Source organism: Alligator mississippiensis, chromosome 11, assembly GCF_030867095.1.
Source record: "Alligator mississippiensis isolate rAllMis1 chromosome 11, rAllMis1, whole genome shotgun sequence".
Classification (NCBI taxonomy): domain Eukaryota; kingdom Metazoa; phylum Chordata; order Crocodylia; family Alligatoridae; genus Alligator; species Alligator mississippiensis.
This window is the reverse complement of record NC_081834.1, coordinates 75,313,432-75,457,610: the sequence shown is the minus strand read 5'-3', so window position 1 is coordinate 75,457,610 and position 144,179 is coordinate 75,313,432.

Below are 144,179 nucleotides of genomic sequence, written 5' to 3'. Positions count from 1 at the left end.
AATAAAAATGAGCAGCTAAAATATAGAGAGGAGAATATAGACTCTAGGATTTCTAAGGAATGTGACACTTTCCTCTCATCCATTATTTTCACTGGACTGTTATTATTTGGGAAATATGAAGAATGAAGACCAAACCTGAGGGAATGCAGGTGGTGAACTCATCAGGGCTTGGTTCACTTATGTGCAGACCATGATGATATGCCTTAGAATAAGTAGTGCTTTATCATGATCCCTACCTTTTATATAGCACTTTTACTTTTTACAAAGGGAGTCACAATCTTTTTCTTTATTATAGCTGGGGAAACTGAAGCCGAGGGAAGTGAAATAACTTGGCTCAGTTGACCCAGTGGGTCAGTAGCAGAGCTGAGAATATACATGAGGCCTCTGGAGTCCTGTAATTTTTCCCTTAGGTTCTGTTACTTCTCTTAAGTGGTGCCTTCTTGAACTCTTGCCTGGCCACAAGGTAAATTTCTTGTGCTAGTGAATGTCTTAAACAACAATAGAGAAACAAGGCATTGAAGATACTGTGCATTTTGTTATGCTTTTTGCGGTCCACTTCTGGGTCTGCCGCTGAGCACGCTGGAGAGCCCATCATGCTCCTCTGAGATGCCTCATCCACCCCACCAGCTCAGCATTCATGAGTTGTGCCTGGGAACTCAAGGTATGTAGAAAAAACATATAAAGCTGTGTCTATGTCCATATCGCTGATTTTCTGAATCAGAATTGAATCTTCAGATTTAGGTTCAGCCAAATCAAATTGGGACAGTGATCTGAATCATGAAATCACTGTCCCCTAAATCCAGCTGAATCCAAATCAAATACTACCTGCTTCGCACACCCCTACTCTTTGGTATAGTTTTATTTGTTGTATTTTTTTCGTCTGGTTAATGGGAATAAAATTATACCACAAAACCATACCAATGGCAGCCAAAAAGTTGTCAGCTGGTATATTTTGAAGAAAAACCTCTGCTGAAAGCTTTGAGGATATTTTAAGGCTGTCATTTTACTTCTAGGAAACTCATCCAGAGGATGAAATTCTGGTTGCATTCAAATCCATGCTAGTTTTGACTTTGTCTTCTATGAGGCCAACATTTCAGGTAGAAATAATTGAAATCGGTGGAAAAATTCCCAGGCTTGTTTCATCAGGCTGCCAATTGGTACGAATTTCAATTTTATACACACGGAGACCTCTGCCCCATACACGGAGAGCACCAGTCAGTCGCTTGATGTAAAACGTGTCTGGGCACTGTTCCACTGATTTCAATCAATGGTTATCACATTGGTTAGACTAGTTGTGCAAGCAGTGGTCTCCATTTTTAAATGTTTATTTGCAAGAGTAAAAAGGCTTCAATAGAATATTTCAATCTAACTTCTTCTAGGTAGCATGGCTTCTTTGGAAAAAAAAATGTTTAGCCAACCACTTGCTTTATTTCACTTGAAATGTTATATATTTATAGTGTGTGTATCCTCTTAAAATTTCAAACTCAGTATTAATTTATAGGTTAACAGCATGTCTTGCTCTGTGTAGGTATTTTAAAAGTTGGATGATAAAACAAGTTCCATCATCTCAAAGGGACAGTCGACCTTCTTAGAGACAAATTGATTGCTGCTCCATTTTTGTGCTTGTGTCAGCTAACCTTGGCAAACGGAATCCTACTTGTGTTGGGATGAAACTTGTAAATCTCCCTTCACACTCACACTCATGTCCTAAGGGTTGAAATTTCTTCCAGGACCAGGGTCCAATATTTCCCCCTTTCTTTTCCTTGCCTTTTTCTCCTCTTCTTTAGGTTGCAAGAAGTTAAAGCTTTTATACATAGGAAAGCTTATTAAGACAGCCCTGAGTTGCACATGCCTTTGGTGAAAGAAAGCCGAAGTCAAGAGCCCTAACTTGAAAAAAGAATTCTTTCACTGCGGGACATGTTCAAACATTATTCCAGACAAGACTTTGATAGTATTCAATGACAATGGAAAAACCCTACAGTCTTAAAAGGCCTTAAAACTATACATGAATTAAACATTAGAACACCATGTAAGAAGCACGTTAGAAGTAAGGGTAGTTTAAAATGATCGGATGCAATGCTTTTTCCTTTGAAAAACATTTTGTAGAAATCAAGATTTTCACTCTCAGTGAAACTTCATCTAAAAGAATCCAAAACAAAGCATTTAATATTGAAACTTTTGGATCTAACCTTTTCAACTCTTCACATAGAATTTTTTTTTTATAATGTAAGCTGTGATGGAAAACAAATTTGAATTGTGAAGGAACAATTCAGTTGACTCCAAATGAAAATGTTCATTGCAAAAGATGCTTTGTTTTAATTCCAGTTCAGAGTAGAAACCTCTTTTAAAAAAATACCCCCTAAGCAGAAATATCCCAGTTACTGCACATCTCCAGTAACGGGCATAAAGCCCGTTGTTCAGATGGATATGCTTTAGGGCACCAATAAATTGAATTATGTTAAAGAGGCTGAACAATGTCTTCTAGGCAGAGTGGGGAGCCCATATGCTTGATTCCTTGTTTTGTTAGGCCTTGGTTTGTTTTGTTGCGTATTCATCCTTCATCGCGTGGTCAGTTTGCTCTCTGTTTATCAAAGCAATTAATATTTAAACCTAGGCGTGCTCCTTTATAGCTCATTGCATCAGCGCAGCAGTCTGAATTCTGAATTTATAAGAGATGCTCATCACTGCACAGAATTCTGGGATAAGTTGATTTCACCACTGCTTCCCCTACCATTTTCCCTTGGAGAGTACCATAGTAAAATATAACCTAATGGGGCAGGGGCATCCAAGGCATTTTGTCTTTGCATTGTCCTGCTGAATGTGCACTCAGTTATGGCTCTTGTGTCCCTGGGCAGTTTATATGGAGGCACTTGAGCTGCCCAACCAATGACCCCCTCTCAGGATGGCTGGCTAATCCCAAAGGAAAGGTAAAGACTAGCACATTTGGAGCCAGCTTGACCGCAGGAGCTGCTGGTGTGAAGAAGATCTTAACTCCATCTGCCTTTTGGGGCTTCACTCCTGGACTGGTTGCCAACCAAGGCTGGAGAGCCCAGTCCATTCTGTCATGGCATCTGCCATTCGGTAGCGTTTCCTCCACCAGGGATAAAGACTCGTACTTCCCCCCAAAGTTGCTTTGTCTCCAAAGCCATTGGCACCATAGAGGCTGCTAAGTTATTTCCCATCACCCAGCATTGTATTGACAGCTTCTGGAAGTACTGTCTGCCATCATAATGCAGTCAGGCTATTTCATGAGTAATACTGGGTTAATTGTAGTCGTCCGTTGCACGTTTCCTTGCCGGTATCGCTCTGGCAGGATCTTGCTTTTTGCCTGGTGCAGTGAGGGTGTGAAGCTTCTGTTGAAACACTTTTAGGCAGCTAGAAATGACCTTTGCTGCTGCTGGGACTGGAGAGGAGAGCAGCCACCTGTGACTTGGGAGCTCAGTTAGGTAACTAATGATTGACAACTAGAACCTAGTCTCCAGCAGCAGGGAGAGCTAGGAATAACTAGGGGGGAGTAGCAATCCTCTTCATCATCTGCGCACTTGCTAAGCAAGATCTTTTTTTTTTTCATTGTGAACCTTGGTTCAAGTTTGAACAAAACCACCACTGTATTGTATTATTCCTACTTTATGTAGGTGCTTAGGAAGAGCTGTTTTGCAACAGGAAACAGACTTCATCTTTATTTAGTTTGTTCTGCTAAAAAACACAACCATATATTTTATTTGGTTTAAAAAATGCTGTGACTAGAACTTTTTTCTATGCTTGGAACACCTGGACAGTGATTAGAGAGAACATTTTTTTTTACTCATTTCAGGAACAAAAATATGCAAAGGCTAAACACCTGCACCTTTTGTGTGTGTGTTATATATTACACACCTGCCTCTCTATATAGACTCATATATAAGGTTTCATATAAATCTTTGGGCTTGGACTTGATTCTCCTGTTTATATTGGGGGGGGGGGGCAGGGAGAAAGAAATGAGAATAACTAAACAGAAATAAAGGATTTACTTCAGTGTAAACCCTGAATAGGGCCCCTCTTGTGTTTAAAGGGAGGGGAGTAGGTTACTGGAAAATGGCTCAAGTTTACTTTCTAATACTTCAAACTAGTGATGGAAAAAGGGGTTGATGTAGTGAAGGAAATCATACCAAGGGGAAGGTGAATGTGATGTGGAAGGTTTCAAAGTCCTAATGGCTTCTTTGTTTCTATATAGCATATAACATTATGTTTCAATACAATAAATGATAGGGCACTCTCTGTATTCTCTCTGTGCAATGGGCAAGGATTTTTTATGTCATGCTTCATTTACAGCCTGCTACACTGATGTCACAGAGCCAGCATCTATGCTTATACAAAGGGAAGAACAACAATCTTTTTATTGCTGTTAAGCAGATTTGCCACAAATTCTGTTTCCACTAAAACATCAAAACACCAAGAACAAGGTCACATTCCCTTCAAGGAAATGGATGGGGAGAGAGAAGAAGAAATGTCCTGTGTATGTTGTCATTTGTTTTAAACAATTTTGTCTAGGCATTCATGTTATATTCAAGGCTGTAAGGCTAGGGACAGACACTACACAGAAACCAGTTTAAGTGATCACAAACTGGTTTAAACCTGTAACAGAACAGATGTTCAGTGCACTTAAACCAGTTTGAAAATGGCTGAAATGGGTTTGAAATAAACCTGGTTGAATGCAGTATCAGACTTAACAGATTTGGATCAAACTGGTTTATGAAATGTCTGTCCCAGACCTCTTGCTGGTTCAAGGTAAATCAGACACCCCCAGCATCCTGGCATGTTCTTTGAGCTAGATGGGGCTCTCTGCTGGACAGCAGGGCTGGTCCCTCCCCTCTGCTCCCTGATTGGAGCTTGGCAGAGACTACAGGCATCTGTCTGGCTTCCCCTTTGCCACTCCCTGCTAAGCAGGGATTCTGCCATCCCTTAAGTAGACGCACAGCATTAGCTAGCAGACCACGTGCTGGGTCTGGTGCGTGCTGTGGCAGACCGGACAAAGGGAGAATCAACAGGTAGCTGGTAATGTCCCTGTGTCGTTTTCTTAACGAGGTGGTGAACACCGAGTTAGAGGAGATAAACACTGTTATCAGTTCCTGGCTGGGCACTTCTCTAAAGCTGTCCTTCATTATCAAAGACCACAGATGCTGCCAAACAAGATTTAAATGTTGCCTATTAACCATGCTTACTGAAATGCTGAAAGGAATGTTAACTTTCTGTCCACATTTTAATGAAGATTAAAAATACAAGTGCAGATCTGATTTTCTATTATTATCAATCAAGTTGGTAAACTCAACATCTGAGCTGTTCAGAAAACGGATCTTTTATCCTAAGTCAGGGTAAATAAAAAGCATTTATGAACTGTTTCTCGTGACAAAATTCCAAAAAAATAAGGGGTCAATTAAAATGCATCATTTTACTACAGTATATGCATTTCATTTTAGTTTCAACATTTTTAATAAAAACATTTCAAAGAGTTCTCATATGAACAAATGTTTTGTCTAAAAATATTTAAATGAGATGTTATAAAATATACCTCCGACATATTTTTCAAAGAGGGGTTTTGTCAAATTTGATAAGACTTCATGAAACCAATCTGTTTTCTCATAATCATAGGGCATTTTCTATCAAACATGGTTTTGAGGAAATTTTTCTGCCTGGCTCAACTTAGAACTCTGCTGACTGACACTTCCAGAGCAGCTAGCCTCTGTCATTTTACCCATTCCAGCAAGGGATCTCGGACAGACATTGCATGAACCGGTTTGAGCAAATCAGTTTAGTCTGACAGTACATTCACCAAGGTTTATCTCAAACTGGTTTTGGCCATTTTGAAATTGGTTTATGTGCATTACACATCTGTTCTGTTAGAGGTTTAAACCAGTTTGTGATCACTTAAATTGGTTTACTTGTAATGTCTATCTCTAGTCAAAATGATTTAAATTAAACCAATTCACTTTCTGTGTGGAGTCAAGACCTTAGGGGCTGTAAAAAAATATTAATTGGTCAATCTGGTGGATTTAATAATATTGAAGGAAACTTTCCTATTGATAGTATTCAGAACATGTTAATACCAGTGTGTGACAGTTCAGAATGTATAGCCCATTTGTTAAGAGATCTTGAAAATACCATTGACAATTTTGAAACCATTGCAATTGGTGAGCGAATGGAGTTGCATTTGTTATGAATTTATATTAAATATCAGACAGCATCCCATTGCCCCAAGTCCCAACATGGCAGGGCATTTTTTCTTTCTTACTTGTCTCCTTAGACTGTTCTCTCAGAAGAGTTTGCAAATCAGCATTGCCAAAACAGAGTAAGTTAATCTTTACTCTAGTTTAAAAATTAATGGGATACAGTGTGTGGGGGGGAGGGGGGGGGGAATATACAGGAGCTTTCCAGGCTTGAGGTTTAATTTCTCTCTTGTCATTTACACTTCTTTCTGAAGATGTTTCATCAGTTTAAAACATTTGTTTTAATCCTACTATATAAATGTTTCCGGCTGCATAAAAGAATATGATTGTAAGCTGTTTCTTACTAGCCTCTCAGTGGCTCCAAGCTGTCGGGACCCAGGGCAGCCGGCCAGCAGCTCTCCCTGACTCCCACCCAGGCAGATAAGGGTCCGGGGCCTTAGAAGGCCGTCAGGCGGGTACTTGTGACGCTTGGAGTGGAATTAATTAGGCGGACGCTTATCGGTTGCAAAGCAAGATGGTTTACTCACGTCAAGGTGGTGTAAGACGGAGGTCAGAGATACTTAGTTAGTTACAGCTTAGAGATCGTCATTCAGTTATTCTGCAGATATATATATACGGGCCGGCGGTCGGCTTATCGGGCATGCGGGGCAAGGGTACGCCAGGGAGGTGGCGGCGGGAAGACGCTGACAACTGATCAAATTGTCAGATTTACTCCAAGGTGTGGGCAGAGTTGTCTTCGACTTTGTGAAAAATGTAAGCGGGTTTTGTTTGTATGATAGCCAATTGTTTTTCGCCACGTCATAAATCTAATTAGAATCGCCAATTATCTAGCGGTCTTTGCTAGGGTGTTATCATAGGGTTACTCCCTGTTTTCTTTGACCAATTATAATGATTTATATAAAGCAAAGAAGGCAAAAGTTTTTATCTCTGTTAGTGGCACAGCAATAAATTTCTTTTTGACATGTGCAGAAAAAAGCGGTTACTATCATTATTGTTAACCCTTAGTTAACCTAGTGCAGAAAAACTGTTTTAAATGGTTATTACTTGTTTGTGACATGGGCACTACTTAATTTGGTTGTGACACAAGCCACATACAGAAAGGTTAGCTTTCTATAAATGAGGAGTCCCTAATGGGATATGAGGTTTGGCTAATAACTTTTCTTAAACTCAATTTGGTTGGACTTATGGCCTCTACTTCCTTTGAAGTCAATGGAGCTGCAGATGCTCAACAGAGGTGCCTAAATAATAGAGCTTTGTTTCGAGTTGACTCAAGGTTTCTTTTTTTAATTTGACACACACAAAAAAACCCAAAAAACATTTCAAAAGGGAAGTTGAAACATTGTGCTCCAACAACAGTGAAACAAATTATTTTTACGTTTTCAAAATGCCTGCCACCCACACACTCCTTTTTTGTGTGTCCAAAACTAGTAACCTGATATGACCCGAATTCACAAAAGGTTTTGCCCTATCCCAAAACTGCCTGTTTTTGGCAAAGTATTCACCAAAAATATGTTCCCTTGTTTTGATATTTATTAGTAAAGAGTGATGTCTTATTTTTTCCCATTACTCTCACCCCCTTGATTGGAAGCAGAAATACCACTGATGATGCTAACTGTGCAGCCTTTTCAGTTACCTTTCTAATTAGAGGCAGTTTTGAAAGCCTGTTCTCACAAGATTGCATGTTTTGAAATTAAGCAGCCACACCTACTTGGGTATTTAATCATACATAGTACGTAAGTACCTGCTCTGTAAATGGATAAAGTCAGTACTCCAGATTTAGACTAATATAGCTACATTTGTAATCTAATAAAAGTCAAATTTGTCATTCTTGCTCCTTTTGCTATCCTTCTTCTACATTTCAGTTTGACAGTGGCACACTGGATAAGGTGTACTTTTCTTTGCACTTAATAATAAATGCCATGCTATTTCATAGTTTTCTATTGATTTTTGGACCTTCTTCACTTTTTGCCAATTCTCTCCCCAAAGCACATTTTCTCATGCGTCTGTTTTTAAGAAAATAACTTACTGACAAATAAAAATATTTTACCTGCCTATATGGTGCTAGGATTGGTATATTTTAAACTGAGACTGTTGTTTTCTGACATGAGCTACAGTTTGTTTCTTCCTCTTGAGTGTGCACGCACAATAAGAGAAGAATTTATTGCCATGTAATTCTTCACGTAGACTGGCTGTGTGTGTGAGGGAGAGAGGGGGAGAGGGAGAGATGGAATATTGATGTTGTTTTTTTTCTTTTCCTTCTCTAATGACAGGATGCTGATTCTACACAAGTGGCCTCCCTTTGGACAATTCTTGATTTAGGAGATTAACAGATCCCCAAATACATGGATTTCAGTTCTCTTCCTCTTCCGCTTCTTCTAGAAGACCATCTTCCTTTGAGTGTTGCTGCAGGGAAGGTATGTGTGTACACATGAACAACACTGAATATTTGAAAGGTTATGGCAAGGTGCTCCCTGCCCACCTGGCAGCAATGGGGGACACAACTCTGTGGTGCCACCCCTGCTGCTGCCAGGCAGGTAGGGGGTGCCTCACCATGGTGGCATGGGGCTCACTGTGCTTCCTCACCCTGCTCTGCCAGGTCCTGCCCTTATAATGAGAAAAATCTGCATTTTTCTGCACTAAACAGAAAACTAGGATCCCTGGTGAGCTGTCATGTTCCTTTAAAGCCAGGATGCCTGGAATCATGTTTTTATGGGAGAACACCCTTCCTGGTTGCTGTTAAGAAAAGCTGACAATATGACCCACATGTACGCTATCAGCTGAATAAAACTGGAGGCCAATGAAAAAAAACAAAACAAATAATTTGTAAATCTCATGAGTTTGAACCATCCATGTTGGCAATGCTGCAAACATCTCTATGCATGGAAGTCAGTTCAGGGTCTGGCCCAATGTTGCAGAGAATAGTGAGACACTCTTAGCACAAACCATTTCAAGGAAGTAATTCCCAATTTTAGTAGCAAACTCTCACTCAACTATTAGAATGGTGATGTAACGCATGCTTGCAAACACATTTGATCCCCTGATTCATGCCTGAGGAAATGTCTGGAAAAAGGAAAACTCTAGTAACTGATCCTAGGTAAAGGAGAAATCAGGTGACTGGGCAAGAGAAGGAAAAGCATTTCCACAGAACAGAGAGATCCTGAGTGCTGGATATCTTAATGCAAATTAATAGGGAAGTTGTGATTTGTGTGTTTCCAGACTTACTGCAACTGGAAGCACAAAGGCTGTAAACGCCAGACTGACTTTGAACTTGGATATTCAGCTCGGTGTTGCAAGCCAGAGTGGGACAGAACTTGTGATCCAGAGAGCGAGTGGGAATGGTGCTCCGATATCAGGTAAGCAGAAACCACATGGTTATTTCCTGGGATAGATATCCCATTGCACACCTCCCTGAAGTGAAATAGTTAGAGCTGAATGAATGTCTAATGTAAAAGAAATGTGCTTTGCAACACAAAAGACAAATGTTTGGGCCTGACAACCAAAGCTCCTTATGTTTTGTATAGAATTAAGGGGTTGGGTTTTGTGAACATGTTATTTATGTGTATGTGTATGCATGGTAATCCTGCATGTTAATGCAACACTGCTTCTGAAAAGATCTCCTATTCTGAATGCTGTCTGCTGGGCTCCACACTCCTGTTAAATTAGGTGTAACTCCAACTTGAGACCAGTACCCTGGAATTATTGTGGATTTACACAGATGTAAGAAGGAATTGGCCTTCCACCTTTATAGTTAGTGTAGATAAGAACAGCAAACTTTCACTGCTACCTTTTACTGCTTTGTCCTCTTGTTCCACTGTAACAAAGATTTATTTTGTCATCCTGGACTAGACATTGTGACTAAACTTGAGGTGGTGTGGTGCTTACCCTAGTGTCAGTCGGCTGACTCTGCTGGGTCCCTTGTGCTGACAAACAGCAAAAGCAATGCAACTTGATAAGCAGAGCAGGAAAGCAACTGTTTCTGTGTTGTGTGCTGCTGCACATTTTATACATGGTTAAAATTTAAGAGGAGGGAAAACTTTGGACTTGGAGGATGTGCAAAGTACTTGCCCCAAAAGGTAATTCTTGAAGTGGAAATTAAAATTAAGCTAGAGGAACTTAGGAATCATTTGCACAAGTGCCTTAAAAAGGGGAGACAAGGTTCCTTGGGTGAATTTGATATCTTTTATTAGACCAACCCAAATAGTTGGAGAATAGTTATTAAGCAAGCTTTCAGGTTCAAAAACCCTTTGTCAGGCTAAGGAAGTTTCAGCAGTCTGCGTATGCTCTTCCTGGATGGTATGAAAAGTAAAGAAGCCAGGGGCTGGGCTGGGGAGTCAGTTGCCAGGCAGATTGTAATGCATCAAAAATCCAATGTCTATGTTTAGTCCATGATCTCTAGTATCCAGCAGGTTGATGAAATGGAGCTCATAGGCTCGTCTCTGGGAAGTGTTGTGTAAGTTTCCCTTGAGGATCAGGACTGAGAGATTGGAGAAAGAGTGGCCCTCCTGTGAGAAATGTGCCCCCACCGGTAATATGGTATTTCTGTCTTTGATAGATTTCCGGTGTGCATTCATTCTGGTGCGCAGTTGTTGTCTGGTCTCTCCTACATATCTTCCATCAGGGCATTTGGTGCATTGGATGAGGTCTATTACATTTCTGGAGGTGCAGCTGTAAGATCCAGGGATGCTGATGGCTCTGTTGTGGGGTGTAGTCATTGTGTGGGTGGTGGAGATGTGTTGGCAGGTTTTGCATTTCTTGTCCTGGCATGGTCTGGATCCTTTTGGTGTGTTCTGGGCTTGAGGAAGTTTGCTTCTGGTGATGAGGTTGGCAAGGGAGGGGACAACAGTGGTGTAAGGATTTTTTTTTTTAATATACTGGAAAAGAAGAAGTTGAAGAAGAGTACTTCAATATTAGCTGCAAATACAACTAACTGTGGCATGGAATCCAGCTGGGCTTTGTACTGCTTGAATATGAACAATTAGAGATTTCAGTTTGTGATTTGCATCTTGGTTCTTAGACAGTTTGGTTGTATAGCGATTTTGAGGTTAGATAAAGCCCTGTTACCTGCTTGGACAGCAAGTATAGCAAAATTATGCAGTGTACCAATTAGAAGGCAAAATAATGCAAAAGACAAGGGTTTTTGTGAGTGATCTTTATCCCAGCCATGCAGTTGGTCCAGTAAAGTTAGACACGTTTTCAATGCAAAACATTTTTCATCCGGTCACTGAAGAATCACTCCCAACACTACCAAGGCAAAATAACACATCTGTCTTGCCATTCGAGTTATCTGGTACAAGGCCGTCCCTGTTTATCCATCCGAGGGCTCTACTGTTGATGAAGAATGTTTCTGTATTTTTAGGCAGGTTTTGCTTGAGAATTTCAAATAGGATCACGGAAAAGCGTCACTGGAAGAGGCCTCCAGAGGTTTCTTCAGTGCGCCTCTCTTCCACATTCATAATTAGTTTTGGTAATGAAGCCTGTTAGTCCTACTCCAAGTCAGGCGTTAGGACCAGGTATGGCCTGCACTGAGAATTTTGGTTATTTCCCATTTACTCCAGTAGGAACTGGGGCTAGGTGGGATTGGAAATGTGAGGTGCAGAATGTGCAAGGGCATGCAATGACCCTGTGGCAGGGTAAATGCCTGGTCTGAACATGGGCGCCCCAATCCAGAAATGATGCAAGTCTTGCTTAATGTTGATAGACCATTACAAGCTACAACTTGCTGTAAAAATATGCTAAAGCAGAGCTCGTTGGTTGCCTCAATCCCATTTCTGTAACTTAACGTTTCCTTCCTTAACAAAAGATAGGACAGGAAATGTAACACTGCGTTTCAGCCATTATTCCAAGTGCGTCTTGAACCATACCTTTTATCCAAGCTTCCTAAAGGTTTAAGGGACTTTGGAACTAGATCCAGATGTCATGCCTTACCCGTTACCTCTTGCCTTTTGTGGCCCAGATTTTTAAGGGATCCTACAGTCATCTTCTCGGTTTCCCAGAGCCCACATTTGGGAATCTACTTTCCCAAGCAGTCAGCACCCAACCGCTCTCATTGTGACAATGATAGACAGATTTGCTAACGAGCAAATCTCTTTTAAAAAGCTAATCACATATAGTACGTGCAGATATTAGCCATACCTGATCCATGATAATGTGACTTATTTGAAGCTGCGTGATTGTAGTTCAGGTGTAGCTTGTGCACATGTTCACCAGTGCTGGGAGATATGTTGGGAACCCCAATCTAAGTAATTTGAGGTCAGTGGGATCATTGGAGGTGCTGGTGGATCTGTACGGAGTAGGGTTTGGTGGGTTTGCTCTTGCCCATCCAGGAGTGGGGGAGTCTGGGGGCTGAAAATAGCCCAGTCAGGGTTATGAGGGTCAAAGGAGTGTGACCCCAGAGCTGGGGCTAGTGGCTGGGCTTTCCCAGCCTCAGGACTGTGCTCTGAACTTGTGCAGATGTTCAGCAGATTGGGCTGAAACCATTCCTGATCTGACATAATTTGCTGCCTTGGGTGAACTAATTAAGATCTGTCTGTCCATTTTTTGCCAGAACTAACGTCCCTGAATGTCTGTAAAGATCAACAGTTAGATTGACCTAACGAGGGCTAGGCTGATTTAAGTGTGACATCTGCACTTAGCCATAAAGGTAGTGAAAATCCCACTAACTTCTATGGAGCATGATCATCAAGGCCTCATTTAAGAGGCCTCTACTGGCAGTAGACAAATCTGGTCCAATATGTTTCTGTACATTAAAATGAAGCGCCAGTACAAGCACAAATATTTCTTGCATAAAATACTCAACACTGGGTAGTAAATATTTCAGAACAACCACACATTTCTATCAGTTACTTCAATTGGCATAGGCTTCTTCAGTTCTGTTTTGTTTTGTTTTTTGAATTAAAACTTTTCATCTTCACAAAGGGGAAAAGTAAAACAAACAAAAAACCCATGAATGTTTTTCCTGCATTCCATTTCTTAGCAGTTACTTCGTCTTGGAGTTTCTCTGTCTCATGGCCTGGAGTGAAAACTCCACTAACTGTGTGCCCATAGTTTATTGGTCTTACAACCTCTTATTCCTTCAGTGGCTTTTTCTCCACTGATAATTCACACTTCAATAATACGAGAGCTCTCTCTTCCTTCCGATCTTCCCAAGGTGCCCACTATTCTGTGATAAGAATAATTAGCAGTAGCATTTCAAGTCACGTGGATTCTGTAGGGGGTTAGTTAAGAAACAGATCCATCTGCTTTGTTACAATGCTTTGGGTCACATAAAGCCTACATAGGTCTCAATCCTGCAATTGTAGATCCATAAATGTGGGTCCTTGAGCCTCTGAAGATTGCCATTGATTTCACTAGAGATGGATCTAGTTGCAGCTTGAGCTCTGTGTGCTCTGTTTATTAGTAGAGAGAAGATTGCGTTCATTTCTGATCCGAACAAATCAGTTACCTGTTATCTTTGAAGCTCTCCGCTGAAAAATCGATCTTTGTTTTGTTTGGCATTTGTGCCTCACACAAAAGGGCTTGAGTCTCTAGGTCTTTCCACAATGCAAGTGGCAAAAGTTGATAAATGGTCATGTGAGCCATGTGTGTGTGGAGATACGAAGCCCACCATGTCCAGCTGAACAAGGGATTAATCCAGGTAAGCTGCCCTTTTCCTTTGCAAAATTGGATGGGGCAGAATTGTCTGGGGACCTGTGGAAGGTTCATACCATGTTGAAAGACTTCAGGTTGAGGTGCAACCCAGAACAGAGTCTTTCCATTGACTTGTATTGATCTGTTTGGTTTCATGATGTATTAATTATCCATCCTTGAGGATAAGGGGCATGCTTCCTGCCATTGTGTCTTGCCATAAGTTTCTTTGCCTTGACTTGAAGCCCTGTCTTGGCGGAGCCCTCCTAATTTTTGGCTGTAGATAGTAAATACATCAGTGGTCACTAATTTGTAATGATGACGATGTCTTTGCAGAGAAGCATACAGCTCATAAGTAATTTATTACTACTATTGTGATAGCAACCATAGGGCCCAATCAGGACCCTATCATACCAGGCATTGTGCAAACAAGACAACAGCCCATGCCCCATAGAGATCACAATGTAGACTTCAGACAATATCTAACAGGTGGATAAGCCATAAAAGTGAAACCTAGATGGAGAGGAAAGGGAGAAGAGGGATAAACAGTCGGATAAATTACTACTCAGTAAGCAGTAAGATAAATTAGTACTCAGATATTGGACATTGCAAGTTCTTGGCCCTGATCAGCACAAGGTGGTAGTGATTTGCAAGCTGCTATCTTAAAATGTAGGTTAAAAGGAGGCATTTAAGACAAAGTAATGACTCAGCTAATTTTTAAGTAAAAGAATTAATACAGTACTTGAATTAAAGGATCAGTTTGAACACATCCTAAGTCAGCTCTGAGCTAGACAAGTTACATTAGAATGCCAGGCTACGTATTGTCACCAAAGCAAACCAGAATATTAGCTTGGATACAGTTTATATTACAAGTGTATTGATAGTCTTCCAAAATCTAGAGACTTTCAGATAGTTGGTTTTAAAATTATAGAACTATAACCTCAAATCCAAAAAAGAAAAGAAAATCATAACCAAAAGTCAAGCCCTTACTAAAATCATTTCAACAAAGGGAGACTCAAACAGAAAATGTTAACCGAATTATTCTAGTTGTTTAGGAAGACAGAACACTTTACTTGTATTATGTGAAATAAGGTTAAAGCATATGCTATACCACATAATACTTCTGTTTCATTTACTATTAACAGCTGTATACCGTGTCCATCACGTTATCCTCTATTTTGGAAGGTGGGGGTGTTCAGGGGAGAGAGCAAACAATGCCAGAATACAGCTCCTAGAAAGGCCTATTCTCTCTCTCTCTCTCTTTGTTGTATTAATAATATAAAGATAATCACGTTGCTGAGCTTTCCCTTAGTAGTAGACATCGAAGGAGAAGGGAGGTGAGTACTGAGATCCCACTGTGAGGAGGGGAAGCTGACAAAGCAAGTTCTTCTTAACACAGGGTGGAATTCACGTGTGGAACTCACTGTCAGCTTGCATAGCATCTTGTGACAGTTTAGCCACATTTAAACAGGGACAAGACAAATTCTTGGAGGTGCATCCATAGCTATTGAGTGCAGGAGTTTGGGGTACAGCCTCTGAATCAGAACTTGCTAGACCTTAAATGCTGGAGGCTGCAAGTGAAGAGAAGAAGAATGGGAAAAACCCTGGTCAGACCCTGTTCACTCTTCCTTTCAGCATGCACTCTGCCACTGTCTGGGAGAGTATACTGGGTAAGATGGACCCATGACCCAGTAAATGGCAGCTCTTGTGTTCTTAACTGAGGCACAGAGAAGGGAGGCAACACAACTAAGGCCACTCAATTGGTGGCACAGCCTGGAGTAGAAGTGCAAGTCTCCAAAGTCCCAACTCCAGGACTACCTCCTTTAGTCCAGCAGTTCCCAAACTCTGACAGATTGCGCACCACCAATTTAAAATGATATGACCTTAAGTACGACCAGCAAATTTCTCAGTTCACCCTTAAGTACCACCAGCAAATTTTTGTCATATAATAAGTCTGTTAACACGTACCACTGACAGGTTGTCTGCGTACCACTGGTGGTATGCATGCCACAGGCTGGGAACTCCTATTCTAGTTTGCGGCACTTTGATACAATATAAGCTTTTGTTGCATTCATGTAAAGAAAAACACATGATGGGTCCTGGAAATAAGTAACAATGTGCACAGTACATAGTTCAGACTCAGTCTGTCTGGACAAGCATCTCCCGTCTCACACCTGCACCTGTGGCTATGAGATGTTTGGGCTGCAGTAATGTCTACCGAAGGTCACAGCACTAAACTAGCATTTCCCAAGTGATTGGGGATCAACACAGTTTAATGAGCATGGGATGACTGGTTCCCTTTATCGCAGCTTGTTTATACCATGGTGCATTACTAAATACTTTGCCATGCATTATGTAAGCATCAATATTCCTTGAATGCAACATTAAACATTTCCTGTATTTAATATTTCACACTAACCTTAAATTCCATCAGATGCTTCCATTGCAGGGAGACTTCTGGGTGGTTTTTGTTTTTTTGTTTGGTTTTGGTTTTTTTTACTTTTTTTTCTCAGAATAATAAAAACATCTTTTTAATCTTGTAGGGTCGGCTGAGCTTTCTTCATTGGTGGTGATAAATTGGATTGGTGACGTTGCTGCTGCTTGTAATAGTCCCTGCACATAAATGACTGTCACCTATTCCCTAAGTCTAAAATTTTCTAACAACAGTTACTCTGTTTTCCCTCTGGCCCAATGAAACAAGCAATCAGCTTCAGTTCCTCCACATTCAACTTCAGTTAGGTTTGGCAAAACTGAAGTGTGTGTGTACATTTGTGCACACCTTAAGTGGGAATTTATTCTGAACAATGGTCATATAATTTCTCGAAATTCTTTAGCATAGCCAGACAAGGTTCCTTGGGTGAATTTGATATATTTTATTAGACCAACACAAATAGTTGGAGAATAGTTATTAAGCAAGCTTTCAGGTTCAAAAACCCTTCGTCAGGCTAACAAGTTGCAGCAGTCGGTGTGTGTTCTTCCTGGATGGAATGAAATGTAAAGAAGCCAGGGGCTGGGCTGGGGAGTCAGTTGCCAGGCAGATTATAATGTATCAAAAATCCAATGTCTATGTTTAGTCCATGATCTCTAGTATCCAGGAGGTTAATGAAATGGAGCTCATAGGCTCGTCTCTGGGAAGTGTTGTGTAAGTTTCCCTTGAGGATCAGGACTGAGAGATTGGGGAGAGAGTGGCCCTCCTGTGAGAAATGTGCCCCCACCGGTAATTGGGTATTTCTATCTTTGATAGATGTCCGGTGTGCGTTGTTGTTTGGTCTCCCCTACGTATTTTCCATCAGGGCATTTGGTGCATTGGATGAGGTATATAACATTTCTGGAGGTGCAGCTGTAAGATGCAGGGATGCTGATGGCTGTGTTGTGGGGTGTAGTCATTGTGTGGGTGGTGGAGATGTGTTGGCAGGTTTTGCATTTCTTGTCCTGGCACGTTCTGGATCCTTTTGGTGTGTTCTGGGCTTGAGGAAGTTTGCTTCTGGTGATGAGGTTAGCAAGGTTCGGTGCTTGTTTGAAGGCTAGGATGGGTGGCTCTGGGAAGATCTTTTTAAGAATAGGGTCTCTTTCTAGTATGGGTTGCAATTTTTGGAGGATTTTCCATACAGGTTCAAGGGAGGGGTGATACGTCATAACCAGCGGTGTGCGATTTGTAATTTATTCCTACTATTGTGATAGCAACCATAGGGCCCAATGAGGACCCTATTATACCAGGCATTGTGCAAACAAGACAACGGCCCATGCCCCATAGAGATCACAATGTAGACTTCAGACAATATCTAACAGGTGGATAAGCCATAAAAGTGAAATGCAATGCTTTTCTAAAACATCTTTATTTTGGTTCCTCAGTGGACTCTGAACCTGCAAGTTGAATGTGTAAATTCAAATCAAGCCTTTCAGTCTCTTGCAGGTTTTCTTACTTTTGCCTCTAATTAAAGAACCACAAAGTTTGGAGTTGGATTTTCAAGTTCCCCAAAGCCCAGATATGTTTGCATCTGGTATTTCAGTTCATCCCTACCCATGCATCTATAATAGTTTTTTTTTTCCCCCCCTCATTCTCTGTATCTTGGGGGTTTTCTATTATGGAATATCTCTTTAATAACTGAGCACCTTTTGCAGAAAGGCATTTCTGTATTTTAGAGATCAGCACCCTATTAAGGTTTATGCCAGGGAATGTTGCACTTCAGCCACTTTGACCTGTCCTGTCTGCCGTAACTTAAAAACTCATGGCTTTTCTTCAACAGGATGCATTTATTAACGTGTTGCAAACGGTGATGAAAACGGACCCGGATTTGTATTTTATTTCTCTTTTTATAAAAGGCATCGTACTTTGTCTAGAACTATGTGCAGCAGGCAGAGACGTCTAGTTGTTGAATAATATACTACTATCAAACATCCTATACGAGCCGGTGAGTTTGAAGGTCCTTCACTTGGCTGCTAATCCTGTGATCTCCTCTCCTCATCCTAGTAAATATAACGTGTAAAAAGAGGATCTTATCCTCTAACTGCTTACAGATCGGGTCATTTACTTCCATAAATGAATGTTTATATGAAATGCTTAAAAAAAGATTATTTTAAATTCCAACGTTCCCCAGTTCTTGTTTTGCAATCTCTTCTAGTCATGCAGCTTACTGAAAATTTAACCTCAAATGAATGGATAGAGTAGGCTTTGTTAAAGTGTGATAAGAAATTACTTTTAATGCAAATGGGCCCTTTTTATACAAAAATGAGTTGATCCCAAAGCAAAATTATTATTCAAGTCTGCCAAGGCGCACAAGTGCAGCTTTGCCAGAACAAATGTAGTATGCCTCACTATCTCAGGGATACTCACAAGTATTTCCATGAGTGTACACCAGCTCATCAGTTTCCAAAGTCATGCCCCTTTGCTGCACACATGCATGTACATCCATGTTATATAAAAATAGGACTTGTTTATAGAGATGTTTTAGGAGTGCAGATATCACAAAGCAACGAAGTCATCTGCATCTGCTTCCTCAGCCTGACAAAGGGTATGTAAACCCAAAAGCTTGCTAGGAAGATGGTTTCCAACAATTTGAGTTGATCTAATAAAAGATATCAGATTTACCTAAAGAACCTTGTCGCCTGTGTCCTTAGACCAACATGACTATGACCAACACCTCTGAGAGAACTTGTGGTCTGCTTCACAGATGGAGGAAAAAGCACTAGTAATTCATTTTAAAGGTGAACACAAGAAGCTCTGTTCACAGTCATTTTACATTGTGCTTTTAATCTTCTTGTGGGCTGAGAGAGAGGCAGGAGCCTCAGTGCTCAATGAGCCTTCCCTCTGATGCCTTCTCCCTGCAAACTTCTGGGTGACAAACAGACACGACTTGAAAATACAGCAGCCTAATGCAGATTTATGAATAATGTCACCTGGGCCGTGTTTTACTTTAGCCACTGCCGTGTTTCAGAGAAAGAGGCAGGGAAGCTTATGATGGAAAACGTATTTCGCAGATTTGCCCTAGAGAGGGTTTATTCCCATTTGCTATCACCTGAAGGCTGGCTTGTGTCCACATGCATTTGGATTTACCGTATTTACTCAAATATGGAATGACCTTCCAATACTTAGTCTATATGTGGAAAATGTACAAATTTGTTACAATTTTCCAGGTAGAGACTCTAATTATTAAAGGTTTGCTTTGAATTTGTCCCCCTCCCACTACTACAGCAGGAAAAATAAATCTGTGGGGTCAGGCAGCTCAAGGGAGCCCTCTGCATCCCCTTACCCGCTCCTTACTGTCAGACCCTGCTCTTCCTGACCATGTGAACAGCAAATTTGAAAAACTGATCTTGATATAAGCATAGACTTAGTTCATTCAGAATTGGTGCGTTTTATCTTTTTTTTGAAACTGCTGCAAGTTTTAGCACAGGTACTCCATAAAGACACTTTAAGCAGCACTTTTGTACCTACTTATATAGAGCCCAAGCTATGCCTGATAGTAGTCTAAAGCCAAAAGGCTCATGATTTGCCATATAGCTCATTGGGCTGGGCCCCACAGAGTCAACAGTATTTCAAGCCATGGTGACCCCACTGCTCAGCACTGCTCATTGTGTGTCCACACTCCAGATGCCCCCCTACATAAAGGAGCCATCTGCTAATTAGCCCCTAATCCTGATTGGGATTAAGTATTCATGAGTCCTGGGATCCTCCAAAAATGTATAGGCAGATGAGGCGCAGGGGGCAACCAGGTCCAGTTCCACCTTTTGGAGGATGGAGCCACACTAATCATATGTGCAAGGCTGAGAGGGAGCGACAGAGAGATTCTGGGCAAGTGTTTGGGCCTAGAATAGCTTCTGAATATGTTGAGAGAAAACGCTGTCAGAGTCCTGTTCTGTGTGAGATCTAAGGGCAGCATTACCTAGGCAGTGTTTTGTGGATGATACGGGATTTGTACCTGACCTTGGGATTTCCCTTTGAGTATAGATGCATTTCATCCTATACCCACGTATGTCAGGTTAGTGGTAGGTCTTGGCTTGTTTTGGCCATTGTGATCCATTATTCTGGTATTTAGTTTATCCCTGTAAATCCTAATGGTATGGCTTTTCCTGTCTAATTGAATGGCTTTTCACAATAGTGTCATAAAGGTCTTGGCTATCACCAATGCTTGTTTTTGTATGCAGCTGTGGATGTTTCACATAGGAAGTTGCTCATCTCTGCCGAGGGTCAGTTTATGGATAAATCTGAGGGCTTAAATGGTGCCTTGTTCTTTTCTGGCCTCTTGCATAGGGATGAATTTCAAAAGCAAAGGGAAATTACAAAATTGCTTTAAATTACAAAAAAAAAAAAACCACCTCTTCCAAACTTTAAAATAAGGCACTTAGGACTCTCCTATGTGACACAGATTAACCCCATCCTCTGAAATAGTTTTTTACAGAATAGCTCGATGTAGTCTGAAGACCAAAGAAAAGTAGACTATTTGGGCAGCAGGGACCAAGGTTGAGGCCATTGCTACTGTACATAAATACATAAATTCTTTCTCTCTGATTTGGAATATAAACTGGAAATTGGACAGGTGGTATCGTATTGTCTTTTTAATATCAGAGCCAGAAAGATGTGTATATAATTTTCTCCCTATGCTAATTCTGTCTTCTCCAAGGCTAGACCATTTCTCCATCTTGACAGTGGAGCATACACGAGACCTGGGTGTTTTCATTTTGAACTGACAAAGCAAGTTGTTTTTGCAGAGTGGCTTCTGCTGGTCAGCATTTATAAATGTGAATGCTTCAAAAGCAGTCTCCTGCTTTGTCATTGTCCGAGTCTACAAGTGTCCCATAATAAACTGACAGCATGGTTACAGTTTCTTTGGGATAATTGGTATAGCATGCACAGTCCTTTGGATACCAGCCTTCTTTATCTTTGAGAGTGTTTCTGTTGTTAACAAATCAGTCGCATTCCTTGGTATGGATGGTGTGGGCAATTTTGCAAGGATAGCAATGCTGTTGTCTCTAATGCTGAAGTGCTGTTTGCTGCTGTCTCTCCACACCGACTCATCTCATTTAGCGGGGATACAAATAAGAAGCTTGGTAACAGTTTAACCATTTTATAATGCTGAGGTGTAACCAAACAGTGGCACAGTACTTGAGGTCTGCTGGATACACAGGGGAAGATCATTCTAAGGAGAAAAATGCTTTGTTTCATCTTTGAGGCAAAGGACTTCTATGGCACAGACAGAAGTGACCATTTTCACCTGATCTGGCCCTAAAAAAGGTTCGACAGCCATAACCAAACACAAGTGCATGACTGCAGCGAGCTTTAAAAGGGCCTGATTCTGTGACAATCTGAACCCTTATTACGTGAGGGTTCAGATGAAGGTGCTCCAAAGTGGAGCACATTCATTAACTTCTGTCTGTGCACACTGGGAGCAGGGCTCAGCTGACACAACCCAGCCCAATCCTGAGTGCTGTTTTCAGAATGGAAGTCAGGTAAGGGATCAGAGGGAGCTCATTCTGGGGGTTGCCCAGTTGGCACTGGAGGGTGGGGGGTGGATTGGAGCCCCTCCCCCCATTCCAGCATGGCTTGCGAAACCCCAGAACAGACCACCCTCCCCTGCCTTCTCCTCCCATCTTGAGACAGAAAGGGATCGGGGGGGGGGCAGTGGTGGTGTGGACGGGGGCATGGGTTGGGGGAGGCAGAGCTAGGGAAAGAGGCTGCAGAGATGCAGCCTCTCTTCCTGTATCTTGAAACTCAATTTGCACACCCTCCTGACCCAACCAGAGGGTGTGCTAATGTCTTGCACCAGGAGGATCAGTCTAACTCATGGCACTTGCTGTGAAGTGCCATGAGTTAGACCTGAGAGCTGCCTTTCTCTCTGCACCTCTATAGTTCAGCTGGGCACTCTTTGCATGGATGAACCTGTCCTTGGAAAGCTGTGGTTTGTACTGGTATGTAGTAAAACCCTCACCCCCCTCTGAGTAAAACAAGGTCTATGGGTAAAGTACAGCACCACCAGATTAACTAAAACTACTAACAATTGGGGTCTAAATGGTTCATGGGTATACTGCTGGCATCCTCCCTACTGTCAGTTTTACCTTGGAAAATCCTAAATCAGATTTGCTTGAAGTGAGAGATCTCTGGAAGCTGAACCTCTTTAATAGAAATAACTTTTATAGCTCCAATCAGAAATATCTGAATGGCTCTCTGTACCTCAGTCTACTGATTTCTATTAAATCAGTATTGAGTAAATGAACTGAGTTTTGTGGGAAGTATTTGTTCATTCCTAATGGGGAAGCTGTGGTAGACCCTTTAATTCAATGCAGTATATGAAATGCAGAAGCCTGGTATACTGTTAGAAATCTGCACAAGCCACATAGAGAATGTGGCATTGATGTCACTTGTTTTGAGTCACTGTTCAATTGTCGTGCACAAACACAACATATTTTCCATTGCTCCATTTCATCCTGTCTAGCAGTAGAAGTTGAATGTAAAGTCTCATCTTTGGCATCAAAATTCAGGCTATGTTACAAATAACATACTTTTCTAACTGTCCTGTGGCTCCTTTCTCATCTGCGTCTGTTAAGAGCTGGCAGAGGAAGCCATTTGCAGGGCACAACATCTTTTTTTGGTCCAATAAATCCAGCAGCTATTCTCTACATTCTTAAGTGCTGCCTATTGGAATTTTTTTCTATTGGCTGTTTGCATACGTGCAGCGACCCAGCATATGATTGTGCTTTGGGTAACTAAATGAGAGGGAGGCTAAATGACTGCACAGATGCTTTTCCTGGCCTGAGGTTGATCAGTCACCAGTCTTCTCTAACTACTATCAGTCCAAGTTACCCCAAGGGAATTGTTCTGTTAGATAAGTGCTCCCCTCTCCCTGTAGCATCCTTCCCACAGAGTACTCATGGAAGATGACATGGAAACCTCAGTGATGGAAACCTCAGCTACTACATTTGGAGGATTTTTCTGGCCACTGAGTATCATTCTGACCAGCACAAAGGACCACAGTGGTGACCTATTACTTAGTCCTTATTCTTGTTCTTATTTATATTACAGTGGCACCTTGAAGATGGAGGAGGAGAAGGAAGGCCCCGTTGTGCTGGATACCGTCCAACTGTACAGTAATAGAACGTTCCTTCTCAATGGAGTATACATAAGGGCAAACAAGCCTGGGAGGGGAAAGGTCCTTGAAAGGAAAAGTGACTTGGCCAGAGTCATATAACAATAAATGCAGATCACAAATCCAGATCCTGTGATCCTGCCTACATTCTGCACTGCTGTTATGGCTTTCCATTAGAATACCATTATTTTTTAACACAAAATCTTCCTTTATTTTACAATGAAAGAAAGTGAAGAACTAAAATACATTTTAAAAAAAAGGTTGGTCATTCTGAATTCCTGTTAATAAAATAAAATTAAAAAAAACCAAACAGAGATTACAATGATGCACCCTCTTTGATGGATGAAAAGTCGTGTTGATTTCATCCAATTTCTTTGGTGAGGGAAAGAAGAGAGTTTTTGTTTGGCTTACAATTTTGTGGTGCATGTCTACACTAGCTTGTCTACACTTTTGTAAAATTCCATTCAAGCTCTATTTAATATGCAGCAGAATTATTGTACTTGCTATATATCAACTTTAAATCTGTTTCAATACAACCTGAAATGCCTTTCTTGCAGTATATCACTTCATCAGTCTAGCTTAACTAGAGCTGCTTTGTCATTTTTTATTGCCCCCTTAAAATCTAGGAATGGAACACTTTGATTTTTCTAGCAGTAATTTTTATTACTTAGGCTTTTTTTTTAAAGTACTTGTCAATGAGATACAGTACTTGCACAGAGTATATTTTTCAGCTCTGCATTATATTGTTATTTCAATTTATTTTAGACAGAATGCGTAACATTCATCTAAATAATACCTATGGTATTTCAAATGAGTGTATTATGAATATAATTAGAATAGATATAAACCTACTTCATCCATCAAGATTCCTATATTTTGTTGCCTGCATCTAAGTGTATGGCATCTTTCAAGTAAGCCTTAAATGATAACTCACATTGTGCTTTTAATGCTGCACATAAAATCATATCACAACGTGGGGGAGGGAGGGAAATTAGTTTCTTGTAATTTTTATGTTTTAATTTTAATTTTTTAGAGCCGTCTAGATTTTTCCTTGGAGTGAGTTGTACCAGAAAGTTTTATTCTCCCCGCAACCTTAGGCATATAGAAATTGCCATATTAGATCAGGCCGGTGATCTATCTAGTCTACTAGTCTGCCTGTTTCTTATACTCGTAAGAGGAAAATGTAAAATATGATGCTACATGTTATGGAAATGTCTGTTCACTGGGAGAGATTCTTTCTAATCTGCTTCAGTTTTAGTTTAGTGTGGGCCCTGTACCATGAAGATTTATAGCCTTCCCCAAAAAAATGGAGATACAGTTATTTAATTCTCCCCTTCCCTTCCCTCATTGGTGATATCGGTTCTAGTCTAGGTCCTGCCGCCTTTCTTGACTTCCCTCAGAGAAGTCATTTCACCTTTCTGTTCCTTGATTTCCCCTTATGTTATTATCCTGACCTTAGGTTAAAGCCTTGAGGACCTACAAAGCAAATATACAATTTAAGATCTAGATAGTATTGGATTTAAAACATATTTATTTCTTAATATTGTAACTGCAGGTGTTCACACCATCAATCTAAATGTCTAGTTCTTTGGTAATGCGGATCATCTCTTGCCCCCAGTGATGTATTGTGGCTCTGTGTTCCACGCTCTAATTGTATATTATGTAAGAATTATTTTTTGTTTTTAATCAGTGAAAGTGAACTGTCCCTTTCCAGAAATCTTAGGGATTGAAGGTGGCACGTGGTAAGGAGGCAGCTTTGCATTTCAACTGATGGGTGAAATAGTGTGTTTACAGTTAGCATTCACATTAAAACATCCAATTAGATTTTGCACTGTTTCCATTAGCAGTGCTAAATGTGAACTTATGTATGTCACAACCCAGTGATTTTGGTGCCTCGGCATGATGGAATTTTCCCGCCACATGAGAGCCTCTTGCACAGCAAAGGTTTTCTGTTGCAACAGAAAAACCCCGGTGCAAGGGAGTTCCTGCCATTTGAATGCAAATTTGTGTCCCGCTATTGGCCAGTTCTAAATTATTCCTACATGGAGGCTAGTACTTGGCTTGCTAGCCGTTTAAAATTTCGTGCGACTTCCGCCCAAGTTGGATAACTTTGAGCACGCTGCAGAGTGCTTCTAAAAGAGATCTGACTTGCAGCTGAGCTGATCGATAGACTGATCACGTATCGATTCTTCTCCCTGTCGCCGAGCGCAATCCCTGACATACCCTTCCTCGCCGGCTTGATTTGTGGACGGATGAGCTAGCCTGAGCCCTGCCCTGGAGCAACTCACATAGTTGTTCAAATGACCGGACCGTCTGCGTCACAGCTACAAGCGGCGTAAGTAAAGTTTTGCAACCATTAAGCTTTGTCCACCTCTCTATTCACCAGCCCGCCCAACGAACGAGTAATTACTAAATCATCTCGAGTCGGCTCTGGCCGTCCAAGACATGGCGACGAGGATGGGATCTAAGGGTACGGTGATGGAGATGAACCTAATCGGGTGCTGCCCCTGGTGCACCGGGACCCGCCGCGTAGAGAATGCAAACGATCTATGGGCGCATATCACTTACCACCAGGCGGTAGAAGGAGATGAAAGAAATATTGATGGTTACTTCTCCGTAAAGAGAGAAGAAGCAGTCGTGAAAGAATGGAGAACTAAGCTATCCCTTGGGGAGTTCGGGTGCATAATGGGGAGTGACCGGGTCTATTATCGACCCCTGGAGGAAACATCAACCATATCCTTAGCTGGGGTAAAGGCGCGGAAGGCAGAAAAGCTGGCCCCTGCTCAGGAGTTTGCTCAATGCACTCAATACTTAAGGGAAGGAGGGGAACCCACCCCCACGGACTGGTTCAACTGTCCGGATTTGGTGCCTGGGTCGCGGGGCCATGAGCTCCTCCTTCAGTTCCGGGAGGATCTGGAAACTAAGGGCCGTCATGTGCCGAGATGGCGTTTAACTAAATGGAAGAAGGGAAAGATGATGAATGTGCTTTTCCGTACAGTAGCGGGTCTACTAAGGGAATACGCAAATTTAGAGGCACAGATGCATACGGCGGGTAAGGAGTCGCTGGAGCGGACAGCGAAGCGCTCCGGAGCGACTTCTATCAAAAGCACCGGCCGTATGATGCCGCTAGCAGAAAATGGCGCTGAAAGAAGCGTGAGCCATCCGGGGAACCCGGAAAGGAGGGGCGGAGTTTCAGAAGACCCAGCGGGGATCTGCCTAGTGACTCCGCCCCCCGAGGTAATGTTTTTCCCAACGGCCCCGCCTCCTTGCCACGGGGAGGGGGCAATGGGAGGAGGGATGTACCCAGCACTCCCAGATGAAGAATTTAACTCTTTCTCTGCTGCAGCTCACCCGATAGCTGTGATGAAGCATATTGCGGATGAAGAAGGTACCACACGTACCACTGTCATCTCTCGCACACACGCCCGACCAGAAATTCAGGAACTTTGTAGAGAATCTAAAATAAAACCAGAAGAAACCTTGGCCATGTGGTTAGGACAATTAATATTGGAATTTGGATCTGACACCTTAGACAAGGAAGAAGCGAGTGCCCTGACCCGACAAGCGGCATGGAGCGGAGGGCGTGATACCGACTTGAATGTGGTCACGGACAGTGCCCTCTGGCCCATCCCACTCCCGGTGCTCGTAGTGGGACAGGTAACCCACAAATTTCACACCTGGCATGAAGGCCGCCCGCAGAAGGCTACTGCAGAGCAACTCCTCCTGGCCATAGTCGGGGTGTCATATCTTTCATGAAGCCTGAGAATGAATCCAATGGGACTAACAGCAGTCCAATGCAAAGAGAGATGGGCTCATCGCCACCTATCAAACCCTGGGGCAATTCCAACACCCCTGGAAGCTATAGATGGCTGCGTGGAGGTATACGGAGGAGCAAATGCCATTACACTCCGACTCTTTTTGAACCCAATGGCGGGTCAACCAGTGGGAAATCTCTTAGGTCATCTCCCACAACTGCAGGCACTCATGAAGCAAGGTGAAGAAGCTTCTGATGTTATAAGGGACCGACCTTCAGCCTAGCAAGCCGAAACACTGAGATCCAGACATCAAGGGTTTAACCCCCGGTGAGAGCCATGGTGGTCACCTCCAAGAACCCTGAAGGAAAGAACTACAAAGGAAAGGAATATGTTTGTAAGTCCGGAACGGGCGAGAAGAAAACCAAAGACTCAGTTGCGAATTTTGGGAAAAAGGGCCCAGTATCGTCTGGCCGAGACATTAGGATTCAAATTCGAAGACCCACCAAAAAACAAATAATGGCCGTCGGCTCTGCCAGCGGCCTTCTCCAACTCAAACCTGACCCCACTGATCCTCGTCCATACGCCAAACTCACTGTTTACAACCCTACCGATCCGGATGACCAACAACAAGTATTCTTCCTTCTCGATACTGGAGCTCAAACCAATGTAATTACCTCAATGATACCTTACCAAAAGACCACCAAAACGATCAAGGTACAAGGGCTTAATGCTATCGCCGTCACAACGAAGGTCAAATTTTGGGTCCAGGGCCACCGATACCCCCTAGAGGCTGTCCTAGGGGGCATCAACATTTTAGGGATCCCAGGGATAAGAGGGCTTGACCTTAAAGAACAAGTGCTACAGGCATTACCCGTTATTATCCCAGAACAGGATTGGCATCGACCAACGCTTCGTAACACCTCCACCTGGCGATATTGACCGATTCCCAACTAAGGGTCCTCTAAAACAGTCCCTTACTGACCTCCTGCGGCGACTCAAGCAAGGAGGCTGTATTAAGACTGTAACTGCCAGCACCTACCTGTCATCAGGATGGGGAGTTGCGAAACCTGGAAAGCCTAACGAAGCCCAGCTAGTCATAGACTATAGAGAGGTTAACAAAAGATGTCAAGTACTTCAACAAGCTAATCCTTCTACTCTGCCACAATGTATGTTTGAGATGGCACAATTCCAACAAAGTAAGTGGGTCGGAGTCACATTGGATCTAAAAAACATGTTCTTTTCCATCCCGATAACTGATCCGGAAGGAATACTAAATATGTGTATTGATGGCATTATGTACAGGTGGACGGTTTGTCCACAAGGATATTGCAACGCTCCGTCACTAGCTACTGGTGCCATGAATAATACCCTAAAGAATTTTCAAGCCTCATACTCTCTTCCCCCAGAGGAGGAATTGAGAATTTGGAGTTATGTCGATGATATTGCCATCATGGGTTGCGATAGTTCCGTAGTTGCTAGTATAGTCAACCAACTAGTCGCTCACCTTCAAAGTGAGGGATGGACGATCAATGAGGAAAAGTCATGCCTACATCCTGTAGATGACATCATGTTCCTTGGCACTCGTTACATCGGTTCCATCCGCCACGGAATCTCGCATGAGGGTCCTAACATCGATCCATTAAAAACATTCCTCCCTGTCACTAAGAGGCACTTTCAACAGCTTTTGGGTCATTTAAATTGGTATCGGCATTATGTTGGACCCAGTGATTTGGCACTCCTTACCAAATTGCAGCGACAGATCCGTAACAAATCCCGAAAGTCTACGCCCTGGAAGAAAGGAGATCAGCAGAACCTGCTTCGCCTGCTAGCCACGGTTAAAGATACACAGCTCCATGCCATCGATCTAGGTGAGTCACTAACTGTAGCCCTTGGGTTCACCACAAACCACGTGTGGGCTGTCGTACATAACCCTCGCGATGAGCTAGTATACACGGCCCATAAGACACTTCAAGCGGCACAACATCGATATGGAGCTGTAGGAAAAATCCTCCTAGCCGAACAACTGGTGGAGCCATTAGCAAGGGGGCATGGGATGTTACGCGCTCCCGGTGCCACATTGTTACCCTTGCTGGATGCGGAAAGAGTCGACCCACATTTTCAGGGGGAGTCTAAGACCTGGAATACGCTAGTGCTTACTCACCACTACAACTGGCATTGCTGGAGGTTGGAAGACACGGCACCTGATCCAAGCCCAGAAGATGAGGAGAAGGTCCCTACACTGTATGGAACTTCTGCCCCGGCGTGGATGGCCTCAGATGGAACCTCCCGACATGGCGGTGGCTATGGGTACTATTGCAAAGCTTGTAACGATAGGGAAATATTTCAAGCCGACCCAGATGATAATTCGGCCCAAAAATGTGAATTATTAGGATTCCTCAAGGTACTAGAACATTGTCTGACACGTTATAACGACTCGCTCCCCGTTCCAGTCATCGCAATTGATTCGCAATACATGTATAAAATTCTTATCGGTACAGCTTTTCCCTCCGGAAATTTGAATGATTGGCAAGACATCTGGAAAACGTTAACTAAATTTGTACGCCTCCCGTTGATTAGGCGCACTAAGTCCCACCGTCCGGATACTGATCCAGTACATGAGCTCATTGATAAGCTCTTAGAAGATCCACTCCGGACCGACATAGTCTTGCCTATCACATCTACCTCCGGTCCTGAAGTAAATCCATTCCTCGCGTGGCTTCATGAAAATTGGGGTCACCCAGGGCCACGGGCCTGCCATCAACGTTGGTGCTGAACCCTTATGGAGCCGGCCCCATACAGAGCTCGGCGCGATTGGGAAAAGGTAGCTCAGGCCTGTGAGATATGTGCAAAAGAAAAGTGCCATAGAACCAAACATCAACTCGGAGCTTTCGATTCTTCACGGTTTCAGGCAGGAAAAGTTTGGCAGGTAGATCTGTTAGGACCTCTCCCAGGGTCTAAACCGCCAAATAAAGGATTAGTTGTTGTCGACTTGGGAACTAGACAGTTACAAGTTATTCCCTTACGAAAAAGCAATGCCACTGCCGTTATTTCTGCCTTAACTGCTGTGTTTGCTACCTGGCAACCCCCTCATGAGATTCAGTCTGATGGGGGACCCCTGTTCAACTCTAACGCTCTAGACAAATTTGCTCATCTTCACAATGTAGCCTGGCATCTTCATCTGCCATACCACCCGCAGTCCAACGGCGTTGTCGAAAGACACATAGGCCTGTACAAAGAACAACACCATCTTAGAGGAGGAGGGACATTTAAAAACTGGACTAAATTCAATCATGACTTTCTCATCTCACTGAACACTGCTAAACCGTTATGGGACGAAGCTAATGTCCAGAAACCCCCACCTTGGGAACCCAAGTTCCAGCCAGATGAGTTAGTGTGGATCTCAATACCGCACCCCCATCAGTCTCATCCACAAGTTCACAAAGGAACAGTTCAACGGTCGGGACAATATCCTAATACCTATTCTGTCCAATTAGAAGAAAAGCCCGATCGTCCTCCTGTTATCGTTCATCACAACTGGATGACTCGCCGTTCCGACGTTCACCCAGTATCCTTACAGTGAAATCAATTATGAGTCTCTTTTGTTTTGTGGTGTTGTTCTCTTTCTTCACAGGTCTAACCCCAGCAAAGTAGTAATCCACAACCGCCCGATTGTGAGATTCGTCGAGCACCAAACTACAGTTCATTCGAGTCAATAGGGTGATGGTTGTGAAGGAGACACTGAGACGGCGAACGTCCATTCGCTCAGGACTTACTATAACACTATTCTCTCTCATTTTATTAAGTATTTTATTGACATTGCCTGTTAATAGAAGAAGACGGACTGACTACTAAACGAGGGGAATCCCAAGCAGATGTTCTCCAATCAGACGATAATCAATAGTTGTTGTTATATGTTCAAGTTATTATATTTTATAGTTTGTTAAGAAGACCGGTCTATCAAATTGTTTTTTTGTACATATATATTTGTATTGGTTGTTAAAGCTTTGCCAGGTCAGTAAATCCTGAAACAAAGATGCCTTATGATGTACTTGTGTCTAAAATTCCAGTTGCGCCATCGGCAAGGGGGCATGTCACAACCCAGTGATTTTGGTGCCTCGGCACGATGGATTTTTCCCGCCACATGAGAGCCTTTTTCACAGCAAAGGTTTTCTGTTGCAACAGAAAAACCCCAGTGCAAGAGAGTTCCCTCCCTTCAAATGCAAATTTGTGCCCCGCTATTGGGCAGTTCTAAATTATTCCTACGTGGCAGCTAGTAATTGGCTTGCTAGCCATTTAAAATTTTGTGCGACTTCCGCCCAAGTTGGAGAACTTTGAGCACGCTGCAGAGTGCTTCTAAAAGAGATCTGACTTGCGGCTGAGCTGATCAATAGACTGATCACCTATTGATTCTTCTCCCCGTCGCCAAGCTCAATCTCTGATGTACCCTTTCCCCGCCGGCTTGATTTGTGGATGGATGAGCTAGCCTGAGCCTTGCCAGCTGGAGCAACTCATGTAGTTGTTCAAACGACCGGACTGTCTGCGTCGCAGCTACAAGCGGCGTAAGTAAAGTTTTGCAACCATTAAGCTTTGTCCGCCTCTCTATTCACCAGCCCACCCAATGAACGAGTAATTACTAAATCACCTCGAGTCAGCTCTGGCCATCTGAGACAATGTACATGAGAAGTTAATGTTTCTGTAAGAAAAAAGAAAACTGTAACCAGATGTGTCTAAACAGCCCTCCTCAGCTATGTCAAAATACCCCCTCGTTATTCTCCGTTTGTTGAATGAATATTAATAATACATTTTAAATAATACCTATCATAATATAGCGTGAGTGGAGAATAGGAACACCTCTCTAACTAATTAGAGCTGTTGAATGAATTTGGGAAAGGGTTCTGGGTTGAATCACCGTTCCTTGGACGAGATTGAATTAGCATAGATTGAATGCCAGTGATAATTCTACGCAATTGTGAGATCAGTAGTTAATGCATCTGGCAGAGACAGGGATTTTCTTTCTCTTACAGCGCTGAATATAAACCCCTATAATCCTTTTCCTTTAGCGCTCACGTCTATCCAGGCTTCAGTTTAATAAAAGGCCAAAGATATCAGGTTTCTGCTGAGCTTCTGTGGCTCAAACACAGAGAGAATGAGATGTTATCTCAGGGTGGTTGTGGTTCAGAATCATTAAAAAGACTAATGGGTGGATTGGAGGGCTATGTTTATATTTCCAATTGCTTGCATACTGCAGAAGACACCCTTCTTAACAGCAAAGTGTATATGCTTTCTTTAATCCAGTAGCCCAAGAACTAAAAGGACAAAAGAGAGCCTGGAGCAATCACTACTTCGGAGTTTTATTATTACAACATTTTGTATATGTTTGTATTCATTTGTATTAGAGCTGGACCAAATCTGAAAAAACTCCGTTCCTTTTTAGCCAGGGCAGGGTAGGAGCAGTTGAAAACTTCCTGAGGATTGTGCTTTCTAGTGCAGTACAGGTTTTAGTGATCCTATAAACCCCAGGAATTGGGCTACATTTCCCTGAGCACCATCCACAGATACTTTATTTCTTAACTACCTACCTATAGGAAAAAGGTAGTTAGCTTTGTATTTTTAACTGGTGAGCCTACAAGGTGCCGCCCTGCCCTGCCTTCTGCCTAACTTTCCACAGGTAGAAACTGAGCACTGCTGGAGTTAGATGGATGGATGTGTGTGTTTGTATACGGAGCTTTCTTTATGGATGCCCCTTAAACCGGCTCATGCAGTTGTGATCTTCTTGGTTTATTGACTATAGTGAAACCTATTTGCATAACTTTTCCACAGACCTGGTCTTTCATCTCTGAAGTAGCCATGAACCTGATCTTGAACAATAAGCTCATCCAGAGTGGAATTCTTCTTGGCCTGTTTTCTGCTTTAAATGTGCAATATATCTGGTTCTGTCTTTACTTATTGCCCGCCAACTGAGGTCTGAATGGAGCCCAACTTGTAAATGGGTTTAGAGAGTGTTTTTGGTATCTGTACTGGGTGCTGAGCCAGTAAATTGGCATGTAGGGCCAGATCCTCAAGGCATCACAGCTTCCACTTACACACCTAACTTAGCAGTTAGTTTCTCCAAAGACCTGCCAATAGTTGCTGAGATCTTCTGAAACCATGGCCATAAAGGTTTCAAGGGGAGCTGGAGGAGGACAGCCTCTTGTGCCTGCTTGCCTCATTCTGTTTTTGGTACCCAACCTGAGGAAGAGCTGCACAGATGCAGAACACCTCACTGCAGCTGCTCTGTGAATATCAAATGAGAAATGTTTTGTGGCTTTGTTCTCCATGGTTGGCAGACTAATATATCACTATAACAAGAAAGCATTTCCTGTTAAAAGCATGATTGCAATTGGATTCTGAGTTTCACTACCTGTCTGAAATGATCATAGGTACCTAGGAGATTCTTGATTGGATTGGACTCAAAATTGAGTCCAGCATCCCGTCTCTCTACCAGGGTTTCATTGGTAGATATAAACATGATGCTGTAAACAAATAAAGAATAATATGTCTCCCCTTAGTTCTCATACTGGTGTGACGGACTTACCTGACTGAGCTCCAATGTGTCCTGGGGCTCAAGAATCCTTACTTCTGATGGGTGGAGCCAGTCCACCAATCAGGAACAAGCTGAGGAAAGCGGGCACCGCCCTTTTCCCAAAGGGAGGGGGTGGGGAGTGGAGCTCTCCAACCTAATTGCAGACTGCAGTGTGGCAGGTCTGCTGGACTTGAGGGGCAGAGCCCCTGAAGTGTACAAAAAGAGAGCATGCAGGGCAGATGCAGCATGGGGCTCAAGAACAGCGGAGCCAAGAAAAGTTGGGGAGAGCTGCCCTAGCGGGTGCTAGCCCTGGGCTCCTGAAGACATCACTGGAGGAATCGCCACCAGAGCCTCGACCCTGGGAGCAGGGAGAGCCTGCTGGGGCCCCCCACATGATGCACAGCCTAGTGCATGGGGCCAACCCTGGTTGCTGCAGGAGGCAGCTTGGGTCCCGGGATACTTAGTGCACATAGCAGTGCATGGGGACACCAGACCCTGGGAGCTGCAGATGGAGGCTCGGGTCTGCTACCCTCAGTGTGTGGGTGAGAACCCCAGTGCATCTGGAGGTGCATGGAGGTCACCAGACCCTGGGATTTGCATTTGGTGGCTCAGGTCTGCTACCCTCAGCATGTGGCCAAGGACTTGGTGCACATGGTGGTTCGTGGTGCCCTAAGCCATGGGAGTGGTGCCATACCACTTGAGTTTGCACCCCCTTCCCCAGCATGAGGCCAGGCACCCAGGAGGCACCAGTGGGGTGCAGGAGAGGTCCGGCGGTCCAGATTTCAGGACCCGCATGAGGCGGCCCAAGCCCCAGCACAAGGCAGGAGGCAAGGCCTGGGCATTGGGACCCACATGTGGAGGCCTGAGCTGCAGTGGAGGACAGAAGGCAGGGCCCCAGGCGGCCCCAACAAGGCACCCATGGCTCTGGGAACTGCTCCCAGCTTGCTACCCGGATCCATGAGTACTCAGGGAATGGGTCCTCCTCCCCAGGATGGGAGGCCCTGAAAGGGGAATCTGGCAGGATCAGGGGCCAGGTAGACCCATCTTGGGCTGAGGAAGTACTGGGACCCTCCTCCCCCAAAGCAGGTGCCAGGGTTGCCACCCTAGGGGAACAGTAAATAGTCTGTGCCACAAAGGGGGGGGGGGGGGGAGAAGATTGCACCTCCCATTTTGTAAATAGTTATATTTTTTATTGATTGATAGATAGATAGATATGTTGTCATTATTTTAAAGTGGCCTGGGTTATGTCAGCAGATTGAGGTTTGATTGTGTTGTTGTTCTTGCTTGAACTTATCTGTGGATACCTGTGTTTATTTGCCTTGCTATATTTGCCTGTGGTTATTGTACATATTTAGCTGTGTTTTTATAAATGTGTAAATATTGATATTACTTATATATTAATAGCGTCTTCTTTTTTCTTTTTCTTTTTTTTTTTTTTTAAAGGATTTTGGTAAACAGTAATAAATGTGTCCCTGCCTGGCTCTATAGAGACAGGAGGGAACTTCTCACCGGTGGCAGAGCCCTCACAGCACTCTTTTTCTTGACCACCCCATCCCTTCCACTTGCAGACAGGGCACACCCCTGGATGTACCCAGGCTACACTGGTTTCTGATAATGGGACTACTTTAAGACCAGAAGTACAAGGTTTAATCTCCTTTTCCAAATAGGTCATCATTAATTATGGTAACTGTATGTAAACAGACCCTTTCTTAAGATTTTGGCCTCAGTGCTTTTCTGTGGCAGCAAGTTCTGTGGATTAATTGCAGATTTTTTTTTCATTCATCAGGAATGATGGATAAAAGCATAGTGTTAGTCTTCTGTAAACTTTAAGAACAGGTGCTTAAGACTGAAGGGGTATAAAAGATTGAAGGGGCACTGGTTTCTTTCTTTTCCCCCTTCTTTTTCTGTTTCCTGGCTTAAGTGGAAGATTGGCAGAGAAGGAGCACGGCTTTGACCCAAATGAAACATTTTGACCAGTTTCATTTGATGTTTTATTCTCTCTGAGTTTGTCTCCTTTTTTGGTGAAAACAAATTTGACTTCATTTCACAAATAGTTTTTGCAACCAGGTATTCATGGGCTTAAAACATGATCAGAAATATTTTTTCTGAGCTTCATTAGAATCCTTAGAAATATCTCCATGAGTTCAGATAGAGAAGTGCACAACTGTTAGGCCTGTGCAAAGTGGCTAGTATTCACTTCAGACTCGGGTTTGGCCGATTTGGGGGATTGTGTTTAGATTCAGTGATTCAAATCACTGTCCTGAACTGATTCGGGCAGATCAGATTCGGAGACTTGGCCGCTGCCAAATTGGCCAAATCTCCGAATTGGACAGGCCCCATCTTCCAGCCCTGTCAATGGCTGCCCCACCTGCCCCAGCTCCTGGTTCTTAAAAAAAAAACAACAAAAAAAAAAAAACCCAGACTCACTGGCTCCTGCCAGGTGAGGGGAGGGGGTGATCCCTGCTGCCCACCTCTGCCCAACATTGCGTGGCAGGGGTGCTCTGCCACAAGTCCCCAGAAGCCCCGAGGCTGCTGCAGCAGCCAGTGAGTGGGGGCTTTTTTTTCTTTTAAAGAGCGGGGAGCTGGGGCTGGATGGGGCAGCCATGGGGTGGGGCTGGGACAGTGGGTGGAGACTGGGGTCATTCAGGGGACCTGGGGGAGCAGGCAGGGGATGGGGTTTGGTGGGGATCCCCCCATTGGTCCCCTCCCCCCTTCTCTAGGCCCCCCTCCTCTAGCCTCCCCTTCCCTGCCCCCTACTTACCAGCACAAAGTCCGGGTCCAGCTCCCTGCAGCAGTAAGTGGGGACTGCCCAAATCTCTGAATCTTTTCCAAATCAATTTGGAGAACTTTGAATTGATTCAAACTTTTTTATTGGTCTCCTGTTTCAATTCAGATTTGGAGATTTGACTGCCAAATTGGGCTGAATCTCCTCTGAATCAAATCAGCACCCGAAGCTTTGCACAGCCCTAATAACCATTTACCAGACTGATAAGTCATAATAGCATAAAAAGCTATATGTGTGTTTACTTAAGCTCAGTGGAAACTATGCACATGCTTCAATGGGGAGAATAAGGTTTTAATGTAATCGGAGTTTTTATTTATATCGAAGTTGGGACTTCGATATTGTATTTCTGTTCAGCATGTAGACAAATTTAATGGTCTTGGTCTCTTAACATTTAGTCGATTAATTGTCTTCCAGTGTATTGCTCATAAATTGTAGCCTAATGATGATGCTGACAAACTAGCAGACAGCAAGTCACAAAAGCATCAGGTTAATTTCAATTAATTTTAGAACTATTGTTTTATGGTTTTGGTTGGCTGAAATTTTAAATGAGGGTGAATTTAAAATAAAGTTTTGACTGGGATGGTGACTATGAAGATATATGGATATAAATGGGGTGTATTATTTCTCTTCTGTTCATTCAAATGGGCTTGTGCTGTGGTGCAAACTGGGAATACACTGTTGCTCCTGAAAGGTTCCATAACCCAGATCTGACACAGATCAGGCACCAAGACATGTAAAGCATAGCAAATGTCTAATTAATGATGGAGACAAGGATTTTCAAGTGAGTCTAAGCATTTAGTGGCCAGCTGAGCAAAGCTCTTTGAATGCCTAAAAAGAAAACTAGGCACCTACTGGGATATACAGGGATAGGGACAGATACTACACATAAAACAGTTTAAGTGATCAGAACCTGGTTTAAACCTGTAACAGAACAGATGTTCAGTGCACATAAGCCAGTTTAAAAATGGCTGAAACCAGTTTGAGAGAAACCTGGTTGAATGTCGTATCAGACTTAACTGATTTGGCTCAAATCGGTTTATGCAATGTCTGTCCAAGATCCTGTCCTGGTTTAAGTTAAACCAGACTCCCCCAGCATCCCGGTATACTCTCTGGGCTGGGCGGGGCTCTCTGCCCCACAGTAGTGCTGGCCCCTCCCCTCTGCTCCCTGGCTGGAGCTCAGCAGAGGCATCTGCCTGGCTTCCCCCTGCCCCTACCCTCTCCTCCCCACTCCTTGCTAAGCAGGGATTTCCCATTCCCCTCTGCCTTACACAGATGCCTCTCAATCTTAGCTAGCAAACCATATGCTGGCTACGGTCCATGCTGTGGAAGATGTGGCAGACAGGCCAGTGCTGCTTAAGGATTTTTGGAGCTAATCAACAGGTCAGCTGGTAATGTCCATCCATTAGAAGAGCCTGAACTAATGACAGAGGCTGTTGTTTTTTGATTGGAGGGGGGTGATAAATGCTGATAACAGAGCTGATAAATGCTCTGTTATCAAGGGGGCGGGGGGAACCCCTTCATAATCAGAGCATCCTGCCAGGGCCTGGCCATGCCCCGCCTCACCTCATCACTGTGGAAGGAAAGGAAGGGCTGCTCTAATGCCCCCTAGCTTCTAGCCTGAGCCACTGCAGGCAGGTGCCTGCATTTCTAGAATGTCTGTATGGTTACAAACTGATTTAGTATTAGACTGACCGGCATAGATTGAATCAATTCAGGCTAGGGCTTTTTGAATGTCTCCCCCTAGCTCAGAAGTGCCTATGCAGGGATAGAGCTAAAAATCCATTTTGTTTTCATTTGGTCACTTGGTGCTCAAATTGTAACCCAAGCCAGTGAAAATAGGGAAAAAATCCCCACCTCCCATGTCCTAGATTCTGATGCTCAAATGTACAGGTTCACTGCAAACGATTGCAAGCTAGGCCTCTATAAGTGTTGCTAGTAATTCCAGAATGTGTTAATTAGTACTAATCAGGCTTGGCCCTGAGAGGTCTATCAAGTCATTTCATATTCCATTGTTTGAAGCTGGATGAAAAAAGTTGAAATCCTAAAACAGTTGAAATCCTTTTCTGTGAAAAATGGTTTCCTTTTATTTTTTATTGCAACTTTTTTACTGTCTTGACTCTCTTCTGAGTTTATCCCCCTACCTAGCTAAAGCTAGAAAATGGTTTACTCAACCTTGAACTCTGGCTGTAAGCTGTTGCTGCATTTTGATGTTTAAAGGGTTGGGCTTCAAACTTGGTGTCAGCCGTAACTTCTTTAATGGATAGAGGAAATCTGTAATTGTGGCCTGACTTGTATGGCGGTGTCAAGTTCATTCCCACGCTGCATCTTTGTTTTTGCTAAATGAATTGAATTGAGTTTCTTTTCTCACTGTGCTGTGCCTTCGTCCAATAACTATTGTGGTCATGAAAGAGCACTGCTACGAGAATTTTCTCTTTCCCCCATCACCCTGTGCAATCAACCAGCGTTCGAGGATTTAAGTTGTGCGGCACTTAGAGTTACAGTTGTTGGGTTCCTTCCCACCCCTGTGAGCTTGAACATCTGGCAATAATCATGCATGAAAACAGACCCCAAATAGCCAAGATTATTCAAGAGCTGAATTGTTAGCCAGAGGTTTGAATTTAGGAATGAGATTATCATCTTGGAAAAAATCAGTTGTTTCATTTAGGTACAACCATTACATACTAAAGAGCACACAAGCTGCATGTGCAGGAGACTTGGGTACACTGTAATTACTGAAAGACATGGCAGAATTTTTTCAGCCGTTTTGAAAAATCTTAACTTTATCTCCCATTTTGACTGGGGAAGGGATTCCATGATGACAGGACTGCTGTGCTAGAGATGTCAGTCAAATGTTTCTATATGAGCCAGGAGGAGCTGAAAACAGGATGCAGGATTGAAACAGTACCAGATGGGGATTCAGGAGTCATCAGATAAAAGCCCCAGTGAAGCACACGAGCGAGCTATAAAGACATTAGGGAGCCTGGTCAAACTGACATGATTCCTTTTCTGGTAAAGCACTTCCCCCCCCCCCCCCCCCAGTCTATCAGCACCCACAGTCTTTTATCATGCCAGTGGACCAGCGACAATAGGGCAGTATCACTTGTTAACTCATACACCAATAACTAAACTGAAATGCATTCAAGTTGCCCCTCAACAACACAAGGACTAAGAAAATGTGGTCAAGGGAGTGAAATAACATAATCAGTGCTGCGTCGCACACGCATCTAAAAATGCCCTTAGAGACTACAGAGTTTCAAAAGAACTGGTTATTTTCCTTCCCAGTCAAAAGGCTTAACAGGGTTTGTGCTTATTATGTCTTTAAATAGGTATTTCCTGGTAGAAGGCTGGTGGGAAATTATCTGACTTACTCTGTTACTTTTTAATCTTAGCTACAGTGATTTTATCAACCTGATGAGATCTGGTACTGCAGTGATCTCCATTTAAATGCATATTTTTAGGCTTGTTCTGACATGTATTGATTTTTCTCAGTGAGAAGAGTGTGCGGGCCGCGCCCCGATCCCACCTTTGTCGCCATGTGCGGCGGCGATTCCGATCTCATTCCCGTTGCCATGTGCGAGCCGGGGGTGAGCCGGGCCCGTCTTCATTGCACACGGTCTGTGGCCAGCAGCCCAGGCACACGGGGCTGGAGAGAACCGTGGGGTGGTTTAGTGCACGTGAGTTAGAATTAGTTACGGAGGCATAATGGTTGATTGAAAAGATTGTTTACTTACACCCAAAGATGGTATTGGTGTAGGCTGGATAGGTTTCCAGGCACAGCTCCTGCTTGGATCCTCACTAGAGGAACACGACAAATCGATTGCTCCCACGGAGTTGTTCAGGCTCCGCAGGTCCGGTTCAGTTAGACTCGAAAAGTTTCCCCAGAGTTACTTATGCTCCGCGGGTCCGAAGTTACAGGAAAGGGATACGTCTAGGATTGCGCTCGGCGATGGGGAGAGGCGAGAACCGAAAGCTCCGTAGGCTGGGTTCCATTGCCTCTATTGCCTGCTTAGGGGAGGCGCGTTGGGTCCGCGAGGGTCCGCAGCGCTTGGAGATCTTCACACAGAATCTCTCTCGTCCTCTCTCCTCCGGCTTGGGCGGAAACTACCCAAGCCTTTTGTACGGCTAGCAAGCCAATCGCTACCCGCCACATGTGCCTACATTAGGAATGGGCTAATAACGTGGCGCGGATCCTAAGACAAATGGCGGGAACTTCTATACAGCGTGTATCACTATGATGCAGAAGAGATGCACACTGCAAAGAAGCTATAATTTGGCGGGTAATCCCCATTGCACCAGAGTTCTCTCTTGCAGCAGAGAAATCTACCGTGCAAAGAAAGTGACAAATTGGCGGGAAATAATTTAGCAGTGCCGAAGCGCGCGCACAAACAAAAAAAACACAACTTTGGGTTGTGACAAAGAGGTCTTCTCTCTTTGAATGCAAATGAGCTTGTTGATTCCCAAATGTGATTTTTGCTTTACTTTCATAGCACTAGGGTTTATCTTTCAAAAGGGATTAGAAAGTAAAATGCCATTGGTGCCTGGCAGGTCCATACATTTTGCATGAGGGGTTTTTAAGAGTACCTCAGAAACCTTTTAAATAGATAAAGGTTTCAACCTTCTCCTCTCTATGCTGGCAGTACCTCTCCGAGGCTGTTGATAAAGTGTCTGGATCCAAGACCTGGATTAACAGAGCAAGAGCCTCTATCCCATGAACTGCAGAAGTCATTTCACTGGTTGGCAGCTGTAGTAGATTATTAAGGCTCCTTGGGGAGACTGCTGTATAAGCAAGATATAACTGCATTTAACTTTGGAAGAACGCCCTTGTAATGCCTGCTCTGCACCCTTTCCTTCCCTCTCCTACGCACAAGGACCCCAAAGGATTTAGTTGCTCAAATCCTATGGAATTCCAATGGAAAGGTATACACCTCTCGGATCCAAGCCTGTAAGCTTCCTCCCCACATTTTAATCAGCTTTTAAATTCCTTTCCAAGTTTGAGAGCTTGCAAAATCCATTTCAGGTGCCTAAGTGTCAGTCCAGTTACGTGGATTTGGAACTGGGCGTGTTAACATAGGAAATCCCATTTATAGACCAGATCTAGGATGGGAAGACACTGAGGTCCCAAATGTGCCCAATGTTTTATTTATTTTTTCCTTAGATACTTTTGCAAAGTCCAGATAATTACCGATTGTCATGCATTCAGTGCTCTTAGTATTGCAGGCAGCTCTTCAGTGAAAACCAATGTGTTCTTGTGGGAGTGGAAAAATATGAATACACTGAGGCTACCATGTCAGAAGAGCAGGTAAAATTTTCCAGGTAAGGTATTTTTAATTAATACTTAAAAAAAAAAATATTTCCACAATATTACGCAAAAATTGTCAACATAATTCAGTGGTGGTCAAGGGGCTATAGGTCTGAGCAACTACTGATTTGCTGGAGGTTTTGCACTGAAGGAAAAAAAAAAAATTCTAAAGTGCACACTTGTGAAAATGATTTCACGTGCGTGTTTTCGGTTACTGTTTTTGGCTGGGTCTAGTTGCAGCTTACGTTCTGAAAGAATCAAGACAGGTGCTCCATTTTACTACTTTAATCATGTTTGTAGTCTCATTTAGTTTAGACAGGTTAGGAGTAAATATACCGCTGAATGCAGTAATAGTGTGTGCATACTTACAACTAAGTGCAATGATCTTTTTCCACTCTGGGGCCTTGAAGTATAAGCAGTTTTGGGGAGGGGGACTTAATAGGTTGTTTTTTTTTTTTGTTTGGTTTTTTTTCAATCTTATAAAGCACAAAAAAACCTTTGGGATGTAACTGCAGATATACTGCAAAAAATATGACAGGAATGGAGCCACATTCTATGTAAAAATACTACTTTGCCTTCTGGAAAAAAAACAAAAGTTTCTTTTATTTACTTTAATTAGCTCCTGAAAAAGTCCATTATGATAGTTACTGCACATAGATGTAGTAAGAGCCTGCATTTGCCCTAAACAGCCTGCGATCCAAATGCAAAACAGATTAAGGAAATGGTGTGTTAACTTTACTTGAGAGGCAAGAAGCTTGATCCTGGAAGGGAATTGGTGTTTTTTGCAAATCCTACTTGAAATGTGTGGCAGACCTGGGAGCTGAACTCAGTTCCACTCATTTCTTGGTCCTAACCACTAGATCATCCTTCTTCCCTTCTTTTGTCCTCAATTCTGTCCTGGGCTCCTGATGGAATATCAGATCTTGTTCGGTCCTGCTTTAATTATTGTTGACCATTACTTTGTAACTTCAGCACCAGCTCAAATGTGATAATCCCTTGGGACCTTCAGCATCAGCAGCTCTCCCTTTCATGTCCAAATTGATTTGCGATATATACACACACACATATATATATGTATATTATCAGGAGATCTTGAGGATGTAGCTGCAGTATTAAGGGGATTAGAAATGGCAGAATCAGGGATGTGCTACTTAGACAACCCTTCTCTTCCACACCCATGCCTGGTTTTCATGTACCATGAAAGGGGAGACACTGTTTGGGAGTTAATATTGTGTCCTCTCCAACCCTTTTCTGGGTTTGTATAAGGCATTAAACTTTGTATAAGATGCTAAAGTTGCATTGGTGAAGTAATACATGAATAAAGGTTCTAATAATTAACCAATTGTAGATTAATCAAATTCTGGAGGCAAAAAAAATGATTATAGCTGTAGTTTATAACTTTCTCCCTTTCTTTCTAGTGCTTATAATCCTCTACAAACACATGCTTACAACAAGAGTTGGGGAAATATTATTAGGTGAATAATGAGTGGTCTAAAATTGTGTTTTCAATCAGTTAAGAAGTTAGAGTCAAATTTGATGTTGTCACCCCAGAAATCAGGTCTAGCTATTTATTCCAAAAGCCCAGTGGTTACAGCGTTGTGCCCCAAATGAATGCAGTTTGAAATTTTCATGCGATGGGTAAACAACGTGACGTTCCTAATGCGGAGGTACCTCCTGTTTCTGTAATAGCAATACTGCTGTCACTGCTAGTTGTAGGCAGACAATCATGGGTGCAGCCAAGAGGGAACAAATATTGAGGTTTTGACATAGACTTCGAAATGCAGTATCTGTTTCAGCTCAGGCTAACCAGGCTGTTGGAGAACTCAGTTCTGTTCCTTGCATCAGCCATCAAAAATTTCAGGCAAAACATAAATAACAATAATAATAATCTGCTCAGCATCTTTTTCCTGACTGGTAAAATGAAAAGCACCATTAAAAACAAAGCAAGTCCCAATCTTTTTCTTAAGCACTGAAATAACATAATCAATATGTTCCTTTAAATTGTAATGAAGGATCTAAAAGAGGCCAACATCTGTAACGCTTGTTCCATTTTGCAATGTTTTATTATTTGCTGTGTCTAACTGTTCGATGGCAAATGCAATTTTTGCCAGAGATTTACATTTATTCAGTGGACTGCTAATGTAAACTGCTTTTCTTGGCAGCCTAAAAACCAGAAATACCCACTGCACAACAGCCCCTTTCCAGGAACTGTTCATTTGATGTGTGATTGTCTAAACCAAATCACTGTGGAGGGGTGTTTTCATTTTTCACTCTGGAGAGGAGGGGGTGGACTTTTGATGAGCCAGCAGGCCTTGTATGAGGGGAGAAAACTGGCTATCTACGAACAACTGCATAATATAAAGGCATACTTGCTATACTGAAATGCCATAAAATGTAGGACGTAATCCCATTCATCACTTCAAAAAAGAAAATCGGGAAAATGATTAATAAAAAGCCTCCTGCATTTACATGCACTGAGTTTCCCTATTGCAGGGGTGTCAAGGCATAAGTCACAAGTAGGTCCATAGAAATCAGTGGAGTATATTGCTGATCAATTAGCCAGATTCTCCTTTACACTTAAAGCCATTTTACTGGGCTCTTGCAATTACATTGACATCCAGTTTAAGGCCACTTACTTTACACTGTCAAAGCAGTTTAAAACAAGTGTCGGGGGAAGATGAGTTGCCCATGTATGAAGGGCTTAATCTTAACAAGGTGAGACTTGACTTCCTATCACTGCCAAACTCTTCATGTTCTTATGTTGTCCTGTCACTCCGCCTGGCTACTCCCATTTGCCCTTTTAACCACTTATAACTTGCCTGACTTCTGAGCTGCAAGCGCTCTGGGGCAGGGGCTGTCATTTTTGTTATCTTTATACGGCTCCGAGCATAACAGGGTTTGAAACTGGATTTCAATAATGCTTTTAATATGCTGCAGAGGCTCAGGCTGGAACTTTTAGCAACTAACTTCTGCATGACCTAGTTGTTTTCACATGATAGTTGAAGGAAACAGGTTTTCTTCCCATGTCACAGTATTATACAAAGATTTTTATCAATTCTGCAGCCCTGCTGATGTATGAAAATCTCATTACGTATTTCAAAACATATGCAAGCGATGTGATTTTCAGGAAGTTTAATTGCATTTAGAACTGAAAGGTATGCTTTCTTACAACATTTAACCTTTTTAATAGGCTAGGCAGGATGTCTAGTGGATGCTTATGCTTTAATGGTCTCAGGGAAATGAGCAAAAGCTGACCTTTAAATGGGATCCTACTTAGTGATTGGACCAAGAACATATTTGGCATAGGCAAATGTATAATGGAAATCTAGCCTTTTTTTCCCTTTCCATTAAAAATCTGCACTAAAATAACCAGAGAGACGCATGGTGGCTGTTTGCCAGCTGGCTGCATGGGAAAACCCAAGCTGTTTTAATTAATTGTTCATAAACAGGGAGCGTTTTATATAGCTTCCCATATCAGGCCATTACCATGGCATCTGAGCACCTATATTTCTATTGCATTGTAACTGAAATGCATCAAGCTGTGCAAACTGGCAAAGAAGAAATAGTAAATCTTAGATCGTTGTTAGACCTTTTGGACTTGAACCCTTCTCAAAATGAGAGGACTATACATACCCAATTCAGCATTGTGGTGACATGGAAAAAAACTATTTGATATGTGAATCCATTCCTTAAGAGCTACAGGATATAGACACTACACTGGAGTTTTGTTCCCAGCTCTGTCACTGACTTGAGCTTTTGTTTGCTGTAGTTCAGCAACTTCCACTGCTGTCACACTCAGCATATTCTGATTTTTGCTTGCTTGCTGCATTACATTAGTGTTCTTGTTTCTTAGATTGCAACCTTTCCTGAACAAGAATTATGGGTTTCTGTGATCCTACAGGACTTCCTATCACAGGGTTTTGCTTCTCATTTAATGTAAATGTAAATATTTAGTAACACTGTTCAGTGAGTTTAGAAGTAAGCAAATACATAGGTGCTTTGGAAAATTGAAGAGGAAGGTCACAGGAAAGATGGAAGTGTGACGAAGCTCTTAGTCTAACATAATAATAATAAAAAAAAATCTATCCTATGCTTTCTTAGGCAAAACATGGTGATTTCCCAAATGGTGCTAAATCTTGTGCTGAGGCTCTAGATGCACGTGGGAGTTTGTTTGATGCACTTGGATGCATCAAAAACTCCAGGCCTATACATTCGGTGCTCCCTTCCCTACACAAAGGAGCTTCTCCTTCTGTACAACTTGTCAGCTTCTCAGCTTTGCAGTTGCAGCTGTAAAATCTATGGATCAATCAGTTAAGTCTATTGTTCAATTAAAAATGCATCAAAAAATAATTTACCAGAGTAATCCTGTTAGGCAATGAAAATCGGAGACTGAGCAAGCGTCACGTCAATCAGAATAAAATCAAAAATCAACTTGGACACTTGGATTTATTTCCCTTTCAAAAGATGTAGAACAGACTTAGCAAGGGTTTAAGCACTCGCTGTTTTCTCTGTCTCTCGTATGGTAAAAGCAGTGGATGGGTCATCCCTTGGGCATCAGGGGTATGTAGCAGAGCCTGAGACCAAGATAACTGTGGATCTGCGGCAGCCTTCATCCGTCTTCATAGCCATTGAGATTTTAACATTTTCTTCAACCTGCCCTGCCACTGAGGACTTGTAGACCCATGGCTGGAGCCTGGGTAGGCTTATTATAGTAGCAACCTATACTAGCCATGTCATGGCACTGTCAAATGATATATGTGGCTGTGCCCACCTCTATTCTACGAGGTGCTCCCTTGTGGCCCTGGCCCAACTTAGAGGTCGTCTATGGCCAAGGTCTGGGGTGGGACCCCAAAGGTTACCCTGGTTGACGTTCAGGGTTCCCCTTATCTCGCCTGCCACGACTTTGATGATAACTTCAGTGGAGGGGTTCTCCCTTGGGGTAGCCTTCAGGCCCGCCACGCCGTGGGACAGGCACTCATAGGGCTCCAACCTCCCCTACACCCCAGCCAGTTGCCATCTTTTTATTGTGGGTCTTCTGGCCCTCAAGCACCTCGGGATTTCTTCAGACTCCACCCTGATCTCTCCTGGCCATCCAGCCATGAGCCACCAATGGCCCGGGGTCTCTGTCCAAAATACACAGACCCTGAGGCCCTCTGCACCGGCCTCAACTATTCCCGCACTCAGATCTGTATCTGAGCCACACCACGAGTGTTGTGCACTCCCAACCACCATGATTGCTAAAGTATAGTGGATCCCCTCTAGCCCGGAGTTCCCCTTGACCTAGCGGCTGGTCCCCACTTGGGGTTTCTTCCTCTAACCGCTCTTTAGCAGCCTTCCTTACCAGGAGGCCAGTTGGCTAGCCAGTCAACCTCCCAACCAACCTCTCTGCTGGAGTCTTCGCCGACTCCGCTGTCCGTTCGCCAACTGGGATTTCCGTCGGCTCCGTCACTGGCTCGCCCGCTCGAGCCCTCGCCGGCTCTGCTGCTGGCTTGCCTGCTGCTGCTAGATCTGCCCCCACCTTCTTGGCCAGGCCGGCGCTGCCACTGCACCCCTCGGGTGTCCCTGCAGAGCATCTGTCTCCTTCTCGCCCCCCTGCTGCGTCCTTGGGGCAGTCTTTTATCCCCACCAGGTTGCGTCTCCTGCTGACGTCACCTTGCTCCAGCTGAATATAGGCACAGCTAACAAACCGCGCAGGCGGATTTGTGGCGCGTCTTTCCCTGCGTCTTTCAGTCCCTGCAGGAGGTAAGTGGGGCTTTCTTTTGTTTTTGGCCTGGGGTCCTCTGGAAGCCCCAGCTCCCCTGGGGCAGTGGCTTTTCAGAAGGGAAAGCATTGCCATCTGCTGTTCTCACCACATCGTGGAGGTCCTGTCACTGCTTGGTCTGTGACTGCTTATTCATCTGCTTCCCTGAAGGTCATTCCATTATCCACCACCCATGGACGTGCTGGGTAGCAGTTCAGCCCTGCCCCACAGCCCATGCATGAAGGTATAATCTAAGAGTAAATCTAGAGTCTTTAGCTCTAAAAATGTCAACTTTTGCTGCTTAAGCTGCAGGATTTACAGTTACTAGTTGTACCAGGCTGTTATCTTCTGATCATGTTCAGTCAGTAGAAGAGGACAATGGCCTGTGTTATCCTAACCTCCAAAACGAGGTCCAGGTTCAGACATGTATCAAAATGCAGAGCTGTTAAGAATGGAGTGCTCAGTGCAAGCCCACCTCTTGTACCCAAACAAAAAAAAAATGCAGTTTTTTTCTGTGCTAAAGTCTCATGAAGTAATGAATAGGCTGGGGTCTGATTTTTATGAACTGGCATATGCAGGATGAATGGTTTGGAAGATGAGTTCTTGACTCATACTGGAAGGAGTAAGGGATTAGTGGTCAAGACATTCAGTGAAACCCCAAGATTCCTATGAAGAATACAGCTCACAGTCAGTGATCATGAGTTAAGCCATCATTTCAGCGATGCTGTGCAAAAGCCTGGATTTGGGAGGAGATTGAAGTGGTTATATGCTTCCCTTAATTGGTAGAGCAAGTGGTTATATGCTTGCTCATTAAATGGTAGAGCAAAATTTGGCTCATTTCCTTGTCTTAGTTTTGTCTGCTGTATGTTGCTTATCTTGCTGGCAAGACCGGTTCTGTTCTTGTTCTGCTTTCTCCCTGTTTGCGGGGTGACTGTGATGCTAGAAACAAGAGCAGGTGTATATACAGACACTACCCTAAAACAGGTGCCTTCAGTTATGTTGTTTTCTTCTCTTTTTGGTGCTCATCTCTTCCTTGCTTGTCAGATTTCTTCTGCAGCCCAGGCAATGTACCTGAGCCCTGACTTGGAATAATCTTGTTATTCCAGTCCTTGACTATTTCTTGAGCAGAGATTAATAGTCATGAAAATGGTTGGTTGATGGGCAGATGTCTGGAAGTCTAGAGCCCCCTACAGAGAGCACTGATGCTGCCTGGTTTGTGAACTAAGTTTTTTCAACATTAACCTCCAGGTGAGAGCGAGGCAGTTGTATCCTTTGAAGATTTCCTTTCAGCTGAGCTGTACCAGGAATTCCTTCAGCCCTTTTTGGTCATCATCTGGTATCTCTGAATATGAACTTGTTTTTTGTTAATTTAATTTCATTGGGGCAGAGCCCCAGACGATGTAAAATAGGATGGATTTCAATAGAGTTAGGCGGACTTATGGTACCTGGTGGGATGGTCAGTAGCTCTGCCTTAATTTACGTCAGGGGAAAATTTGAGACACCATTTCCTAATGAATCAAAGGCCTCTGGTGATGTTGGACAGCAGACTGCTGTGGATTCTCCGTTGTTACGGGTCTCTTCTTCCTTCCCCTAGACCAGGGGTTGTCAACTGGGGGTGCGCGTACCCCTGGGGGTACTTAGGAAAGCTCTAGGGGGTATGCAGCAGTGGCATGGAGAAGCAGGGGGTGGGGCCGCCAACACTTTGCACCACTTGTACCCCATGTGCTGCTGTTGCTTTTGTTTTCACCGCTGTCATGTGCTGCTGATACTTTACCACGGTTTTGAACAACCCCGCCCTGCTCATCAATCAGCCACTGGGGGACTCCCCACTTCTCAACCACCTGCTGGGGGTACACCGACCAAAAAAGGTTGAAAACCCCTGCCCTAGACCATAGGTCACCAAGAGATCATTTTGGTTGTCATTTCGCATTTTGAGCAGCACCTTACTCCAGCAGAACCTGGCACCAAATCTGAAGGGCAGAAAACAGCCATGGGTGGTGTATGTCGCTGTGGGGAGAGGACAGTGTGCATCTCTTCGAAGTTTTATGTGTTACAAGAACACCCAGGTTTTGTGTGTATGCAAGTGGTGAGCAGAAAAGGCATAACTAGGTTGCACGAAGTGACCTGGGTTTTGCAGGATCAAGAACACTTTTGATGTACTTCAAATGGCTGCTCCAGGGCAGCTCTCCATCTCAGCTTGTATCCATTCCTTCTCTTCCCAATTTCCTCCTCACGCCTTTTATCACAGGTGTGCTGTCTGCATAGTTGCAACAAGCAGCCCGGGCACCCTAATCGACTGGGGAAGACGCAGTGCCTGGAAACAAAATGCCAAAACAGGCAAATGGCCAAACCCAGTGACAGCAAAAACAGCTCATTCTAAGAAGAAACATGTTAAAATTATGTGTAGGCTCATGTGACATGGCTGCCTGTGACAGCATTGGACTCAGTGACCCAGGAGATCCTTTCCAGACCTATGCTCCTAAATGTCTCTCTTTCCAGCACAGGATCTACAATTAATGGCAGGCTCCCCTGAAAGGCGGGGCTGGGGGGGGGGGGGGAAGAGGGGAGTGGTAAGCCTGATCTTTTTTTCTTAACTCTCTGGAGCCTGCCTGAGCTGCACGGGGGCCTGGTGCTTCCCTCTGCAGCTGCAGTGCCCCTGGGACCACCCGGGCCAGGTGCCAGCAGCGGGTGCTGCCTGAGGACCGCCACTGCTGCGGAGGGAACCACCAGCTCCCCTGCAGCTCAGGAACCGCTTGGCCTGCTGCCTTGATATTACTCTCTGTTTTTTCCCTGCTTCTGAGCAGATATACTATTTTAGTAATGAATGAGCCTTCCAGAAATCTTCCTTCTCCCCAACTGTCCCTACAAGTACTGCAAACACATAAGGCAACCAATGGCTAGGTTACATCTCCCCAGTCTTCCTGCCCAAGAAAAGTGTTCATATCATGAGGCATTTTACTGATTTTTGTGGGAAGTGTCAGAGAGTCTGCGACTTCTCAACATGAATAAGAATATCAGGATCTGGCCTTAAATTTTATTTTGCCATCTCCTCCTTTTAATAAAAGTAAATCACTTATATTTTAAGTAGCTGTGCATAAAATACTTCATCTATCAAACTGCACAACATTAAACTATCTTGTAAAAGAAGAATAGCATATGAGTGATGACACAAACTACAGGTAAAATATGTTCCTGAATCTGATGCAGTAATTGAAGCTCATCAATCAATGAATAGGTCAAATTCTGTCAAGACTTGCTCTAGGTCGTCATCATTTCCTTGATGTATGCTAGGCAAAGCAAGCCCAGTAAGGCAGCTCCAAGTCAAATTGTTGCTCAGCTAAATCTTTACCATTGTCAGGAGTAGTAGGTCAAAAATGAATTCATTCCAGTGTGGTTTCTATTTATTAGTGTTTATTGATTCATGTATACCAAAGGAGCATATCTGTAATCTGGTTCCTCTTCACTGTCAGGTTGTGATTCAAGAGCTCATGCTATGCTAAATACTTCATGAAAGGAGACTGAGAACTCAGGGTGGGGAACTCTGTTATTCGTATTAATCCAGATGATAATAATGGGGATAGTTTTCCACAGGCATGACTGATAGCTAGGTTCCTAATTTGCTTTGACTTTCAATGAGAGTTGAGTATCTAGCTGCCATGGATACACCTGGAAATCTCCTCCAAAGCCAAATGTCTGCAATTGATGCACATGGAAGCATTATTTAAAAAGAATATATATTGTTAGTGGATTTGCAAATGCCAGGATTTGCAGAAGTGGGGAGAGGTGACCATTGCTGGGTGTTCACTGTGCTCGTATCAAAAGTCCCTTAAAGCTGTTCCAAGCTGAGCACCCAAGAAACTGGTCGCTTTGAATATCTTAACTTTGGGATGACTTCATGCTTCACTGAAATGCGACCAGTTCTGGTTGGAAGACACGATAGTTAATGAAGCCCGTGGGATGATACGCAGCACGTTAGGACTGGAAGTGGAGAAGAACGGTAGAAAAGAACCTGGTTTATATTTAAAACAAGGTGGATTTTAGGCAGGCAGGCAGTACATACCTGCCCAAATTAGACTTGGAGATCCAGACTTAATACATGATCCCAAAAAATCCAAGCAATTTTTAATGGACATAGGCAGGTAGTGTCAGAATATTATATCTCCTTCAAAAGCTGGCTTTATTTATTTATTTTTGGTTCACCTTTTTATTGTACCTGCTGCTTAATGTAAGGTTGACAAAAGGTACGATTGTAGCTAATATGTTAGTGACAATAATAAGACAGAAACAAAAAAGAAACTTCATCCTTGGTAGATTCAGGTTCATCCTAGGTTCTTCAGTTTTTCATCTGGCTCACCTATTGTGCAAGTCATCTCAACTTTTGCCTGAAACCCAAAATAAAACACCTGGGAGTGCAAGCCCCTGCAAAACAAAGCTGCTAAGTTTTGCACCGTTCTAATAATGTGTGTCCTGTGCTCTTCCTTATTATTTATCTCATTATCTCCTGACTTTTCCTTTAGTTCTATAATTGCAAAATCTTAAAAATAAATTCCTCCTACAGTTCTTCAGCAGATGGAAAGTAATAATGTTCTTCTCATGGTCTCTATTTTTCCCCTCCCTTTACGTGCTCTGGGGAAAGAAATGACACATCTAAGCACTCAGTACCTGAAGGAAAAAATAGTGCTTTTCAAAATTTAGAGATGAATCTGAGTGAAACAATGGATCCAACTTACCCTGAAGTCTGAGGAAGTTCTCTTTCTGATACAAACTTCATGATTCTGGTCCTTTTTCTCTTGAGCATGTTATTGCAATCCACTGCAGAGGTAGGGTAGGTAAAGAAGAGGACTTGGCCTAATAGTTACAGCATCAGTCTATGAATCGGCAAACCAAAACTTATGTACCCAGCCCTGTCACTGATCTGTTATGTGCATGATGTTGCTACTTTTCCCAAGACGCTGGGGTGGGATTTCCATTTTCAGTCCAAAGTGGCTTTACAGCACTGTCATATCTGAATGGTAATATTTAATACCTGGCCTGGGGTGGTATAGATGGTAATGCAGAGTTACAGTTGCAAAGCTGCTGTCTGTTAATCAGTGAAGAAGACTACACAATAATGGTACGAATATTGTGAGTGGCCTAGTGATGTGATGCAAAGTTACTTTACAAGCCTGGAAATTGCTACCAATTCAATTACGAACAAATAGAGCTAACTTAATAAAGGCTCATGGGAAGAGCCAACAAGATTGCCAGTCAAGAAGTCTAGTTAAAGCATACTTAATATTCAGTGAGTCAAGCTGTTAGTGCCAAAGATCCCATTTTAAGTGGCTAATAGTTTGCCAGCTTAAGGCGTCAAAGGAGAGAGACTGGAGATCAACTGAGAAGGCTGAAACATTAAAAAGCCTTTTGAAAGGCAGAGGAGAAAGGGTGGTAGTGGTTGGCAGTATTAGTTGAAGGGTGAAGTTACTTCAGAGTGAAAGATGGACCTTTTTATTTAACACATGTACTCAGTAGGCCAAGTTCTCAGTTGCTCAGGTGACTCATCCCAGTGCTGTTGTCTCCAGTGGCGCAATCATTACATACCCCACTTAGCAGTGCCCAGAGACTAGTTAGCCTACCTGTCAGAAGATAGCCAGCATGTTTGAAGGTGCCACACCCTGGCACAGGCGGTTAGCCATACAGGTGTGACTTCAGGGAGTTCCCCAAAGTCACAGGTCTCTCATTTCTCAGACTAGTGACCTAAACATAGTCCCATCCTTTCCTTAACTTAAAAGTCACTCTGCTCCTCTCAGGTAGCCCCAGTGAAGCTAGCAGGGGCTAATTCAGAGTTGCAAGTGTAATGTTTTGTATGGTGCCTGTAACATTACAGAGCCTTCTGCAATCTTTTAATAGTCATGGCGTGTAAGGAAGTTACTCCAAAACTTTTTTAGACCACTAGACCATTACAAATATAAGCCTGAGACGCTTTGATCTAGAAAACCAGATTTTTTTTTTTAGTCAGTGCTAACTAGCATCTACCTCTTAATAAGCTAATAACATGATCTAACATAAAGTAATGGGTATTTCAGTTATTATAATGTTAAGATATGACATGACTGGAACATTGTGTCCCTGGGTATTCTTGACCAATACTGGGATAACGTAAATGTAACCACATCAATACAAAACAGAAACGTTGCCTTTCAGAATAAAAATTACCAAACAGCGTTTTGTTTGGGAAACATATATTTCCAGACCAAACTATTTTATTTTGAAAAAAAAAAATGTTTGTTTTCATGGGAAAATTTAACAAGATTCATAGATGTTAGGTGTTAGGGTCGGAAGGGACCTCAATAGATCATCGAGTCCGACCCCCTGCATAGGCAGGAAAGAGTGCTGGGTTTAGATGACCCCAGCTAGATGCCTATCTAACCTCCTCTTGAAGACCTCCAGGGTAGGGGAGAGCACCACCTCCCTTGGGAGCCCGTTCCAGACCTTGGCACTCTAACTGTTAAGAAGTTCTTCCTAATGTCTAGTCTAAATCTGCTCTCTATTAGCTTGTGGCCATTATTTCTTGTAACCCCTGGGGGCGCCTTGGTGAATAAAACCTCACCAATTCCCTTCTGTGCCCCCGGATGAACTTATAGGCAGCCACAAGGTCACCTCTCAACCTTCTCTTGCGGAGGCTGAAAAGGTCCAGTTTCTCTAGTCTCTCCTCATAGGGCTTCGCCTGCAAGCCCTTAACCACACGAGTGGCCCTTCTCTGGACCCTCTCCAGGTTATCCACATCTCTCTTGAAGTGCAGTGCCTAGAATTGCACGCAGTACTCCAACTGCGGTCTGACCAGCGCCCGATAGAGGGGAAGTATCCCCTCCTTGGATCTATTTGTCATGCATCTGATGATGCACGATAAAGTGCCATTAGCTTTTCTGATGGCTTTTGTCACACTGCTGACTCATGTTCATCTTGGAGTCCACTAGGACTCCAAGATCCCTTTCCACTGCCATGCCACCAAGCAGGTCATTTCCTAGGCAGTAGGTATGCTGGACATTTTTCCTCCCTCGGTGCAGCACTTTGCATTTCTCCTTGTTGAATTGCCTTCTGTTGTTTTCTGTCCACTTGTCCAACCCGTCCAGGTCTGCTTGTAGCTGTTCCCTGCCCTCCAGCGTGTCCACTTCTCCCCACAGTTTTGTGTCATCGGCAAACTTGGACAGAGTACACTTCGCTCCCTCGTCCAAGTCGCTGATGAAGACATTAAAGAGTATCGGTTCAAGGACCGAGCCCTGCGGGACCCCACTGCCCACACCCTTCCAGGTCAAAACCGACCCATCTACCATGACTCTCTGGGTGCGACCCTCCAGCCAATTCGCCACCCACCGGACTGTGTAGTCATCCAAGTCACAGCCTCTTGACTTGTTCACCAGTATGGGGTGGGATACCGTATCGAAGGCCTTCCTGAAGTCTAAGTATACAACATCCACCCCTACTCCTGCATCCAGGCGTTTTGTACCCTGGTCATAAAAAGAGACCAAATTAGTCAGGCACGATCTGCCTGCTACGAACCCATGCTGGTTTCCCCTCAGCATAATTTGTCCTGCCGGGCTCTTGCAAATGTGGGCCTTGATCATTTTTTCAAAGACTTTGCCTAGCATGGAGGTGAGACTGACTGGCCTATAGTTGCCTGGGTCCTCCTTCCTCCCCTTCTTGAAAATGGGGACCACATTGGCCTTTTTCCAGTCCTCCGGGACATGGCCCATGCACCACAAGCGTTCGAATATTCCTGCCAGTGGCTGTGCAATGATGTCGGCCAGTGCCTTCAGCACCCTCAGATGGAGCTTATCCGGGCCTGCCGACTTAAACGCATCCAGTTCCTCCAAGTGACTGTGCACCATCTCGGGGTCTACGCATGATGGTATGGTGCCTTGCTGCTGCCTCTCTACAATCCCAGTGAGAGACTTGTCTTGCCCCTCACTTAGGAACACTGAGGCAAAGAAACTCTTTGAGGAGTTCAGCCTTGCCCCCCCTGTCTGTCACCAATTGCTTCTGCCCATTTAGTAGGGGTCCCATTCTTCCCTGGGCCTTCCTTTTACTCCCTATATATCTAAAAAACAATTTCTTGTTATCCTTAACTTGGGATGCCATCCTCAGCTCCATGGTAGCTTTGGCCCATCTAACTGCTTCCCTACAAGCGCGAGCAGAGGAGGTATACTCCTCTTTGGTAATCTCTCCCTGTTTCCACTTTTTATGTGCTCCCCTTTTGGCCTGTAGGTTTCCCTGGATTTCTCTGGTCAGCCAAGGAAGCCTCCTGGACTTTTTCCCTCTTTTTCCTCTTATCAGGATCGTCTCCCTCTGTGCCCAAAGGATCATTTCCTTCAGCCACAGCCACCCTGCCTTGGCTCCCATCCCTTCAAAACTCCTACTCTGCAGTGCGTCCTTGACTAATCGCCTGAATTCATTGAAATCAGCTTTCCTAAAGTCTAGCACTTTCACCCTACTAGTTACCTTACCCACTTGATGTCTTATGAAGAATTCTATTATTAGGTGATCGCTGTCCCCAAGATGACCACCGATCTGTAGGTCCCCTACCATATCATCCCCTGTTGCCAATACCAGATCCAGTAAGGCATTCCCCCTAGTGGGACCATGTTTCTCTTGTGTCAGGTGGAGGTCCTGTACACAGGATAGGAACCTGTGTGAATGGTGGGACTTTGCTGTCTGTGTCTCCCAGCAGATGTCTGGGTAGTTTAGGTCCCCCATGACTACCGCCTCTTTAGTTTTTCTGGTCTCCGAGAGCTGCCTCAGGAGCCCCGAATCTATTTCTTCCCCTTGGTGTGGGGGTCTGTAGCAGACCCCTACCACCAAATCCCTTTCTCCTTGCCCCCCATGTAACCTAACCCACAATCCTTCTACTTTCTCATCCTTCGATTCCGTCTTGATGAGGGTCGAAGTATATTGCTCATTGACATAGAGCGCAACCTCTCCCCCTTTCTTCCCCACCCTGTCGTTTCTGTACAGCCTATAACCCTCAATATGTACCGCCCAGTCGTGGGAAGAATCCCACCAGGTTTCTGTTAGCCCTACTAAGTCGTAGGTGTTTTCTGCAAGCAGGAGTGCTAGTTCATCCTGCTTGTTCCCCATGCTCCTAGCATTAGTATATAGGCACTTGAGCCCCGTGACTGGTGCCTTTGCTGCCCCCCAGCTCTGATTCCCAAGGGGCCCCTTATTTCTTACCTGCTTATTGCTTACCTGTGCTGTACTGCTGGCTGCCCCATGGTTTGCAGGTTCCCAATGTTCTCCTTTTTCAGGCTGGGCTGTCCTTGTGGGTGCCACATGGTTTGGTGGTCCACAGCTTCCCCCACCTTCATCTTCCCCTCCCCCCGATGAGCCTAGTTTAAAGCCCGCTGGAGGAGATCCTCCAATCTAGAAGAGAACACACGCTTACCTTTGGGGGACAGGTGAAGCCCATCCCAACTGAGCACGTCAAAATGGTAAAAGATCAATTGGTACGAGATTGGCACAACTCAGTGGGAAAACATTAGTTTAGTCATAAGGATTTAATGTGTTTGGGATGATAAAGGAACCTGCTGCTGCTTCTTATAGTCTTAGGGTCTGATTTTGCCATTACAACACTGGAAAAACTTTCTGTTTAGATTAATGCTAAAAGAGAGTGCCTTTGAATATATCCCAGATGCCCTTGACAAACACACAAATATGTCACCAATAACAGCTTCAGTGAAATTTAATAATTATTAAATTATTACATGTAATAATTACTATTTCTTCAGTTTTATTAATGCTGGTATGTTTTGAAAAAGAAGAAAGCACCATGACAAGATCAGTCATTCTTAGGCAAGCACTTACATTTCATGAATATTTAAGCTGACTGGCACTATGGCAATGCTCTTGAATGCACAAAGCAATGGATAGATAATTTAAAAACACGTCAAAATGGTAAAAGATCAATCTAAATTAAACTTCCCATAGGTGGCAACCTCAAAATGCAATTCATCTCTTCAGAGACGAAACAAAACTGATAATATAATAATCTACTGCTTTTTCCCTTGTCCCTCATTCTTAAACGAGCCACAAGACTCAAGTCCTGAGCACGTGGGAGCCAAAGATTTTTTGCTCGTATCCCCACATGAGATCCCATTTGGAGTCTTGGAAGGGTAAGCTCATTAGCTCAGATGTCCTGGCATAAATGTTGACTTGCAAAATTAGTTTCTGACAACGTAAAACTCTTCCTATGCTGTCATAAAACATATTCATTAATAAAGCTGCTGTATTTGAACTGATAGCTGAAAATATCTTAGGTATTTTATAACATACTGTAGGTCTTTTTGGAACACAAGTGTTTCTGAAGCTGTCTGGATGACATGTCATAGACTAGGTGGAGATGGTGGCTGTGAGGAGAGGAAATGGTAGATGTTTGGTGTTTTTGCTGATGCTTCAGAAATACCCCCCAGTGAACTTAAAGATGTCACAGAATATGATTGTGTTCTAAATCTCTAAAGTTTGCAGAGTGGCTAAGTGGTGCACGGACCTTGACTTCAAATGGGCTACTCGCATGGGTAAAGTTACTTATGAAGTTCAGTCACTTGATGAACTATTGGCTACCTGATAAACCTATGGAAGTTGGCATTAGTGATCCTAATTCTAGACATTACATATTTCTAGGTTTAATCCAGACTAGAGCCATTATTATAAACATATGGACATCAGTAGTCTGAATTAAAATTGGATGTAAAGGATTAAAGTTAATGCCGACTAAGGCAGTCTGAACTAGGCAATTTAAGCCGTATTAATTAAAATATATGTACGGCAGGTATCTTGGGTGTGCTGTTGCTTGTGCCCTCCACCAGGTGTAGCAAATGAGTGCAGTTTTGTGGCCCTGCTTGTGAGTGGTGGGAAGTGTCCAGAGACCCCTGCCATCTCTACTGCAGAAGTGCAGAAATAGGTGAAAATCTCCCTGGTGGTTAATGATCATCTATTAGCCCTTAACTCGAATTGAAATTTGATTCCAACTGTGTGATGCAAGTCCATTAACATGGTGTAGGAAACAGGGAGCATGGCTACAAATGGCCCAAGAGTTTTACAAATTCTGACTGACCTACTGGTTTACTTAAAAAATGCTCGGAGAAAAAAGTTTTAAAAACTCCTCTTATTAAAAAGTCTATGCCACCACTCCTTACCTGTTAAAAAAGGGGATATTGGTGCCAATATATTTAGATCATAACCGATACTGCCTTCTGTATTTAGACGGTAACCTTTCCCACAGCTGGCTCTTAGTGTGTGTAAGTGTGCACCATACCACCACACTACCACGCAGTGCAAAAAACAGGAGGCCATTTGTGTGAAGAGCAGTTTTCCCACCCCTTTTCTTTAGTGTGCCCTGCATGTAAGGTTCACATATCCCCCCAAACCGTCTGACTGGTTGATGTTTCTTTGGAGCCTGCTTCTGCTCTTACACCCCCAGTCAAACCCGTAACTGTCGACTTTAATGGATTTAGTCTAGGTTTACATTAGTGCAAATGAAATCAGACCCCCAGTGAGCACCAGCTCTTGTAATTACCACAGCTGATCTCCTGGGTTCATTTATTTCTTTGCAGAGGAACAAACTTCTTTTTTAGCTGAAATAAAGTTTTGTGGAAGAATAAAAGCTTTGGCACTGGAAGCAAATGGGATCTGAAATTTTCCCTTGAGGTGTGATGCAAAAACCTGATCTCTTCAACACTGCCCCTTTCCCCATCTAGACCCCACACCACATTAGGTGCTTTGGGATGCCAATTTGTTGTGGTTGTGCATTGTCTGCATGATTAACAGCACTCCCTTTGGCAACCATTTTTTGATTTTATCGACCATTAACTACTTCTGATGTCATAGATCCAAGCACATACAACCCTGCAATTAGTCCCTGTCACTTAGGTTCATCAGTATACAATGAAAGTCTTTGGGCAGGGGCTAGATTTAACTAGGTCCCACTCAGCACCAGGTATGTCATTGGGCAAGAACAAAATCCTGGTAAGGATGAGCAAACTTTTGAAAAGTGCTTCAGTGAATAAGGACACCAAGTCCTATTTCCCAGGTCCTTAGGGCATGGTTATGGTGTCTCCAAATCAAGCTAGGAAGGGCTACTGAGAATATGCCTCTCCCACTTATGAAGAAAGACTGGGGGAACTGGGCTTATTTGATCTAGACCAGAGGAGACTTAATAGCCGTCTTCAACTACCTGCAGCAGGGTTGCAAAGAGGATGGAGCTGGACTGTTCTCATTGGTGGCAGATGACAGAACAAGGAGCAATGGGCTCAAGTTGCAGGAAGGGAAGTTGAGGGTAGATATTAGGAAGAATTGTCTCACTCAGAGGGTAGTAAAACACTGGAATGGGTTACCCAGAGAGGTGGTGGAAGCTCCGTTCTTGGGGGGTTTCAAAACCTGGCTAGACAAAGCCTCAGCTGGGATGATCTTGTTGGGGCTGGTCCTGCCTCGAGCAGAGGGTTGGACTAGATGTGACCTCCTGAGGTCCCTTCGAACCCTACCTTCCTATGATTCGTTCTGAACTTGACAGTCACAGAAATAAGGCAATGGTTTGAGACAGCTTTTGGGAAGTCCTGAGTATGGACCACTAAGCATGGCAGAGATGGAGCCTGAGGAGGGATCTGGGCACATGCTCTCCTGTTGGGACATAGCTTCCTTCCCCAAGGTTTAGCGCACAGAGCACAGGAGCGAGGGGCCTGGACCTGCATGTCAGCAGTGCTCCTCAGCTCAGGGTGCAGGTGCTGCAAACCAGCTCTTTGATGCACAGGGCCAAAGTCCCACTGACAGTCATTAGAGCTCAGGGTTCTCAGTCACTTGGGCTCTTGTGAGAATTTCTCTTTATTTCTTTGATCCCCTTCCATTGCTTCAGATAGACTGCAGTATTTAACAGGGAGCACTCCCTGGTGTAAGATATACTCTTACCTTCTTCAGTGAAATGGACTGACAGTGATTTTGCTGCATCACTACTTATAAATTGAACTTACCAATAGAGGTCTTTCTATGCAAAACTCTTTAGAATTTACCTTGTAATCATTGTCCTGCATTTTCTTATATATTTTTTTCTTTTCTTTCTTTCTTGCCTGAAAAAAATGACTTAGTTAGAAGGAAAGCCTTGTGATTCAGAGCCTAGAGAGAGATGCAGGTGATGTGGTTGTAATTTTTGGTCCTTTCAGACTTTCTGTTCCCAGGCAGGTCAGTGATGGCGAGATTTTTTCCAAAGTGTTCCAGACCCACAACTGGGACCAGATTTTGGCACTAGATGGTATTCTGCAGCCTGTACCCAGGTTTTCAAGATCCCTTGTGGAAAACCTTCACACGTTAATAAATCCTTCTGCCACAGTGCACAGAAGAACAAATTTTCCCTGCTGGGACGGGAACCTGCAGCTCTAGAAAATTGAAATGATACAGACCTGTTGGTTAGATTTCAAAGCCGTGCACTTGGCCCATGATACCGTTTCACACCTAGGTTGAGCTCAGCATAAGTAATGACTATGGCTGTGTGTAGACGAAACAAGGGGCATGCGTGTACGACACTTGAAAATGAGTTACATGCTTTTGCGCTACTTTAATGGTCTTGGTGTTTGCACACGTTGGGAGCGTATTGCACAGTAATTTCAGCTGCTGTAGCAAATTTGGTGGCATAATGCGCCTTAAATGACTTGGGGAGCAGCAAACTAAAATTCCTTTGAGGAGTTTTAATTTGCTGCCCTACAACCAGAAAGAGAAGCACTGAGCTCCGTGCAGCTCAGCGGCTCTGTAGGAAGCCCATGCAGGCAGCCTGGCAGCAGCCTGGGAAGGCAGGCTCAGCCCAAGGGGGAAAAAAAAAAAAAAAAGCAGCAAACCTGATTTTTTTTTTTTCCCCTTCCTGGAGCCTGCTTGCCTGAGCTGCATGAGGTCCCGGTGCTTCCCTCTACTGCTGTGGTACCCCCTGGGACTGCCCGAGCCAGGTGCTTGTGGGCAGGTGCCACCACTGCCGCAGAGGGAAGCACCAGTCCCCTGCTACAGTCTAGGGACCACTCCACCCACCAGCAGCTCCCTCTCCTCTCCCCACTGCCAGAGAGGCAGGTAGGTTTGTGTGTGTGCACAACATGGGGGTTTAAAGGGCCCTAAATTGAAGCGGTGTTTTTAAAAAAAACACCGCTTCAATTTAGGGCCCCCATTGCATCTACATATGCCCTATAGCATTATCATCTTGGGTTGGAGGGAAATATTTTCATTTTGCATGAACCTTGTTTTTTTCATGAATTAATTTAACTTTTAGATTTCCACTCAAAACGGGGTGGCTTGCCCAAGTGCAGTTTTATAGTACCATTTCCTAAACAGGATAATTCTGTTACTAATGTCTGTCAAAAACCATGTAGGGGTCATCCACTGATTTTATGAACTCACCCTGTGGTTTGCCTATGGTGGCGGCAATAGGGAAGAACTGCACTGGCATGCAAAGGATGACAAGTGGGAAAATCTGCCATATTGTGGTCAGCAAAGACAAAAAAGATATGAAGGTGATCAGCTACTGCAACAGGAAAAATGATTTATGGGGGAATAAAAATAAAATTAAAAAACCCTACCTTGCTTATATTTTTACAACATAATGAGGCTTTTGGTAATACCAGGGTTGACAAAAGCCCCTACTCATTGGCAGGACTTTAAGGGGATGCCACTTCAAATTGATCCACTTCAAATTGATTCACCAGCTACATTCGTGTTCTACACCACATCAACCCGGCAGCTTGGCATGCTGATTAGTATTGTCCCTTTTTTTTCCCCCTGCCTCTCCCTCTCTCTTCTTTTCCCCTTCTGCTTTGCTTTCCAACACGGTCACACAGTTCTATTGGTGATATATGGTTTATATCTTCTTAGCCATTATGATGATGACCTAGGGCAGAGCCTGCCACTTTTAATAAGCTATCAGATCATTTTTGGAATATCCACATATGCTTTTCTGGAGGTTCAATTTAGCGCTATGATAATCTACTAAACTGCTTTCTGTGCTATGCCAACTCTTGAGTTGTGCTACTTTTTTTTAAGGTATTAAATCGCCAGATTAGCAGTGCGTCCAGCAAATCTGAAGCAGTGCTGCGTACTGTGAATAAAGCACAGATGTACTGTATAGCTGCTGCTGCTGCAATGTAGACTAGAACGATGCTTCTATGGTGTGCGTGCAGCGAATATAGTATGGTCTATTTTACATTCACCTGCCTATTGTTTTTATTTCTTTAATTAAAATGAGGTAAAAATAAAGCACTTGTATAATTGAGCTCTAGACAATTACTCTTACAACACCGTCATAATTAACTGACATTCTTCCGGCATCATAATGGCTACCAAGCATAACTTTTATGTGAATAATTCATAAACTCATGGGTCTGCAACATTAAATAAAAACTATGGATAGGCTTGGGTATTGTGTACATTATGCATCTACCATCAAGTGTATACTCCTGCTATACATATTATGTCCTATAGCTTTTAGGTGTATTGTGGTACAACCCGTTCCCCTCCTTTTTTCCCAAGGTTTGTGATGCAAGACTGGGATCGGAGGGGGGAAACCCTTTGAAAAGCTCAAGTGTTGGGAAGGTCTAGGTAAGATGGTCACAGCTGTAGAGGTACCTAACTTACACTGGGTTCCGTAGGAGTTAGCTCCAACTCCCCCCCCCCCCCAAAAAAAAAAAAAAAAGTTACCTAAACATCTTTGAGGCTCTTGATCTCGAGCACTATGATTCAAGTTCAGCTTATGCCTAAGTGCTTCATAGAAACAGGGCCAAATGGCTCAAAACTGCAGGATTTGAGCCAAGGTGTCAAATCAAGAGTCAAATACAGCTATTTTCTAAATCAGACAGAGCAGGATCTGGCCCTCTGTTGCAAACCAGCCAGTTTTAAAGGGAACCCACTGTTTGGGTGGAAGAACAAGACTGAACTTCAGCTAATGATAATTTTTGTTTGATTCAACCTTGGTAAATCAGGACGGCTCTGGGCCCACAGTGCCAAGCCAGCAGTGGTTGCTTGAAGCTTCCCACCCTTTTTGGCAGGTATTGATTCATCATGGAAGGGTTAATTGGCTCCACTGATTGATTGAGGCAGGTGACTCATCTTGTGGAAATATAAACTGGTAGAGGGAGCTAGTTATCAGGGTTAGTCTGAAGTGGAGCAGAAGGCAGGGTAGTGTGTGGCTGGAAAGAGAAAATTTTAGGAGCAGCCAGACTTTAGTTTGAGAGTATCTTTGTATTTTAATAAAGACGCAAGTCCGGACTTCATACAGTGTCAGTTGTGTTAGCAGGCTAGATCCATCAGGAGAAAGCCTTGGGGATCACAACCGTGACCTCATATAAATGCCTGCTTGCTGGGATCAGAAGTTTTTCAGATAGCTCCTACCATACCAACTTTTGCAACAACTTTTAATCCATTGTACATTTTCAGCTATACAAAACATGCAGCTACCTTGAAGGACTTATTTTCTTAATAGCGCTCTAAATAAGCTTTCATTTGATTCATTTCAGGAAAAAGGTGGCTGACCTAATTGGAAAAACTAATGTTGATCTTCCAGAGGTTGAACTGTTAGCAAAAATGAGTAACTGAAAATGAACACATGCAGCATCCCTCTAGAGATTAAAATTGATCTTTGAATCAGAGGATCTCTGTGTAGAAGAAAATATGAAGCCAATTTCCCTAGAGTTTCTGCTTTTGCAAAGAGAGGCTGACAGTTTTAAAATGAAATACATGGGAATTTAATGATTGGGCCTCGGAGCTTTTAGGACTCTTGCCTCTTCGTACTGTGCTGTGATGCAGCCTTGTTTCACAACTAAGTGAGGTTGGAGTGAGTCCGTATGTGATTGGGGAAACCACCAAAAAGGTGCAAGTGCCACAGAAAGGAGAGTGGGAAATATGGTCGGTGGTGGTAGTCTTTTCAAACTACTATTTAAAATGATGAAGGTGGAGGATTAAGGTAATGACTGGGATGTGTGCGAGAACAACACACCCCGCTCTGGAGAAATCACTTGGGTGGCGATGTCTTAAAAAAAGGAAGAGGGATAAATGATAGCAAATCAGAAGGACATGGGGAGTGACATGAGTGACTCCTTCTTGCCCCCAGCTTTCTCCCATGGTAAATAAAAGCAACACCAGGGCAGCTTCACCCTGTTTTGTGCCGGTATGTACAGTGACTAGCTAAGGGTCCTCAGTTGAATGAGGGTCTCTAGGAGGTAAGCGAATATGATTAATAATAGTCTACCTGCTTGTAGCTACGAAATGGATGTAATTCATTAGGTGTGGAAGGTTTAATTAATTAGAAGTCATTTATTGCAGCATTGTCGTTCTTGGGTGCACGGCGTGGTAGGAATACGAAATGGTATTTATTATTACTTATTTAGCCAAAAGGTAGATGATAACTTCAGATTGTAGTTCCAATTTTCAGGATTTGTATGTAAACTGGTATTGCCTAAGAAATAACTTGACCTCAATTTCCGTTTATTGACTGTGTGTCTGGCTGGCTCACCCTCCTCAGGCATTGTGGTGTGAAATGGGAGATTAAATTAAAGGAGGAATCAAACTGATTGCTTCTCTCTCTATGCTGTACCTGGTTTACAATGAAACAGGGAAGGTATTTTACAGTGAACTAACATGTGACACCCACAGGCAACACTTGACATATTCTAGCACTAATTTCTGTCCTTTTAGTGTTTTTATTCGTCCATACTCCATCCATTAAAATAAACTTTATTTAATTTCCCTTATGTTATGATGAAAAAATGTAATCTATTACTCCAGAAACTAAAACAGGCAATGAACCTAAGCTCTGACACTGCAAGCATCTCGGGTAGTTTTGTACAAACTGAGAGAGGAAGACCTATCCAGTGCTCTGGGTGCCTCATTGCTATTTTGTACAAAGTACATTGCAAATGGAAGACGCATCATTCCTTTATCCCCCGTGAAACCCAATAATTCAGTGGCAGCTTCAGTAAAAGAAAAGAAATGAATCCCTTTCTCCTTGCACATGTACCATCACACACAATTGCCATCGGTGAGATCTAACCCCCATCTTTTCATGGCCAAGAGAAAAATGGTCCAGCATAATCTAATGACACATAACATTACCCTGTTATAGCCTTGGGTTGGGAATGAGTGGGAAAGATGACGCATATGATACTTGGCTTTGGTAGGGGTGTCTTAAAGTTAACCGTTAAATTGTTTTTGCAAACTCTCTTGGTTTGATCATGAGTTTTGTGATATATAAGCTAGGAATCCTAGCTGTATTGATACTTTGGCTGTTTTGCCATTGACTTCACCTATGCTGTTTTTTGAGGGATGTGGGTAATTACACAAGAAAATCAACTGTTCATATTAAAAATAAGTCCTTACAAACACCTGTGAGGCAGGAATGGCTTAAGCAGGGGGTTAGTTTAGATAACTTTCTAAGATCTTATGGCCCCTTTTATTTTGAATCTCTAGTTCTCACAGTTGCAAATAAAAGTTGGAAAACATAGGCCCTAAAGCTAAGGCAGCAGCTGAAGACATCCAAATTTATTATTATTATTTCTACCTAATCACATGATTGCTGGGGTTTTGGATCATTATTTTTGAATGGTTGAGGTTGGCAGTAGTGGGTTTGATCTTTTCTTTTTGTCTCTCCTCTCCTCTCCTCTCCGCCTTTCTTTTTTGGAAGCTTTTGAGGCCAGGATAGTTGTAGCTTAGCCTGAACACTAGAAAAGTGCATTGATGTGGTAGACTTCTGAGCACTTTAAACACAGAGATGTATTAGATTCAGTGAAGCTACATAAATCCAATCTGAGCCGAGTGAAAAATTAGTCTTGTGGTTTCCCATTTCCACTAAATAGAGAGCTGAAAAATGGGCCTATTATTAAATGACTGAACAGCATGATACCCCCAAATGCACTAGGTTCTCAGTCTCTACACTGTTAATTGTGCTTTGGTCCCACCAGGATCTGGTCAGGAACTTTTGTCGGCAGCTGTTTCCAGTAAAGCCAATGCAAGGCTCCCCCTGCTTTGCAGCTCGAAGTCTGAAATCCTCCTTTTTAGTGCTGCCAAATTTCATAATGGAAGCAATGATTTAATTTGGCTGTGGTCAAACAGCACAGCTATCCTCGCAGTGTGAAAATAACTGAGCTATGGTTAAATCAATAGCCTGCTCACCTGAGTAATTTAATTTGTGCTCTCCATCCATTTTTTTTTTTTTAAAGATTCAATTTGAATAATTTGAGATGTGATTTGCCAGGCAAATATTGCGACCTCTGACACGTACAATTTCACTCTTTGTGATTTCGGTGGTGTGGGAATACGTTCATAGTTAAGTTTACTATTTAACAAATTCTCCAAAAAAATGATCTTACATTCCTCTGGTCCTATAGAGACGATTAGAGCCAATCGACCCCTATAGGAGTGACTCTGAACAGCTGTAGAATGTAATAGTGAATGATGTCCTTTCTACACATACATGCAGAAAAAAATCAATAGCAGGGATAGTATTAAATTCTGTGGATGGTCCAAAAATACTTTAACAAAATGCATCATTTTCTTTTAGGCTGCTGCTACCCATCATTAGTCTGACAGCGACAGTGTCTTGTTACGTAGCACATACATTTTCTTAGAGCAGAGTGCCCGCCAGAAAGAGAATATGCTCGTGCTCTGTTTAAAAACTACAGGCACTAATTTGTCCATCCCATTTTGTAAGTAAACCTGTACTGCATAGATTCATGATGGAAGAAAATGCAATATGAATTACTCTGCATCTTCTCTTGATACAAATCCTGTTAACATCAACAGGATTAGTTCATAAGCAAAAGGTCCACAGTAGGCACCCACTGTTATGCTCACTACCATGACTGTCACAACTAGTGCTGAGGCTGCTAGCTGGTCAACCACGAATTTGCCACCTGAACTGGAATCATGCTGGGAAAAGTAGCTGATCCCAAACATACATATATAACTTTAATGGTTTTAACTTGTTTGCAGTAAGTTGCACATGGCAAGCTCTTACTCAGTTCAGCTGGAGGATCCCTGTGATTGCTCATCTAAGTTTTTTACCTTTTAAGCACGTGCTGCTGACTTTAAACCTTTTTCTTCAGCAATGCTAGCCATAGAAAGCTACGTCTAAAACGTAGCAGCCAAAACCTGCTGCAATTCTGGAAGGTCTCAGGTAAGCTCAGAGCAGATGGCATTTTGCAGCTTTTATATCAAAGCACCTGTGAGTCCTCATTACTGTAATGTCTGAGCATCTCACGACCCCTTCCTTGGTGAGGTAGGGATGTGTGGTTATGGAGCACAGATGGAAAACAGAGGGGCTGAGGCTAAGCGACTTACTCAGCATCTTGAAGGGAGTCTATGGCAGAGCAGGGTTTGTACCTGGGTCCCCCAGTCGCTAGCCACTGGGCCATCCTTCCGGTTGCTCTCTTCCACTGGAGAGTCTCTTGTTAAGGGCCAGGTTTTACATGCCAGAATTTTGCTGTCGGGTAGTTTTGGGGGAAACTAAATGTGATGTTGTTAAAAATGGAAATAAACTAAGGCGGGCCTGCTGTGTAGGCTGCTGATTTGGGCCTGCTGCCTAGCCTGAGAAGGCTGCTGGCATAATTCACCCAGCACCGGGTGCTGCGTTACACCCCTGTGCTCAAACCTGTGGTCTGGAATTGTCTTCCCACGTTTACGGCCCGTTCTTGAAGGGCTCCTGTACACCACTCTGGCCCATTTAGACCACTCTAGTTTCAGCCAATGGGGCTTGAAGCAGGGTAAGGACCATAGGCCAGATTTATGCATTGCCATTTTTGCCAAATCTGATTTCACCTCAGTTAATTCAACAGTTAGAAAGAGAAACAACCACCAATTTAAACAAATGCATTGGGAACTAGATTCCCAAACTCAGTCCTGATACTTCCCAAAAACATCAATAGGAAGTGTCCCAGTGCTGACCACAACTGATTTCAGCCCGAAGTAGGAATTTGTATGGCTTGGATCATAATCCTGAAGATCTCTTCTTGTCAAAATGGTTTGAAATCAGCAGTATTTTGTTAAGTTTTGAGGGTTGTACATTTTAATGGAATTTAATGCTAGTTAGTACCCAAATGTGGGGTATAAATTCTGCTCCCTCACTACTAATTCAATGGCATGTCTAAAATGTAGCCAAGTTCACTGAATTTAAAGTAACCCTGATCAGCGTGTATTTATGTAACCTGTATTTTTTTTAGCACCCCATTCCCCAGCGTAAACAGCAGCCTCCTACACTGAGTAGCACCGAACCTGTGGTTACAGGGAGTATGGGCAAATTATGTGCAAATCATATAGTTGTTTGGGGAGCTCTTATTTTTTGTGGGGGAGCGGGAACAGCTGTTCTATTATGATTTGCGAGGCTAGATGAATTCTGCAAACAGTGGAGATACAGAATTACTCTCTTAAACATCTTTGTGAGACACTGAGATGTTTTTCTGCCAAAGACGCCACGGCTCTAATTTGGGAGAAAGAAGCCCCAGTGGTTGCTGGCCCAAAGCATCTTTGCAGATGGCCAATACTATGCAGCCATTTCAATCCAAAGGGTCTGTCCCTCTTGGTAACTGCTGCTAGGGCATTTCACAGCGGTTATTGCTCTCTTCCAGTCTCGGTATCTGACGTATATTTAAACTGCCCAAAAGCAATTGGGTTCAGGGCATGCTATGGGAGAAGCATCTGCTGGTGTCCTCATAAAAGGCTTCTATGCCCGTCTCTGTGCACCATTCGCTATGCAAAATTGGGCAAGGCCCATCATCTCTCTGCAAATAGAAATAGGGATATTGATACTGAGGAGCCTTGAGATATTAAAAACTTTTTTTTTCTTAACTCAGTGTGGTCAGTGTTGAAGTTGGACATCCTCTTAAAGGAAGGAATTGACTTTTTATTTTTGTTGACAACTATTAAAAGTGGCCCAAACAAGATGTGACTTTTCAGTTGACCAGAACCAACTTTTTTCTACATACAGGATAGGATAGTTTTATACTTGCAAAAAGAGAGGCAGAAACCAAAGTATCAATGCCAGTAGCCTGAAGTGGAAACTAAGGAAGAATGAAGCAAAGTAGGACAAAATCAGGGATGCTTTTCCCCTTTGTGCTTAAATATCAGTGCATTTTTTCATGTGTGTCTCTAGACTTCTGGAGCAAGTTCTGCACTTGCTTTAAGACAGGAGGTTCAGTTTAATGCAGCTTTCACATTTGAGTTTCTGTTCTGTGATTTTTAAATCTTGCCAGCAGGTCCCAACTGTAATGCATCCCGTCTTGCAGTTTTGGTTCTTCCCAGTTCAATCCGTTGTGAGACTGAATGTATTGGAAATTCATCGGTAGTGATGCTGAGTTTTAGGATTCTGTAGCAACAGTTTCCTGGAAAATCAGCCAAGCATTTCTAAACTTTTAGTGTTTGGCAAAAATCCTTATATTGAAACCAAAAGGGCAATTACCTGTTCCATCCCTTGCACGGGATGGCTCTAATCATCTCAGTAGAGACTAATTTTGGATGTAACCTGCTATCCACACATTGCAGTCGTATCACTTGCATCACCTCTGTGTGTATTGGATTGCAAATATTTTTTTTCTTGGAAACCAACCAGTATAGGGTGATGTTGCACAGACCACTATGCAAAACCAATGCAATAAGGAGCTCCTGTGCCTACAGAGTGAAAAAGTTGAGTGGTTTAGTGGAATGTACTCTAGACCACTGTAAGATGCATCTTTGCATGTCATTGCCCTTACCTATACTGCAATGGCAATCTTACAGAAAATCTCATTAAAATAACTTGGTTGCACCCTTCAGGCCAGAGCCTGCTGCTGTGAAATCTTCCTTGGGTAATGGGGAAGGCTTTTGCAGCCTTGGGTCTGGGAAACATCAGGAAGCATTTCAGTGTCACACCTAATGAAAGCAAGGACATCTAATTTCAGGCTACTAGCATTGATACTTTTGTATTGCATTTGACTTCTATCATTGCAAAAGCTAAGATGCGAATGAATTTTAAAAACATAACTAATGAGGTTCTTTGGTTTTCTAAGGTTAATGTTTGAAATGGGAAGGAGAGTTTTTGCTTGTTTGGGTTTTTTTGGTTGAAAAACAGATGTTTCTCATCCTCTGCCAGGGCTGGTTTCTAGCCCCAGTTAACAAATTTGAAAGTTTTTTTTTTTTTTTTTTTGTGTCCAGTCCATGAAACTTATTTGATCCTTTTCTCTGATGCACAAGTACTGCATTCTGTGAATCCTGTGATGACCACTGCACCATAGGATGCAAAGTATACTTTGTCATAAACATATAAAGAAAATCCAGTGATTAAATTAAATTAAAAAAAAATCCAAACAAACAGAGGTCAGCTGTGGAATACCCCAATTGGCCATATTAAAGAATTTTAAAGATGGTAACAATGGAAAAATAAAAATTCCTGACAACCATGAAATCCCCCAAAGCACTTTACAAATTGTAAAGAGAAAATCATTATTGTCCTTTCCTTCTCTTGACGTTGAGTGGGTAAGTTAACTAGTAGGGTGAAAGTGCTAGACTTTAGGAAAGCTGATTTCAATGAACTCAGGTGATTAGTCAAGGATGCACTGTAAAGTAGGAGTTTTGAAGAGATGGGAGCCCAGGAAGGGTGGCTGTGCCTTAAGGAAACGATCCTTTAAGAACAGAGGGAGACGATCCCGATTCGAGGAAAAAGAGGGAAAGGGGCCAGGAGGCTTCCTTGGCTGACCAGAGAAATCCAGAGCAGCCTACAGGCTAAAAAGGGAGCATATAAAAAGTGGAAACAGGGAGAGATTACCAAAGAGGAGTATACCTTCTCTGCCCGCGCTTGTAGGGATGCAGTTAGACGGGCCAAAGCTACCATGGAGCTGAGGATGGCATCCCAAGTTAAGGATAACAAAAAATTGTTTTTGAGATATATAGGGAGTAGAAGGAAGGCCCAAGGTGGAATAGGACCCCTACTAAATGGGCAGAAGCAATTGATGATGGACAGGGGGGACAAGGCTAAACTCCTAAATGAGTTCTTTGCCTCAGTGTTCCTAAGTGAGGGGCAAGACAAGTCTCTCACTGGGATTGCAGAGAGGCAGCAGCAGGGCGCCAGACTTCCATACGTAGATCCTGAGATGGTGCAGAGTCACTTGGAGGAACTGGATGCGTTTAAGTCGGCATGCCCGGATGAGCTACATCCAAGGGTACTGAAGGCACTGGCTGATGTCATTGCGCAGCCACTGGTGGGAATATTTAAATGCTCGTGGCGCACGGGCCAAGTCCCAGAGGACTGGAAAAGGACCAATGCAGTCCCCATTTTCAAGAAGCGGAGGAAGGAGGACACAGGCAACTATAGGCCAGTCAGTCTCACCTCCATCCTTGGCAAAGTCTTTGAAAAAATGATCAAGGCACATATTTGCAAGAGCCCGCAGGAGAAGTTATGCTGAGGGAAAACCAGCATGGGTTCGTAGGAGGTAGATCATGCCTGACTAACCTAGCCTCTTTTTATGACCAGGTTACAAAATGCCTGGATGCAGGAGCAGGGATTGACGTCGTCAGGAAGTCTTTCCTGAAGACAGGGGGAAAGGGGTTGATGTCTTAGGCAGGAAGTCTTTCCTGCCTAAGACTTCAGGAAGGCATTTGATACGGTATCCCACACCATACTGGTGAAAAAGTTAAGAGGCTGTGGCTTGGATGACTACACAGTCAGGTGGGTGACGAATTGGCTAGAGGGTCGCACCCAGAGAGCGTGGTGGATGGGTCGGTTCATCTGCAGTGAACAGTACACCCAGATAACATGGATGGCATTAAACTTTCAAGGTGCTTGGTAGGCAGAACCATTTTCCCTTAAATCATCCAGATAAACATTCAATCACCATCCTCACAGTTGCTTAGCATGTAATTAAACCTTCTTCTGCCAGGTGCTCTTGAGTCCAGCCCATGTTTCATGAGCCAGGGCAGTAGAAAGTAGGCTGATCCTGCCACATTAACAATGTACAAGATTAACCATTGTAACGAAGCCGGACTAACGATTGAAATAAAGCCTTGCCTTGCCCTGATTTGATAACTCTGGATCTCTGGTTGCACAACCATGTCAGTATTCATGAGCCACCTTTTCTGGTTATCTTCATGTAGGCATTACTGACCCATTGCTGGCTATCCCAGGCCTACCTAGCCATGTGGTTTGAATGCTCTTTGCTTGTGAATCTGGTGCAGCCACACTGTTCATCCCAGGAGGAGTTCTGGTGATATTATCTGCACCTGAGGTTTACCCTGCTGCATGTCTGCACGCAGCCTGTATGGTCTGCTTAGCAAGTCAGGCTACAGCCTTCTCTGGGTGGAGAGCAGATGCTGAATTGCCCTCAAATATTTCTTATACTGGCACCTGTGCTTCTCAGGAGGTATGAATTGCACGAAAAGCAGTTTGAATGTCTTCCAGGGTAGGGCCAATGCCTTAGTTATCCATGACCAGCCAATACATTTTTTTTTTTAATGTGATCCGTCCCTGTGCTAGGAGGTAAGCTTTGTTAGGTAACTTTCCATTTAATGCATTGCCTAAATGACATGTTTTTCCCAGTAAGGTGACAAGACAAGACTGTAAGAGCAACTGTCTATTATCTGATGGTTCATAATGGTATGAATTGGCAGACATGTATGATATGTTTTAGGGCTGTGCAAAACAGCGCAGTTTAATTTCGACTTCCGTTTCACTGTTCTGATGGGACAGTGTTTAATTTTGCATTTTGTTTCATTACAAAGCACTATTCTGTTTCATTTTGTCGAGACTGTTTTGCTGTTTCGACGTTTTGCCTATAGGCTATAATGGGGAAGCACAAAACTGCCTATAACTTTCTCATTTCTTGCCTGATTTGGGTGAAGCTTGCAGGGATGGTAGCCCCTTCTTGGTGGGCAATTCAGTACTAGACTCATAGAAAGTTAGGATTGGCAGAGACCTCAGGACGTCGACTAGTCCAACCCCCTGCTCAAAGCAGGGTCATCCCAGCCAAAGACATAAGAGAAGTCAGACATTTTATTCACAGTCATTTATGAATGAAAATGACACAACTATTTAAGAAACTTTGATGTAAAAGCTGAAACAAAATTAAAATAAATGAGAAAATGAACTGTGATAGCTGGTTTGAAATAGATTTGAAGGCAGCTAATGTTTCGATGGAGGGTAGAGTATTCAGGTGTTAAAGAGTTAAAAGTGATTGATCCCTCTCCTGCACCCCATCCCTTATTTAAAGATATCTTCCTCTTCACCTTGCCGGGCTGTACTAGTGTGATGACCACCCTCTTGGCTACAGTGAAGATTGAAACAAGGACTATGAGAGCAAAAAGCAGGAGTTACTGCTACTTGAGACTAAGAACCTACCCAAGCTATCTCATTGATGCTGAAGAGTTAAGGCTATGTAGCCAGGGGTGGTAACAAACTCCTGTACTCTGTGGACTCGCACAGCATGGGATCTCAACATGAGATCACAGGTGGGTTATGCTAGCACCAGACTATAAAGCAGAAGTAAATCTGAGGGTCCTACAGACATATCTGTGCACAAGCAGTCATTTCTGAGCTATGTGCTTAAAAGATGCTGAGCCTCCATTACAGAGGTCTGCCTGAATACTGCCTGTGTCAAATATAAATAACAGTGTTCATTAGGGGGAGCAGTGAGCAACAGGGTTAGGTTGGCATACAAAGGAGGCAAGCACGTTACATCCATACATTTGGAAAATATGTGAAACGGCTGTTTGCTGGATCACTATGGTATGAAGCAATAAACTGCAGCTCTCAAAACCCATGTGGCCAGAGCTCTCATCCTCAAGCTATTCAGCAAAAGATGAATTAGCCAGGGGGACAGGATGCAGTAAATTCTCCATCCTTTTCTGTCTTTCAGAAATGAATGAGGCAGAAGCTGTGGACTTCATGCAGGAATGTTGGGGGAAATTTATTTGGCAGATGTTACATAGGCCTGGCTTTTGAAGTGGTTCCTCCTGGCCCTATTTTTTTAATCAGTTAAATGAATAAGACAATGACTTGGCTGAGGCAGTCATAATTTGAGCTCTACATGCACCAAAGTGATGTGATTTTCACAAAATGTAGTGAGGCAAGGAAGAGCCTTTACCCCCCTTTTACGGATATGGAACTGAGCTAGATGCCATGGCTGTGTGCTGAACCTGGGCTGGCAGCTAAGAAACAAGACCTATCCACTTTCTCTCACTCAGCGCATGCCCAAAGCTGGCCATGTGGTTTAGAAGGGTCCTTAGTGCAGGTCCTTAGCCCTTTTTGACACAGCCTCAAGACCTCTTCAAGACATCTGTGCTGCCTCTTGACCAGGCCTGAGTGCATGCAGATTGGGAGGGAGCAAGCAGAGCTTGGCATCAGTCCTGGCCTCAGCAGGCAAGCAGTATAGACATGGTTTGCAGGGCTAAGGGGCTTACCAGAGACCAAATAAGAAATTGGTGGCAGAGCAGAGCAACCCACATTTCACAAATCATGTTAGTGCTGCAACCGCTGGCCCTCCTTCTAATCGTGCCGTATTCATTAAGCTGTCGTCATTATTTATCATTCAGAGGCTGATAATGAAATAATGTGGAGCTCTCAAATTACGCTACCTCCTACCCTGCTTTTATAGAAAATGCCAACAGTAGGCCACGAAGAGTAATTGATATGCTTTCCTCCCTATCATCTCTTTCTTTTTTCCTGACACCTAGCACTAGAAGAGCCATAGTTTGTGTTATACATAGTAAGGACTGATAGAACAGCTAGGATGCTGAATTGCATAACCTTTGTACAAGAGAAAAAGTACTTGTATTATAATCATTGCCTGGGATCCAGGAAAAAAAACGCCTGCATTGGTTGAATTGTGATAGATGCAATTTCCTTTCTTCATCCCTCCCCTCTTTTTCTCTTGCCCCTGTTCCTTTCCCTCTGTCACAGCTCTGTGATGAGCTGTCAGTATTTTAACTAAATTCAATAAATAATCACTTGATACCTCCAGCGCTCAGAGAAGAAGGGTGGAAGAAGGGTGGAGTGTATTGAGCCGCTTCCAATGTATTTTGGAGGAAGACAAACAAATGTCCTGACATTGGAAATGTTAGTGAGGCTTCATTCCTTCCTCAAAACTGTACCGAACATGATTCCCCTCTGTGCTTAGGGTTTGTCTCAATTGCACAAAGCAGTTCAAGGCAGACACACCCAAGCTAGCTCAGGTCCTGGAAGCAGTCTAGCTGTGGCAGCAGGTTGATATAACTCGCCTTTCAGCAACAGTGCTTCAGACATGGGCACTTTTCGGCAGGCTTCTCTGAAATAGTTGCTCGAATACAGCACGAAGGAGCACTTTGCAGTACACTGGTTAATGTGCCCATTCAAGAGGAAGTTGAGACTCCCCCTAAAACTTCTAACACTACATTAGGGCTGAGCAATGCGCTTTCTTTCTGTCTGAAGAAGAAATATTGCTGAGGGGTAGCTGATGCCTTTATTTTCTTTATGGGCCAGTTACTGCTACCAGCTGCAGAACCTTTTCTCTAGCTCAAGCAGTACAGGTCTGGGCCATCTGAAGCCGTGGGGTGCAAGTCTTGTAGGGAGGGGTGTTCATAACCAGACAAGGTTCTTTGGGTAAATCTGATATCTTTGATTAGACCAAATCAAATGTTGGAAAAATTCTTCCTTGCAAGCTTTTGGGTATAAATATGCTTCATCAGGCTGAGGAAGCATCTGCAGTTAGTGTGTGCGCTCTTCCTGGATGGAACGAATAGTAAAGTATGTGTGTGTTCATGTCATTTATATTAATTTAGATGCATGTTACCTGCAGAATCTAGGTTGTATGAGCTACAGGTAAGAGCTGCCCAGGGTAAAGAGAGTTTTGGTCCTCTCTCTTATTATACATATACCATATGTTCTTTGACATGAAATGTTCCTGCATGCTTCGTGTTTATAGCACAACTGACTTCCTGCTACTTGGTCATTTCAAGACAGGCATTTTAGGACTGAACTCAGACGGGTGGGAGCAGTACGCATTTTAGACACTAACCAGCTTTTATTACATCTGCCTGTGCTGCAGCCAAATAAGCTAGATTGCTTATAGAGTTTCTTATGTACCAAGCCTGCTCGATTCAGTTGCTAGCAAAGCCTTAGAAGTTGCAGCCACTGCTCTTTGCAGCAAGTCTTCAGCTTTTCATAGCACTTGGGAGTAAGGAATGCTACTTCTTCATGCAATACATAACTTTGCCTTGCACTGTTCAGCTGCATAGCATGGAAATGGAAAGCTCATCCTGGTGGAGATGTCAGCAGTGTTATTGCTAGGCTGTTTTTGAAAAGGGGCCATTCTGTATGCAGAACCACATACAGAGAAGACCAGAAGATACTGATCATTGAGAATCAGGTGCTACCTACAGCACTGCATTACCTCCCTGTGTCGGAGAAATTATTCGCTTAAGCTGCCAACCTGGAAAGGGAACACCTGCGAATACTCCTGACCCCAATGGGGCTCGTTTCCCAGCTGAGACTCAAATAAGCAGGAGACAAGGGTGTGGTCTTTCCAGTTTATTCGGCTGAAGGTCCCCCCACCTTAGAAAGGCAGAGGGGCCCCTGGTTGCACTCTTACACACGTATTTATATTCTCTGGTTACATGATATTTTCGCATGCGCAAAGCTTTAGCGGAAAATGACTAGTACTGCGTAACTCTTCTTTCACCTGCAGCGTAAGCTCCAATCAAAATAAAGTTTTAAAAAGTTTTACCAAATAAGGCACAGGTCTGCTGTTAAGCTTGTCTATCATGCTTAGTTACTATGGGGGAAGTTGTGGGCCCCTGAAGGTACAAGCTGTGCTTCCCATATTGCTAAAGAAGGAAACCCCCTTCTCTGCACATAATTTCTAACACCTGCATTAATTCTCTCTGCATTACTTCCCCACATCATTTAATGGTTCACTTGGACAATGCCCATTTGAACTGGTACAAGTAACAAGCTGCTGCTTACATTTCACCAGGTAAATTTAAATGCCATTGGCTAAGGTACGGCGACTCAGTAGGTATTAGGTAATTACTAAATCCTTTTGAAGAAGCTTGTGGTTTAAGGTTGTCTCTTGACTATCAAGGCAACCTCACTTAAATAACAGTCCCAAATAGTAGAATCAGAATTTGTTAGCAACCTTATCCCATTTCAGTGTTTTTTCCTCCTCCTCTGTGTTTATGACCATGTTCTCCAAACATTGCATGTAAGGTGTTTCATAAAAAGGGAATGAAAAGAAAAAGTCCTGCCTAAAAAAAATAGAAGTCAGTTACAAATATTAAAATGCCTGTGAAGACTGTGGATTTAATATAAATTTGCTCTATCTATAAATGATGCCACAGTTGGTGTGGAAGGGTCCTTTTTCCGAGTGCCATGAAGACTGGACCAGTGATGGCAAGGTCACCTTTTAGTGACAGGATAGACGCTTGGTGGCATCTTGTATTTGTTCTATGACATTAGTATATAATTATCTGTCTTTCGCACGGCACACTTCATCTCTAGATACTTAAACATTTTACTTCAGGTCAGTAGCATTTTTCCCATAAGAGAAAACTGAAGTGTGGGGAGAAGACACAACTTGACTGAGGTTACCAAGTTAGTGATGGAAGAGCCACCAATCCACATGGCACTTTTCCTGTTTCCACATGACAAAAATCGCCATTTTGGTAGCTCCATCACATCTGAAGATCCACATTGCCACCTCGTTTTATTGTGGTAGCCACTTTGTATCGTGGTAATTTAAAACACTTCTGACATGTTTTAGTTTTAGCAGCTGAATTTGTGCCAAGAGATTTTTTTTTAATTGTATTATTTTTTTCAACGTGTATCTGACATATAGGCAAAAATGGCATTTTTCCCGCTTTGCAACAATTTTGTCACCAGGCGCCGCTTGGGTTCACTTTGAAATCCATGGAATTGCTGTTGCAATGCTTCAGCAAGACACCAGGTGCTAATCTTGCATGTTTTTACTGGTGATTTAGTTCAAGGTTCAGATGAATGAAGAATACAACTTTTTTGGAGTCCAACAAAAAATTGTTCCCCGTGTTTGCATACGTTATGTGGCTGGCTGGCCTTTTCCCCACTGCCACTTCTCAGAGCCGGCAAGCCGATGCAAAGTACCTATTTAATAGGTTGTCTTTTTCCTGGGCAGCAGTTGTCAGTTGCCCCATCTGGTTCAGCAGGGGTCCAATGTTGCCCCTGCTTTTCCTCCAGCTCCCCACATATCTGAAAAAGGACTTTTTATTGTCCTTGATGTTCAAAGCTAGTTGGAGTTCAGTTGCAGCCTTGGCTTTCCTGGTCTGCTCCCTACAGGACCGGACCAGTGCAGAATAATTCTCCTTGGAAGTCAGTCTACTTAACTGCTTCTTTGCTTTTGCTTTTGGAAAAAAGTAATTTCCATTCACCACATCACCATTTTCTCTTCCACTTCTGTCTGTTCTGGCTATCAAGACTGCAAGCTCTTTGCAGCATTAACTATCCATCCCTGTATGTTTGCGGGGGCCCCAATCTCAGGTGAGCTTTGCCGGCATGATTGTCACACAAAGAGTCCAGCCACATGGTGCTGGTCATCATTCTTACTTTCATGAACATAATATTTTCTTTCTCAGTTACAATACTGGGAATAACGCTGCCCTACCTGAATCTTTGATCTTGTCTTTCGCTGCACTGGTCCCAATTTTTGTGCTCTTGCGGTTTTGCCAGACAGTGCTCCAGCCATCTCTTTCTTCCATAACTATCTTTGTCTTCAAGTCATTTTTCTTCCCCTCTCACTGTTCTCCTGCCCTAGCTACATCCACTTCTGAACCAGGGCCAGATAAATTTTGGTCTGCACTGGCCTCCAAGAAGCTCAAGAAATGCGTGTGAATAACTTTGCTTCACCCATTATAGTCCCACTTCTTTCCCACCCCCGGGGTCCGTATTCATAGCAGTCAACAAAGAACATGTAGTAAATGTAGCAGTTGGTGCAACGAGCTGTTTGGACTATAAATACCTAAACTGCAGAAATAAAACCAGGCTGCCTGAAAAAGAGTGACCTGTCTCATACTTATCTCATTGCTTCTCTTTAGATGGAAGCGTGTGGGTTGGAACGACCTGCTCATTTCAACTCAACAGCTTGCTTTTACTTTACACTACCACCTGCTGTAAAGAGATAATGACTCGTCTTAAGTGGAGCTTGCAGGCAGATGGCAGAGAAGGGTTGGGGGGGAGGGTTATTGCATCCCATTCTCAAATCCCCTTTGCTAAAAAAGAAAATAAAATAAAAGCAGGGGAGTGGTAAGGCACTCATTCACTTTGTCTTCATCCCTCCCCCATCTGCAAGTAAAGATCTCTGGATGCTGATCAGCAGTGTGATCTCATTCCTCCAACTTCTCTTGAAGCCAGTGATCTCACTCAAATCATTTCTAACTATCCGTACGTCCCATCCACTCCATGTTCCTGAATACTTTTGAGACAAAACAAGGGAAGCAAGGCTGATCTTAGGCGGTATTTGAAAAAGGTTTCACATTATTTGAAACAAGACAGAGACTTGTTAATAACCTTACAAACCAGGGGTGCTCAACCCCGACAGGTGGGCCTGATTGGGCCTGCAGAGCTGTATGGTCCAACCAGCTGGGCTCCCCCCTGGGTCTGGAAAATTGCCAGTGCAGGAGCAGTGGCTACATTAGTTGTCTCTGCTGAATTAAGGACCCATGGGGAGCCCAGATAGCATGGCCTTGCACGCTAGATTTGGTGTGCAAGGCTGGGGTGGCACAGGACCTGATATGGGCATGCAGGACCAGGCCAAGGAGGTGCGGGACCCAATCCAGGCATGCAGGGCTGCACCACGGCAGTGTGGGGCCTTCGCAAGGTGTGGGGGAACAACCTCATGCACAACCTTGTGAGGGATGTGGCCCTGCACCACTCATCCAGCTCACGGGGGCCAAAAGGTTGAGCACCACTGTTATAAACTAATAGTTGTAAAGACTCATCTGATTGTCTAGCATGGTTTCCTGCATCGAGTCCATATCGTATTAGAACAGTGGTTCTCAACCCTTTTAGACTCACCGTGTCCTTTGGAAAACACCAGCATTTATAGCTTTCATTGGTGTTTTTTGGCCATGGAAAAATCCTGTAATAGAGCAATTCTCCTGTTGCAAAGAACTCAGAAAGTCCAGTACAGGTCAAAATGGTTTTGACATTATGGATCCTATTTGAAATCTCTGGGTTTGTCTTGTGAAGCTTGTTTAGGTATTTGAACGCTATGAACCGTGAACATGTTGCCCACAAAACGTACTGCTCTGCAGTAAGTCCCCCCTCTGTTATTTGCATTAACTTGACCATTTGTCTATACCCTCACATTACAAGCCCATGTAATAAAGGATTGGTAATGCTTTTCTAAAGTCTCCCCTCACTAGAATATCTGAATGCCTTCCAAGTACTTAAAAATAGAAATTAAAATAGCAGTCTCTCTCCTCATTCTCAGCCTGCGGAAGAAATAATGTGATTAGTTTGGTTGCGTATGGTCAATGAATAAGTATTCTGTGTAGTTTTGGAAGGAAAAAGTATATTTGCCAAATCTGTTTTGATTGTGTTACTGGAACTTGTGAGGTTTTTTTTAAATTTAAAAATATTATTTTTATTACAAAAATATTCAGTATTCTTAATGTGAGTTTAAGGGACATTCAAGGAGTATTACCTGTCACAGTGAAAAAAACGGAAAGTTTTCAAGTGTCACCATTATATGCTATGTTTATTGTGAGCTGCGTGAGTTAACTTATATATCCTTCACTGCAATAGGCAGTGCCTGTGGATTATACAAGCTACATAGATTTTTTGGTAAATTGAACGCACCGACTGTCAGAGGGAGTACCTTTTAAATGCTTATTGCATGCAGACACACTGCAGAAAAGGAGATCTTGACCTTCAACGGGTCATTATGTAAAAAAAAAAAAACAAAAAAAGAGAGAGAGAAAAATGATAAACACTCTGCCTGAAACCTGACTGTACTTGATGTAAATGCTTCTCGTTTCAGTAAACAAGCTCGCTGACAGATTGAAGTTCTTCCATACAGAAGAAAAAGGGATGTCCTATAAGCTACTGAATCTGATAAACCAGCCTGCAATAGAAGTCAAAACGGGGGGGGAGGCGGGAAATAAGTTTAGGCAGTCTGCAAAGCTCAGTGTAATATTATAATCACTTATATGTCAGTAACAATTTATGACCCCATCTTAAATCATGGTGCTAGGCACTGTACAAGTACATTGTCAGGGGCAGCCCTTGGCCTGAAGAACTGATAACTTGCATAAATCAAGCAAGCCAAGGGAAACGGAGGCAAACAACGGGACTTGCTCAAGGTCACACAGCAAATCAGTGGCAGAACCAGGACTGGCATGATGTTTTCAGTGTACTCTTTTACTATCCTGGCCTGGACACTGCTTTTCGGTCTTGCGTGATGTCCACTTTATCCCACACCCCACAATATTCATGTGCACAGGGCATAATGTATTTCTGAGCAGAGGGCCTACACAAGGACTCGTCAGTCCTGAGTAGCATGCCAAACTTGAGCGAGTCCTCTACGCAAAGGCAAGTTTTCCCTTGAACGGCCTTGCTCCTCATTTTCTCCTCACACCAACATCTCCTGATATTTCACTGTTGTGGTAGGTTTTTCCTTGTCTTCTAATTTAGTTCTTAGTAAAATTCCACTTCTCCTGCCAAATGATTGTTCAATGCTCTCATCTTTTATTGCATATCCATTGGGTTATTGTTGTGCTTTGCATTGGCGAGGTGTAGGGGGTGCACGTGCACCCCCTGGAAATACCTGCCATGAAACCGGAAGTGCCCTTCCAATTTCACCACTGGCTTGGTGATTGGCCCCTGGGGGGCCCCCTCCTTCCCCCCCGTCGGTGATCTGGTGCCCCCCCAGACTTAGGAGGCACCAGTCGCCCATGGTGCTTTGCGAGGTTATTTAGAAGAAACCAACATCCAATTCTTGCCTTGGTTCAACTATCATTTGTTAATGTTTTAAATGATCTTTGCCTGAAATGTGTTACTTTTTAAGTTCAGAGTGATGCGACTGTCTGAAGCTTCTCTCTGTGTTAATTAAATCATCATAACTGGATTTTCTTGAGACTGACAGTTTATAAACAGTTCCTTTCCCTCCCCCTGCAGCAATTTGGTGTGAATGACAATCAAAGCCACACTTGTTTAAACTGTACATCTGACATGGCCCTTCCCATTTCAGACTCGTTTCTCAGCTGTCGCTCAGTTGTCCCAAAATAATCAACAGCTCCATTCTTAAAGACTCCAGCAATTCCCATGCACTTTTTTGACATTATGCAAAGATGAGGCAAATTACATCCAGGGTTGGTTTTATTTATTTAATTTGACAAATTGTATGATGGGTAGAACTGATGTTTGAGTCTTCGCAGGTCATCAGTGTTCAAGCCTAAAAAAAGGAAGACTCAAGATTGCAATATTCAAGCTCTGCTCTTTCCTCCTTTCCTTCCTGAAAGTAGACTTTTCTATTTTCCAATTTATGATCATACTGTACCACAACTCTCCCTCTTTAGGAAGCTATCTATCATAAGAGCCAGGCCTCAACCTAAGAAGGGATCTGAAATGTAATAATGGATAAATGGTAACAAATAGGACCAACAGTCATCCTCATCCTCCTTACCAAGCAAGGGACAGTGCTAGAGGTCAATGAAGCTGAGTGGGCTGGATTTGCATATGCTTTGTGCAAAATGTTCCCCTTGGCCTTTATCTGTATCTGTTTTTGCTCTATTACTCCAGCTAGAATATATGAGACTACACTGCAAGGTACATTGTTTGGCAGCACCACTGCATTTGCAGCATAGTGATCAAGCCTTATATACAGGTCATTGTAAATCCCCATGTACAAACACCTTCTGCAGGCGCTATTGCATAGGTGTACAAGGAGTCCCAAACCCGTTGTGTAGACATGCCCACATAGTTCTGTTAGATACTGTACTGATTTGTGAACAAACATCACAGGGACAAGCCATGTAACACGTTCTGCAAAGGCTCTGGGCTTGAACTCAGAAAAACATAAGGTCAGATCTTGGCCTTCTTTCACGGCCTCTTTTTACTGCTCCATTGGCGCAAAGTAACTCTAAAGCAGGTTTGACTGACTGATGTGGAGTTTTCCACGTCAGAGGCATGACCAGAGTACCTTGCCTATATAAAGGACTGTTCAGCTGGTATTATTATAGTCCTTCGCCAACTTAGGCCATTCCTAGCTGGCACAAATTAGAGCAGCCAAGAGGAGAGGATGAAAGTGAAGAGATGCATATTCGGCTGTGGAAGAGTCAAAACCCCTTCTATTCACTTACTGTGCATCTTTAGGAATGGGCAGAGGAATATGCTTTTCCATGGCTTTGCATCTGAACCAGGGAGAAGATAGCTGGGGACAGTGATTACCACTCAAGCGGAGTGACGTGATGGAAACCAGATGCAATGAAACTTTCAGTCTGCTGACTGTAGTGGTTTTGAAAGTAGTCTGAGCTGGTGAAACTATGATTTAATTATTCAAATGAAAACTGAACCATAGATTCCCCCTCTCTGGTTGAGATGAAAATAAGTGAACAGTCTGTAGTTGGTGAGTCAGATGACCAATATCTATCATGATGAATGCACTTGAGAAGAAACCATTACAAGAATCTATTGGGTGAATGAGGCGTTCTTTATTTCAGCTGTGGATGAGCCAACTCTCCCTTTCCTACCTCCTTGCTTAGGGCTCCTGAAACCCTGTGAAACTCACTGGAGTCTTGAATTCTAGTGCTAGACTGGAGGCTCATTCTAGTGAACCAGGTATTTCTGAGCTCAGTGGGGAAAAAAAACAAAAAACACCACAAAAATACCAGGAGTAACATTGCAGTTCCAGCTGTGTTTTATAGTGATGAGTTGATGCAGGACTTCAGGGGGTAGAGGCAAAGCCACCTTGGGCTATATTATAATCTCTTGGGATTTTATAGTCAGGTGAGAAGTGGGGCAGCGTACATTCAACATAGCCTGATCCAAATCCCATGACCTGCTCCCATAGATATACCCAGACTTCACCCTTCTTATCTCTTATCTCCTGACGTAAATCACAAGGACTCAGTTGAGTCCAAACCTTGTTGGGGAATGATGAATTTGCTACCAATGAAGCTCAGCTAATCTTTCTTTGCATGTCTTCTGCATGTGGATTTTGGGAGTATCACGCTCTGTGGGTTAGAGCTGGATTTGAACCTGATAGACTTGGCTTCTACGACAGTCTGCCACTAATTTACTGGATCAGTTTGGAACAATCATTTCAGGGGAAATGTTTAAAGACAAAGGAGAAGTAGGTGTCCAATTTTCACTGACTGGCACTTGGTCCCCTAATATGGCCTTTGGACCTGTAAAAAGTGACTGGCATTGTGGGGCCACACTTTTGGTTGTGGTTTCATGCCACTTCAGCTAGGTACAGATGGTTAAAAAGCCCGAGGCCGAATTGATTTAGTCTTTGCCGGTTAGTCTAAGCTGCACAGATTAAATTGGAGCAGAAGTGAACAGACATTTACCTTTGGTTCAGAAAATGCAGCCATGTATCTGCAATGGCTCAGGCCAGAAGCCAGGGGGTGCTAGAGCAGGCTCTCTGGCTATGTGTTCACTTCCTCTTCCTGCTGCCCCCGAGGTCTCTGGGATTTTCAGTCCAGAATTACAGCAGCAGGACTCTGCAGGGTTGCTCATCACTTCCTCTTCATGCTTCCACGTGTCTCTGGGATGTGTAATGCACAGTTGCAGCCAGCGGTAAATTTGAGCGGGGGAAGGAGTGTTTAAACTTCCTCCTTAGTTTCAGACCCTAGCTGGAGTTTGCCTGGAAGGGACAGTCCCTCCTTCCCCCCACCCCACCGTAGACCGGACTGCATCCCCAGGCAGGCTTCCTCCCCCCAGCCAGCCCTCACTGCTCCAGCTAGGGAGCAGAGGGGCAGGGTGAGTCCTGCTCTCTGGAGCAGACAGCATAGCCTAGCCCAGGGCTACAAAGCATCCTGGGATGCTGGGGGACTGTGATTTAATTTGAACCAGGAAGGGTTCTAGGACAGAAGGTCCTTAAACCGGTTTGACCCAAATCAGTTAAGTCTGCTACTACATTCAACCAGGTTTATCTTCAGTCATTTTCAGCCATTTTGAAACTGGTTTATGTGCACTGAGCTTCTGTTCTGTTACAGATTTAAACCAGTTTCTGATCACTTTAAACGGTTTTATGTGTAACTTCTGTCTCTAGCCTTACTCACTCTGGAGCCTAAACAAACACCTACTGCATCTGGCTTTCTCCTGCTGTAAGAGCCTGCTTGAAATGGATTGCTCGGTTTTGATGTAGTATTAGCAACTACCTATTTCACCCTTTTTAAAACAGCTGTCCTTATACTCGGATGTAATGGAGACTTGCTCACAGCTACTCAGCCGTGTCCAGTGATTTTCTGTGGTGCAGTAAAATTGCTTGATTTTAATATAAATTTCTAATACTTTCCTTTTTCCAGCATTACCATTGTCTTTCCCAAAACATCTAAATCATATGTTAGGCTTTTGATTTAAAAGACCTTGTTGATGTTACATACCAAGTAAAATGGGGAAATGAAGGCAGCTCTTGTGTTCTCGCAGTAGGAACACAAATTGTACATATCGGATTAGGAAAGAAGTTATTGGCAATTTCAAATGAGTAGAAATTTGCCTAGAGAAACACAATCTCGAGATGGTCTTTTCTTTGCCTTTCTTCTTATTTGTTGACTCTATTAAGAGTCCCAATATGCAGGCAACTTCTGTAACCCAAAGAATTGATTCACCTTTTGCTGCTGTTATTGGCCTACAGACGTTTATTAGCTTTCAAGAGCTGGCTCCACTCTTCAGGTTTTGACTACCATAGGTCTGTGAGCAGCTGCAGATCCCAGTAAGATTTTATAGAGACAGTAGGAACCAAAACCATAGAAGATTATTTTCCATTATATCTTATGTCTACTGCAAACCCAAAGAAAGGGCATTTTACCCTGATGCAGATGATAGGTGTTAGGGGCAAAAGGAATCAGGAGGTTATCTACCCTCCTATCCTGCAGCAAGCCTGTATCATCAAGCTAGAGTTGCACCCAGTTTATCCCTGCACTGAGTGCAGAAGCTTGTGTTTGACGAAAGCATATTTTAGGAAAGGGAGCCAGTCCTGATTTGAAGATTTCAACTGATAGGGATCATTGCTTACATCCCCGAGTATCTGGTTTTAAGGGTGAATTACTGCCCTATGTAAAAAATGACTAAACTGTTACAGTCATATTCTTCTCACAGTGAGATGAACCGATATCTGAGAGGGCACATGATCTAATGCTTAAGACACGCTAGAACGAGACTCAAAGTATCTCTGTTCAGTTCTCAGTCCCGTGGAGAACTGGTCCCAGATTTGCCAAAATAGCACGTCTTTATTAGAGTCAAAAGCATTTCAATGAAGCAGAAATACTTTCAACATTTTTTTTTAATTAAAATGTTTAGTATTCAATCTTGCTGTGCAACATGCACACGTATGTGCGCGTGCACACACACACACACACACACACACAGAAGCAAATAATTTTCCGCACATGTTGGTATTGTAGTCAAAAAAAGAAACGTTCTTCACTACTTCTGCCCCTGTGGTGCAAGTCACTGCATTTCTCTGGGACTCGGTTTTCTATCTAGAACACAGGGATTGAAATGCTTCCTTTCTTCCCATTTTTTTTTTTCCTGGCTTGGTTTATTTTAGATTTTATGGTCTTTTCAGCAGGGTTTCATGAATGGTAAAGTGTTGATTGACTTCAGCAGATCCCGGATTTCACCCTGTAACTCAGCCGGGTTACAAATAATAATTTGTCATCCTTCAGAGCAGTGGTTAGAGCCCATCAGTCAAAGAGTATAAGTATGCATGCACTTCCACAACCTGTTCTGTTAGTCAGTGAAGGATTGGAATACACAGGTTTCCCCTGGGGAAAAAAAGAAAAGCCCCATATAATGTATATTATTTAGGTACTAAAGATTGTTTTCAATCACACTATACAATTTGAGTGTTTTATCACTTGTACAGACGTAGGGGAAATGGTCAAAGAAAAGACACTTTTCATGAAAGACTTCCTTAGTGTGTATGTAAACTCTTTGGGTTGGTCTCTGTTAAATCCTATAAGGGACACATGGTTGTTGATTAGAGTGATTTGTTCAGTCAACTAGGTATCTACAAGAAAAAAGATGTTTGCAACATGTAGTTCATTCTGGAAGAAATACAGTCAAGGGCAAATGAAGAAATGTGGTAATGAGGTCTAATATACTCTCAAGTCTCTCTCTCTTTTAGCAAAAGTCTTGGCTTAGCAGTGGTAGAAATTACTAGAACGCACTGAAAACACCCTCCAGCCAAATAATATCTCCTTTTTTCCTCCTAGAAATCTGGCATGGGGATGTTTTTAAATAAACAAACTCAAAGGTAGGATCAGAAAAAAAAGTGCTGGCCTAAAAACCCTCCTCAGCAACAGCTGGATCCTATTCGATGCTGAATAGCCATGGCTCCCACTGGCCTCACCAGGAATGAGGACAGGTCAACAACACCTGCATGATCAAGCCTCAAGCGCCTGACACCAACACCACTTCTTCCATTTTATCCCCTATGCCCTGATCTGATCTTGCTCCTGGATCCAGTCTGCTACACAGGACCTTCCTTTAAAGCATGCGTGTTCCGGGAGTCACAAGACCTCCCCTTCCTCAGCATAAAACCTTAGCTTAGAAAGAAAATAAACCCACTGAAGTCCAGGGCCGCCTTGAGTTCAGTATGCTTCGGATTTAGGCCCTAAGTGTGTCGCTGCCGTGCACTGCAGTGAAGGGTACGAGACCTTTGAAGGCCGCAGGCGGGTACTTATGACGCTTAGAGTGGAATTAGGCACAGACGCTTATCGGTTGCAAAGCAAGATTATTTACTCATGCCGTTAAGGTGGTGAAAGATGGAGGTTAGAGATATTTGGTTAGTTACAGTTTAAGGTTCGAAGGTCAGTCTGCATGAAAGTTTTTAGTCGGGCAGATAAACGGAGAAAAAAATCGAGCCGGCAGGTCGGTGATTTACGTCTTAAGATTGGGTTGAGATGCGAGGGGGGCACTGGCAAGTGATCAAGTTGTCAGTTACTCTGATACGTGTGATCAGAGGTCTCCAAGGCTCGTACGGAGGTCCCCCTTCTTCACGGAAGTGAAGATGGGTTTTATTTGTATATTAGCCAATTGTTTTTCGCCACGTCATAAATTTAATTAGAATTGCCAATTGTATAGTGGTCTTCACTAGGGTGTTATCATAGGAACACTCCCGGACACTCCCCTGTCATTCCGACCAATTACAATGATTTATATAAAGCAAAGAAGGCAAAAGTTTTTATCTCTGTTAGTGGCGCAGTAATAAATTTCTTTTTGACATGCGCAGAAAAAACTGTTATTATCATCTTGTTAGTTAACCCTTAGTTACCTTGTATAGACTAAAACTGTTTTGATTAATATATTTCTTGCTTGTGGCATGGGCAGTACTTACTTTGGTTGTGACAAAGTGGAGGCTAAAACCTTCTTCCCAGTCATCACTCAAGTGAAGAAATAAGAAAAAAGGTGGAGCTATTCAGATGTACGTTAACCTTAACCACTCACCACCTTGTGTTTGTTGTGTTTGTTCCCTTTGCTTTATCTGCATCCTTGTCTCCCTAGACCATATGCCTTTGTCTTCCTGTCTTTACGCTTGCCTGCTTAAGTGCTACACACCTTTGGCCATGTAGTAATAGATAATACTTTCTGATTGTCTTTTATAAACCATGGCGTTCATAAGCTGGGCTTTGCATAAATATTCATTTGAGAAATTGCAGCTTGGTCATTTGATTGGAAGCACCAAGGACATGTGGGTATCATCTGCTTATGAATGACAGGCAGATTATAGGGTGTTAAGCAGACGTGCGTGTATTTATGGTGTGGTTCAGTAGATTCGGCATTAGGCTGGCTCCTCCACGGGTTCCCTGGGAGACCTTTATGTGACAGTTCAAGGAATCTCTCTGTACAGTCTATGAATTGTACTTGATATCATGAAACGGTTGGCCTGAAAATTGCTGTATCAGCATACAGTTTGTGTGCGTCTGCCATGAGCTTGCATCAATTTGCTTGACCAGAGACCAGAGTGGGTGCTTAGAACTACTGAAAGTGCATCACCACCACCACTGCCCCCCCCCCAACTTTTTTTAGATGAAGATCCTTCCTCCTCATCTCTGAAGGGAAGAGGAAGCAGAGAGTGTGGAAAGTACCAGCAGCAAGGCAAGGAGTAATTGTACATTGCGACCAGTGCAGCCGTTGCAGCTTATGCAAACCTATCTGAGCTAGTGCTAAGCTTGTGATTACTGTGAACAGCACATGCACAGCAGCATGTCAGTCAGCACAGGCTACAAAACACACCTGAGACCCTGGATAAATGCATGGGCTGGAAGTTTGTGTTGCGCTCCAAGCTACCTGAGCTGCATTGCTATCATTAGCTGAGCTAGCCTGCGAGCTCACATGTGCTCCCACGGGGTGCAGGGACAGCAAAAGAAAACAAAACAAGTGAACAGGAAGAGCCTTATGGGGGAAGGCTGGATGAGACCCAGGAAATTTTGGATGGGAGAAGTGGCTGAGTTTACTTGAGGGCCTATTTTAACATGAATGCTGTGCAGGGTATCTGTGTTGCTGACTACAACGGGACTTCCAAGGGGAGTAGGAACGACAGCTCATTGTTGCCTGATGTGCAGGTAAGTCATGGCATGAGCAGAAACTCTGTACCCAGTTTTTTAGTGTCTATATATGTTTGCTGACATCTTTCGCGTGGGTCCGGAGAGTGGTAGTCAGAAGGCTCCCACCTTCAGTGAGATCTGTTGAGTGGTGTGTTCAGGATTTGGTTGCAGTCCGAGAAGTCAGATTTTGACTCTAGGGACAAGCGGTTGGACAGCGAGCTCCAGTTTGCGGCAGGAAATAATAAATATGAGGACTGCACCCTAGGACTCAGTCCCCAGTGGATTATGTGGAGTGTGTCCACAAAGGGTGGCTTTTCCAGAAGCTGTTGCATGTGAGCACTTGATTTCCTCTCCTACTCTCCCTCTAGGAAAGACACCTCCCTCTTCAGTAAAGTGCTTTGAGTTCTTTGCACATAATGCACGTATTTCACGTATTTTATATATGTGAAAATAGTTCTGACTCATTTATATATGTATGTATATCTAATTCTTTTTCCAAGGGCAATATTAATTAATTGGCACTTCCTCTGGTGCCTCCATACTATCTATTTACAGAAACACAAGTATACCTTTTGTGTGTGTGTGAATGCAGCAAATTATGAGGAGGAGAATGCACCCAGTTGTAACCTGTGGAAACTAAAAAAGGAGTTCTTACCTGGATCCCTAAACCATATACCAACACAGAAAAGAAGGTGAAGATATAGGCTAGGATGGTATCATAAACCAGATTAAAACAATATCCAGTTCTCCAAAAGTATACAAGAAGCAGACTGTTATTACCTTCAAGCTATTCTCATGTCAGACTTTTTAAAGCAGTGAAATTCCATAGGCAGCATGTTAAGAAAGCTAGAAATATATGGAAGGAAATGGAAATACTGACTTAACATATGACTCATTCCCAAGGTTTGAAGATGTCATCTCTTACTGCGAGCATCCATAGGAGGAATTAAGAGTTTCTTTACTGATTTCCCCCCCCCCCCCCCAATGTTGTTTAAAAGACTAGAGCATGTACAGGATCACACAAGTCTGGAAACTTTCATGTATTTGGGATGCTTATTATTCTTACAATTTTTTTATAGTTTTGGACTAGCACCCAGTTAAGATCAAGGCTTTTTTATTGTTATTATTGGTGATGTATTGATGCGTAGAAGTCCTATCTGAGATTGGTGCTCTCTCATGGTAGATACTGTACAAGCACCTAATTAAGAAACAGTTCCTGCACTCAAAGGTCCCTGTGAGCAGTGGTGTGCAGTTGCTGTGGGGAAAAAAGCAGCAGCACAAATTCATGCTGGTGCTTTTTTCCCCAGCGCATGCCCCTGCAGCTGGGGTTAGAGCATGGAAAAATGTTCTGGTTGGGGCCAGTACCTGGGCTGGCCCCAGTAGCCTTACCTGGGGTCCTGGGGGCCTCCTGGGGCTCCAATGGTGGTGATCCAGGCACGCAGAGCCTGGCCAGCAACCAGAGCATGGCTCTGGCTAGCCTGGCTCTGGTTTTGGGCAGTACACACTGCTGCCGTGCGTGCCACCCTGCTTTTTTCAGGCACAGGTGTTTTTTGACATGAGGATCTCCTGGTGTCAAAAAACCCCATCGCACCACAAATTAGCAACACACTGAGCACCTGCACAAGCAGTGCGATGCAGTTTGCATCGCTACTGCCAGGTCTTAGGCACCGCATACTGCTTGTGCACACTTGTCTAGATGTGCCCAAAGAGTTTACACTGTAAAGTCAAGACAAATAATCAATGGAAAGAGAGGTACAGGAAGGAAATGTCTTGTCTAAGGTCACTCAAGTTATCAGTGGCTATTCAGGACTAAGACACAGACCTCTTGCCCACTAGGAGCACTTGATTTAGGTGTCTTGATGCAATGAATGTGTCGCTCTCCTAGCTAAAGGTAATCCCTGATATAAATTGTTTGTAACCTTGGCTGCAAAAGACTCACTTTTTCCTATTCTTAGGTTCATTCCATAAGATTCCCAAATATTTAACCTCTCTTTTAAGGTCAGGCCTTCCTTGCCTATATGTCATTGCATTTACTTTTAGAGCACGTCTCTGTCGATATCCTAATATCATTTTAGACAATGGGGTTTAGGCTCCCAAGTCATTTTTGACTGTTACTATTAAGAAAACCCTAATGGCAGTGCAAAAACCTAGTTGTCTTTACAATTTCCAATACTGTTCCTCCTCCCCTACCTCTGCCCCCAAAACACCGTTCAGGAGGGTCACATCTGGTCGGCTGTAAGCATCTTCAAGTTCCAGTGACTTCCTTCTGGGAGTGGAGGATACTTAAATACACTACAGGATTGGACCCTTTTCCCATGATTCCTTATAAAATGCTTTTCTTATCCATCCTTCTCTTTTGAAGAGGCACAAACACAGAATCCAAATAATGCATCAGGTATTTGCAGATACCTCCCTGTGATTTGATCCAGCCAAGTGTATATATAACATTATATTATGTTTTATGGATTATTTTATGACTGTTTTGTTTTACTCTCACAATGTTTCCTACATGGCTGATCATAATCAGGATATTGCCTGTAACAAGAAGGGCTGGCACATTTCATTTTCTGCAAGCCAGTGCAGTGGTGCAGTGTGCAGTTGTCCTCTGTCAACCGGTGTAGTGCCAACATATACCTTCCAAAAAAGCTACGCTTAGTGTTTCCTCTCTGTCTCCCAAACATACTTTTTAGCTATTTTCACCCATGTGACATTCACTGGGATGCATGCAATTCAAATGAATTCCCATAAAAAATGATTACTAGCAAGAGGGAGGTCCTTCTCATCCCTCAGACTTGGGGAACTCAACAGGATAATATGGAGGAGAATGTGGAAAATGGACTTGAAATTCCTAGGCACAAGCAAGGGACTTAGCTTGGCAAGGTGTGTTTTTGCATAGAATAGCCTATGTGGAACGGCAGAAACCTCTTTGCTGGGGGAGGTAGCATGTCCGAACGTACAGGATCAGAGCTAACAGATTTGATTCTTTTCCCTATTTGCCATTGACCTGCCCTGGGACACTGGGCACATCGTTTTCCCTCTTTCTGCCTTTGTGTCCACATCCATTAAATAGGGATACCAAGATGTGCGCCCTGTTCTGAAGAACTTCCAGATCAAAATATGACAAGTGTTTGAGTTGGAGCATACAATACGAAGCCCAGGGTATCTTTCCTCACCATCCTCTTACGAGGGTGTCTGCTAGATAACAGAGCTGTTTGGAAAACATTGAATATGCTTGGAAAAATAGTTGTTAATAAAAATAAAAATGTTTTTGTGCAAATTTGCTTCAAAGGGGTTTGTTTTCTCTCCCCTCCCACTCCCCTATTTTGTCTGAGGAAGCAAACACTCCAACTCGTTAGACCAAAGATGTTTTACAAACCAAAAACTTTAAAAAAATTGGACTAAATTAAGACTTTTAAAATATGCTCAGATGCATACAACAGCATAAATAGCCTAAATTAAGACTTTAAAAATGTTTCAATGTTTATACGGGCATAAATGGGCACTAGATGTCCCATGCAGTGTTGCTTGCATGAAAATCCAATGAGCCAATTTTTGCTTGAGATCACACTTCTTTGCACATCATCGGGTTCACAACACTTCCACAGCAGCTCGCCCTCGTGCACACATTGGTGAACTCGGTCCTCTCACCCCACTGCCTCTCTGAACAATTTCATTTATCGTAGTGAGGTTTCATACTTGCTAATGGAGATGGCATGCAGTACACCTAATAGTATAGATTTACAATGAAAATATCCATTGGAAAAATAAAACACATTTCATTTTCCAAAAAAATAAATCTAAAGAAATCAGCCAACAGTATTCAATCAACTCTACCAGAGCTCTCTGTCATAAAACTTTGAAACTTGCCTATGTATATATTTTATTTATTTATTTATTTTTTTGGAGATGGTAACACAATATAAACAATAAACCATCTGGGATCCCTTATTATGGACCAGGACTGAGTTTCACTGGCTGCTGTACAAGCACTAAATAAAAGGCTTATCCCTGTATTGAAGCCCTTACAATCTGGACTTTAGATCAGTAGCTCTCAACCAGCGTGCTAGTATCTTTTCAAGGACAACACAGGGTGCAAACTCTTCAACATAATTCATAAGATCAACCCAACAATTTAAAATAAGAATTGGTGGTGTCCATTTCAGTTAATCTACCATGTCAAAATCATTCTGACCTGCTGCAGTCTGAGTTCTTTGCAACAGAGGAATTGCTCTATTATTTTTCCAGGTGCAAAAACAAGTGGATGCTAAGAGTTGCTATCTTCCATGGGTCTCAAGTCTAAAGAAGGTTAGAAAGTGTTGCTTTAGATGTAGGAAGCAGCACAAACCCTCAGAGCTGAGCAGTAGTCATGCCTGTTTTCAAGGAGCACTTACTTTTATTTCACCCCAAATATGCCACACATTTAATGGAATACAATATACATCTTTTTCTCCCCACCCCCAGTCAACCCTCTGGAAATGGAGAAGCTGGTTTGTCTTTAGGGCTAAGTACAGACAGTCAAAAAGCCCGAGGCTGAATAGATTCATTCAGTCTTTGTGGGTTAGTCTAAACTGCATAGATTAAATTGAAATGGGAGTAAACAGACATTTACCTTTGATTCAGGAAATGCAGTCCCATGCCTGCAGTGACTCAGGCCAGGTGCCGGGGGGTGTTGGAGCACGGCTCCCTGGCTGTGTGTTCACTTCCTCTTCCTGCTGCTCAGTAAGTTTAGCAGAGCAGGGCAGCTCGGTACTCTTAGAGGTGTGTGTGTGTGTGTCTGGGGGGAGGGGGGAGGGGAAGTCCTTAGTAAATCCAGATTAGAACTGGTCTGATAAATGCTGAGCTGGGTGTGTGAGAACATGGGTTGATTAACATTTGGAGCACAGATTCCACATCATGCAGTGCTCCCCTGCTTCTCTGATCCCAGAATTCACTGCAATCTCTGCTTCAGGCTTTCTGTTTTCCATCTGTCATGTAAATGAATGGTCATCTGGTTCCATCTGGGATGCAAATGAGACCTAGGGCAGTTGTTTCACTCTTGTCACCCTTATCTGGAGGGTCTTAGGTGCGTCTCTCACTGCATCTTAATCAGTTTTGTTTATGTAGAGGAGGGGAGGGAGGGGTTGAGTGCTTTGTGAGTCAGACAGGCTGTGTCCTGTGCCAGGGTTGCCCAAGTACACAGAGCTGAGACGTAACACACCCCAGCCAGGTTTTGCTGGGGGTGGGGGGCAGTCCCTGCCTCTCTCTTCTTCCCCCACATACAACTCTTCCCCGCTGGAGCCTGCAGCACAGCCCAGCCCAAGGCTGCAAAGCATGCCGGGATGCTGGGGGACTGTGACTTAACTTGAACAAGGAGAGGTCTGGGGCACAAGTTTCATAAACCAGTTTGACCCAAATCAGTTAAGTCTGATACTACATTCAACCAGGTTTATCTTCAGCCAGTTTCAGCCATTTTGAAACTGGCTTATGTGCACTGAGCTTCTGTTCTGTTACAGGTTTAAACCAACTTCTGATGACTTAATCTGGTTTATGTGTAACTTCTGTCTGTACCTTAGCAGACTTGAAGCAGGGTGAAGTACTGTGAGTCGACCCTCTGACTCATGGTTCCCATGATGGCTGATACCCTTCCCCAGGGCTGTGGGCAGCAGGGGCAGAGTCCAGCGTGGCAAGGTACCAGCTGTTGGCTGGAAAGCCTTGGAGCCAGCCGAGGGTGAGTGAGCTACAGTCAGGTCCCTCAGTGAAGCCCGGGGTGTACAAACACCACTTGATTACTTAGAGGAGCGTAGGTAAAGAAAGGACTTAGGACATCAACATCATGTTGGGCTTTGTATTGTATGCTCATACCCTGGGCTTCGTATTGTATGCTCCAACTCAAACACTTGTCATATTTTGATCTGGAAGTTCTTCAGAACAGGGCGCACATCTTGGTATCCCTATTTAATGGATGTGGACACAAAGGCAGAAAGAGGGAAAACGATGTGCCCAGTGTCCCAGGGCAGGTCAATGACTTGATGATCTATTGAGGTCCCTTCCGACCCTAACATCTATGAATCTATGAATCATGGTCTTGCTGTTTCCTTCACAGGACCTGACGCTGTTATTAGCCCCCCAGCTGGCTTGCTCGCCTGTCAGTTTGCTGCAGACAGTCTGACAAAGCAGGGAGGGAGATTGGACTGAGAGAGGGAAGGAGGACATAAATTCAGGAAGTTTAAATACCTAAAAATGCACACGTGGGCATAGATAGATATTTACTATGGGAATATCCATTGGAAAGATAAAAAAAATATTTTAATTGGAAAATAAATTCATGTGACATCATTCAGTCAGCTCTACCAGAGTGCTCTGGACTTAAACCTTGAAACATGGCTAGGTTGTTTTTTTTTTTACAGACGGTTTATTATTTATAATATGTTGAGGCAAAGATTTCTTAGGGTGGTATCTTGTATTGGTCCAACTGCACAGTTGGGATAGAGCCAGACAAGCTTGGACTGCAGTTATCTTGTTTTGCCATCTGGGATCCCTTGTTGTGGACCAGGACTCAATAAGTGCTGGGTGCTGTAGAAATACAGAATAAAAAGCTGATCCCTATATCAACGACCCTCTAAGGTGTGCTTTAGATGTAGGATGCAGTATGAAAACTCACAGGTAAGCTGTAGTAGTTACTGTTTGCAATGAGGACTTTTTTTATTTCCTCCCAAATATGTCAGAGAAACATATGACTGTTCTCCCTCCCCTCTATATATTAGCTTCTCTCCTATCCCCTCCCCACGCAACGCAGGGGCACATAAGAATAGGTGTGATCCTTTCCAATAAAAAGAGCTTCTGATTTGTCTATCTTGTCCTTTCTGTTGTCTTAAATTATTATTAAATATCAATCAAAATTAGTAGCATACAATTGCATTCAGCTTAAGGGAAATACAGAAGCCCTCTCCCCCCCACCCCCTTTATAGCAATATCTTGATTTATAAGCCAGTGTTGCACTATTTCCCATCCATTTAATGGCAGCACCTTTACTGTTAGCAGCAAGATTATTATTTCAGGTACATTAATTTTCTGTTATTGCATTTCAGCCCAGGTTCGGTGTGGGATATTTCTTTTCCTCCGCAAACTCTTCCCCCCGCTCTCCTCCCCAGGCCATGGTCCTTTCTCAAGCAGGCTCCTATTTTTACTACTATGCAACTACAGCTTTCTTTTCCCAGCCTGCCTGAGTAGGAAAAAAGTGCTTGGGAGGTTTCCAGTTTTGTCTACCATCTATGCCTTTATGTGGAAGTTTTTTGTTTTTTTTTTTCCCTGTGCTGAACCATGCAGTCTTCTTCCAGTATGCTGCCACAATAGCAGCAATACATTTCCTCCGGCATCGATGCTTCAGCAGCAACTTTGACACCAGGCCAACCTTTAAAAAGAATAGAAAAGAAAGAAAGGAATAGGGATGTTAAAAGCAGGCTCAGTCAAATAATGTCCCAAGCTATGTGAGCGCACCTTTCTCAAGCAGAGGGGGCCCTTATGGTGTCTGATTAGGCAAGGCACAAAGACAAGCTTCTGAACGTGCCCCTGATAAACAAATTGGAGTACCTTGGTTAACAGAGTGAGTTTTAAATACCAGGAGTTATTTTACAATTAATCTATGTATATATGCGTGCATTTTTAACAAATAGAATAGAAATGGAAATGAGGGGGTGGATTTGTGACTTGCACGTGGTGGTTATTAAAAATGTCTAATTTGAGCCCTGGATTGTGTTGACTTGAGGAAAAACAATGATTTGAGGCAAACAGTGTATCAGGATGACAAGTCTAGCAGCTGGATTTTGCACATAGACAACTGTTCTTGCAAGGAGGATCTTTTAGCATCCTGGCAAATGTGGCTTGCATTGTAAAGATACTTAGGTATCACAACGGTGGGCCCAATATAAGCATCTGTGATGAGAGACAGGTACGGGAATGGATAAGTGACGAATGCATCATAGCATCATAGAAAGTGAGGGTTGGAAGGGACCTCCAACCCTAGTCCAACCCCTGCTCAAAGTAGGACCATCCCCAACTAGATCATCCCAGCCAGGGCTTCACTGAGCTGGGCCCTGAAAACCGCCAAGGATGGAGATCCAGCCACCTCTCTGGGTAACCTGTTCCAGTGTATTACTACCCTCCAGTGAGAAAATTCTTCCTAATATCTACCCTAGACTTCCCTTGATGCAACTTGAGCCCATTGCTCCTTGTTCAGTCACTTGCCACTGCTGAAAACGGTGCAGCTCCATCCTCTTTGCGACCCCCCCCCCCTACAGGGAGTTGAAGGCTGAAATCAAATCCCCTCTCACTCTCCTCTTCTCTGTCATAACCCAATGATTTTAGTGCCTCAGCACAGTGGAATTTTCCCGCCACACTAGAGTTTCTTTGCACGGTGGAATTTTCTGCTGCAGAGAGGAAACCCCGGTGCAAAAAGGTTCCCTCCATTTGTATGTAAATTCGCACCCCATTATTGGCTGATTCTAAATTATTCCTACTTAACAGCTAGTAATTGGCTCACTAGCTGTATAAAAATCTGCGCGACTTCCGCCCAAGTCGGAGAACTTTGAGCACGCTGCAGAGTGACTTAAAAGAATTCCTGACTCGTGGCAGAGTGAACCAGTAGCCTGATCAACTATCGATTTTTCTCCCCATCGCCGAGCACTTATCCCTGATGTACCCTTCCCCTGCATGCCCAGTTCATCTGTGGACTCAGTGGCTCGGGTTTATTGCCAGTTGGAGCAACTCGTTGCAACTACGTAAGCGGCCTTTACAACCTGCGTCCCAGCCACCAGCGGCATAAGTAAAAACTATTTTGCAACCAATACGCTATCTCGCCTCTCCATCCACCAGCCTGCCTGACATTTGCTTAATTAACCAGCGTTTCCCTCGGTCGGCTCTTCCTGGCCGAGGCATGGCGTCATGAACAGGATCTAAGGGCATGGTGTTGGAGATGAATCTAATTGAGTGCTGCCCCTGGCGCACTGGGATCTGCCGCGTGGAAAGTGCAAACGAGCTCTGGGCACATATCGCCTACCACCAGGCAGAAGGAGGGGATAGAAGAAACATTGAAGGCTACTTCTCAGTAAAAAGGGAAGGAGCAGTCATAAAGGAGTTGAGAACAAAGTTGTCTCTCAGGGAGTTCAGGTGTGTAATGAGCAGTGAGCAGGTTTACTATCGACCTCCGGAGGGAACACCGACCCTTTCCCTAGCAGGGGTGAAGGTGAGGAAGGCGGAAAAGCTGACCCCCGCTCAGGAGTTTGCCCAGTGCACCCGATACCTAAGGGAAGGAGGGGAACCCACCCCAACGGACTGGTTTAATTGTCCGGCTTTAGTGCCTGGGTCGTGTGGTCACGAACTCCTCGTTCAGCTCTGAGAAGACTTGGAGACCGAGGGTCGCCACGTGGCGAGATGGGGGATAACAAAGTGGAAAAAGGGAAAAATAATAAATGTGTTATTCCATTCAGTAGCGGGTCTACTACGGGAGAACGCAAACTTAGAGGCTCAGCTATATACAGCGGGCAAGGAGTCACTGGAGCGGACGGTGGGGGACTCCAAACCGGCGTTTAGAAATAGTGCCAGTCACATGGCTTTGCCGCCAGAAAATGGTGCCAAGGGAAACACAAGCCGTCCGGAGAGCCCGGAAAAGGGGGGCGGGGCTTCAGAAAAACAGGCGGAGATCCGCCCAGCAAGCCCGCCCCCGGAAGTGACGTTGTTCCCAATGGCCCTGCCTCCTTGCCACAGGGAGGGGGCAATGGGAGGAAAGATGTATCCAGTGCTCCTGCCTGATGAATTTAACCCTTTCTCGGTTGCGGCTCACCCAGTAGCGCTAATAAAGCATGTTGCAAATGAGGAAGGTACCACATGTACTATCATTACATCTCGGACGCGTACCCGACCAGAGATGCAAGAACTTTGTAAGGATTCAAAAATGAAACCTGAGGAAACTCTGGCCCTATGGCTGGGACAACTGATTGTGGAATTTGCATCCGACATACTAGACCTAGAAGAGGCAAGTGCCTTGACCTGACAAGCGGCATGGAGTGGAGGACGTGCCACTGATCTGAATGTGGTCTCGGAAAACACACATTGGCCCATTCCTCTCCCGGCGCTCGAGGTGGGACAGGTAGCCCATAAATCCCACACCTGGCATGAGCGCCACCCACAAAAGACCAGCATGAAACAACTTCTCTTGGCCATAAATGGAGTGTCATACCTTATGTGGAACCCAAGAATGCATCCACTGGGACTAACAGCTGCCCAGTGTAGGGAAAAATGGGCTCATCGCCACTTACCAAACCCAGGAGCGATTCCAACGCCTCTGGAAGCTATAGACGCCTGTGTAGAGGTGTACGGAGGGACAGACGCTGTCACACTCCGACTCTTTCTTAATTCAGTAGCAGGCCAACCAGTAGGAAACCTCTTGGGTCATCTCCCACGATTACAGGGGCTCATGAAGCAAAGCGAGGGAACTCTTATTGACAGAAAAGTTCGACCTTTGGCGCATCCGGTTGGAGCACCAAGACCGAGGCGTCAGGAATTTGACTTATGGCGAGAGCCATGGTGGTCACCCCAAAGATCAGCGGAGGAAAGAGTTATGTTCGGATTTCTCCTCAGCCTCTCTGGACTTACAAAGCAGCAGTTGTGTATCCTTGGGAATGAGGGCCAACGTCGTCTATCCAACGCACTGGGATTCAAATTCGGGGACAAGCCAAAAAACGAATAACGGCCGAACAAGTGTTCTTCCTCCTCGACACCGGAGCTCAAGTTAATGTAATTACTTCATCGGTACCCCACCAGAAAACCACAAAAACAATTAGGGTACAGGGACTTAACGCTGTTGCAGTTACAACAAAACTCAGATTTACTGTCCAAGGCCATCAACGCGCTCTAGGGGAAGTGTTAGGGGGCATCAATATTCTGGGAATTCCGGGAATCAGAGCGCTTAACCTCAAGGAACAAGTGTTACAAGCGCTACCTATCATTATCCCAAAGACGGATTGGCATCAACCGATGCTTTACCACACCTCCACCTGGCGATACCGACCAATTCCAACCAAGGGTCCCCTCAAAAAATCTCTCATTGATCTCCTGCAACGACTGGAACAACAAGGTTGCATCAAACCAGTAACTGCCAGTACTTACCTGTCACCGGGGTGGGGAGTTGCAAAGCCTGGGAAACCTAACGAAGCTCGGCTAGTTGTTGATTACAGGGAGGCCAACAAAAGGTGTCGAGTGCTTCAGCAACCCAACCCTTCTACCCTACCACAATGTATGTTTGAAATGGCTCAATTCCAGCAAAACGAATGGCTCAGGGTCACACTGGACCTAAAGAATATGTTCTTTTCAATTCCGATAGTTGACCCTGAAGGAGTATTAAATATGTGCATCAAGGGCACCGTGTACAGATGGACCGTCTGCCCACAGGGATACTGCAACGCCCTGTCACTAGCCACCGGTGCCATGAATGATAGCCTGAAGAACTTTCGCGCCTCACATACCCTTCCATCAGAAGAGGAATTGCGAATCTGGAGTTATATTGACAACATCGCTATCATGGGTCGTGACAGTTCCATTGTTACCAGTATAGTCAACCAACTGGTCGCCCACCTTCAGAGCAAGGGATGGACGATTAATGAGGAAAAGTCACGCCTACATCCCGTAGATGACATCACATTCCTTGGCACCCGATTCATTGGCTCTATCCGCCGCGGAATCTCACATGATGGTCCTGACATCGACCCATTAAAGAAATCCCTGCCCGTGACTAAAAGACATTTTCAGCAGCTCTTAGGTCATCTAAATTGGTATCGACATTATGTTAACCCTAGTCATTTAGCACTCCTTACTAAATTAAAGTGACAGATCCATGACAAGTCCCGAAAATCCACACCTTGGACGGAAGGGGACCAGCAGAATCTGCTTCGCCTGTTAGCCGCTGTCAAGAGTACGCAGCTCCACGCAATCAATCTTGGTGAACCATTGATCATAACCCTTGGATTCACCATGAACCACGTGTGGGCTGTTGCAGACAACCCTCGTGATGAATTGGTATACACTGCCCATAAGACTCTTCAAGCAGCACAACATCGGTATGGAGCTATAGGAAAAATCCTCCTAGCCAGACAGCTAGTGGAGCCATTAGCAAGGGGGCACGGGACACTTTGCACTCCCGTTGCCACGTTGCTGCCCTTGCTAGATGCAGAGAAAGTCGACCCGCATTTAGGGGGAACCTAAGACATGGAACACGTTGGTGCTTACCCACCACTACAACTGGTGCTGCTGGAAATTAGAGGACACAAAACCTAGTCCCAGCCCAGAGGATGAGGAAAAGCTCCCAACGCTATATGGAACCTCCGCCCCGGCCTGGATGGCTTCAGAAGGGACGTCCCAACATGGTGGAGGCTATGGGTATTATTGTAAGGCTTGCCACGATGTGAAAATATCCTGGGTCTACCCGAATTACACCTCTGCCCAAAAATATGAATTGTTGGGATTCTTTGAAGTATTACAACACTGTCTAGCGCACCACAATGACACACTCCCAGTTCCAATTATTGCAATTGACTCACAGTACATTTATAAGATTCTCACAGGTACAGCCCTTCCCAGCGAAAATTTAGGTGAGTGGGAAGACATCTGGAAAACTCTAACTAAATTTACACGACTCCCATTGATTAAACATACCAAGTCACACCGTCCGTATACTGACCCAGTGCATGAGGTCATTGATAAACTCTTAGAAGACCCACTCCGGACTGACATAGTTTTGCCTATCACCTCTGCTTTCGGTCCTGAAGTAAACCCATTCCTCGTGTGGCTCCATGAAAACTGGGGTCACCCAGGACCGCAGGCCAGCCATCGACGCTGGTGCCAAGCCACTACCGAAACAACCTCGTATGGAGTTCGACGCGATTGGGAAAAGGTAGCACAAGCCTGTGAGGTATGTGCCAAGGAGAAATGCCATCGAACCAAACATCAACTTGGGGCTTTTGACACTTCGCAGTTTCAAGCGGGAAAGGTCTGGCAAGTAGATCTGCTTGGGCCCCTCCCGGGGTCTAAACCACCAAATAAGGGGTTAGTCATTGTTGATCTGGGGACACGTCAGTTACAGGTCATCCCCTTACGAAAGAGCAACGCCACTGCTGTTGTCTCTGCCTCAACCACTGCATTTGCCACCTGGCAACCTCCTCATGAAATTCAGTCTGATGGAGGACCCCCTTTCAACTCTAGCGCTCTGGACAAATTCTCTCGTCTTCATAACGTCACATGGCACCTTCATCTGTGTGCGGGCCGGGAGCAGTCTGAGGCCTTCGGGGGCGCGCGGCAGGCTGTGGCCAGCAGCCCTGGCATGCGGGTCGGGGAATGCAGGCCGGTGGACTAGAATTAGGCATGGACGCGTAGCGGTTGATTAAAGATTATTTTACTTACACCATAGATGGTCACGGTGCAGGCAGGAGAAAACTTCACTTAAGTTGCAGTTACAAAACTCGTACGAACAAGACCCGTAGAAAACTCGAGCCTCTTGAAGTAACTCGGGCAGAGCTGTGGATACACACATGCACACGAAGCTTGTTAGGCTCCGTGGAACAAGCGCGCAGGGAAGGGGTTCGTCGAGGGATGGCACTCGGTGACGGGGAGAGGCTAGAGGTTGATCAGACCCCTATAGCCTTCTTAAGGCACACGCTTGGTCCGTTAAGCTCTGCAGCACTTAGAGTTCTTCACAAGATGTGAAGTCCTCCTCCTCCACGAGATGGTTGTGGAGTCCTCCAACTTGGGCAGAAACCACTCAAGCCTCTTATACGGCTAGCAAGCCAATCGCTAGCCACCATGTGGGAATAATTTAGAACTGGCCAATAGTGGGAAACAAATTTGCATGCGGGTGGCGGGAACTCCTTTGCACCGGGGTTTTCTCTTTGCAACTGAGAATTGCACCGTGCAAAGACAGCTCCTTGTGGCGGGAAATAATTCTGCAGTGCCGAAGCACATACAAAATCATACCCTTGGGTTTTGACAATCTGCTATACCACCCGCAATCTAATGGCGTCGTGGAAAGACACATCCACTTATATAAGGAACAACTTCGTCTCAAGGGAGGAGGGAAGTACAAAAATTGGACTAAGTATAATCATGACATCCTCATTTCATTAAACATCTTAAAGCCACTATGGGACGAGACTAATATCAAAAAACCTCTACCTTGGGAACCTAAATTCCAACCAAATGAGTTAGTATGGGTTTCAATACTGCACCCTCATCAATCTCATCTACAGGTCTACAAGGGAGTAGTTCAACCATCGGAACAGTATCCTAACACCTATTCTGTCTTATTAGAAGAAAAGCCCGATCGTCTCTCTATTATCACTCACCACAACTGGATGACTCGCCGCTCTGATGTTCACCCAGTTTCCTTATAGTGAACCCGATTACGGTTTTTCTCTTGTTTTTTGTTGTTGTTGTTGTTGTTTCCTTTCAGGTCCGATCGTAACCAAGCGGTAATCTGCAGCTGCTCGATCACTAGATTTACCAAGCACCAAATCGCAGCACCTTCAAGTCGACGCAGCAATGGCCGCCGCGGGGACACCGAGACAGCAAATGTTCTCTGGGTTAGAATTTGTTCTTATCCTGCTTCTTTCCCGTTTCTGCTGTGGTGCTTTAGTCAAACCAGTTGTTGATCCACACGTAACAGCAGTTTGGAGAAAGGATGTCACATTGAAGTGCATAGTTAATGTGAATGATACCATAGTGCAGATTTCATGGGAAAAGTTGCAGGGTAAAAGTGCACAAACTATTGTTGTACACCATCCTGAACATGGGTTTTCTGTTCAAGGAGAATACCATGAAAGAGTAGCATTTAAAACCTCTTCGTCCAGTGATATAACAATCAACCTAAACAATGTGAGCTTCTCTGATGCAGGAAAGTATGTATGCAAAGCAGTTACATTCCCATTAGGAAATGCAGAGTCGATAACAACTATAACTGTAATTGCTGAACCCATTGTGAGCTTTACAAAGGGACCAACTCCCTTAATAGATGGTAAAGATTGGACAGTAGCAGCCATGTGTATAGCAGCCACAGGAAAACCTGCTGCAGATATTAATTGGGAGGGAGACCTTGGTAAAATAGAATTTAGTTCAACTTCCTTTCCAAATGAAACAGTGACAGTTGTAAGTCAACATAAAATCATTCCTACTAGATTTGCGAACGGAAGATGCATAACTTGTGTTGTAAGTCACCCAGCTTTGGACAAGGAGATAAGGTATTCTTATATACTAGACATTTAATATGCTCCTGAAGTGTCAATAACTGGCTATGACGAAAATTGGTTTATTAGTTGAAAAAATGTTCAGTTTAAGTGCAATGCTAATTCTAATCCACCACCTACAAAATTTACCTGGGTCAGGTTAGATGGACAGTGTCCTTGTGAAGAACTCTAAGCGCTGCGGAGCCCAACGAACCCAGCGTGTACCTTAAGAAGGATATAGGGGCCTGATCAACCTTTAGCCTCTCCCCGTCGCCGCCTGATCCCTCGAGGTACCCTTCCCTGCGCGCTCGATCCACGGAGCCTAGCAAACTTCGTGTGTGTGTGCATCCAGAGCTCTTTCTGGGTTATTTCAAGAGGCTCGAGTTTTCTATGGGTCTCGTTTATGCGAGGTTTCTTTTCGTTTGTAACTGCAACTTAAGCGAAGTTTTTCCTGCCTGCACCGCGACCATCTACGGTGTAAGTAAAATAATCTTTAATCAACCGCTACGCATCCATGCCTAATTCTAGTCCACCGTGCCGAATTCCCCGACCCATGTGCCAGGGCTGCTGGCCACAGCCCGCCACGCGCCCCCGAAAGCCTCGGACCGCTCCCGGCCTGCACAAATACAAGTACCATCCTGCTGTGGCATTTTTCACTCCACAGCAACGCACCTGTAGATGCTGCCTTGGCTAGCTGGGGCATGAGGGTGCTTCACTGCTAGCTAGCCCTGTGCTGAAGCACCCTTGTGCCCCAGCCAGCCTATCCACAGCCCATTGAGCCCTGCCAGCTGTGTCTGCTCCAACCTGGCTCAATGTGCTGCAGTACTGGGTGTGCATTCAAATTGTGCACCTGCAACAATAAACTCTGGAGCATAAACTTCAGAGTTTATTGCTTCACTTTAATATGCACATGTAGATGCGCCCAATTTGTTTAAAACAAATCACACCTTTAATACAAATAGTTACACTAATACAAAACATGGGTACATGGGGGCCTAGTAACAAACAAAACTCTTTGGCCTTGCTTTTTAAAATTAGGTATCTAAATCCATATGTAGGCACAACAAGGTTTCAAGCCACCTGCAAAAGAAAGAAAAGGCACGTTGCATTCAATTAGCACTGCAGATCCTCAGTACCTTGGAGTATCAGCACAGTTTTTTGAGTGCCTTAAACTAGAGATACTTTATTGAACTTGAGCACAGGCATCTCAACACACTGGTTCTGACTTACAGTTTCATAGTTTCTAGGGTCGGAAGGGACCTGAACAGATCAGCAAGTCCGACATGGTACCATATTTTTTTTTAAGCATTTGTGTTACACCTAAAGCCTTCACCATCTATGGAAGTAAAACTGATTCAAATAGGTTTGTCAAGCCCCACACAAGCCTAACAGACCATTGAGTTGTTGTGATAAGGACCATTGGTTTCATCTGCTGAGGTCTATCCTCCAGAAACATTGTCCCACACCTTCCTTTTAAAATGGAGTAATCATTTCCAAGAATGAGCCACTGTTTTCATTAGATCCAAGTGCAAACTGCCGCATTTGGTGCATAGGGATACAGAGCCTTCAGTTAGAAACCTGTGAACTTTGCTCTTTAGATGCCACTGAGCATTTGCAGTGCTTTCAGATCCCGGGAAAGAAAACAAGCTTTCTCTCTGTGTATTTATGTTTACTGAGCCAATATTGATACAGCCCAGTCTCATTGGAAGCCAATTTCATGGTCAGTTTTCCCTGCGAATCATACCATGGCTTTCTTTCCATATGCAGTGATATTATTCTCCTCTGCTCAGGTAGGCACTTAGGTACTTGCTCTGCTTTCCTTGTGTTGGTTGATAATCAGGTAGATGCAAGGTCTGCTTTGTTTGGTTTCAAAAGCATTGAAATATGCCATCATCATCCTTGCATCAAGCAATAGCATGAATACTGTAGCATTTCTTTTTTTCCCTCTCCCTTTTTGGCCTCTCCTTCTGCCTACCTCTGAGCTTCGGCCAATTTCTTTAAGGAAGATCCTTGAACCTGCCAGCTTTCTTTGTAGGAAGGATCCTGTGAACAGGCTACTGTGCTGTTGCTGTCTATTTTTCTATTTGTTTTGGCTTTCATTTTATTTTAAGGAAGCTTGATATGATATCTTCCCCTCTTATTTTACAAGGGTATAGAAAATCCTTTGCTCTGAAATGTAATATGTCCTGAAAAGATTTATTGGGATTTCTATTCCATTCTTGCTTTGGCTATGGATAATGGTCATTTCTAGTTATAATATTTGAAGGTGGGTCTAAAGGTCTCAGATCTGACTGAACCCTATTTTGGCAAGATGCTATGTATGAGTACTGAGAGGCATTCTGTGCCCTAAACAGTCTGTAATCTCAATAGGTAAGACAACCAAGGGTGGGAAAAAGAAATAATTCATAGAATTTAAAGCCAGAAGCAACCGTTCAGTCATCCTGATTAAATTGTGTGTCCTAGGCCATTACATTTCGCAGTTCTCTCTATGCTGAACCATATGTGCATAATGTATATATGAAGACACACACACAATATAAAATACTTTTAACTATAGCATATCTTCTAGTCTAGACAGACATCCAGTCTTGATTTGAAGGAATCAAGAGATGATGAATCCATGACTTTTCTTGGCAGCATGTTCTTCACTGGTTTTGAATCCTTTGTCTTATTTCTAATTTAGATTTGTTCAGCTCCAGCGTCCATTCATTTATTCTAATATGGTATGTCTCTGACAGGTTAAACAGTTCTTTTAAGGTTGTTTCCCTTTTAAAGTATTTTTCAACTGGAATTAAGATGTCCTTTAACTGCCTTTTCAATAATATGACTTTCAGGAGTTTCAGCATGGTGCCTTGGATGCATCACTGCAAGGCAGCACCCTGCATGCAACATTCACTCTTGACAACATGTCTGTATTGGCCTGGTGAATACTGGATATAGAGGTAAAATCACCTCTCTGTTCTATCTCGCCACTTCATGCATCTGGGTGTCACATGATGCTCGAGCATCTCTTAGCTTCATTTATGCAGAACCAAGGCACAGAGAGAGTTTAACTGACTTACCCCAGAAAGTCTGTGTTAAAGCCAAGGATTTATTTCCAGTCCCTTGAGTCCCAATCTGGCACTTTTGCCACAAGGCCATCATTCTTCAGCCAGGCTCTTTCCTGTTGAGCTAGTAAGTGAACAAAGATCTTGACCGTACAGTGTTTCACAGCTTCCTTACGTGTGTGCCAAATCCCAATGAAATCAAAAGGACTCCTGGCAGTTGAGGGAGTCCAACCACATAGATCATGTATCCAGTTGCTGAAAACAGGCTCTCTATTCGAGGGAATGTACTAAAACAGGGGTGGGAAATTATTTTGGGATGAGGACAGCTGACTTTTGGCAAGCCATCAAGGGCCGCATGGGTAGCCCTGCCCCTTGACAGGTGCCCCACCCCCTGGTCACTATTTTGGGACTGGAAGTCCTGTCCCCTAATCCCAGACCTTTTTGCCACCAGAAGTCCCTACCTTTGCCCCCCAGAAGTACTCCTTTCAGCAGGGGGGTTTGTCATCTCCAGTCCAGAAAAGTACTGAATTATATTCTAAAACTCAAACATGTACTACAAGATTCATTAATCTCATTTAAAAAAAAAATAGTTTTTGTCCTGATTTACATGCGTTTGTGTGGTGTATATGAACATGATGGTATAATAGCTTCAAATGAAATCTTACTCTTGTATATTGTGGGAGGGTGTGGGTGGGTGGGTAGAGATTTGTGGTGGTGTGTGGGTATGTGGGGGAGGGAGCATGTGGGGATGTGTGGAGGTGTGGGGTATGGGTGGGTACGGGTTTTGTGGGGGGCTCTGAGTGTGTTGGGGGAGGGTGGCTGGGGAAGGTTGTGGCTTGTTTGGAGGGGGAGGGTTTGCCCACAGCCCCCCGCAGCAGGCAGAGCCCTCACCACTGCTGCTCCAAGCCTGGGATCCACGGTCTTGGCCCTAGGGCACTGGCACAGGCACCGGCCCTGTGCTGCTGCTCACAGACACTTCTTCCCCCTTTGCCACTGCTGCCCTTCTCCTACCACTTCCCCATCCATCCCCTCCCTCCCCCCCATGCTGCTTTGGCACCACATCCCAGCTGCTCCTGTAGTCCCGGCGCAGCAGCTGGGAGGGGAGGAGAGGGGAGCAGGGGAATGGCTGTGGAAGGCAGGAAGAAAGGGCAGCAAGCGGGTGCATGGAGCACAGCAACACCTGAGTGGAAGTGCGGGGCCTGTGCTGGTGCATCAGGGTCAGTGCTGCTAGCACCCTGGGTGGGGTGGCAGGATCACGGGACCTGGGCTGGCAGGGACTTGATGGAGCCAGGCTGGGCTGTGCCAGCAGGGACGGGGGGATTGTCTTTGACAGGCAGCCAGGGGCAGATAAATATGAATTTTCTAAGTATTTTAAACACCCCGGGGGCTGGATAGAATGGCCTGGCAGGCCGAATGTGGCCTGAGGGCCATATTTTGCTCACCTCTGTACTAAAACATCTGGATTCCCCAATTTTCCCTTTCTTACCTTCAAACCTTTTTCTTAGGGAAAATTCGCACACAATTTGATGTAAAACAGCTTTGTCTTAAGCTTTGTGTTTTCTTCTTTTCTGACCAGCGTTTTGAGTGTCACCTCCTCAATTGTGCGGTGAGCCCCATGCAGCCAGGGCTTCTGCCAGACCTCACAAACAGCATAGGAGATTCAGACGCATTTACTTTCAGCTGAGATCAGCATGCCATTCCCGCTTGTTAGTTTAGCAGCACCTTGCTTCCATCCCTGCCAGCAAGCAGTCCAGTCAAATTTTGGAACTCTGCAGTAGCTCTGAGACTTCTCTGCAGACATCCAATCCTCTATGAGTATCCCATTAACCATGGAGATCACTGAAGGCTTAGGCCTCTTCCGGACTCCCTTTAATTAATAAGCACAAGTATGCCTTTCACTTGAGCTCTACTGCCCGCTGCCTTTGGTATGAATCCAGGTTTCTCCTTGCATTGAACTGCCTGGCCATTCCTTCAAGTACCCATACAGCAGTGGTACCAAAGAACCCTCTTAATTAGCTTGCCATGGAAGAAAGGGAAATGTGATAATTAAGAAATGATTCTGATCCTCTGAAAATCATGGGGATATGTTGTTCAGGGGAGAAACACTCATTTACCTTTTGTGAATTGCTATAAAATATTCCCAAGGCAAAATTGTATTTTTTAAAAACACTTTAGATATCATATATAGCACGATCAACTGATTGTGCGTGCCGGGTCTGACCCGGGGTCACTTTCGTCGCTCTGCACACGGGCTGTGGCCGGCAGCCCAGGCAGGCTGGGTCGGAGAGGGCGGGTGCCGAGCTAGAATTAGGCACAGACACGTAACGGTTGATTTTAAGATTATTTTACTTACACTGAGATGGTCGTGGTGTAGGCTGAGAACTTGCTTGAGTTGCGGTTACAACAAAAAACACGAACACACGTGGAGGTTGCAAGGCTCCACGCAGACAGAACACAAACAATCACATGGAGGTTGCTAGGCTCCACGCAGACAAACTCCGGATGTCCAGGACAAGCGCGCATTAAACTCGCCGTTACGTCTTATAGTAGGCTCCGTTCGAAGACGGGAAGAGGTGGGCTGTGGATCAGGCCACCAAACTCCTCTGAGCGACACACAGGGTTTCTATTACCCTGCCGTGCACACCCAGAGTTCCCACGAGATGGATGCGGAGTCCTCTTCGGCTTGGGCGGAAACTGCTCAAGCCTCTTATACGGCTAGCAGGCCAATCGCTAGCCGCCACGTGTGAATAATTTAGAACTAGCCAATTGTGGGGCACGAATTTGCATACGATGAGCGGGAAACCTTTGCACTGTGCATTTCTGTGCTGCAAAGGAAATGCACCCCGCAAAGATCGCTGCAAAGTGGCGGGAACACTTCCCTGCACGCGGGTTCTCTGCGCAGCAGAACTCCTCCGCGCAACGAAGTTGTATACTCACGGGGATAATTCTTAGTGCCGAAGCGCGCACACAAAAAAATCAGACCTTTGGGTCATGACACTGATCAACTGATTCAGCAGCTGTCACAGAACAGAAAGTTAGCCGAGGGAGAATGAAGGACCCGGCACAGTGCTTGATTCTAGGAGCTGTCGACTATATGCTGCAATTCACTGAGTCCCTTCTTAAAGTCAGCAGGGGCTGAAACATCTCAGAGCTTTGTGTGAGGCATGCAGCACCTTTTGAAATTGGGTCATCAATCAGTTAAACCCAATTTGCACCTATGAAATGGCTGGCAGAGGCAGCATGGGATCACATGGAAGGGGTGTATGTTAGAGGGAGGTACTCCAATTGTTGCGCATTGATGCAGTTGTGTGAGACAAGGGGACAGAAGTGATGGGTAATTAGCAGATCATTTTTCCCCTCTCCTTTGTCAGTTTGAATCTCATCATGGTGGCTAGTGAGTGAAAGTTTCAGCACTGGCTGATGATTTCTGGGCTGCATACAAGGAGTTTACTACTGTTAGCTCATTTTTCATTTGACAGGTCTTCATACTTTTCTGCTTGTACAGCACCTGACAAGGGTTCGTTCACAAGGATTAGAGGCACAATTGCACAACAAATGATATTAATAATAATGGTATAAATTGCTTGGGACAAGTGGAAAATATGTTGGCAGCTACAGAACCATTAGGACTGAATTAATTATTCCTGCGTCTCAAGATTGAAATGCTCTGTGGAGGGGATAACAAATCTGTGGCACCTCTTTGGTGGCTACAGCAAGCACTCCAGTCTCCAGGGCTGTCAGTCTGGGAGGCATTCAGGAATATTAAATTCCCACACCAAGAATCCATCTGCTTTAGCAGTACATATTCCAACCTTGTTATGCAGCTTATTTAAATCTGTACTAAATGAAAAAAGTAACTGAGCTTGCCCCAAGCTTTGTATTCCCTTTACAATAATTTAAAATGCACGGTAGAATAATTAAAGACATTCTTTGGCAAAAAAATTGTCAGTCTAATAAAAGATCTCATCTCTACTACAAGTCCTGATTGCCAGTAGAATAAGCAGGATTGTACCCTTAAATACTAGGATTGCAACAAGGAAGTTAATCAGTTCTTGTATCCTGAAATTTCTTGTCCCAGCCTTCAACTAGTCTCAACATTCCCTCCTCCCTAGAAATACAGAAGAAAAGATAAGCTTTTTCTAGCTTCTTTAGTACCCAGAGTTGCCAGCTTGTCCAATTTCAAGTCAGTCTTATGCTGTTTGGTGTCTTTCTTAAACCTCTTTTCTTAGAGGCAGAGGATTACTTGAGAATCTCGCCATTTATCTTTTCTTAAATAAGTTTCTAACATTTGTGGCGTTGCGGAAAAGATGAGAAGTGTCAACACTGAAGTCTGAAAAAGGAGAAGACAAGAAAATAGGCCTCCAAATGTATTATTTTTTAAACTTTCATGTGTTTGGGGGGGCCTTGACCTATTTTGTATGCTTGTGACTGGCCCTGAGGTAAGACCAACTGTTCGGGAGCTCCGTCCTCCCCCGTTACTTGTTTAAAATGTGTTTTAATTTAATCTGTTTTCCTGAAGTGCCAATATCTGTAAGACCAAAATTAAGCCATGTCTGAGCAAAGGAGCAAACCTCTTGCCTTCCTATTCTTTCTCATTTCCTAATGGCGAACTCAAGTTACAAAATGTGGGTCTGGATCTTGATCCTGAACTACCACAAAATTAGCCTGCGCTACAAAGATCAGAGGTGTGTGGAGTCTAACTTTGAGAACATGCTTCTGCTTCAGTCCTCAATATTTCTCATTTCCTCATGACTGGTTAAGTAATGTGTTAACTGGATTATGGGAGAGCCTTGTGATACTCGGGTACCTTTCAGCTCCTTTGGTAGGAAGCACATGGGTTTGTAACAAAACGGATGCAGTTGGGATCTGCTGATAGGCACTAGGGTTGGGGAACCAGGCGCCTCGGGTTGTATTCTCAGCTCCTCTGCTAACTGCTGTGGGACTGTTAGCAAATTCTTGCATTTGCTCTGCTTGAGTGTCTCCTCCTATCCTTTGTCTGTTTGGAGTATAGACCTTTTGGGAAGGGACAAGGTGCTTTGTATGGGTTTTCACACAATGGGCCCTTAATCTTCATTGGGAGCTTTATGCTACTGTAATGTAAATCATCATAAACCTGCCCTTTGTCACAACCCAGTGATTTTGGTGCCTCGGCACGGTGGAATTTTCCCGCCACATGAGAGCCTCTTGCAAAGTAAAGGATTTCTGTTGCAGCAGAAAACTCCCGGTGCGAGAGAGTTCCCGCCATTCAAATGCAAATTTGTGTACCACTATTGGCCAGTTCTAAATTATTCCTACATGGCGGCTAGTAATTGGCTTGTCAGCTGTTTAAAAATTAGCGCGACTTCCGCCCAAGTCGGAGAACTTTGAGCACGCTGCAGAGTGCCTCTGAAGAGATCTGACTCGTGGCTGAGCTGATCGATAGACTGATCACCTATCGATTCTTCTCCCTGTCGCCGAGCGCGATCCCACACGTATCCTTTTCCCTGCCGGCCTGATTTGTAGATGGACGTGGTGGCCTGAGCCCTGCCAGCTGGAACAACTAACGTAGTTGTTCAGACTACCAGACCGTTTTCATCGCAACCACAAGTGACGTAAGTAAAGTTTACAACCATAAAGCTTTCTCGGCCTCTCTATTCACCAGCCCGCCCCGACGAACGAGCAATTATTAAATCACCTCGAGTCGGCTTTGGCCATCCGAGACATGGCGACGAGGATGGGATTAAAGGGCACGGTGATAGAGAAGAACCTAATCAGGTCCTGCCCCTGGCGCACCGGGACCCGCCACATAGAGAATGCCAACGATCTATGGGAGCATATCGCTTACCACCAGGCGGTAGAAGGGGATGAAAGAAATATTGATGGTTACTTCTCCATAAAGAGAGAAGAAGCCGTAGTGAAGGAATGGAGAACTAAGCTATCCCTTGGGGAGTTCAGATGCATAATGGGGAGTGACCGGGTCTATTATCGACCCCCAGAGGAAACCTCAACCTTATCCTTAGCCGGGGTGAAAGCGCGGAAGGCAGAGAAGCTGACCCCCGCTCAAGAGTTTGCTCATTGCATTCGATACTTAAGGGAAGAAGGGGAACCCACCCCCACGGACTGGTTCAACTGTCCGGATTTGGTGCCTGAGCCGCGGGGTCATGAGCTCCTCATTCAGCTCCGGGAGGATTTGGAAACTAAGGGCCGTCATGTGCCGAGATGGGGTCTTACTAAATGGAAGAAGGGAAAAATGATGAATGTGCTGTTCCGAACAGTAGCGGGTCTACTAAGGGAATACTCAAATTTAGAGGCACAGATGCATACGGCGGGTAAGGAGTCGCTGGATCGGGCAGCAAAAGGCTCCGGAGCGGCGCTTATCAATAGCGCCGGCCGCATGATGCCGCTGGCAGAAAATGGCGCCGAAAGAAGCGCGAGCCATCCGGGAAACCCGGAAAGGAGGGGCGGAGCTTCAGAAGACCAGGCGGGGATCTGCCTAGCGCCTCCGCCCCCTGAGGTGATGTCACTCCCAACGGCCCCGCCTCCTTGCCAGGGGGAGGGGGCAATGGGAGGAGGGATGTACCCAACGCTCCCAGATGAAGAATTTAACTCTTTCTCAACTCAGCTCACCCGATAGCTGTGACGAAGCATGTTGCAGATTAAGATGGTGCTACACGTACCACTGTTATCTCACGCACATGCACCCGACCAGAAATTCAAGAGCTTTGCAAGGAATCTAAAATAAGATCAGAAGAAACCTTGGCAATGTGGTTAGGACGGTTAATAGTGGAATTTGGATCTGATAACTTGGACAAAGAAGAAGCGAGTGCCTTGACCCGACAAGTGGCATGGAGTGGTGGACGTGCTACCAACTTGAGTGTGGTCACAGACAGTGTCCACTGGCCCATCCCGCTCCCGGCGCTCGTAGTGGGACAAGTAACCCACAAATTTCACACCTGGCACGAAGGTCGTCCACAGAAGGCTACTGCAGAGCAACTCCTCCTGGCTATATTTGGGGTGTCATATCTCTCATGGAGCCCGAGAACAAATGCAATGGGACTAACCGCCGTGCAACAAAAAGAGAGATGGGCTCATCGCCACCTATCAGACCCTGGGGCAATCCCAATGCCCTTGGAAGCTATAGATGCCTGCGTGGAGGTATATGGAGGAGCAAATGCCGTTACACTCCGACTCTTCTTGAACCCAATGGCAGGTCAACCGGTGGGAAATCTCTTAGGCCATCTCCCACGTCTACAAGCACTTATGAGGCAAGGTGAAGAAGCTTCTGATGATATAAGGGACCGACCTTCAGCATACCCAGCCGGAACACTGAGACCTGGATGGCAAGAGTACACCCCCTGGCGAGAGCTAGGGTGGTCACCTCCAGGAACTCCGAAGGAAAGAACCCTGAGGGAAAGAACCATGTTTGGTTTTCTTCTCTCCCACACCGGACTTACAAAATCTCAGTTGTGAGTTTTGGGAGAACGAACCCAATATCGTATAGCCGAAGCATTAGGATTTAAATTCGAGGACCAATCAAAAAACGAGTAATGGCCATCAGCTCTGCTGGCAGCCTTCTCCAGTTCAGACCTGACCCTACTGATTCTCGACCATACGCCGAACTCACTGTTTACAACCCTACTGATCCGGATGACCAACAACAAACTTTCTTCCTTCTCGATACTGGAGCTCAGACCAATGTGATTACCTCAATGATACCTCATCAAAAGACCACCAAAACGATCAAGGTACAAGGGCTTAACGCTATCGCCGTCACAACGAAGGTCAAATTTTGGGTCCAAGGCCGCCAATACCCCCTAGAGGCTGTCCTAGGGGGCATCAACATTTTAGGGATCCGGGGATAAAAGCACTTGACCTTAAAGAACAAGTGCTACAGGCATTACCCATCATTATCCCAGCACAGGATTGGCATCGACCAACGCTTCGTAACAACTCCACCTGGCGTTATCGACCAATCCCGACTAAGGGTTCGCTAAAGCAGTTCCTTACTAACCTCCTGCGGCGACTCGAGTGATGAGGCTGTATTAAGACCGTAACAGCCAGCACCTACCTGTCATCAGGATGGGGGGTAGCGAAACCTGGAAAGCCTAATGAAGCCTGGTTGGTTGTGGACTATAGAGAAGTCAACAAAAGGTGTTAGGTACTTCAACAACCTAATCCTTCTACTCTACCACAATGTATGTTTGAGATGGCACAGTTCCAACAAAGTAAGTGGGTCAGAGTCACATTGGATCTTAAAAATATGTTCTTTTCCATCCTGATAAATGACCCGGAAGGAATACTAAACATGTGTATTGATGGCATCATGTATAGGTGGACAGTCTGTCCACAAGGATATCGTAACGCTCCATCACTAGCCACTGGTGCCATGAATAACACCCTAAAGACTTTTCAAGCTTTATACTCTCTTCCCCCAGAGAAGGAATTAAAAATTTGGAGTTACGTCGATGATATCACCATCATGGGTCACGATAGTTCCGTAGTTACTAGTATAGTCAATCAACTAGTCACTCACCTTCAGAGTGAGGGATGGACAATCAACGAGGAAAAGTCGTGTTTACAACCTGTAGATGACATTACTTTCCTCGGTACTCGATACATTGGTTCCATCCACCACGGAATTTTGCATGAGGGTCCTAATATCGATCCATTGAAAACATTCATCCCTACAACTAAGAGGCACTTCCAACAGCTTTTGGGTCATTTGAATTGGTATCGACATTATATTGGACCTAGTGATTTGGCCCTCCTCACTAAATTGCAGCGACAGATCCGTGATAAGTCTCGAAAGTCCATGCTCTGGACAAAAGGAGATCAGCAGAACCTGCTGCGCCTGCTAGCTACGGTTAAAGATACGCAACTCCATGCCATCGATCTGGGTGAGTCAGTAACCGTAACCCTTGGGTTCACCACCAACCATGTGTGGGCTGTCGCAAATAACCCTCACGATGAGCTAGTATATACAGCCCATAAAATGCTTCAAGCGGCACAACATCGATATGGAGCTGTAGGAAAAATCCTCCTAGCCGAACAACTGGTGGAGCCATTAGCAAGGGGGCTTGGGACGTTACGCGCTCCCAGTGCCACATTGTTACCCCTGCTGGATTCAGACAGAGTTGACCCACATTTTCAGGGACAATCTAAGACCTGGAATATGCTAGTGCTTACCCACCATTATAACTGGCATTGTTGGAGGTTGGAAGACACGGTACCCGATCCAAGCCCAGAAGTTGAGGAGAAGGTCCCTACATTGTATGGAACTTCTGCCCCGGCATGGATGGCCTCAGATGGAACCTCCCGACATGGTGGAGGCTCTGGGTACTATTGCAAAGCTTGCAATGATAAGGAAATATTTCAAGCCTTCCAGATGATAATTCGGCACGAAAATGTGAATCATTAGGATTCCTTAAGGTACTGGAACATTGTCTGACACATCATAACGATACACTCCCAGTTCCGATCATTGCAATTGATTCGCAATACATTTATAAAATTCTTACGGGCACAGCTTTTCCCTCCAAAAATTTAAATTTTTGGCAAGATGTTTGGGAAACGTTAACTAAATTTGTGCGCCTCCCGTTGATTATGCACACTAAGTCCCATCGTCCGGATACTGATCCAGTACACAAGGTAATTGATAAGCTCTTAGAAGATCCACTCTGGACAGACATAGTCTTGCCTATCACATCTACCTCCGGTCCTGAAGTAAATCCATTCCTCGCGTGGCTTCATGAGGATTGGGGTCACCCAGGACCACGAGCTTGCCATCAACATTGGTGCCGAACCCTTACGGAGCCGGCTTCACACGGAGCTCGGCATGATTGGGAAAAGGTAGCTCAGGCCTGTGAGATATGTGCAAAAGAAAAGTGACATAGAACCAAGCACCAACTCAGAACTTTTGATTCTTCACAGTTTCAGGCAGGAAAAGTTTGGCAGATAGATTTGCCGGGACCCCTCCCAGGGTCTAAGCCGCCAAATAAAGGATTAGTTGTTGTCGACTTAGGAACAAGACAGTTACAGGTTATTCTCCTACGGAAAAGCAATGCCACTGCTGTCATTTCTGCTTTGACTTCTGTATTTGCTACTTGGCAACCCCCTCATGAGATTCAGTCTGACGGAGGACCCCCGTTTAATTCAAACGCTCTGGACAAATTTGCTCATCTTCATAATGTAGCCTGGCATCTTCATTTGCCGTACCATCCGCAGTCCAACAGTGTTGTGGAAAGACACATAGGTCTGTACAAAGAGCAACTTCACCTTAGAGGAGGAGGGACGTTTAAAAACTGGACTAAATTTAATCATGATGTCCTTATTTCACTAAACATTGCTAAACCATTATGGGACAAAGCTAATGTCCAGAAACCTCCACCTTGGGAGCCCAAGTTCCAGCCAGATGAGTTAGTGTGGATTTCAATACCGCACCCCCATCAGTCTCATCCACAAGTTCACAAAGGGACCGTTCAGCAGTCAGGATAATATCCCAATACCTATTCTGTCCAATTAGAAGAAAATCCTGATCGTCCTCCTATTATCGTTCATCGCAACTGGATGACACGCTGTTCCAACGTTCCCCCAGTATCCTTACAGTAAATTTAACTATGTTTCTTTTGTTTTGTGTTGTTGTTTTCTTTCTTCACAGGACTGACCCCAGAAAAGTAATAATCCACAACCGTCCGATTGTGAGATTCATCGAGCACCAGACTGAAGTTCGTTTGAGTCAATAGAGTGATGATTATAAAGGAGACACTGAGACGGTGAACGTCCATTCGCTCAGGACTTACTATAATACTATTCACTCTCATTTTATTAAGTATTTTATTGACATTGTCTGTTAGTAGGAGAGGGCGGACTGACTACCAGACAAGGAGAGTCCCAAGCAGATGTTCTCCAATCAGACGATGATCAACAGTTGTTGTTATATGTTCAAAGTTATTGTACTTTGTAATTTGTTAATAAGACCAGTCTATCAAGTTGTTTGTTTATGTATATATATATCTGGTTGTTAAAGCTTTGCCAGGTCAGTGAGTTCTGAAACAAAGATGCCGTATGTTAAGCTCATGTGTCTAAAATTCCAGTTGTGCCATCGGCAAGGGGGCATGTCACAACCCAGTGATTTTGTTGCCTTGGCATGGTGGAATTTTCCCGACACATGAGAGCCTCTTGCAAAGTAAAGGTTTTCTGTTGCAGCAGAAAACCCCCGGTGCTAGAGAGTTCCCACCATTCAAATGCAAATTTGTGTCCCGCTATTGGCCAGTTCTAAATTATTCCTATGTGGTGGCTAGTAATTGGCTTGCTAGCTGTTTAAAAATTAGCACGATTTCCGCCCAAGTCGGAGAACTTTGAGCATGCTGCAGAGTGCCTCTGAAGAGATCTGACTCGTGGCCGAGCTGATCGATATACTGATCACCTATCGATTCTTCTCCCCGTCGCCGAGCGCAATCCCAGACGTATCCTTTTCCCTGCTGGCCTGATTTGTAGATGGATGTGCTGGCCTGAGCCCTGCCAGCTGGAACAACTAACGTAGTTGTTCAGACGACCGGACCATTTTCATCGCAACCACAAGCGATGTAAGTAAAGTTTTACAACCATAAATCTTTCTCGACCTCTCTATTTACCAGCCCGCCCCGACGAAAGAGCAATTATTAAATCACATCGAGTTGTCTTTGGCCATCTGAGACACCCTTTTCACAACACCCTTCCCTATCTCTTTAGTGCCATTTAGAAGCATAGACAACACATAACCATGTGAACGTGTTATCACCAAACATTTGTCTCTCTGGTGCCCAGTGGGGTCTCATAGGATGCTATCTGGAAACACCCTGCTATGTAATGGTACCTGTTTAGCTCTGTTATGTGATATGATTGCCAAGTAGGCTGATTAGAGAAGGGACCAGGAAGAGCCAGAAGAAGTATTGCACAGACTCTTGAACAGGAGAGGTCATCTAAGTTGTTTTAATCCAAAGGGAAATAAGAAGAAAGATGGCTGTTTTAAAAAAAATATATATATATCTCTATCAATAGTCTCCTCTTATTCTTCCCTTCTGCTGTTTTTTTGGGCCTGAGCTGGCTTTTCTTGTTTTGTTTTGTTTTTTATTGTATGATGGGCTTTGGCCTTTCTTGTCAGTAATGGCCAATATATTTTAATTGAGCAAATCTCAGGTTCCTCAATGCTTAAAAAGATTTAATGGGTATCAAAAAATAACACTTGGTGTTGATGTTGATTTTTAATAAACAACATAATATTCTCTGGGTGTTTTAGGATTTACAGTGCATATCTAGCAGGGGAGACGGTCATAGATAACTTAAATTTTCTGAATGCCTTAAGACTTTCCAGAAATAACGGGCCATCTTAAGACATTTACTTGAACCCTGATTGTACATAATAAAGTAGTTTGAGATGCTTGGATGAAAAGTATTATATCTAGGTAAACATGGGTTCATCAGATATCTTGGGAGGATATTTTATAATTGGACTTTGAGCTAAACCAGATGAGTTGCCACTTGAATTTGGCTCAGATGCCATTGACATTTGGATAAACTTTTGAAAAAGTTTAGTGAGCCAGGATATGAATAATCTGCATTTGCCTGAAACAGGGCCTGATCCCAAGTCCTCTGCTGAAGTCTGTAGGAGTGAGGTTTGTCCTTACCATAAAATTGGCCTTCCCAACAAGATGGGTAAGACTTTGCATTGATGTTTCCTTGCTGTATATTGTTTAGTCATTAGGTATCTTTGTGGGCTTTTTAAGAGCCCAGATGAGGTTTGGTTCTTGATGAAGGGCAGAATTAGAACTGGAGCTACCTATTTATCTGTAGTTGCCTCTGCATATTTTTAATTACTGTTCCCATTTAGAAAGGTGGCTGATGAGAAATCGACCTGCCCTGCCAAAGGCAGGGCACCTACTCACCCAAGGGATGTCTCTCTGTGTGACACTGCCTCTGGGAGGGCCTGGCCCCACCTCTAAGAAATAAAACCTACCCAGCCAGGCCCACAACTGGCAATGGAAACAGCTTTAGCCTGAACCTTCTATATGATCTAATTTTCAGACTTGAGTATGGTATTTTAGGTGAAGGCAAGAGGAGGGGCAGGGGGTGATGGGACATTCTTTGTCAGGACCGTGGGCACCCCCTCCCAGGTCTACAGTGGCCTGAGCTGGTGGGCCTGAGCTGGACTGGTGGGTGGGGAGCATGGTTTGCATTCTCTTTTCTGCCAGTTGGTGAAACGAGGTGGCTCTTGCAGCTAAAAACCACAGCCGATCAGAGCAACCCATGTGCTGGCCCGCAGCTGGGACTGCAGCAGAACCTCCAGACCGTGAGGTGCACGGCGGGCCCTGCCCTCCCCAGGTTTCCCTTTGTACCAGGGTCACAGCGCTGCCTACATGGCAAGGGGCTAAGGGGCAGGGAGCGAAGCTGTGTGTCCTACCCAGCCCACGTGGTGCACTGCGCTAGGGTGCCTTGGGCATTTCCCAGGTGCAGCCTGGCTCTGACTGCTGAGTCTGTGTTTTTTCACCACCCCTGAGATTGGCTGGCCATGGTAAGTGTGCACCAGAGACCTCCAGTGTCCTCCCCATGGCCTCTTAGTGCAGCAGAGCAGCAGCCTGTGTGGCTGGGAGTCACTGTGTCTCCCCATGCCTGGCTTTTGCTTAGCTACTGTGCCAGGACAGGAAGCCCTTGGCCCATGGCTTCAAGGAGGTCCTTGCATAAACCAGGGGGTTAAGTGAGGTCCTTCCATAATGCTTTGCCTTCCTCCAGGACTCCAAAGGAGTCCTCCCAGAGCCAGAACTGGGTCTGCAGTCAGGGGGAGCCAATTACTGCTTAAGCAGGCAGGAACAGGAGCAAGCTTCATCGAGGGGGCCAATGAGCTCTTCCCAGAGTCTGAACCAGGTCCTGCCTGCAAACTGGCATCTGCTTCATTCCCACAGGGGCCTTGTAAGGGGCAACCTTCACTGTGGGTCCAGTGTGCTCCTCCCAGAGCCGGAAGAGTCCCTGCTTGCAACCCCCAGGTCCAATTTGTGCCTGGGCAGGTGTGGGTGGAAGCAACTTTGATTGAGGGGGGCAGCAAACTCCTTCCAGGGCCTGAATTAGGTCCTGCCTGCAGCCCGGGCTCCAGTTAGTGCCTGAGCAAGTGGAGGCAGGAACTACCTTGGTGGAGGAGCCAATGAGCTCATCCTAGCTCTTCAGAAAGGTCCTGTTTGCAGCCAGGGGATAAATCAGGCCCTCCCAGAGCCAGGAGGGTCTACAGTTCAATAGGCATCACAGTGTGTCATTCTTGAGGGTGAGTGAGATCCTGGCTTCCTGCAGGAGTCAGATGGCCTGAGAATCGGGATTGCTGCAGGCCACAGTGGCTGGGCCAATGCCACAGGGGAAAGGGAGCAAGGGGTGGGAGCGAGGTTCATTTAGGTGGTGGAGGAGGCCACACCCTGGCTAGAGCAAGGGTCTGCCTTGGACCAGGAGCTAGAGGTGATCACGCTGCTGGTCGATTTGCCTTCAGCCAGTGGCCATGTGAGACTGTGATAAAACACAGGGCAGGGGGCAGCAGGATCCGAGGAGCTTCGAAACAGACCCAGGGCAGCGAACACGAGTCGCTCGTGGTTCGAGGAGGTTACCTCACAGCAGGGTGAGGAGGGTGGGGGGAGCACTCTGGTTCCTGGCCACCCTCTTGCCCAGTGGCTACGTACTTTCTGATGGCAGAAGTGTGTTATGGCTGTGGGTGTCCTCCCGGCCGTTGTGTCGCAACCATTCTGTGAGGAGGGTGCCGGGTGGGTGGAGAATCAAACCCATAGCCCCTGCCTGAAAGGAGGGTTCTTGGCTGCCAGGCCACAAGGCAGGCAGGGGTCTGCAGCCTTGCCAGGGCTTCTCTTGTTGTGGGACTAGTGTGTGTCCTGGTGGGAAGAGGGAAGGGGGCCAGGAGAGAAACTTGGGGCGGGCAGTGTCCCATGGTGTGTGGTGCAGCAGGCCCTTGCTGCTGATGTGCCGAGGCTGTGGGGTCTGGCGCTAGGCCCGGTGGCTCAGCTCGTGAGCCCTGTGATCTGGCAGCTTGGACTCGGTCTCAGGCAGGCGCACAGGTCAGCTCCTGCCCCTTTGGCTGGAGAGGGCATGGCAACCTGGGTCCAAGGGGCATGCCCAAAGGTGAAGCTCGCAACCCTCATCAGTAGTCTGCTTGTGGGATTGCATCCCCAGCCAGCTGGAGTTCTCCGTCTCCTACCCAGGTAGCTCTGGCCCCCGGGCTGTGGCAAGCAGCTGGGGTGTTGGGGTGACTCTGCTTGGGTGTGAAGAGTGCTAGGCGGGCCCCGTGGCCTCTCTTGACCTCTGAACCCCCGGGCAAAGGGCAGGGATGGGTTTTTTTTGGCATTTTCCAGCCACTGATCAAACAAGGTGCTAAAAAGATCCAGCTGGGTGCCAGGTGGTTCAGGACTTGTAAGTGGGCCGCTCCAGCTGTTAACAGCAGTCACCCCTGGGCACCGGCTGCTAGGCAAGCACCAGGGCGTGAAGGACCTCGTGTAGCAACGGCAGCTACAGGACTCTAGTTTTGTGGCAACATGAACCCACAGTCCCTGCCACCAGGGGCGGTGCCTGAAACAGCAGGCGAAAAAGTGAGACCTGACTGCATTCTCTGTTCCATCTTTTGACCCACCTCACTGGGGCCCCACAGGGGAAGAGACATGGGGGCTGTAAAATGCTACTGCCAGCCAGCCCCTGGACACCTAGACCTGTCCTTGCAACGCATGGCTCTAGCCAGTGGATGCAGTCTGGGCCACATAGATCCAGCCGTCAGGAGCTTGGGCCCACAACTTTTGCCACTAGGGATGGTACCCACTCCACCAGGCCACAGGGAGACTTGGCAATAGTGTCCTCTGGTACTTCTCTTGAGCCCTTCGAGGAAAGGGGCATGAGCCCTGTGCTCCCAGGGCCTTCCAAGAGCCCATCTGCACTCGTGTCTTTCCTCTGTGGACTTAGACGCTAGAGGCTCAAACTCATCGCTGACCCTCTTCAACCTTGCTGTTGAACAGCCCCATGCCCCCACAACGCTCGTCTCCAAGGACCTTTCCTGTTGCAAGTAACTCTTGTCTTGGAGTCCAGATGCTTGTTGTGCTTGTGTGTTTTTGTCCCAGCCCACACGCTCAGAGTTGACCTTTGCAGAAGTATGTTTTCACATAGGTTTGAACCCCACTGCATTGACATCCACAGTAGGGAAAGCCAGTGTGAGATAGGCAGGTTTCTTTAGTGTCACAGGCAGCTGGGCCGAGCATCTTTTCTGACCTCTCCTTTTTTACAGTGTTCCTGGGGATTTTGAATACGTCTGTCCTGAGGATTTCCCTACACGCTCTTAAGCTTCCCTAAGGACTGAAAAGACTGTCTGTTGTCTAGAGAGTATTGAAAAGCAATGCTGTCCTTATAAAAATGTGTCACCTGAAATACTGAAGAATCTTGTGTTAATTGTCTCCTTACTTGGCCTCTGCTATACAGAGCAGCTGTACAACATGACTGAAGCAGGCGCTAAAAGGGTTACTAATTTTCTATCGCTGTCTCCTGTGTTGTTTTTTTTTTCTTTCTGTATCTCCAGCTTGCCACTGGAGGCATGTGTTCAAAGGTGATGATGGAGCCACAAGTCCAGACATACATTTTAAAGGGCAGGCTCCTAGATGCAATCCTGGTCCTTGCAAGTCTAAGGGCATTGTAATAACATGTAGCATTTCTATGTTGATTCACACCAAAGGGATTCAAACTTTAGGAACTTTAACTGAACTGCGCGTGACTGTTGCCTAGTGAGTGCAGTGATGGGCACGCTGAAATACATAAGGTACCCCTAATCTAGCTAATGTATTTATAGTGGGACAGAGGGAGAGGATGATCAGGTTTAGAGGTAGAGGCGCTACAGAAGCCAAAAGTTGAACTTGGGTGTGTTGACTTGCTGTCTCCAGGAAGCCCACGTTCCTGGGCCAGGACAAGAACTCCATCCTGACTACAAACCCTGAGCTCTCTCTACTAGATCACACTCCCATCCAAATTTAGGCAGGCCAGCGGCAACCAAACTCTTTTTGAACACACAAGTCCCATTTCTAGTGACTTCCTTTATCTTTAAGACGCCTCATTCCCTTCCGTTCTATTTTCTTCTGCTGCTCGCCCTTTTTGAGCCTTTCCAGTGAGGCTGGTGATTATCTAAACCCTCTCACCAATCTGAGTTGTGCACCTGAACCTTGCAGTAATGGTGCCCTGCAGTCTCCTCTCAGCCGAGGCATGCAACTCCCGGTAGTGCTGAAAGAAGAGACGCATGCACGGCGGGAGAAGCTGTCCCATATGGTACTGGGTCAACGTCCTTACCCTGTTTTTTGGCTTCCACATTCACTGGTTTCATTGCTGGAAATTAGACCCTTACATGTCTCAGGGCAAGCAGACCGAGAGCAGCTCCTTCCTGCACCCTGAAATGTGGAGGTTGTGATTTGCAACTGTAGACGTGTCTTTATGCTCTCCCCTTCCCGGGGGCAATTGGTTGTAGAGAACAGCCTCTCCCAGAACAAAATAAAATTAAATGAAGCCTTTTTGGCTGAAAGTTGAATTTGCCCTCCTTTTACCTGTTGTCAAGTGTGATTTTATGGCCAAGCTCTGAGACAAGAACCTGACTGTAATCAACAGACTCAATGAAGTGGCGGTCACGCAAAGCTCCCCGTGCCCTTCCCCGCTAGCAATCCCTCTCCCGTCTGCCCTGCTGGAGACACTTCCCAGTCATGAGGAAACAATGGCACTTTCAGGGCTTGATTTCTGATGAGAAGGTCTGCAAAAATGTGCCGCCCTGCATTACAAGCAATAGTATTGTAGCAGGTAAAAGGGAGGAAGGAGGACCCAGGAAACTATAGGCCAGTGAGTCTTACCTAGGTCCTGGTGCATGTCCACGAGGGACCAGCAGGGGATTTCATGCTTAGGGGAAACCAACATGGGTTCATTAGAAGCAGGTCTTGTCGACCAACCTGGTGGCCTTCTATCCAAAATCCTTGGACACACGTGTCACGGTGGACATAGTCTTTCTGGACTTTAGGAAGGCCTTCAACACTGTCCCTCGCTCCATTCTCATTAAAAAACAAAACAAACAAAAAAAAAAACTAGGGGACTGTGGCATCGACACCTGCACAGTCCAATGGGTCACTAACTGGCTGGACGGCCACACCCAGAGAGCGGTGGTGGACGGGTCTTATTTGACCCGGAGGGATGTGGGCAGTGGGCTCCTCCAGGGCTCGGTCCTCGGGCCGGCACTGATCAACATCTTCACCAGTAACTTGGACGAGGGGGTAAAAAGCACCCTGTTCAAATTTGCAGACAACACTAAGATGTGGAGAGAAGTGGGCATGCTAGAAGGGAGGAATAGGCTGCAATCAGACCTAGACAGGCTACAGGGGTGGGCGGATGAGAACAGGATGGATTTCAACACTGACAAGTGCAAGGTGCTGTACCTGGAGGGGAAGAACCAGCAGCACACCTACAGGCTGGGGAACTCCCTTCTCATCAGCGCAGAGGCAGAAAAGGATCTTGGAGTCATTATTGATGCCAAAATGAACATGGGCCGACAGTGTGGGTATGCGGTCAGGAAGGCCAACCGCACCTTGTCATGCATCCACAGATGCATCTCGAGCAGGTCCAAGGAGATGATCCTCCCCCTCCATGCAACACTGGTCAGGCCGCAGTTGGAGTACTGTGTCCAGTTCTGGGCACCACACTTTAGGAGGGATGTGGACAGCATTGAGAGGGTCCAGAGGAGGGCCACGCACATGATCTGGGGTCAGCAGGGCAGGCCCTACAAGGAGAGGCTACGGGACATGAACCTGTTCATCCTCCACAAGAGAAGCGTGAGGGGGGATCTAGTGACTGTTTACAAACTAGTCAGGGGGGACCAGCAGGCATTGGGGGAGTCCCTGTTCTCCCGAGCAGTACCAGGAGTGACTAGAAATAACGGTCACAAGCTGGCAGAGGGTAGATTCAAGCTAGACATCAGGAGGTGCTACTTCACTGTCCAAGAGAAGTTGTGATGGCTCCTACCCTGGGGAGCTTTAAGAGGAGGGTGGACGAACACCTCACCAGGGTTGTTTGACCCCAGTACTCTTTCCTGCCATGGCAGGGGGTCGGACTTGATGATGTGCTCAGGTCCCTTCTGACCCTACCCTACCAACTAGGTAGGGAGGTAAGATGTGAACACCTTTCAACTGACCTTGGATGGAGATGCATTCAACTCTGTGCAAAAAGCTCTGCTATCTTCGTGCTTTGGGATGTCCCACTCAAGACCCCCCCCCACCCCCCCACCCTTTTTTTTTGTTTGAAATCTTCAGCCTGATCTCTCTCAAATCAGGCCTGTCAAATGTCTGAAGGACCCAAGCCTCGATCCCCCATTTTAAGCAATACCCCATAATCATGGGCATTGCAATGTGTTTTGCTGACTGCTGGCCTGGGACACAATGTGAAGCTGGGATACCGAGTAGGGCGAAGGACTTTGTGAACAGTTTCCAGTTTCAGTGCTAACTCTTTATTGGTTTAAAAAAAAGAAAAAAGGCTTTAACTGCATCAGTGCCTCTTGTGGAGGAAGTTATGTGGGCATTTACCTACTTAGAAATGGGCTGAGACCCACTCTTTGATTGCACATAAACTACAGAGTAACCCCAAAGGTGTGAGCACTTGGTGAGCTAGTTAGGCTTAATCACATAGAAGGAAAAGCCACCCCCCACCCCCAAATGTTAGGCTACACACCAGCCTATTCCTTGTATCATTTTGAATTGCTAGGCGACAAGCTCATTGTGTTCTCTGACTTCCATCAAGCGCTAAGTGGTACTTGCTGTAGCAGGCACCCACCCCTTTTACTGAGATTGGGGCTAGGCAGTAGATCCTCAGCTTCCAAAAACTGCAAAGGAAATAGCCTACATGGTGCAGAGCCCCAGGCAGCTCATTAGGTAATGGCTGCTGCTGATAGTAATGGGAAACACCTGTAACTAGCTAAGAGCCTCAGTGGTCATGTGACTGGAAGGGGGCAGAGCCTAGGGCTATATAAGCCTGAGCCCAGCAGCCTGGAGTGTGTTTGTTGCTTTGGCTAGTAAGAGAGTGTTTGTGTGAGTACACTGTAGACTAAAGAAACTACAGAAAAAGAAGGTGTTTTGAGGGGTTGGTTGTGTGTTAGCTGATAGTGGGGAAGGGGCTTGTGACTTTTGGTATCAGGTGCATGGGTGTTTTTTGTAAGCTGTGAGGCATAGGGTGGCTTAGTAGGTAATGTGGAGGCTGCTAACTCAATCTAGTAGAGAGGTTCTGTGCTTCTTGCAATGACTGAAGGGCTGATAGTCCCAAAGGGTACATGGGGAGGATGAAGACCCCCTGGGAGTGAGAGGATGTCTTCACCCACACTCCACTCCTATAGGAAGGACAGTCCAAGCCAGGCGTGCTCTAGAGGGCAAAGTCTGAGCCAGAGTGAACTGCGGAAAGGCTTAGAGGACTGAGCCTGAGACCTAGGTAGGGGAAATATGATGGTGACTGCAGGCCTGTGAAAGAGACCTTTGAGCACCAGGGTGATGTTGAAGACTCCTGGCTACTGCTAACTACCTAGGGCTGGAGAGGGAGTCCTGGATCAGCAATTCTAGCTGGGGGGCCTAGGAAGAGAGGGTAGGCAAAGGCTGAGGGAATAGGTTGGTAGAGGCCAGCGGAGCTTCAGAGCACGTTTGTCCGGAGAGGCCGGCTGATGGTGAGCAGGGGTGGGGGCAACACCCAAAGTGTCACTGGTGACTGGGCTACCTCCCCAAGTTAGAGCAACAGCCCACTTGAAAGGTGAGGGGGTGGTGAGAGGAGATAGGAAGGTAGCAAAGAGGCTGGATGGGGTGGCAGGTAGGGCTGGTGACCAGGGGCATAGGGTTTGGCATTGTAATGCCTCACCTGCAACGCCTATACTGCATCTTCAGACCAAAATATTATGCAGGTTGAGTCCTGTGCTTGCAGCTTTAAGAAACAAATGGTTTGTCTCTTCACGTGCAGGCTGCTGCACCCGTTGGAAGAGTTGTAAATACTCTTCTGCAGAAACCGTCCGTTCTTAGGTGTTTCTCTTGCCTGCTGCAAACACTAAGCAGGTCTCATGAAAAGCCCATATTTAATACAAGCCAAAGACTTGTTTCACCCCATCTGCAAAGCCTTCATCTGTTGCTGTGGCAGCAGCATTATCCAATGTTCCTATTAAATACTGTACATATTTATTGTGAGTAGGGGATGGAACAAGTTGTGATCTTGATGATTGCTGCATGGCAGGGGGGAAAAAAAAAAAACAAAACACCTGCTACTTCTTCCCTTATTGTCCTAATTTTTGCCTGACAGAAGCGATGTGCTCAGGTTCCTAAATGTGACACGGGATCTGAGCAGAGGCTTTGCTTCAGTTAGCAGTCAGTGCTTTAATGTGACATCCACTGTGAAAATATAAGGACGGGGTGTCTCCTGCACGGAGATCCAGAAAGGGGCTTGGCACTGGGGAGCAGGTTCAAGCTGCCCCAGAGGTCTCCTCACTTAAAAGAGCATTGGGGTTGCTCCAATTGATGTGAGCAAGCCATGCACCCTAAGCCTGGTCCATGCTGCCTGAAGATCTGTGCATCTCAAGCAGCCGTTAAAGTGAGGTGGCACCTAAACACCTTTATAGAACTGGCTTGAAATTGCTTATTTTCAAAACATGCTGGGCACAGTTGAGGGACCTGCTGGTACGTTCCTCCTGGCTCTTTAGTTTATGATGTGGAGGATAACTTGCATAGAAATGCCCTGCCACAGGCCAGTTTTTCAAAGCACAATACAGCTGCTTCAAGGTCCTCTGCCCCTTAGTGAAGGATTTAAATGCAAACAGCCTCTTGAAAAGGGCACTTGGATCCCTGAAGCTGGAGGCCGCGTAACATGCCGAAGGACCTGTGGAAATGTAGTTTTGTGTCCCTTTGACTTGCATTGGGTGGGGAACGCTGTGGATCATTGGAACCAATCCTAGGGGAGATAGGAGTTTAATTCCATTAGAGCTGAAATAAAGAATTTAGGGCTTCTCCTGGCTCCCCCCCCCAGTGGCAAACCAAAGCCAAGTTTGCATTTTTCTTGACTGGTACCCAAAAAGGGATCTTCTTTTCCAGCAAAAAAGATATGCCCTAAAATGCACGTACAGCAAGTGAAAAGAAATATTGTGCCCACAGAACAGTAGCAAGGTTTAAAAGGATATTTCTCTTCTCCAGTAATTTTCAATAGGAGAAACAAATTGAGTTACTGATTGAAAGATCAATTCTGCCCATAGTGGAAGTATTGGGGTGTGTGATTTCCACACTGCCTCCCTCTCCCCCTCCCCCCCCCCCCACCTGCAAATCACTGGACTAGACTGTCCCATCAAACAATGTAGTGGAAAGTCTGAATTTGTAGTGACAGGCACTATTATGATCTGGAGAAAAATCCTTTGATCTCTCCAGACAAGACTGGGGGGGGGGGGGGGGGGGGAGAGAACAGGACTCAGGTTTACCTGTTGAGCTTTAAAGTGAGAGGAATGTCAAAGGATGACATCATGTAGGAATGTGGACTGGGAAATATCCTGCTGTAACGCACAGGAAGCTTATTGGTTTGTTCTATATTATAAGTTGTGTGTGAATGTGTAATTTAGGATTGGTATACATGACTAATCACTTGTTATAGACTTTTATATCTTCCTGTGAGCCTGTTTGCTGCTTATAAGCAGGGCATAAAACCTCTGAGCACATTAGTATGCTTATATCCTCCTCTAGCAGCCTGTCGCTTAGCTTTGTATAACAAATGCCTGTTAGTACGTCTCTTATTCTTCAGTTAACCACATGTAGAACTTTATTATGAAGTGCGGCCGGGATAGCTCATAGTTGCAGTGCCTTCTACCTGGAACCAACCTTCATGTCTGCTGTCTCTCAGCTGTTTCATAATAGGACCACAGGGTGCTCTACTTTCCTTCTAGTTGTGATCTCCGTCCCACTTCTGTACGTGGGAAGGCACTGGTGTCGACATTTCCACATTGATTTGCAAGCTCTGCTTGGAAACTGTGTCATGTCTGTCATGACCTAATGATTGTGTGTGCACTTCGGCACTGCAGAATTATTTCCCACCACATGGAGCTTTCTTTGCACGGTGCAATTCTCAGCTGCAGAGAGAAAACCCCGGTGCAAAGGAGTTCCCACCACCCATATGTAAATTTGTGTCCCACTATTGGCTGTTTCTAAATTATTCCTACGTGGCAGCTAGCGATTGGCTTGCTAGCCATATAAGAGGCTTGAGCAGTTTCCGCCCAAGTCGGAGATCTCCAAGAATCTCAGGAGGATCCTGAGAACCCCGATTCCGAGAATTCCAGGAGAAATCTGAGAGAATTCCGGCAAGGAGTCCATGATTACCTCGTGGATTTCTACTTAAATCTTGGACCAAATGGTGGTTTGATCACCCATCAAGAATCTCTCCCTATCACCGGATGATCCTTGACGTACCCCTGCCCTGTGCGCTCGTTGAGAGTCACAGCACGGACTCTCGTATCGGTTTAAATAGCTCTCATCATTCGAGTTTTTCTTCTTTTCTTCTGTCTACAACTGTAACCAAACAAGTTTTCCTGCCTGCACCGTGACCATCTACGGTGTAAGTAAAATAATCTTTAATCAACCTCCACGCGTCAGTGCCCAATTCTAGTTTGCCGTGCCGACTTCCCCGGCCCACGTGCCCGGGCTGCTGGCCACAGCCCCTCAGCCCTGACAATGTCAAGAAGGTTTACAGACTAGAGGCAACTGAATATGTGGATTATATGGTTTAAGCTATATGGGAATGGGTCCCCTAAAATATGGAATAGACATCACCACTGTGTATGTAAATCACTGGCTGTTAGGTTTAGGCAGGTGATCTCGGATCCATTTTTGGGAGAATGTGGATCTGTTGTGGGTGTCAAGTACGCGTCCAGGGTCTTGAGATAAAGAAACAGCTGTTTGTGCATTGAGGACCCGGTGGTTAGAAGTACTTAGGTGCCTAATGCCCCCTGAAATCAGAATAGCCTATAGCCATTTAAATTGAAAGTGTTTGAGAAGATGAAATAGCTCTAAGGGCCAGGGTCTGGGAGCCTCTCTATGGTTATGCAGATCAAGTCATAGGATTGTAACACGTGAAGAAAGGCAGGGGCATGAGGGATGCAAAGAGGAAGAGCGAGTGACACAAGGCTGACAAGGCAAGGAAATGAGACGAATTGGATAAGCCAAGAGTTGGAGTAAAGGATGGAAAATTGCATAGATGCCCTGAAGAGAAAAGAGGGAGAATGGAAAAATGGGAATAAAAGATGCATCAGGATGCAGACGGGAAAGGGGGAGCAGGAAGAAAATGGGTGACGTGGAGGAGTCAAGGGAGGTCACTTACTGGTATGTGCTGTGACTTTTGCTTTTGGCCCATGTGCACACCCATACGTGCACATACACCCACACCCCACAAACACAGTTTTTTCTTGGTTGGATGTTGTCACTTTTTGAGTGCAGGCTGTTCAGTCCTCCTTTTCCTTGGGAAAACTGACAGGTACAAAGCTAGCAGATCTCTGTGTGATGCCACATGGTCTCTGGTTTCTGTTGGTCCCCACTGGGAACTCCCTCTGCTCGTGCAGTCACGACTCTGCAGCAAGTTTTGCCTTGTGCTCTGTGCTAGCTGTTACCAGATTTGCCCATCCCTTTGGGGTGTGCTCATTTATTAGGGATGTGTTTCTAGGGTCTTTGTAATTCTGTCCATGTGCTGCTTGTGTTACTTGTGTTTTTTATACAGAGCTGTATCTCTCCCTTCTGCCAGTCCTCACCCCCCAATGGAGCTATCTTGCAGGACTCAGTTTCAATGGGGCTGGGTTCCTCCAGTCACCAACTCAGTCATAACACAAACACACACAGATTAACATGACACGCCAGACCCAGCCAGGTTGATCAGCACAGACAGGCTGACACCCTCATACGCCAAGAATCAATTCATCAGAGCAACAATAAACTGCAGTCAGACACAAGCACACGGGTAAACAGAATACCTCTGCATCCAGCTGGGTGTGCAGCTGACACCCTCGTGGGCCAGCATTCAGTTCATTAGGGCCCATCTGAGCCAAACTGGGTCAATCAGCCTGTACAAGCTGATCCCCTTCTGTGTTTCAAACTCAGCACGTCCCAATCTTTTTGTCCTAACTGTCCTAGTAGGGGTAGCCTCTTGATGAGCAGACCCAACAGTATTTCTGGGCTTAACAGGGATCTTTGGCTTAGGTAAAAGAAGCATTGCTGCAGAGCAAGTGGGGAAGGAGAAGTAGAGAAGGAAAAATACACCTGGTTACCACCAGTTTGACTAGAATAGTTATGTATTGTTAAGTATATGAAATGTATAATGATACTAATAGTAATAGACATGCAAGGAAAAACAAACAAAACAATTACAACGTTACCCTGGTTTAATTGAGAATTTGGGGAAAATTAGCTCAAGCTTAACTAATACAATTAAGGTTCAGAAAACTATGCCAGGGGTTATCTGGTTTGAACATCTCAAGGAACTGAATAACAACCAGGAAAAACATTGAGTTTTAAGGAGTAACCAGACATCTAGGAGCCAGCTTGAAATTATTGTGAATAAACTGGAAGGGATCTTCTCAGATGCTCACACTGTGAAGTCATCCTGAGTGTTTTGTACTTTACCTGTTGTGAACAAGCCTCAGTTTAGCATGACTCTCAGATTTTACTGTAGTCTTTTAACAGACTTAAGGGGATTACTTGGAGTGTTCATAAACTTTGTGCGGAGGACTTCCACCAGTCCTCCCAGGAAAAGTATGATGACACTTGTGGTCAGGCCTCTAACGGGCTGGACGCTGTGATGAACCCTTTACCATTGTTCAAATGTTGCCATGCCCCCTCTGACTCGGTCTCTTGCATTCTCTAACCCAGCGACCAAATTTTAGTCAATCGAGTTTAACTAGGCCTCCCATACTGGGACCGGGGAATGTACGGCCCGAGATGCCTATTAAACTTTACTTCTGCCTACTTCTGGCTAGATGAGGTGTGTGTGTGGCGGGGGAAAGGTCCTTTGTAAATCCAGATTAGAATTAGTCTGATAATTGCTGAGCTGGGTGTGTGTAAATGTGGGTTGAATCACATTTGGAGCACAGCTTCCCCATCATGCAGAGCTTCCCTGCTTCTCTGATCCCAGAATTCACTGAGGTTTTGCTTCAGGCTTTCTGTTTTCCATCTCCCATGTAAATGAATTGTCATCTGGTTCCATCTCACATCCAAATGATGCCTACGGCAGTTGCTCCCATATCTGGAGGGCTTTAGGTGCATCTCCCACTGCATCTTCCTTGTCTTTCGTAATCAGTTCTTGTTCAGGTAGAGGAGGGGAGGGAGGTGGGGAAATCCTTGTGAGTCAGACAGGCTGCGTCCTGTGCCAGGGTTCCCTCAAGAACACGGAGCTGAGAGGTAACATAGCTTAGTCTCTTCAAGGGTCCGGCCCTCCTGTGTATTGAATGCCAGCAGTGAGGTGCTCCATTCAGTGCTGCCCAGAGAACATCTTTGAGACTAGAACTCAGCACCATGGAGGATTGGACCTGTAGTGAAAGCCTGTGTTTTCCTTGCTGTCTCTCTCAGCTCCCAGCAGCAGCTGCTGATACGATGTGGTGAAAAAGGGATTGAGGAAGCTAGGAAGTGACTGTTCTCTGGCCTGGGAGGGCAGTTGAACATGAAGTGGCAGTTGAATTCATTGTGGGCATGACCTCTATTTCGTCCAACGAGATGAACCTTGTTCACTGCTGGAAGTCTAGGTCAGGCTCGTTTCACACTGTGCTGAGGTGCTCGGTTGGCGGGCTGTCAAGGTTGGTTGCAAAGGTTATGAAGCATTGAGAATGGGAGTTAAGGCAAGTGTCTGACCTGCAATGCATTCCAAATTCAAGCAAATTCCTTTTGCTGAGAGGTTTTGTGTACTATTTGTAATGCTTTCTAAGGTTTCCTGTGAGACTTATAACACCACCCGGTAAAACTGATGGAAACATAGTCAAAGTGTTCCATCAGTTCTATTGCGCACATCCTTGCCTTTGGTTCATAGCCATTCGGGCTGTGTGAAGCCTCGGGTGCCGAATCGATTCAGAGGAGATTCGGCCCGATTTGGCAGCCGAATCTCTGAATTGGAGTCGAATCGGGAGACCAGTTACAAGATCAGAATCGATTTGAAGCTCTTTGAATTGATTCAGAAAAGATTTGGAGAGCTTGGGGATGGGCGAGGAGGGGGGAGCTGGAGGAGGGGGCGGGCACCATGGAGTACCCCTTCCAGGATCCATCCCCTGCCAGTACCCTCCGACCCCCACCCACTCTCCCAGGCATGCCCCTCACCCCCATGGCTGCCCTGCCCAACCCTGCTCCTGGTTCTTTAAAAATAAGCTTCCACTCTCTGGCTGTTGCCAGGTGGGAGAGTGATCCCTGCTGCCCCCCCCCCCACTGTTCCATGCTCTGTGGGGGGCTCTGCCATGGGCTCCCTGACCCCTGCCTGCACTCCCCCCCACCCCTTTGGCTGACCCACCCACCCCAGCTCCCAGCCCTTAAAAAAAAGAACAAAAAACCCCACTCACCAGCTGCTGCATTGGCCTAAGGCTTCTGGGGGCTCGTGGCAGAGCCCCCCACACAGGGCATGGCAGTGGGGATTGGCTCCTTCCTGGCAGCAGCCAGCGAGTCAGGGCTTTTATCCATTTTTTAAAGGGCTGGGAGCTGGGACAGGGCAGCCATGTGGGGTGGGGCTGGGAGAGTGGATGGGGATTGGGTGCTTGTGGAAGAGCCCTCCCCATGCAATGTTGGACGGTGGGGATCAGCGAGGATCGCCCCCCTGCCTGGCAGCACCCAGGGAGTGTTTTTTTTTTTTTTTTTTAAAGAGCCGGGAGCTGGGAGAGCGGGCGGGGAATGGGGCTGATTCGGCTGTGGCTGAATCTCCATATCAGATTTGGCCAAATCGCTTCGGGACTGCGATTCGAATCCCTGAGTCGAATCGCCGTCCCCAGAATCGGCCAACTCCAAATCGGAAGCTAACGCTAGCCACTTCGCACAGGCCTAATAGCCATAGACATGGATGGTAGTCTCTCGAGATCAGAATCAGCAGTATTATTAATGCAGAAGATGCTTGCCGGGTTTTCCCGTGGATGTAGGCCCCCATTTCAGGAAACACTAAATGTCTTCAACTTATCTGTATTAAACCAAAAAAACAGAACTTAGGAATATGCTGACATCCCAGTTGCTTTCAAGGACTTAAAAAGTTAAGCCACTTTGACATGAGGTACGGGCATATGTGCTTTACTGAAGAGCGTTCCCAGGGCTGTTGACCTTCACCTTCCAACAGCAGCAAATCCCCTGGCGTTGTTTGTATCAACTGTATCTGGCTGGTGTTTCTGTTCAGTCCATCTTTTAGGTGAGTCTGGGTGCTCCACTAATCCTAGAAATATGTCTGTGTGGCTTGCATCTATTTTTACTCAACTAGATAGGCGGTTTTAAATGCACGTCAAAGTAAATCTACCAGTGGCCTTCAGAGGCATTCCGCTACAAAGCCATGGGTGACAAAGACTAAATATTAGCACTGGTGAGAAAATGCTGCCTCTGTATTTCACATCTGTGAGTTTTCAGGACATATGGACCATTTGGAGAGTAAATTTGATTGGACAAAGCTGGTTTCAACTAGTGGCCCTCGTGTAATCATGTATTAAACAGGCCTTTAAGCGCCAGTGGGGTTCCCCTGGATTCCAAGGCAGCCACAGAAGTGTAACCCAGTAGAGCTCACAAGCGGCTAAGCATTTGCACACTTGATTTTTGTTGTCTAGGGCAAACAGCTCCATCTAGTTCGAAGTGGAGGTTATTGAGCTATTCTGTTTTCTGCCAGGCTGAGGGGAAGAGGAGCTTAAAGAGTATGTGAAGAGCATGGTCCTTGTATTTTAAGAAGACTGTGGAAAAAAAATGACCTGCTTATTATGGACCTAAAGAGTGCAACTGTGAGGCCCAGTTTTTTGCCAAGCTGAGGAATGACTCAGGAGGTTGCGATTGTTGCATGCCCAAAGGCTTTGATTTTCAGGCACTGCCTCGCTGTCTATCCATATTATGCAGAGGACTTCCATCTTAACATTAATGGAGCAGCTCTCCGTCTTGACGTATTTGTCCACACTGCATTCGTGGGAGGGAGGGAATTACTACCGTTCCCGTTCTACTGATGGGGAAATCTGGCAAAAGGGGACTAAAGGACTTCCTCCGGATCTGTGGCAGCATCTGGAACTTGTGGCTGGTTTTTCCACTTGGTGAGTTGCCTACATTCTTAGGACAAAATTATTTTCCTGCCTGTTAGGCATGGAAGTGCAATCCTATTCCTTCTTTTCATGTCTCTGAGAACCTGGTAACGATGCTCCACAGTTGCAATGCAATTGCATCTGAGCCTCACAGCCAGCAGTATATCTGTTCCACAGTGGCAGTATGCCCTTGCTGGGATGTTCCCTATCATTCCCTGCCCTGGTCCACCCACTCCTCTGTCTCGGTGTGCCTCAGCACAGGGTTTCTGCAGTGGAGCCCCCTGGCTGGGGCACATGGAGTCCCCGCTGCAAAGCCCATGGGCAGGGGCACAGATTTATGGTGCTACTATTTGTGCTGTTGCACACGCGTGCCCGTGCTCAAGCGGACACTGCCCAGTTGTATGTGACGGAAGACTTCAGTTGTCAGTGATTGCGAATGATATCCCTTTCACTGATGGTGCATTTCCATCATCATCCTATCTTATTTCCCCAGGTGCTGTCCACCTATGACTGTCAGGCTACTGAGGACCTTAGCCCACTGGGAGCCAAAGTTCCCTTCTGAGCCAATTGCTTTAATTTCTAAGAGACCCAGGGAAAGCAGGCATCTCTGCAGTGGAACAAGAAATTCCACCCTTCAGCTGCATTTGCCCATTTAATTGAGAAAAATCTCAGCTTGCCTCAGAGTGCCGAGCAGCGGGCTGTTTGAGTGTGTGCGCTTCACTGTCAGTTGCTGGCCATCTTTCGTCCTCCGCACAGTAAAGTGTGTGCGTCTCTAATTTCCCATCCACATGAACTGTGTTGGCGGGCTCCTTCTTTTTCCTTCTGAGATGGGGCCCAGTACAGTTGTTGCTGATGCCACTTCATTATGAAGAGGCAGAGGTTGCCAGTCATCTGAGATATGCTGCTGTTTCCATGCGCAATTGGACCTAGACAGGTTACAGGGGTGGGCAGATGAGAACAGGATGGGTTTCAACCCTGACAAGTGCAAGGTGCTGCACCTGGGGAGGAAGAACCAGCAGCATACCTATAGGCTGGGGAACTCCCTTCTTGTCAGTGCAGAGGCAGAAAAGGATCTTAGTGTCACTATTGAGGCCAACATGAGCATGGGCCGACAGTGTGGGGACATGGTCAGGAAGGCCAGCCGCACCCTGTCATGTATCCACAGATGCATCTTAAGCAGGTCCAAGGAAGTGATCCTCCCCCTCTATGCGGCACTGTTCAGGCCGCAGTTGGAGTACTGCGTCCAGTTCTGGGCATTGAACTTCAGGATGGATGTGAACAGCATTGAGAGGGTCCAGAGCAGGGCCACCCACATGATCGGGGGCAGCAGGGCAGGTCCCAGAAGGAGAGGCTACGGGACCTGAACCCATTCAGCCTCCACCAGAGAAGGCTGAGGGGGGATCTAGTGGCCCGTTACAAACTAGTCAGGGAGGGACCAGCAGGTATTGGGGGAGTCCCTGTTCCCCCGAGCACTAGCAGGAGTGACTAGAAATAACAGCCACAAGCTGGCAGATGGTAGATGCAGACTAGACATCAGGAGGTGCTACTTCTGCATCAGGGTGGCTAGGACCTGGAACCAACTTCCAAGAGAAGTGGTGCTGGCTTCTACCCTGGGGGTCTTTAAGAGGAGGCTGGATGAATACTCTTTCCTGCCATGACACAGGGTTGGACTTGATGATCTGCTCAGGTCCCTTCCAACCCTACCTACTATGAAACTATAATCGATGCTGGCAGTTTTAGAAGACTGGGCCGAAACAGTGGAGAGAGGTGGGGAAACATCAGAACAAAAATAGAAATGGAGAGATGGGAAGTAAGGAAGGGTCAAAGCCTTTATTGCCAGGGTGCTTGTTGCAAGCCCTGAGTATTAAGATGAAACTGAATGTGTGCCTCAGTTAATGTTGAAACAGGAGGAGAATGCTGCCTGGCTCATATGGCACCCAGATGCCCTTACATGGCATGACTTCAATCCAAATCTTGCGGTGCACGGTAATCAGCTCAAATGAAAACCCTAAAATGTCAACGATATTCCAGCAAGGTGTCTTAACAGGCAAGGCGTGGAGAGGGTGGTGGGCTCACCGCAGCGACCCCGGCAACCAAATTGAGAGATGGGCCATAGAACAGTGGCAAGGAGAAACCCAAAGATGGGTCTGGGAAGATGCTGGCCAAGCATTTGTCTGCAAGGTCCTACGCCGTGTCAACACCCCTGGGGAAGCCTCTTCCCTTCCCCTGTACGGTCAGCCGGGAGCAGGCGCTATTGGGTGTTGCAGCATCTTGGGCGTGCGTTTCTTTCCCATCTCTCCCTGAGGCACTGGGTGCAAGCTTCAGCCCAGGCTGGGGATTGAGACGGGGCCGTGCCAATGCTTCGGCTGGAACCAAAACCTCAGGGTCCCGACTAGAGGGTCTGGCCCCTCCGCTCAGGCTCAGACTGACATTGCACTGGGGGCAGGCAGGAATTGTACCCCTGGTCAGATTGGTACGGCCTTTAGGCAGGAGGTGTTGCCTTGCTCTGCAGCAGGGGCACGGCCTCTGCCTGGGCTCTCTCGAGCATCTATTAACTATCTTTTACAGCGGGAAGATGTCGGCTGCTGTGGTTCCCTCAGTTTCCTGGGGGCAGACTGGGGTGCGATATCTGGCACGGCGTCAGGGCTGATGGTCATTTTGCTAAGAGGCCAGGCAACGGTTTGGTATGGGTCAGTGTGGACGAGGCTCACCTGCCTTGGGCAAGGATCGGACCCGAAGTGAGCTTGGCGCGTGTGACCAGATTTGCCTGTTGCTTTGAGGCATGCTTGTTTATTAGGGGCACATTTCTGGGGGTCTCTGTAATTCTAGCTGTGTACTGCTTGTCTTGCTTGTGTTTCTGTAGGGTGCAAGTCCTTACCCCAAGTGGAGCTATCTTGCAGGACTCAGGTTGAGTGGGGCTGGGTTCCTCCACCCACCAAATCGGTCAAACACACACAGATGAATGGGACACACCAGAGCCAGGCCGGAGTATTTGGTATTGACGGGCTGATCCCCCCTTGGGCCTGGATCTCAGTTCCTCCCTTACATCAGCAGGACAACAACCCACACAGTTAGAGACGCATGCACACGTGCTAACAGAGTATGTCTGAGCAGGCAGGGTCCAATCAGCACTCTCAGGTGATACCCTTGTTTGCCTCAAAACTCAGCACGTCACAGTGGCCTGCATTGTATTGCCCTTGATGAGCAGATCCCACTGCGGTATTGGGCCTTACCGAGATCTTTGGCTGAGGCAAAAGAAGCGTGGCTGCAGAGCCCACGGGGAGGTCAAGGGGAAGGAAGAGGAAGTGAGGTACAGCAGCCGGCTTGACCATAAAAGTGATGTAGTTTGCTGCACCCCGAGTTATTTAAGGCACGTAACACTGCTGAATTTGCTACAACGGCTGGAATGACTGTGCAGTACGCCGCCCACGCATGCAAGCAGCAACCTCGTGGAAGTGATGAATAAACATGCAACCTGCTGTAAAGTGTCGTGCACACGTGACCCTTTCGTCTATGCACGGCCTTGGTATGGTTTGGGTCTTAGGGAGTTTCTGGTGATGAGGTTGGTGAGGTGTGGTGCTTGTTCACAGGCTAGGCTGGGTGGTTCTGGGAAGAGGTCTTTAAGACTCAGGTTGTCTTCTAGTATGGTGGGCAAGTGTTGAAGGATGTTCTGTATAGGTTCCTGGGAAGGGTAATACATCATCACTAATGGTATGCATGTGGCAGGGGTGTTGTTTGTACTGCAGCAAATGTTCACGTGGCTTCTGGGCGATTTATCTCTCAGGCGGAGCATCCTGGGTGGCTGAAGGCCCATTGGAGATTGGTGTGGCAGTGACCACGGGTCTTCTCCTCGATGCATGTTGGGTGGCAGCGGGAAGCCTGGCTGCAAATGACAGCTTTCTTGGTGGGCCTGGCATGGTCGCTGGTTCTGTGTAGTTGGTCCATGGGTTTTTTACTTACGGTGGTTTGAACTTTTCCCTTGTGGACAGTGATCTCAGTGTCCTGAAAGGAAATGATGGTGATAGTCGAGTGATAGGCTGCTGGAGAGACGATGACGGGTGCGTTGTTGGTGGAAATCCATGTCTGCGAGGCAGGTTTCATGATGTGGCAGTGCCCAAACTAGTGTTGAGCGTTCACCGGCGGTGGGGTGCCCACATGATGTGGGAGCAGCTCGTTTCTGACCAGAGCGAGTGAGGAGTGAGGCTGTGGCTCTGAAGACACTGCCCTTTATGTAGCTGTCCCTGAGAGCCAGGTGGGGTGAGGCCTGGCACAGCACCGGGACTCCTTGGGATCCTGTGGAGGACAGGCGGGTCAATTTGAGGTGGGTCAGGTGCTGAGTCCCACCCTAAAAGAAAGAGCCATGTGCTTGCACTCCCAAGGCTGGGATAAGAATAGAGCATGGGGAGGAGTGCCTTGCCAATCCCAGCGTCGGCTGGGGCTTGGAGCAGCCCCGGCTGTCCCAAATGACTTCCTGCCCCGTGGCCCATGCAAACATGAGGCTGAGAGTCTCGTCACTCTGCTCATCGTCCAGGGCAATGCAGTTTGCAGTCGCCACCGGCTTTGAGTGGGCGTTGCCTACGGAGACTGTTGCGTAACCCACAGCCTTGGGGACAGGGGCAGGGCAGTGGCACCCTGAAGCCAGGCTGTAGCCCAACTGAGCATGGGTCTTTGCAATGGCATGGCAGTCATGCACCACCCTGGATGGGGCGGTGTCTACACAACCCCTCCCCTCTCCCCCTGGTCTGCAGCATGAAGCTGTGGCAGCCCATGAGCTGCCCCAAGGGGCCGGTCCCTGGCCAGACTGGAGAGGTGATGCTGAGGCCCACACAACCACAGCAGGGAGCACAGAGCTGGGCTCCTCTCTTTCAAACATCTGTGGAGCACTCTCAGACTTGCTCAGGTGGCGTGAGCATACCACATGGTCCGTTCGGTGGGTGGGGCTCTATCGTAGGCCTGGGGCTGGTGCGTGGGATGGCATTCTCTTCTGGCACCTGGGGCAGGCAAGGGGCAACATGGGCATTTGCTGCAGGGGGCAGGCCAGGGCAGGGAGTCCAGAGAACTCCAGCTTGGCCTCTGGCCAGCGAGCGCCCTCGGGTTGGCGGGGCTCAGGGCCAGTGCCTGGGCGGGAGCAGCCCCTACCATCCCGAGTCCCTGGGATAATGCTTCTGGCTCCCCGTCCCCAGAGCCAGGCCTACAGTGAGGCCCCTGCCTCCTGCCCCTGCAGCCAGCTGTTCTCCCCTGCTGAGGAAGGCAGGCAGATAGAGAGCTGTACAGGGCCCTTTCCCCAGCATTTCTGGGGGAAGTGCGCACCCCCAGTTCCCAGGCGTGCCCTCTCCAATGTGTTGGGAGGTGGGGGAAGGCATGCCGTGTGCCCAATCATCACCCCTCACTGCCAGCTAAGTCAGAGGGGCGGCGAGTTGAGGGGTGAAGGTGGGGCCATGGGGAAGGTGTGCACCAGGTGGTGTGGAGGAAGTGCGGTCCGTGGGACAGGGCAGGACACGACGGGATGGGATCAGTCATGGCATTGACAGGAGGATGTGAATCTCTGTCCAGGTGTGCTCTGGCTCCAGCTGCATTGGTGTTGGAGCTGGCGCGTGACTCCAGGAAGTGCCCGGGGGTCGATCCAACCAGTGGCTGTCACGGGTCCCGACCTCAGGGCCTGGAGCACTGCCATGGTGCTGGCAGCAGGCTGCCAGGTGGGCGCCTGCTTGAGATTCAGTGGAAGGCGCCATGCAAACGCACCTCTACAGGATTGCACAGCTTTCACAGAGACATTGTACAGCCTCTTTCCCGTGCTGCCGTGCCACGAGTGGCCAGCTCAGTCATTAGGAAGCAATGACCTGGGTGCTCCTGTCTCCCCTGTTGTGTGTGCCTAGGGCCCAGTCTCCCTGGCCCTTGGCCTTCATGACAGTGACCATAACAGAAGTCTGGCAGCACAATAGATGGCAAATACCACGACATGCAGCATGGCACTGTCCCGTTGCCAAGGTCCTCGGCAAAGCAGAGTTAGGATGGGCCATATGCAGGCATGGGATGCGGGAAAGCTGCGTTTCCTGGCAGAGGCCCACTGGGCACAGTGAGTGCAGCAGCTCAGGCTCAGAGCGTGTGGCAGTCCGGGCTTGCGTGAGCATTTCTCCCCGTCCCTTGCCTCTGGCAGCTGTCTATCATCATGATGCTGCCTCGCTGTGCTGCAGCGCTTGTCCCGCTTGCATGTCAAGGATGTGTGGCACAGACCAACTGAGCAGAGCCCTAGCGATCTGGCCTGGCATGACATGAGGCAGGGTGCTGATTGCAAGCCACCCGCAGTCCCCGAGGCCCCCCGAGGGCTTTGTGTCCTTTGGCTGGCACGG